Source organism: Mchenga conophoros, linkage group LG12 (genome assembly GCF_057382185.1).
Source record: "Mchenga conophoros isolate Kocher_MC1m ecotype Shallow Benthic linkage group LG12, M_conophoros_male_GT1.1, whole genome shotgun sequence".
NCBI lineage: Eukaryota > Metazoa > Chordata > Actinopteri > Cichliformes > Cichlidae > Mchenga > Mchenga conophoros.
In genome coordinates this window covers 25,597,331-25,741,509 of record NC_140537.1, presented here as the reverse complement: position 1 = coordinate 25,741,509, position 144,179 = coordinate 25,597,331, and the positions used below count along the sequence as shown (strand labels likewise).

At 40.3% G+C, this 144,179-nt stretch overlaps 6 protein-coding genes across 17 annotated transcripts; 1 reads left to right on the top strand and 5 right to left on the bottom strand.

Moving 5' to 3' along the window:
- Positions 1 to 63,399: 63,399 nt before the first annotated feature.
- gadd45ga (growth arrest and DNA-damage-inducible, gamma a) lies at positions 63,400 to 65,016 on the bottom strand. The gene is made up of 4 exons (XM_085294781.1): positions 64,885 to 65,016; positions 64,664 to 64,765; positions 64,330 to 64,540; positions 63,400 to 64,194 (listed from the first exon to the last, which is right to left on the bottom strand). The coding sequence occupies exons 1-4, from the start codon at positions 64,935 to 64,937 to the stop codon at positions 64,081 to 64,083; spliced, it is 480 nt and encodes a 159-aa protein (XP_085150907.1). The 5' UTR covers positions 64,938 to 65,016; the 3' UTR covers positions 63,400 to 64,080.
- Positions 65,017 to 68,697: 3,681 nt separating this feature from the next.
- creb3l3l (cAMP responsive element binding protein 3-like 3 like) lies at positions 68,698 to 74,791 on the bottom strand. The gene is made up of 10 exons (XM_085294780.1): positions 74,643 to 74,791; positions 73,149 to 73,289; positions 72,529 to 72,922; positions 72,273 to 72,382; positions 72,033 to 72,125; positions 71,757 to 71,863; positions 70,927 to 70,995; positions 70,732 to 70,816; positions 70,555 to 70,648; positions 68,698 to 70,388 (listed from the first exon to the last, which is right to left on the bottom strand). The coding sequence occupies exons 2-10, from the start codon at positions 73,287 to 73,289 to the stop codon at positions 69,997 to 69,999; spliced, it is 1,485 nt and encodes a 494-aa protein (XP_085150906.1). The 5' UTR covers positions 74,643 to 74,791; the 3' UTR covers positions 68,698 to 69,996.
- A 3,622-nt stretch (positions 74,792 to 78,413) lies between these two features.
- On the bottom strand, positions 78,414 to 90,565 carry nim1ka (NIM1 serine/threonine protein kinase a). Of its 9 annotated transcripts, none has more exons than XM_085294771.1 (8): positions 90,180 to 90,565; positions 84,183 to 84,280; positions 83,445 to 83,941; positions 82,606 to 82,920; positions 82,372 to 82,484; positions 80,989 to 81,110; positions 80,717 to 80,863; positions 78,414 to 80,021 (listed from the first exon to the last, which is right to left on the bottom strand). In XM_085294771.1, the coding sequence occupies exons 4-8, from the start codon at positions 82,917 to 82,919 to the stop codon at positions 79,263 to 79,265; spliced, it is 1,455 nt and encodes a 484-aa protein (XP_085150897.1). In that variant the 5' UTR covers position 82,920; positions 83,445 to 83,941; positions 84,183 to 84,280; positions 90,180 to 90,565; the 3' UTR covers positions 78,414 to 79,262. The 9 variants fall into 9 exon arrangements, with proteins under 9 accessions (XP_085150897.1, XP_085150901.1, XP_085150903.1 ...); XM_085294775.1 differs by having other exon boundaries at positions 83,445 to 83,504; XM_085294777.1 differs by having other exon boundaries at positions 90,225 to 90,565.
- Positions 90,566 to 91,684: 1,119 nt separating this feature from the next.
- zbtb35 (zinc finger and BTB domain containing 35) lies at positions 91,685 to 97,823 on the bottom strand. Of its 3 annotated transcripts, none has more exons than XM_085294768.1 (9): positions 97,680 to 97,823; positions 95,346 to 95,499; positions 95,155 to 95,256; positions 94,135 to 94,279; positions 93,932 to 94,040; positions 93,655 to 93,846; positions 93,168 to 93,546; positions 92,886 to 93,016; positions 91,685 to 92,672 (listed from the first exon to the last, which is right to left on the bottom strand). In XM_085294768.1, exons 2-9 carry the CDS (start codon positions 95,479 to 95,481, stop codon positions 92,148 to 92,150), a joined length of 1,719 nt encoding a protein of 572 aa, XP_085150894.1. In that variant the 5' UTR covers positions 95,482 to 95,499; positions 97,680 to 97,823; the 3' UTR covers positions 91,685 to 92,147. The 3 variants fall into 3 exon arrangements, with proteins under 3 accessions (XP_085150894.1, XP_085150893.1, XP_085150895.1); XM_085294767.1 differs by lacking the exon at positions 97,680 to 97,823 and adding an exon at positions 97,447 to 97,581; XM_085294769.1 differs by lacking the exon at positions 97,680 to 97,823 and having other exon boundaries at positions 95,329 to 95,463.
- A 1,785-nt stretch (positions 97,824 to 99,608) lies between these two features.
- On the top strand, positions 99,609 to 107,194 carry selenop (selenoprotein P). Its single transcript, XM_085294766.1, has 7 exons — positions 99,609 to 99,790; positions 103,324 to 103,372; positions 103,709 to 103,823; positions 104,380 to 104,609; positions 104,852 to 105,064; positions 105,193 to 105,310; positions 105,425 to 107,194. The coding sequence occupies exons 4-7, from the start codon at positions 104,407 to 104,409 to the stop codon at positions 106,112 to 106,114; spliced, it is 1,224 nt and encodes a 407-aa protein (XP_085150892.1). The 5' UTR covers positions 99,609 to 99,790; positions 103,324 to 103,372; positions 103,709 to 103,823; positions 104,380 to 104,406; the 3' UTR covers positions 106,115 to 107,194.
- A 2,606-nt stretch (positions 107,195 to 109,800) lies between these two features.
- On the bottom strand, positions 109,801 to 140,023 carry ghra (growth hormone receptor a). 2 transcript variants are annotated; one of them, XM_085294765.1, is made up of 10 exons: positions 139,669 to 140,023; positions 131,707 to 131,825; positions 118,324 to 118,453; positions 117,959 to 118,128; positions 116,713 to 116,891; positions 115,956 to 116,109; positions 115,714 to 115,804; positions 115,514 to 115,583; positions 114,600 to 114,838; positions 109,801 to 114,498 (listed from the first exon to the last, which is right to left on the bottom strand). In XM_085294765.1, exons 1-10 carry the CDS (start codon positions 139,671 to 139,673, stop codon positions 113,739 to 113,741), a joined length of 1,917 nt encoding a protein of 638 aa, XP_085150891.1. In that variant the 5' UTR covers positions 139,674 to 140,023; the 3' UTR covers positions 109,801 to 113,738. The 2 variants fall into 2 exon arrangements, with proteins under 2 accessions (XP_085150891.1, XP_085150890.1); XM_085294764.1 differs by lacking the exon at positions 139,669 to 140,023 and adding an exon at positions 134,108 to 134,330.
- Between the last annotated feature and the right edge of the window lie 4,156 nt (positions 140,024 to 144,179).

The following is a 144,179-nucleotide window of genomic DNA, read 5'->3' as shown; positions in this document are numbered from 1 at the left end:
TTCTCCCCACTTTCAAATGTACAGTCATGTAATATCTCAAAGATTGTGTTTAGAGTAGAAGAAATGCCTAAAAAAATGTTTGGTCACCAAATTTAAATATCCATCAGAGAGAAAAAGATTTCCCCAGATAGCTTGATTTTCTTTTCAAGTACCTGTTTCAAAGTTCTGTATTTGTTATACAGAATTTCTTTGCTTTGGCACCCTTGATTTTTGTACTGCTGGGGTGTCAGCGCGTCAATGTAGCAAATTAATTTGCTATCCCAAGACAGCTACTGCCCTCATGTGGCCAACAGATGTATTCTGTATAGACTGAAAAACACATGGTGAGGCCATACTCTAAGACAGGGGTAGGCAACCTTTCTGATGATGAGTGCCATCTAAAATTTCCTCAGAAGTCAGTGTGCCATATGATTGCATTAGCAATAAATTTACTTACACTCTATATCAATAGTTACACACTTTTTATCCATAACAAGAACTCCATAACAGCAAATGAACTGTACAACAGAAAATGCAAATGCTATTTATGGTCTCCTCACAACAATGATAAGAAAAATAAACTGAGGCAATATGGCATGTTTGTTAATACAGAGATACACATGTTAATGTGATCTCTGGTCTCCCACTCAGAGACACAGGTCTCCGAGTGTCCAGTGTTCAGATGGCTACCTGAGGACACTCTTTGTGTGAGAGAAAATCTGCTCACACAGACATGTAGAACCAAATATTGTCAATAAGGCCTCTGCAATGTTCTGAAGACAGTTAAACTTATTTTTAGCCAATTACAACCTGAATCTGATAGTTGGGGTTGTTAGCTAAGATACCGTCATTAAGAAGCGGCACAACTAATGTTTCTATGCGAGCTAATTTGCGATGTGCACTGCTGGCCCGACCATTTAGTTTTTAATGCACCTTCTCAGATTATTTCACTGCGTGTCGTGCCCAGGGCTGGACTGGGACAAAAAAATCGGCCTGAGCATTTTGACGAGACCGACCCACCAGGTATTAAAGCGATAAAGCCTTTGAATGAAACCAAACACTGTTGTGACAGTGATGTACACTGTCTTGTTGGTATATGTATAATTTCTATACATTTTACGTCAGATAAAAACTTTGGTTGTAAGATTCAGATAATTATTTAATAAAAGCTAGACATTTTTAATGAGAATAAGAAAGAAAAGTATTTCTTTGTGCCCCCCTCTCCCAGTTAATGCCCTACCTGGCCCCCTGGCAAAACTTTGCTAGATCCGCCCCTGCACAGTTACCAGCTGTCAGCTACGTAAAAAAGGATCCTGGTGTTATTTGTCTCTCAGAAACAGTTCATAACTTCCCTTCAACTCATTCATGTCACCTAAAAGGTAAACCTGTTTCTCCATCACCTGTTCAGCTCTGATGATTCAGTAAGAACATCTCCTGGTTTCATCTTCATGTTTCCCTCTCACCACATATCTAAACAGACATCATGACCAGCAGCTTTACAGCTGTGGCTCCAGCAAACATCAGCTGATACTAGAAATTAATATTAAATAAATTCTAACAACAGCTGATGAAGCTTAAACGTGCTGCTGTTGTTTAGCGCGACATCCGCTGGTTTCCTCTTTCTGGTGCAAAGTGGGCGATAAACAAACAAGAGAGAAAAGCCGATCAGCTGATCATTGATCAGTTTCATGATTGAAGTAGCACCAGAGGAGAGAATGAGAGAAGAAGAAGCAGCTGTGCAGCGTAAAGACAGAATAACTCCAGCTTTGTGTCTTTTTCGTTCTAGTTGAAGTATATTTTCTCTCAATACCGGACGATTCCGTTTTTTACGGGACGGTTGGCAACTCTACTAACTAACCTTATGAATAAAATAAAGTTCAGTATCAGTAACATCATAGCACCCACCCAGCTGTAGAAACTCCGTCATGCTAGCTAGTACACAGTACGAGTTATTGTAACTGACTGTAAAAAGTCAGTGTAACGAAAATAAACTCCACCTAAACTTGGCTTATATCTGACCCAGATAGACTGCATGTCATGAACCGAAGTTCCGAGCGCAGGCAGGACCCAGTAGCAGAACACACACACTAGGGTAGGAGCGAATAAAGAAAGTAATTTTTATTGCAACTAAAGGTGTCCCGTGAGGGTAGCCTGAAAAACAACGTATGGAACCAGAAGAAACCGAGGGACCGCGCAGGGAACGCCGAGAGCGGGGCTGTGAGAGGCTGTAAAACAAAAAGAGAGACAGATTACTGGGGTGCGGAAAAAAGGCAGCATACGAGGGAAGGTGGAGTGTGCGTCTCACGGTGATAGCCAGGCCGAGTGAACCAGAGGGGGGTGGAGCTCCAAAAGGGGTCGAGATGGCGAAGCTGATGGTGAACCAAATCTCAGGCGGACAGGTGGACAGGCAGGTGGCTCGTAAACAAAAACACGCCGAGTTGTGATCTGGGTACACAGGGAAAAAACAGTGTTAGGTCCGATGGAGAGTTTGTCATAAGAGTTCTTTTCCCGCAGGCGTACGTTACCGCTGAGAGGCGACTACGGACTGGCGTGGAGCAGCAGGTAGGGCAGGATTAAATAGTCCACCTGATGATCGCCTGGGATGGGATGCAGGTGTGGGGTTAGCAGCCACGCTCGTGGGCGTGGACATCCCAGCAGCACCCCGGACGCCGGGCCGCGGACCATGACACTGCAGGTCATAACTTCTTACCTGAAGTTCAGTTCACCTGACACTCGGACCGGCTGCCTTCTGTGGAAGCTCCGCCACAGTCACCACCAAACAACTGAGTTATTTCTACACATCGACTAGCATCCGTCCACCACCGTTACAAAAAAAATAAAATAAAAAATAAAAAAAAAATCATCGGCCCATAAAAACGAAAAATCACCATCTGCGCCTTTGTCCAGTCCAGCTATGGTTGTGCCATCAGTTAACCCTTCGCGTGCCAGCTGTGGCAGGCGTGCCCAGGGTTGCCGACCCCTGCTCTAAGAGATCAACTGCAGAAATGTTTAAACTTTGCTGTTTTAGTTCACTGTTACACAGTGTACAGTACCCGCCCATGCAATATTCAGCAACTACAATAGAATAGTCAGACGTCACATCGTCTAGTGATGGAATCTAATATAATAATGAAGTTTTTGTTCCGCGGGACATGCGAATAAACAGCTGTTTAACCCATTATTTTCATCACCGCTGATCTCATGTACCCCCAAGTGCTAAAAACATTTATTTCAGTCTAACTTAAAGTGTTCAGAGTTAGCTCTGTATCAGCTTCACACTACCTCCAAATGTAACAGCAGACATCTACAGCATTTCCAGCATATATAAATCAGCTCTATACTGTCACATCACGTGGGTGGTATAGCATGAACCACGGGTACACGGAGCAGATTATTTTGATTAAAAAGTCTCATTGCAGTGACATCCTGTATGAAACGCTGTTTGCTTGCAGTGTCGCTCGCTGGGTGGTCGGGTTCAGCATTGGGGTTTTCTGAGAAAGGAAGCATGTGGCATTACCATTTCCTGACACCACGGTTTGGTGTGTGAATCAATGTGTTATTGATGTACTGTTGACATGTTATTGTAAGAAGAGTCACACTCCTGTGTAACCTGTCCATGCAAAGCACCTGTTGCTGACATGTACCAAAAGAAAATGGTCTCTTGGTGTAACAAACTAAGATTGATTACAGTGTAATATAAACGCTTGTAGATACCTTAAAATCTCATCCTCCTTTTTTTCAATCTTCTTTATTTGTTGTTATGGTGAAAGATACAGAGAAATCAGAAGTCAACCTGTAACTTAACAAAAGGGTTGTAAAAAGAAGGGGACGAGCCAAGAATTCAGCTAATGTTGCACCCCACAGATTATTAGCCTGGATGTCTACTGACACATTCTGTCACCACATATATTCTCATTCTCATGTTATTCCTTGTGTTCAGACATCTGCAGACCAGTCCTTGTGCATTTGGGTTACTTTTGAGCTCAGGCTGGTCCCCGAATGAGCTTTCCCACCTTCGATTTGGCAGACAGCATTTCCTGTGAACTCCCCATGATAATAACCTCACCACCAGGGCATGATTTTTAACATAATAAATGGAGTCGAAAGGAAAGAAAGAAACATATTGAGTGAGGAAAGTTTTTTGGACAAATTCTTTACCTTCCTTTAAATTTGGCATTGAGACAAATGTGAATTCAAAACATGTTTAGGTTTCCTTCTACAGCACAGGATCCTTTTTTCCCTTCATTTTGGTGTTTAGAAAAAAGCAACATCAATTTAGCACCAGTAGATGGCAGTAATATACAACAAAGCCATGACTAGTGAGTGAAGAATAATTTAAATGTAAATGTTAACAGCCAGATTACAAGTCAAGTTACAATTGATTCTATATCCAACATTGTTTCGTGTTTAAACAGAGTATGTAATCTGCTTTAATTATCAGTTTTAGTGTGTGGGTGCATTTATCTTAGAAAGCCAATTAATACAGTAAAGAGAGAGCTTTTCATTCTCTTTGAATAGAGGATAATTATCAATTAGCACATATGAAACCAAGGGGGCTCTATCCATTTTCATAGCTAGCCAGAAGTCATTTATAAGTGTGTCTATTGCTTTTGGCAAAAATATTGTTTTTACTGTTCCTAGAATGTAAATGGGTGAAATGCATGAATTACAATAACTTAAAGAGACCAGTAAGTGTAGTTAGTGTAGTGCTTTCACCGTTTCAGAGAAAAGGGCTCTGCTGTAAGAAGGGCTCCAGAGTAAAGCAATGCTTGCTGTTTCAGCATACTAGTATGCTAGAGCATGTTAGCCCAAAATAAACACATTTCGAGTCCAAATCCAGTACTGCTCAAAAGGTGGGTTATTTTGAAAAGTCAATTTTTGTACTTTTATTTAATTAACATTAAACTGATCCAAAATACTTTAAATGACATATAATGGAATCGTTTAATATAAACCATGTTTTCATCAAAAATGATCTAGGCGTGAATTATACAACCAATTTTCACCATGTCATGATCCACTGGCACTCAGATTGTGAGACAAACCCATTTTTGAATTATGCTGAACCAGCGGAAAACTTCCTGTTTGCTAAAAAAAAAAAAAAAAGCCAGACGTCTGTCCATAGCAGGGTGTCAAATGTTAGGCCTTATGGGTTTAATTTAAGGCTCAAAAATATCTTTCTTTTCAAACTCAGTGTGAGTGTTTGTTCTAAGAAACAAACAGCTGAAGATTTGATGCATTACTCCCTTCATATTACAGCACAAATTGGTAACTAACTGGAACACAAAGACAAGCTTGTCCTAATATATTTATCCTTGTGTATTTGGATTATTTCGGAGCTCAAGCAGGTCCCTGAATTTGATTTGACATTTGACATAACCTCTTTATTCAGCGGGACAGTTGGAATCTATGCTCACATGGTTAATTAGTCATTTAACACACAAAAATCAGCCTTGAGCTAACATTATGTATCTGGAAGGCAGGAGGGATGGACTCTGAAAGCAGGCATCCATGCACTGTTAGATCTTCCATTTAAAATCATAAATCATTTACAGTATGATTAATGTCTCTTTAACAGCATTTCTGATCAATATCACATCATGTTAGATAAAAACGAATGGTGTTTTCTATGAAAAAGCTTTTCAAAGCAAACCCAATGTGCTGTGCTTTGATGTAAGATAAGATAAGATAGAACTTTATTAATCCCTCGGGTGGGTTCCTCTGGGAAATTCGACTCCTAAAGCCTAAAAAGACATACGCAGTGATTACAAACACACTTTACAACCAAATGGAACATGTGAATTATTCATTAATAACTCTGTAAAGAGTTGTGTGCTGTATCATCCAAACAATCTCCTCCAGAGAAGTATTGTACAAGATCTTCCAGGAAATTACCATAAGGGAGCTTTCAGTTTACTAGAAAGCATGCTGTACTCGAGTAAACAAGATGAGAGAAGACAGCGCAGAGCTCACAACAGAGTGAGAATTCCTTTATTTGACAAATATGTTCCCTGAATTAAATCTATGAAATTCTTTGTGACTGAGGAGCTTATCAGAAAAAACCCTCTGTTTCCTGATAAAAATCCGCACTCCTTTCCAATAATGCAGAGGGGAGGAGGACAGGCAGAAAATATCAGCTGATGCAGAGGAAGATGCTCTGCTGGTCCGCAATTGGCTGCTTGAAGCTCGGCAGCCTGCCATAAATCAACACTTAATGATTAGAGGGTTGGAGGATTCTGGGAAACAGTGTGACAGCCAGAAAAACAACTTAAATACGTTCTCCTGGTTTTGCTGTGGATATTATTACTAGAAATGCTGGCTGGACCTCATTGCGCAACAAAAGCATAATCATGCTTCCCGGAAGAGAGCAGGGCAAAATGACTTCTGATCACGGCTGAAAGTTCATACATCTATTTCCACTAAAATGGTTTTCTTTTATTGAGCTTAAATTGTTATTTAGTATTAGCATGCTTGGCTTCTTTGAATATGAATGAAAGAAATGCAGTCCAGTCCAGTTACTCTGTTATATCCATTACTCTCCAAGAGGGAGGTGGAGGTTATTGATTAAGATAATTAACATAGATTGAGCTGATCAACCTGCAACTGAACTGAAAATGTGCTGTCATTCTAGAGCTGCATGTTTTGACTTCTCATGCAGACAAGATTTGAACACAGTATCACACTTTAGCAACAAACAATAAGCCAACCTGCGTGAAATAAATGCGTATTTTTATTTGAACACAGAGACTTGCGCATTTTCCAGCAGAGGTCAGCAAATCTCTCTGCAAGAAGTCTGTTTTCAACATTACACTTGTTTTTTCCTACTAACCCCTCTGTGTTTGCTAATGTTTCAGCCCTGCATTGCATTGCAGAATGATATGAGCCCCAGACTCCCCCCAATAATTTTTTATTGGGTTCAGACCTTGTTTATTACAGCTAATTATAGACCTGCAATGTATTGATTTCCTATCTGCCAACATTTGCCTTGCCTTATATGTTTTAAGACACACTGTACTTGACTGTAGATGCTGAAACTGATACAGATAAACAGCACTGACTGAAGACATGATGTATTACAGAGTGTTAAAGGTGCTGCACTCAGGTTACATGTTTGATAGCATGTTGCGACATGTCTTGAAGTTGAAATTGTGCACACCTTCACAACAACAGTCATAATAAATCTGCTTTGATCAAGCTCCCTCCGCTTTGATCATGCTCTCTTTGCAACCCATGACGAGTGCAAGAAGAAAATGGGACTGAAGAACGGTCCGATCACATGGTGTCACCTGACTATCAATGATAATAGAGAGAACATGGGGTGCTGTTAGAGTACTGTGTGCTCTTCGGGTGCGGAACACACTCTGCTCTGTGTGAGGTGCTCATGTGGTGTTGGCATGCAGCGAAATGAAATCACTGGAAAGCTCTGGAGGCTTTGCATGCCTCGCTGTGACATCACTTGACCGGTGAAAAGATTTATCGAAGTTTGGAACTGTTGGCTCATGTCACCGTGAAATGGACTAAGGTCAAGCAAAAAAACAAAAAGCAAACAAAGAAAATGAAGTGAAGTCTCATTTCTGGTTCAGCTGTTTTGTTATTTGTTAATTAAAGTGATGTAATTCTGTGTGATTGACTCAATCATTCAGGTTAGGAAATCCCAAAAAGCTGATTCTGGATGAGTGACGAAACGTTTCTCCCACAGACAAAACGATACATCCAGATTAACAGAAACAGCTTTTTGAGAATGACTTTACATTTTTTGGAATAACATAATATCATCAGCTGACTAAAATCCACTCTAATGTTAAAAAAGGTCATTGTGAAACAGTGTTCACCATAAGTGCTTATCCTCAGGGCTGAATCTATCAAATGCTTAGGCTGACTTGCGCGTGAGAGTGAAGCAACATAGATTCTTCTCTACATGTCTGAGTACTACGGGATATGGAGAACAGAAAGGGGGGCGTGACAACTCATGGATTCTTTCCATTTCCTCTGATGCCATATGACACAATTAGATACAAAACCAACTCTCTGAAGTATGTGCATGCAAACCTGCAATGTGATGGGATGTCATGCTGCATACTGGAGAGATTTTGGCCTCACAATAACAAAAACAGTAGTTACACACTGTAGTCCACAACAGAGGTGAGTTGCAGGAGTATTGAAGAAACACAGAGGTACATTTAGCAGATGATAAACTCCCACCTTAAGGTTTAATGCCATTTACTTGGAATAGAGAACAAGCTATGAAAATTCTAATTTGCACTTCTTATAATTACTCAGCCCCCGCTGACCTTTTCTTGCTGTACTGTACGCCTTTACAGTAAAGCTTCTCTTTTCTTTTCTTTTATGCATGCCTGTTGACTTTTGCTCTTTTATTGATACAAATGTCCCTTTTGATCCCATGAGAGCAGGAGCTGTGCACCCTTTCACTGCGACAGGGCGTTCAAAAACCCCCAAGTCAAGTACCAGATACTTTCATCTCCCCCCACGCTGAGAGTGGGAGGTGTTTACTGAGTCAAAGTTTCATTGGTGGGTTTTCATTTTTATTTACCAGTTAATATAAACAAATGTTTTTTTTATCAGTGTTGAGGGAAAAGAACCCACATACACAGTCGCATATGTGCACAACGTTTACAAGCACACAAAGCCCACACACAAAGGAACTTTCTCCAAATTGGTTTCTGTGTCGTGTAAAGAAAGCACGGCAGGGGCCAGTTGTGTAAAACACGAAAGGTGTGCAGAGGTGATGGGAGAACAGAAGGTAAAGAAAACGGACAAAGAAATAGGTGCAGGACATTCTGACCCAGAGTGAAGAGAATAGAACACCAGGCTAGAGTAACACTCTGTCTGATTTGGCCCTTGAAATGATGCCTTGTGCCAAGCCTGTCAAAAGATCACAGTAACACAAGTGGTTTCACACACAGATACACACCTTTAAATTTTCCTGCGCACAAAAGCAGGAGCATGCACGCACACACGCATACACTTACACACGCGCGTGTTCACACAGATACACAGACAAGGTTAATGATGTTCTCAAAAGGGAGCAGGAAAGGAGATCAATAGCTATTAGAAAGCACTGTGAGATTGTATTTCTCCCTCTTTTCCTCTAATGTGTGCTGACCATCGTGATTTGTTTCAGTAAAAGTGCACAGTCATTTCTTTTCATCTGGTCACTTGCTATTACAGTAACAACCGAGTATTACCAGCAGCACATTCCCTGTTTCTGTGCACCCAAGAAGCTATATTTGTGTTCATACCCCCGAGTGACTAAGCTATATTTAGCCATTTGAGCAGCGAAAAGACAAACAGTTATTCTAACAATGATAGTGAGTCTATTCGACCAAAGTGCAATGGGAAACGTTTTTGCACTGATAGAAGAGTGTGCACACTGTGAAGCTGTATGAGTGCCCAAATGTTCTTGTGCTGGAAGATTGGAATAAGATACTTCTTGTCCGTGTGACTCCACATGCCTGACTTTAATAACTGATTTACAGAGCTGGACTCTCAAAATAGCCACCTAGTGGAACAGACTGTCTTGATGTAGCATGTGCCTGCAACACATGGTCAAAATGTCTTCATAGAGAAGCTTCTGCTTTAACAAAAGGCAAGCTAAATAGGATTTGAGATCAGAGAACATGGTGAAATTGGTTGTTTCGCATTGGCTCGATCTGAAAAGTCCTTCTATAGCACAGCTTGCAACTGGCTCTTCTCTGTTTGGCCAGTCTCCTACCGAGGTTGTTAAACAGATGCCAGTTTAACCAGATGAAGTACAGCTGAGTGCAGTATAATTGCTGGAACCTTCTTGCTCTTTTTTTTTTTTTTACATCTATGCAAGTTGCACTGCCGATAACTAAAAAAAAAAAAATGTGACATTTCAGACTTCTGTGAGTTAGGTTTAAATTGTAATTGGCATGTATTGTCCTCACTTAGTCACTTTCATTTTAAAGCATTAAAGCATATAATGCTCTAAAATGAATATATCTGAAATAAGCAGCAGTTGGATTTTCTACCCTGCTTTATTTACTTTAATCCCAATCCAGTAGGTGCTTTTCTCTCTCTATGTAGACTTTTTTTTAACCAGAGGATACACTACAAATGTTCTCATAACATCCTGTGTTGACATGCTGCAAATTCCCCAAATCAATTAGTCAGAATATGTACACTAAGTTAGAAATCATAACAGCAGACCACATAGCTTAGAGGGGTAGTCCTGTATCACAGCTGTGATACAAGTTGGTGGGGATTTATCTGTCTTTGATTGCTCCTGTGCACAACTTTAAGAAAAGCGGATCAACTGAAGGATAACAGGAATGTTTGCAGACCTTACCAGGGGTATAAAAAAATAAGTTAAAAAAGTAATAATCCGAAAACGGCAACTCTAGAGGCTGCAAATGTTATATTACAATATAATAAAATTTACTGATAGTCCTGTTCCATGTTCACAAAAAGCCACACGCTCTGCTGTAGGTGGGAGGTGGAAGGTCAAGAAGTAGCGGGCTGAGAGGTCATCAGGTCAGGGGTAGGTCTCTGTTTTGTAATTGCGTTGTCCCCTGGGCTGTGTAAAAGGGGCTCGACATCTGTCCTTCCTCATAAAGATACATTAACGGCACCCTGTCTGGCTGCACACTGTCAATGTCAGTGGCTTTGTAGCAGCTGGTCTGACTGCTGTAGCAGCTTACACGAATAGCATGCATGTAGATAAAAGCTCGTCTCTTAAATGAACCTTCACCGCTTTGTTTTTGGGAACTTTTCCCTTTCCTGAGTCTTTGTGAACAAGAGTCTCGTACATGGTGCTGCAGTTAGTAGTGGCGCTCTATATCTAGCGCAGCTGCTGCATCTCCCCAAGGGCAAGATGAGAGGAAAAGCGACAGAGTAAAGGGGCGCTGCCTTGTGCTGTCTGTATCGTGCTGCTGCTGCTCCTCTTTCTCTCTGCCCACTCCTCAGGTTTCACAGCCCACACGACTGAATCACACAGTGACCCATGAATTTACACTAGTGTGTGACCGCGCACACACACACGCCATTTCATACCCCCAGGAATGATTCATGGTTACCCCCCCTCATTTCCCCAGGGAGCAGTGACTCAGGGTGCGAAGACAAGCAGAAGAAAAGGACAGAACATAATACAGCGAAGGGAAAAGAGCGGCTAACACAGCACAGAAATGCCGAATGCTCGAACAATGAGCAGTTTGGCCTTCAGTGCTTTGAGGAGGCAGCAGGCGCTCTGTGCAACAGAACTTCTGCTGAACATGAGCTTCATCATGCATATTGCTGGTCTTAGTCACCACAGCAACTGTTCCACTGAGCTCAGTAGAGATACATTCTCAACAAGTGTCACTCATCGCCGTTTCTGAAAGCACACACTTCACTCCTCTTGTGTGTTTTAAATTGTTACCAAGATGTTAGTGTAGGGAGGAATAGCTACCAGTGGAGAGAGTTTGTTTGACGCTTGCTCATTATAATATACAAGTTTAAAAGAAGTGTTGCCAAAAGGTGCTGCAGTTTCTTACACAAAGTCTAATGTACTTTCATCTAGTATTCACAGTGGCTACATTTAACTTGACTCCTCGAGATGCTCTCACCAGACTAATTTACTCTCATTTAATTATTTGTTCACAAGGAGGTGTTTTGTGCATTTTTATTGTATCCCATTTAGAATCTGTATGAATAGCATGCATATATAAGATCTGCAGTCAAGGCATAAACGGTTAATATCTTGTAACATTCAGCATGCACACGCTCAATAATGTGCTATCGTTAGAACACTTTAGAATACAGAGTACTGAAAAATATAACATGTTCATAAGTATTTCCAGATCTGTGGCGCGATACAATCCTGTCTCGGAGATTTGTAGACAATTCCCTGGAGCTCTGACATGCCCTGTCTACTGTGTGCCCTCCCAAATCAGTTGACTGAATTTACCACAGGTAGACTCCAATCAATTGTTGGACCGTCTGACAGACGTGGAAACAGGAGTGTCATTTTTTTTATTTCATAAATTTGCAGGAATTTCAAGCAAACTTTTTTCACTTTGTCATTACTGGGATTTTTTGCAGTGAAAGAAATGAATCTAATCCATGTTGGAATAAGGGTGTTATATGGAATAAGCAAAGTGCTGCGAATACTTTACAGATGCATCGTATGCACGTTTTCTTTTGGAGCTTTAAGACCAGGTAGAGTTGCTGAAATATTTCACATATGCACATGTCTACAAGTTCTTGTGAGTCACAGCAGTGACAGTGTTATCAGAAGCGCAGTTTGAGGAAAATACCAGCTGATTCAAACTCAAACTGAGCAGAAATTTTCTTAGCTGTCAGGTATTTTCTTTGTTGATACACAAACATCTATGCATCTTATCAGCAAAAGTGTTGACCTTTTCAGATGCTTCTGAATTCAGGTTGTGAAAGCATTCTTCATATCTTTATCTATCCATCTATCATCACTGCATTTTACAGTAGACTACAGTGCCAAATGGTTCTAATTGGCGCCGTTAGGAGCTGTCAGTGTGACCTTTTTAGACAAAGAAGCAGGGTGAGTCAGAGTGGGTAAAGTGCAGCATCTTAAACATGGTTAGACCACATGGTGTAGAGTTGAGAGAGAGGGAGAGAACCTCACAGCAGTTGGGCAAATGACTCATGGCTTTTTCTCTCTGGGATGCTTTCAGCCCTTGCCTGTGCGGGCGGTAGGTAGGTGTGTGTATGTGGGATTGTCGCTGTGCGTCGGTAGCATGTGGTGAGGCTCTGGGTGTGAGGATCTGCACAGTCTAATATCAATTATTTTCACGTATAAGCAAGCATCTAAGCATTAACATACACAAGTTAAGAAAGGCAGTTTCAGGTGAACATTTGCTCAGGTTTTATCGTGTCAAATGAATAGCTGGAAGTTGCCGTGGAAGTTTCCAATTTTGATTAGGGGGTCGGATAAAAACTACTTCTACACAAAGCAAAACAACATCATGGGCTGTGGTGCCCATGAGGTCTCGCTGCGACAGTAATGTCGAGCAAAGTGGAGTTTCCTTGAGCGGAGGAATCCCCCCAGCGCAGTGACCTGGTTTCTGTCTTTCTCACACATTTCACACAAACACCCACACCCACACATACAACACTACCTAACAGTGCAGCTGTTTAGATTTGCATGTAATCACTTCCCAGTTGAAATTGTAATTGCCTTAAAAATTCGAGTTGTCAGAATTATTTCAGTTTTCTTTTTATATTTACACACTTGTAGATCTAGAATATATTTTTAATGATAAGTTTAATAGGCTTGAATTTTTTTAACTGAAGACTCCAAGGTTGTAGATGTTAGATTTTTTTTAAATTACTATTACTGAGAACAACTGTATAGAAATAATGTCATAATTAGCTGTAACTCACAAGTTACTGTGTCTGAATTACATGTTTTGGTCGTTAGTCCGACTCTGCATGCATGTTGGCGCATGTGATAACAAATTTCAGTCTAAAGCACATAACTGTGTGTGTGTGTGTCATTTAATACATTCATGTAGTCTTGTTGCACTTCAGCTCAGTGTAAGGTCCTCCTTGGCTGTATTGTTGCCATATTCTGTGTGCACGTCATGTGCCTCAATCACTGTGCGTCACATCAGAGCAAACAAAGCGCAGCAGGACAGACAAGTGAAGTATTACTGTTAGTGCAATAAAAGCTATCCAGTAAGTGTTAATCTAGGACACCAACCCCAAATGTTTGAAACCCAGGCTAAAATACTAATGCTGGTTTTGGGTAAATGAAAGGCCTATGGAGGTTGGAACTTAGGCCAAACTACTTGTTTCATATGAGATGCTAGCATTCACTAAATTTGTTCAGATGATCTGGCAAACATTACTTTTATATTTCCTCTTAAAGGCCCGATTTTTCATTTCACATGAACCAATATCAGCTACAGCTGCTGAAGTCAGATTCAGCATATAGACAGAAAGAGAGCGATTGAGAGACAAATGAGTCAAGTGGCTTTATTGTCTTTTCAACCATGCGCAGTGGTACAGTACACAGTGAAGCAAGACAATGTTCCAAATATGGTGGTCTTGGAAGAAATACATATGGTGCGACATATAACATATAACAAACAATCAACAGTGGACTACATAAAGTGCGAGTGTGCAAAGATTGCAGTTTTTGTATATGTATTTGGGGGTTGGGGGTAAAATTCATGCTATAACTTACAAAGTTAAAGTTCAATTTAGTTTAGATAATAGTTGCTCTCCATTGTTTCTCTTGCACAGTGTAATGGGTTTCTCTCATTCAGTTCAGCTCAACTCATTTTTATAGCACTAAATCACAACACCAGCCACTCCAAGGTGCTTTATATTGTTAGGTAAAGATCCTACAATAACTCATGTTCTGATCATGAAGTATTAAAGTCTTATTGGAGATTATGTATTTTCAGGATTTCAGGAATTTCAGGAGCAGGACCACACCTCCAAACATGGAGTGATTTATTACTGTTACTGAAGGTCCGCGGCTCCGAACCGTAGTAAAGGAACCTCTGACTAATACGGTGGGTTCCGTGTCAGGCTCGTAGCCGAAAAATAGCTTTACTTTGTTGTGTGGGTCAATTTTGCTTGCGAGAGACAGAGAGAGGCGTTGAAAGGCTGCTCCAACGGAACTTATTGTTTCGAATGAAAACACGAACACAGCATACAGTCGAGTCTTAATAGCGTACTTACAACTGGGCTCGTCAGGCACTCTTCTTGGCTGCAGTGGTTATTATTATATTTACATGCTTCCAGCTCCTGTTTCTGCTCGGTGACAGCTCCGACTTTTCCACTCGCCTTTTTCTCCCTCCTCGCGCTCACAGACACAAAGAGTGTGGCAGTCCATTCTCCCAGCAGCATGGACTACACTGCCCATGAGGCTACATTCTTTAGAGCTATACCTGTAGCATTCTGCCTATTAGCTTAGCACAACAACAACAACAACAAGGCCTCTCTCATCCAGGAAACACAGAGAGAGAGAGAGCGTCACCCTGTAACCATGGCAACCGTAACCGTGCCACCTGGAACGACAGAACGTAGCTGTCAAACAAAACCAAAACAGTCCTGACCTGCGACAATATGAAACAGGAAAGTATCCATTTATTTCAACAAAGTAACTGTATTCTAAATACCACCTTTTTAAATGGTAACTGTAACGGAATACAGTTACTCATATTTTGTATTTTAAATACGTAACGGCGGTACATGTATTCCGTTACTCCCCAACACTGTATTTAGTACATGGGGATCTGCCAGGCCCAGGAGCCGTCGCCAGTCCCCTTCGAGGCCTTCCCCAAACCGCAGCTCAATTCATGTCAAAGCATTTACTTTTACCTACTAAAACGCTGTCAAACCGAAAATGAGGACGTGGGCCCAGCTAGTGAAATGGTTAAGCCTACGCTTAATGAGTTTCAGTTGCCAAGATTTTAGTGACATATTGTCCAGACAGTGGTAAAGGGCCAACTGATATAATAGATCATCACTGGCTTGACCCCTCTAATGGAGTATGATGACCTCTGACCTGCTTTTCCACACAAGACATAGCCCTTGTCAACTCCGCTCACAAATCAGCTTTCACTTAATTGCATCACCTCTGAAGAAAAAGTAAAATCTGGCAATGGATCAGTGCCTCCGACCATGTCAGCCTCTTCCGTCTGCAGTCACTGTTTTTGCCAGAATGGAGGATGAATGTGGTGTCTGATGATTATCTGACTGACAGGAAACACTTTTGTCTCTGGGGTTATCTGGCAGCCTACAGAGAAGATGACGTGAGCAGTAGAGGACAGAAAGGCCAATTCACTGGCACTACTTACAACTCTCACTAGGTTCCTGTAGACACATGCACACAGACACAGAATAATTTTTTCTTGTTATTCTGATTTTGGAAAATCCATCCAAAGTCAAAACTTCCAATGAACTCGTCAGATTGTTGCAGAAAACTGCTACCATTGAGAAGAGTCGTGCATTTTCTTACTAATAAACTAGGGCTGACATTATCTGCACACATGCTGCTGAATTTTATCTCTAATCCTGCAGGGGAAACTGGAAAACATCACCATCCATCACGAGACAGGATGGCGGTTTGGACATTCCCTCCAATCCTGATCTTCCTGCTCCTCCATTCGCTAAAAGCATTTTTAAAGTTTTTTTTTCCCTTCCTGCTCTTTTGTCCCTCTCCAGTCGCATTCTTCTAGTCATCTATCTTTATGTCGCTTTAGATTCCAGACATCAAATTTCACAGGAGTATTGAGTAATAGGATCCTACAGTGTATACAGAAGCCACTGCGGTGGTCTTGCACATGTTACAGTTGTCTGTATTCACTGTTTACTTTTTAAATCCATGTGAGCTGAGTTTGGTAAGCAAAAGATAGTGTGGGAGCTGAGATAAATATTTTTCACTTCAGCCAGATCACACAAAACTCCTGTATTGGTCTATCTCAGTAGCTAGAAACAGAATAAAACTTCATCACTGTGCACCTGAGCACCTTTTATTTCATATTTTATATGTATAGGCTTACATTTCTTCAGGAATAAAATCTGAGAAATAGGACTTATGAGGTTGCGGTAGAAATTGGCTTTCTGTTGAAGTGCTTCTTTGTTTCAACACATCTACGTCATGTAAGTTGTCACACACATGCAAGACGTTGTTTGTGTGTTGTGTGCAGGTGTTTCTGAGGGGCTTTTATGATGGCCTGTTTGTGATTTGCTGTTGAGCACACAACCACACACCGCTCATGTTTGCGACACATGTTTACTGCGGTAATTGTGGTCTTTCTGTTTGCATGTGTGCTGGACAGTCAGGCTTGCAAAACCACAGGGGCACCTTTTGTTTGTGGGCAGAAGCGAGGTTTGTCTGGAACTGTTAGTCTGGTGGTTTATTAAAACATCATGTAGGATTACAGTGTTGTACTCTCCGTGGTTCTCATGCACACGTTGGGAGGTAGGCTGAGTTTCTGGGGTCTGTCTCTTCCCACACAAGCTTGCAGGTGGCTCTGGTGTCAACCAGAAACAGCACCCACATGGACTCAGCGCTAGACAACGCAACCTGTAGGGTGGGCCTGTGTTCAGAAGGATACTTCAGCTCGACGACTGATTAAACCTCTCTTCTTGGCAAGCATCTGTTCTGCTGAAATGTACTTGAGAAAGCATTGAATCCCTGCCAGAGGGAGTTGAGCTGTTTTTGGCCTTTACTTGATGAGATGTGCAAAGACAGCTTTGCTACACCAGATTAATCAAATCTCAATAATTTTCTTTTCGAATTCATCCTCTTGTAATCTCATTGTCACCCACAGGCTAGCATGGATTCACCTCTACGCTGATGTATCTGTCTGAAACACGTGAATAGCATCATTGTCAGCTGCTCCTCTGAGTTAATGAAATGAAGTTTTAAGACTGCTAGAGGAGATTTGCTGACTTTAAAGAGATGCTCTTTTTTACACATAGTACTGTGGCAGGTGGAAGGGCTCACTAATCCTATTAACACAAATTCTTCATCTAATCATCTGAGACAGAAGGTGATAGTAGGATACAAAGAAACAAGGGAGAAAAAAAAAAGCTTTGTATGGGAGACACGCATGCTTTTGCTTTCAATGAAAGTTGTAACCAGAGCTTGTCTGCATGACAAGGTAAGGGAGATGGGATCAATCTAAATGAGTATTGAGTACGCCATGTATTTTTCTTTTTTTCATGTAGTTCTACTCCCTGCAAGAGAAAGTAGTAGAAGAGATCTTCCTTTGAACGATATCACATTTAGAGGTGTATGTCAGGTAATGCCAGTACTATTTCTTCACATGATGTTACAGGCCAGAGCTTTCCAGAGAGTACAGACTATAAACAAGTGTGGGTTGTGTAAGGTCTGCATGGCTCTATTAAAAAGGTTAGAGCAGGACATAACCCTGAGTGCACAAGCGCTTAAAATAAAGATTTAGCTGTGTGGACGGCTGAGGGCACTTTTTACACTGCAGCTTAGATGTTCAGTTTGCCACGAGAGCTGCATTTTCCCTGCTGGTGTTGTTTGTGAGTGCAGGAATTTGCAGGTTAAATCTGAAGCCAAGCTGTGTATGTCTGCCATGTGGTCACATGTCTGCATGCAAGCTCGTGTTCGTCTCTCAGTTCAAGCCTAATTCTTTTGCTGTCAGTAAGTCTGAGTTTATGCAAAAAATAACAAATAAAATTTAAAAAAAATGTCTTTTGGTGCAGAGCTGGTAAATTTTTTTCGTGTGTGTGTGTGTGTGTGTGTGTGTGTGTGTGTGTGTGTGTGTGTGTGTGTGTGTGCGTGCGTGCGTGCGAGCGAGACCCATGTACTCGAGTTGTCTGATTTGGTTTCAGGGACTAGCTGATGTTTTTGAGACCTGCTGCTGTAACTGACAATTCAGTCTTCACACACACCCGCAGGCAAACTGTTCGCAGGGACTCAGATATAGACAGATGGTTCACACACACACACCCTCCACCGAATCTCCATTCACATGCATGTTCTCCGTTTTGCACAAACTGTATGTCTAACCGATACAGTGAACTTAAATCCACAGTTCATATTGACAGACAGGAGTGGCTCTTGTCACAAATTGAAGGGTTTAAATCCAAAATTGTAATGTTTCTGTATCAGTCAGTGCTTCAGAAATGAGTGTCCTTTATTCCCACCATCTTCCACTTTCATTAGCTTTAAGTCTTTCAGTCTGAATCAAACTGATCTCCACCCTGCGAGCACACCTATTCTGTGAGTCAAAGACAGATACCTACTCATAGGAGTATTTGCAAATGACATGCAAATCATATCTTAACATTGCAGCAACACAAAACCAAACTTTTAATGGGAAAGGATGCAGACAGACAGTCATACAGTTAATAAGTAATAACTGCCAGGTCCCTAGCCTATTATTTGAGAAACTGCAGCCACTCAAGCTGACATTTACCCAAACAGCTTCCCTCATGAGTTATAGCACTTCCAGTCATAACTTAAGGTTTCTATTACCATCTGCAGATTACAAGATGTTCTGTCCTGGTACAAAGTTAAACAAGGTTAGCAGAGCAGAATTAAATTCCAAATTTTGACATTACCGATTCCATTCATGTCTTAGAGCATGACTTCTGCTGCGTAACCACAATCACATGAGATTATTTCAAGACCAACGTGGAGATGATTATACTCTGGCTGCTTTAGACATCGCCTGATTTAGAAACATTGACAGCCAGAAATGGAAATAGTTCAATGTGGCCTGCTACAAATAGAAGGCGTATTCACTTTAAAAAGGAACTGGGGCTCCAAAAATAAACCTTTCCAGTCCTGGTAAGGATAAATCCCCCAAGAAAAGCAGATGGCTATAAACAAAGAGACATCTTAGGGGATATTTGCTGTGCTGTCATCCACTTAAAGTCGCACACAGTCCTTCTCTGGCTGCCCTACATTTGCCCTGACAGGTAATCTACTATTCAGGTGAAAGGTGGCTCCAGTAGAATCTGGTTCTCTCTGGTCAGTTCTGAGCCAAAGTAGGATCTAATCTTAACCTGTTGCTGGAAAAAGAACAAATGAGTGATCTCGCTGCTAATAATGGTAACACCACCAACATGTACCTGTGTTTGGATGTGTGATTGTGATGTAAGACTGCAGTCAATAAGGTGGGATTTCTGTTTCAGTTTCCAGTGAGAAGCTGCAGAAATTCAGTTACAGCACATGCTCAAATCACATCGAATCAGCAGCGTCTGACCTTATGGCCACTGTACTTCAATCATCCATTTGGTCAAATCAAATGTGATTTAATTTATTCTACATAAATTCCCCAGCTGCTACTGTATTTCTAGATACATGTCAAGTGAATTGAGTTGTTTTTGGTGGTAGCAAGGAAACAATCAGGGTGATCAAAAAGCATAAAAAAAAAACAAAAAACGTTCCCACGCTGGGTTCTAGGGTTTAAAGGACATATGACAGACATCAGTTGCTTCTGTGCAGAACGTCCCAGTGTTCTTATGGAAAACTGAGTTCACTTTATCCAGTGCACTTCTGCTTTTTAATGTTTTGCTTTAAATGAACAAAAAGTAATAATTCAGGACAAGGAAGAAGAAAAACCAATGCATGCCTCTCTAAATTTGTGCAGAATTGCAGATGAAACTGATTTCAAAGCACTTTTTGTCACTATCTTTACTCTGCTCTTTCATTTCCTCTTGCTTTTTCGTTTTATCTTTGCTTCTTTTTCTCCCGTCAGCCTCTTTTCTTTCTATTTCTGCGATATATACATGTGCATTGTTCACCTTCAGTCGGGCGTATGAGAGGCCTGTTGCTAGTGTCTCTCCTGCATCCTGCTGTTAATCCACTTCCCTCTAAAACATATCCTTTCCCCTTCCACTGATATACTCATACACATGCATGCTTAAACTTCTGCTAATGCACAAAACACACAGAAAGATTATACCCACACACACCCGGGAGACCTGAGTCACTTATCCAAACTTCCTACACATCCAGAATGTGTTTGTGCGTAGGCCTATACATGTGCTCTACGTAGGCGTGCTTTTATAATGGATATATTGTAATATTTTCATTTTCTATCTTGTCTTCTAGTTGTTGGGTTTTTTTTTTTTATTGGACTTTTTTTAGATATAGTGTGAGTAATAGCTCTACCTGCATTTAGTAGTATCAATTTAGAATCTGCTCTCCTGACGGTTTCGATCAGCATATTTCTGCCAAAAAAAAAGAAAGAAAGAAACTATTAACACTGCAAAATGACTCACTATTCGCTCTCGTATTGCATGCTCCGGATGTGTACAAATGCAAGGCATTGCTCGACAGTCTTATTCTAATTTATCAACCTGTTTTGTGGCAAATGTTTATTTTGAGCGGCACACATGCTCACATCTTGGGATCCACAGATCTAGGTCAAACTGAGTGCTTGTATCAAATCGAGTCGAGCTTCAACATGGAAGCAGGTCAGTCGAGCAGTTATATATTGGACCGGATATCTTAACCTACATTTTTTGTTGTGTGTTAATGGTGGGAAAAGTTTGATAAAGCCTGCCAGTGAATTCTGGGATGTCACAACGGTTTATTCTTACATTGAGAAGCTCAGGGGTATATACTATGAAATTCTTTCTTACACAAAATATGTTTCATATTCCTTAATATTGCTTAAAAATGTGCAAACTTCACAAACAAGTTCTTTAGATTAACAGATTAGAAAACTATGCGAGCATCATTTGAAAAGGTAACGAATTAATCTTGCACGAGATTAATTTTAATGAAAGTAATAAAAGCACCAACTATATGTGAAATGTGCAAAGCACGTTGCTAATTTCCATCCACAGCCTTCCCTTCTCCTGCACTCACTCCCCCAACTACTGTCTATACACATAATAAAAATGTTCATGGACAATTAGTATGTTTAAAAGACAGCAGTTTCAGTAGAAGGGTAATTAAGACCAGAGCGAAGAACTCCTTTTTTAAAACCAGCTCAAACTCAAAGCAAAGTGGAATACTAAGAATTCTATGTCTGCCCTATAATACAGAAACACTGTAATTAGAGAGACGTTGGGCTTTTAGATGCTTTAGATGAATTGTCTTTTGAGATAGTTCAAAGGCAAGCCACAGCAGCTGCACTGAGCATTCAAGGCTATTAGATATGAGCCTGAAGGTGCAGTTGTTGTTTGTATGTAACAGATCCTGTTAGACAGCATGTCAGAAAGAAAAGAGTGCATGTTTTCTTAAAGTTATTTCAAAAACCTCCTATAACATTCAACTGAAGATTTGCAGTATATACCAGGATTGCAATGTGTCAGCGACAGAAATTATACTCTATTATCGCTTTATATTCCTATATATTTGCTTATAAACAGCATATAAAAAGCACTATATGGGCAAAAGTACTGAGTCACTTGTACATTACACCTACAGGAGCTGCTCAGTCATGGAAACCCATGCTATGAAGCTCCCAGAGCGCAGTTTCTACGCTGATCTTAATGGCAGAGGAGGTTTGAAGCTCTGCAGTGACTGAATCATCAGAGCGTTGGCGACTTTTGCGCACTATGCGCCTCTCCGCTGCGCTCTTTGACTTTATGTGGTCTGACACTTGGTGGCTAAGTCGTTGTGGTTCATAAACACTTCCACTTTGCAGCAATACCACTTACAGTTGATTGTGGATTATGTAGGAGGCAAGAAATTTCACAAACTGACTTCTTACACTGGTGGCATCCTATTACAGTACCACGCTTAGATTCAGTGCGCTCTTTAGAACGACCTATTCTTTTGCAAACATTTAAAAAGGCAGAATGCATGGCTAGGTGCTTGATTTTACACACCCGTGGCCATGGAACTGAAAACAACTGAAATCAAAGATTAAAGGGTGGCTCAATACTTTTGTCCAAAAAGGCTGTGTGTTTAAGAATTCTAAAAAAAAAAGATCTAAACCACAAGTATTGAACTCCAGACCTCGAGGGCCGGTTTCCTGCAGGTTTTAGATGTGTCCTTGATCCATCACAGCTGATTTAAATGGCTAAATGGCCTCCTCAACATGTCTTAAAGTTCTCCGTTTGATTCAGGTGTGTTGACCCACGGTGAGATCAAAAACCTGCAGGACTCTGGCCCTCGAGGCCTGGAGTTTGACACCCCTGATCTAAACTTTGTTTTTATACAAGAGTTCTATCTTTGACCTTACTTCTTTGCTAACGAGATCATGCACAGGCATGCGTACATCCTCCATGGCCATTATCTTTATTGACTGTATACGTGCAGAAGCAACATGTGTGCAACTGTTGCTTCTAGCATGCCTCAGATCCACACGTTCTGTGTTTCTCTGTTCCTTTAGAGAGAAAAGAAGCAGAGAAATGTGTCATAGTGAAAGTTCTGTTGTTCAAACGGGAAAATCTTGTTGCTGCTTGAGCAGTTCTGAAAACAGTCCCCTCTCACAACAGTAGCATTTGCAAATCCAGACTGATCAGCTGTTTCTATATATAGATCTGAGCTCCATCGAGCTGGATAACCGCAGAGAGCTGTGAGAGAAACTGCAATTACAGAAAAATACTCTGATAACATGACATTTGTGTGGAGCAGTGAGACTTGGAGCAGTACAGAGTAAAGGTTACACAAGGCCTCACTATTTCTCAGTAATTGTCATGATACAATTGAGACACTGACTAATATGACTCCTCATCATAGTAATTTGCATGTGAGTAATATTCTTACAGAAAGCCCTAGAGCACTCTGACTTTCTTTCATGTGAAATCAGATTTGTGACCTTATGATTTGCTTAACTTCTGGGCTGAGAGTGAAAGTGCTGGTGGGGAGCAGTCACTGTTAAGGCTTTTTTTTTAAAAACAAAAACAAAAAAAAAACTAGTTCTTGGGTACAGTTCAGCAGGCACCGGTATAATGGCTGGCTTGAACCTGTCAGTGGCCAGCAGGAGTTGCAAGCAAGGGTAAATAAAAAATTAGAAATTAATATATACTTCATTTTTGCATGCATGCTATTGGATACAGTAAATTGTGTCGTTTCCCAGAAAGCTCAGTTCCTAATCTGAAACACCTTCTTCCATATCAACCATTGGTAAGACAATTAAATATAGCGAGACAGAAAGCGAGGTACCTCTTTATTTAAAAGCACAAAGTAGTGTTTAAAACTCTTCTCTTTAAGTGTTATTTAGGCAGTGATGTATTTTTATTACAAATTTAATACTGTCTGTGTTATGCCATCTTGATATTAACCAAGAGTTCAAGGTTGTACCACTTGGGCTTAATTACTAATACAAATTGTACCACAGAGATGAGGTCAAGGAAAATATTAATTACACAGCTGTCTTTCTCTTGAGAACCAAAGTCAACCACAAGCGATGGATTAATGTAAAGCTAAATCGTTTCTTGTTTGATAAGCTGCTTGCTATGTCATGTTAATGACTGACTCTGAAAAAAGAACATCTGAAGCAATATCATTCATGTGACTGGATGAATCTAAATGAGAAGAGTGACTGGCATCCTCAATGACTCCTTCAGATTTAGTATTGTGACATCAGATGTTCCTTCAAACAAACTGTCACCTGCAGGTGCTATAAAGCATGTGTGATACTGTATCTTGCCAGATTTTTATTTAAGGCCCCAGTCACACACAATATAGCTAAACTGGGGGGGGGGAGTAGATTAAGACACCTTGTGCAATAAATTTGCTAAATAAGCTTGTTGCCTCAGAAATGTTTGTTTTGAAGACAGGGACCAGGTCTGTAACCACTCACAGTTAGTTGCTATCTTCAGAGTGACTTTGGTGCATTGAGACTGCAATAAAACGACAATAAGATGGAGTCTGTCTGTTATTGTATGGGGTCAAGTTCGCAATTACATGCAATCTGTTTGTGATAATACGGCAATTACCTGTGATAAGAAAATAAAATTGTGAATCTGTTGCCATCTGTTGCAGATCTGTTGCATACAGAAATGGACATTAAAAACAATGTAAATTCCTCCATAATCAGCTGCTGCAGGATGGCAGTTCAACTGTAAAATCTCATCACTGCTTTGTAATCTTGTTTTTGTATAACCAGAATACAACCTGCTGGCAATCGGTTAATTCCAGTCTGAGAGTAATTGCAGTGACTCAGAGTTAGATCGCAGTTGAGGATCTTGCATGTTTAGCCTCTTGACCACCAGTTGTTTGCTGCAATTAATGCAATAGTTCATTAAATGTAAAAAGATTTCCAAGCTGCAAAAGTACTCAAGTCTGACTGAGCCATCAGTGACTGCTTTCAACCAGAAGTCACTATGGGAAATGTGTATTCACTAACCAGTTAGCAGGTACTTGCTAGACTTTGCTGGTAGCCCCTGCAAAATTGGTTGCTGAAGTGACTCAGGCTTAGAGAACAGTCGGTGACCGCTTTGTTGCTGGAGAAAAGTTTATATTTCCCAACCAGTTGGCGACGCTTTTTCTGAGTTTTACTTGGAGAGTAATCGGTGAGTGCTAGCAGACAACATAGCATTTTCAATCCCAAAAGGTTGATTCTGTTCATCTGGACGTAGCATCTTATCTGGATTATCTGGAAGGGACTTCTTCAGTCTCAGCTGACTGCAGGTTGGAAAATGCTACGTCTAGATGAACAGAATCCACCTTTTGGGATTTATTTACCTGGATGATTGAGCATGCATCAAGACATAGCATCTTCAATTTAACAGGCAACTGCAGAAATCTGCTAGCAACAAGTACAAAGAGATTTTTGGTGCAGCACTCTCTTTCCCTAGAGAGCAGAGGTTACCAGCAGGTCACTGACTGCTCTGATTACTCTAAACTTGTCTTAAAAATAAATAAAAGTTGTGAAATATAGAATAGGAACATAAAAATGATGTTTTGCTGACTTCATAACAACAGAGGTGTTATGTGTTTGCCTATTACTAAGACAGCACCTTGTGTTTTCTCTGCTTGTATTAAGCGTTCGGGTGAAAAACACAACAATTCAACTGATTCCAAAATACCCACTCTAAGCTGTAGCCAAGTTTACTCACTTGCGGCCACGACACCTCATTCATGACATCACTGGCCTTTTGCTGAAACACAATGAAGACTTTGTGAAGCCTAAGCTATTTGTGTCACAGAGGCTAAAAAAAGAGCTGCTGACATCTAAAAATAGAGAGTGCAAACCATAAACAATAGGACTAGGATTCCTGTTATTACAGAGCTTATTCTCCCTGAGAATTGCTAAGATTACAGGAGTTAGGAACAAGGGGAGACGGCGAGGCATTACTGGTGCTGACGTGGTACTTGCTGTCATAATGATTGTGCAGAAAACGAGACTCGGAAACAAACCAGGTCTGACCTTTACTTCATCGGGAAATCCAGCAACAACTGTGGTGCAAATTTTCTTTTGGAAGCAGCTCAGTTAGGTGGGGGAAATCTTTCTAAACGCAGTCAAACAAGTGCAATATGAGACAGAGCCACCCATCCCACGCCAGAATTTTAACATGAGCCTAATACAAGTGTAATCAAAAAGACCCTTCTATTTATAGACTCTGGGAATTTCTACTCAGTAGCTCAAACTGCACCTTTGTATGTGTCTTGCTCTTATCACTGTGTTTTCTGTGAGAAAGAATTATTGTTCTGTGTGATGCCTTTCATCATTCAACCAATCTCAGTTCATATTGGTCTTTCTTTTAACTGTGTATCTCTTTCTCTCACCACTAATGTGCATACTCCCAAACCACAGGTCTTTGTTATCAGCCTTCTGACCATCGCAACAATACTGTCTTTTGAAGATTAAAGACTAAATTAATACTTTTTAGCAACTGCGCTGCAATAATCCCTTTCAATCCTGTGTTTTTCCCTCTTTTTCTCCCTGTATTCCAGTCCTTGTTTAATGAGTTCAAAGGAGCCAGCATATGGGCACTCAGATCGGGGATTGTCACCACACACACACACACACACACACACACACACACACACACACACACACACACACACACACACACACAATGACAAATACACAAGCCAGGATTAAAATGCAAAGGGTGGAACAATCATTGTGGTAGCATTATTACTCATTAAAGCATATTTCTAGAAGGATTTTGGGGTTTCTATGCATCCAGGGGGATTTGGGAGGGGTAATGCTCTTCAGATTGATTAGCAGCCTCCAGATGTTCTCAGCATTGTCTGACAAACGACAAAACAATCAGAAGGCCTCTTTATACTGTGACTGTATGCATATGAGAAATAATAAATATTATCTAATGTGCTTTAATAAACTCCCTGTGTTTTTGCATGCTTTGACAAAGATTTACAGATTTGGACCAAAAGCAAGAAAAGATGCCAGGACAGGTTAAGACAGGTGGAAGGTTGAAAATAAAGGAGGGCAAGGAAATCTCTGAAGTGGAAAAAGTGGTATGGGGTGGTCTGTTGACTTTTTAATGCCAGCAGGTTTAAATCACACGACCGATTTAAGATCACCAAGGAGGAAGGCTAACAGTATCTGTTTCAAGCTGTGTCGAATACGTCAGCTTCAAACTATGTATTTTAATCCTAATTGTGCAGGTATGTGGATATTATTGATGCCCTAAAAATAGAACAAACTAACCATGCCTGTGTTGTCTGTGCATCCCAGAGGTGGGACCAAGTCATTGTTTTGCAAGTCTCAAGTAAGTCTTAAGTCTTTATCCTCAAGTCTCAAGTCAAGTCTCAAGTAATGTCAGGCAAGTCAGAGTGGAGTCTCAAGTCACTGGTGTAAAAGTCCAAGTAAAGTCACAAGTCTGAAATTTTGAATTTCAAGTCCTTTCGAGTCTTAAAAAAAAAAAAAACGAAAAAAAGAATGTTGCAGTTATGCTAAATGTAAATATTAGACCATGTAATTTTTAAATCTGTGTTTTTCTCAACACATGACAAAATAGTGAACTTAGAAAATATACACAAATTGTGAAATTGCACCTCTATAAAATGCAGCTCAATTAAACCTAGCTCCAAGAATAATTTTCACCGACAGTTCTGAGATAAGCTGCATGTTATTCTTGGATGCGGTTGTAGGACCGGCTTTAAAATCGCATGACAAAAATATCATACACATTAAAAAAAACTGCATCACCAACGTAGCCTGGACAACATTTGCTAGTTAGATGAAGTCAGCTATCTCATCTTAGCATATTTATATGCATATTTATAATTATACGGTTCTTGGAGTGAGTGCATACACTCATGAAGTTTAGTAACTTCCGGTCACTGCTGTAATCGCACTGGACAATTAGTGATACAAAACAACTGTTTTATCCTGTGAATAAAAGTATATGTTTTTGTCAATGTACCATAATAACAGAAGCGAAACGCAATATTGTGTCAGGACAATTCACTATTTATGCACAATAAATAAAGGAGCATAGCGCGACCATTTCTGTTCAGCGCCAGACTTGCTTGTAACCTATATCACCAATTATGTTAAGAAAAATGACGTATTAACTACTAAAAAACACTGACCTTAGTGTAAATGCTTGGAGCAGACTAACCTGTGAGCTGGAGTGTTCTGGGACGTTATATTTTGTCTTTGAATGGCTGGAATCCAGTCGCGTCTTTGTTACTTCGGAAACATGGCTCGAACAATTTCTCTTCAACGACATAATCCGATAACAACCGATCTCTTTACCCGTCGGCTTCCCGTGGCTGTCATGCGACCGGCTATTGCAGTTAATAATACAACAGCTTCTTGACATTTTTGTGTTTCTTTTTATCGCTGTATAACTGATTTTAATTGAAAGCCTGCGTGCGCTAGTACCTCTTGCCACGAGTTCCCAGAATCCTTTGCGGTTTACCCCTGAATGACGTCACATTTTCAATCTCTATATAATATGCGTGTTAAATTTTATATTTGGGGTGAAATATCAAGTCTTTTCAAGTAAACCGGTTCAAGTCCAATTCAAGTCCCAAGTCATTGGTGTAAAAGTCTAAGTCAAGTCACAAGTCTTAGAACATTATTTCAAGTCAAGTCTAAAGTCATAAAATTAATGACTCGAGTCTGACTCGAGTCCAAGTCATGTGACTCGAGTCCACACCTCTGGTGCATCCATCCGTCCACCCGTCTGTCAGTGACAAAGGGGGGGACTAGAGCCTATTCCAGCTGTCATAGGGCAAAAAACATAAACAAAAGAACCTTAAATTAAAAAAAAAAAAACACTAATCCATTTTATGAAGATGATTTTTAAATGTGTGTCTAAACAGACTAAAAACTATATTAGCAGCACATTCAAGTGTTTTGACATGAGCAGATTATGGTTGGATAATATTTTAGCAGATCTCCACTGCATGATAACAATTTATGACTGATTTTTAAACAGCAAATTATCACACTGGCGTGAGTTCCCTGAGTGCGTTGTCATCAGCACTAATCCACCCAACCCACATCAAACAGTTTCCTTCGCCTCTCTCTTTTTTATCTCGCAGTATCTTTTGTGTTCTTGTCCCTCCTTTTCTCCTGTTTTGCAATATTCAGAATTTACAGCCTTTATTTCTTTCTTCCTCCTAATTTTCCTGCTTATGCATCCTAAGTCATGTAGCCTACGGGTAAGAACCTGTGTGCACGCCAAAAGAAAAGGAAAAAAAGAGAGTGAGACTAGACCAGGTGTGACATTTTGAAGAACAAAGGTTGTCATTAGCTCCTTTGTAACACGCAGAGGAGCTCAGCAGCTGTGCGGCAATGAGTATTTGCAGCAAAGCACAGCCATAGTAAATCTCACCCAGGCATAAACAGTGATAAAAGTATGTTGTAAAGCAGAGTGAGCAAACTTTGCACAGGTCAGTTTCAGATTTCTGTCAGGGCTGTGAATCACCATGCATGCTGTTTTTACTGTGTGTTAATTGTTGACATAGATGCTACTAGGCAATGTACAAAAATCAAAGAGTGTTCCTTTAGAAAGTCCATCAAGCACAAAGTGTTGCAGGCACAAAGGATTACATGTCGCTCAAAGTAATAAATTGTATATATGAAGTAAAAATGGGTCACTGTGCCAAGCAGCATATGGGTCATCCTTTGTCGGGCAGAGCCACACAGATCACTGTGCTGCACGCTAAAAAGGCCTTTCTTTTTAAGCTTGTCAGCTGGTCACATCTCACATCTCGTTAACTCTCACCCAACAGGTGAGGGCACAGCTGCAAAGTGTACACACATCTGTCACAGCAAAATAGTGGTCAGGCAGAGAAAAAGAGCGTGGCAGTATGGAAAGGAATCATAAGTGACACAGCTGTCCTCATAACGAATTAGAATATTTTAAAGAAATGTTAGTTATTGTGATTAGTGTGCTAACATGCAAGTATTTTTACATGCAGCATTGGTGATTTTACGTGACCTCTTCACAATGGGCAAAAACAGACTTAAAGTGACAGTAATTTGAAAGATTTCTGCCTGATTCATAAAATGGGTTAGAAAGAAAAATGATCAAAGTTACATATTTAGAAATGAACTTTATTTGGAGAAAATAAGCAAGCTTTAAATTGAAATGGTCTTCTTGTTTTGTGTTTGATTTTTGACAATGGCCCCTTTTCTTGTGTCCCTTTGAAATCCATGTTTAGCTCAAATATCAAAATATGTCGATTTTTCAGCCGGGAGAATGTGGAAATCTTCAAAGTTGGTCTTCATTACAGTAAGGATTACTGTTGTTTCTCACTTTTTCCTTTTCCGTAAGTATTTTAACATTTTTCATAGTGCTTTGTGACACTTTCACTTTTTTATGTATTTTTTTTAACTAATGTGGTTTCTTGCATTGCAACTTTCACTGTAACGACAGTGACATTACTTCCATTTACACCCTTTTGACACCTTGTCATTAAGGCATATAAAGCACAATGGAAAGAAGATAAAAGAAAAACTGTGAAAGTTCACACACACACACACACACACATACACACACACACACACACACACACACACACACACACACACACACACACACACACACACACACACAGACTTTACAATGGTGACATCTCTCCTCAAACCCAACCAGCAGCATCTGTGGGGTTTCCACTGTTGAGGCTGGTCTAATTGTACTTCTTCCTGTTTCCCCTTGATTAATGGTTCTCTATTAGACCACGCAAGCAACCACAGCTGAACATGTAGGTCATGGATCAAAACAAGAGAGATAGCCACCTGCTGGAGCAGTTTCGTGCCACTGTCCGTCTTTGCATTTTCTATAGGGTGGGAGTATGGCTAAGGGAACGTGTTGACAAGGGTATCAGACATCAGGAAATTCAGTTAAGGTTGTCTTTGTTCTAGTGGTGGAAAACAAGCCACCAGATGTTTCAGTTTAGTATGATAAAGACTAGCTGGTCATTAACAAAAACCATTTAGGAAATATAGCATGGGTTTAAAAATTTGTAAGGAGAAGAATTAACAGTGTATTATCCTTTTATGGTTAATCCAGGAGGTGTAAACAGCACACAATCAGACACTCCTTTAACACGTTGCAGACTCAGTGGCAGTCATTGTGTATTACAGTATATATTCAGCTTGTTTTTACAAAAGCCTGCTTTCATTAGAGATCGCAGACACACTACACACATCTGTGTTAATAAGTACCTCCAACCACACCTTTTGCATTACAGTTGAAGTGACACCTTTTTAACAAAGCCCACCCTGTAAATGCAGGAAGTGGGTGTAACCAAGGAGATGGATGTCTAGAGAATGAGAGGCCGTTCACTGGGAGCCCCTGCGGTGAGCTGATAAAGAGAAGGGCAGCTTCCACCTTGCTAATACAAATGACTAAATGTAAGCCGCTGGGTATATGTAAATAAATAGCTTGAGTGTTAAACTGTTTTACATAATTCAATTTACAAGTCTGGTTCTCTGGGTAGCTGCAGCATGAAACATATTCTTCTTGTTTGTGTGCACCTGAGTGGAGGAATCAGTAAACAGAGAAAGTATTTAAAGTGTCCCAGAGAAGTGCTTGTGCACAGGCAACAAGTCAAGAATTGCAAAAACAAATTGGGGAAATAGAAACTCATTTCACAGTCGTTTCAATCTAAAAGTGGAAGCAAACAGAGCGCTATGACATATATTTCACAATCAAAACTCTGCACCATAAATTTATCCTCCTTTATAAATAATAAAAGATAGATTATTATCTGATGGTTTTTCTGATATGTTCCATATTTTAAATTCTGAACCAACCATACGACCAGAAGGCAAGACTAACCATTTGCATCGCTGTGTGCTCTCATCAGGACTGTGAACAATACTGAAGGTGAGGATGAGTCAACTGCCTGAATAAGAATCTGCTCCGACAGTGGAGATGCATTTAACATGCTTTCACCGACAATACTTTCTCTGCAAAGAGATGAACTCATCGCAAACATTTTTACAAAGGTTATATGGCAGAATTGAGCTATTTCAAAACTCTTGCTCTTCCCTGTACAAGAGAGCAAAAAACCAATCCAGCTATGACTGATCAAAGTTACAGAAGGTCACATGACTTTTCAAAATATTTATCTCCATTGTCTAACTGTGGCTATGTTACCTCATTAACCCTCAAGGGTATCTGTTAACAAAGATAATGAGCTACTTATCGGATGGTTGGTTTGGGGTTTAATTGCCTGGTCAGTTTTATTCAAACAAGACAGCCTGAAGACACCCAGCAGGCTGGCTGTACAACAAAGTCTTCTATAATGCAGGGCAAGCTGCTATGAAGCTCATTACTGTGAGTGGGAGCACAGAGATGGGAGCGCACACACCCACACACAGAGACTACACACTGTGCCTGTAATACACACAAATATTTTAGTCCTCATAGTTAAGGAGATTTACTGGAAGAGCGATTTCATCGTGAACAAGAGAAATGTTGTGGGAATTATTGTAAACGGTGACACTCTGCGAGCTGTTGGTGCTAAAAGCGCAGCCCAAGCCTCTTTTCTCCTGCATTATTAATAAATTCACAGAAAGAGCCAGAGAGTGAGTCACAACACTTTGTGTCCTGACACTTTATCCAGTCTGTTACACAGCTGGTACTGTAGTTAGCTGGTAGGAATCTTCTTAAGAAAAACATGTCAGCGAAACTGAAAATCTGACCGTATTATTCCGATATGTTTCCAAACCCTCAAGTGTTCATTTAAGCTCAGTGTACAAATTAAATGTATGATTCCCACCCACAAGCTTTTTGATTATGAAGGAATCTCCACAGGAATGTTATGCTAAACTCGGCGCTGCAGACGTCAGACGTTTGGGTTCAACACGCATACCGCTGATTCCAATCATTTTGCACTGCACACATGACCAGAGAGAGGGAAAGAGAGAGAGAACGAAAGCAAGAGCAAGAGCGAGAGAGCACCGAGGGAATCCCCAGGGGCCTTCTCTTCTGTCGCTGCGCCCTAAATGCTTACAGCAACAGCTGCAGACACAAGTGTGTGATGTTGGGAAAACCTGCTACTAAACATCAAACCTCCCAAAAAGCCCATTAGCTCAGCATTTCAGCAAGGTACAGAGAACTCCCTCTGTACTTCAATAGAGCTTGTGTCGGGCTTTTTTTTTTTTCTTTCTTATTTTGCACTTTTGAAGATTTAAATTCCAAACTCTGTTTGATGGCCTTGATCAAACCTGCATGAGATGCTCCAGTGGAGACATTTGAACTGCTTTGAAGACGTTGTCCATGTAAACTTTTTGAGAATTTCTGTATTTCCCCTTAAACTGTCCCGAGTCTTTAGTGAAAGAAACATTTGGCTCAGTTGCCCATATGTTTGTAGCTGGCATTCATCGTTTACTTTAAGCTACTGCGAGCGTTAATCTCCATACATTCATTATCTCGTCTGCTTTGGTTGAGCACGAGATTACAGCTCAAAAAAACAATGGGCTAGCTCAGCTGGTATTACAGCCCAGCCTTGTTAGTAAACGGGATGATTTGGGAAGACAAAAGAATATCTGGAGGATAAAGCATTGTCTATCTAATACAAAGGCACTGGTTCCCTAATGATGTGATTCTTGAATACAGCTGATTTTTTATCAAAGTTAAAGATACTTGAAAAAAAAAAGTTGTCTGTAAAAACAAAATAAACACAAAACTAATTCTGTTCTTCTGTCTCGTCTATCGTGACATGATCTGTTGCTTCCTTATGGTTATTTATATACGGTGGCTCCCCCCGTAAGAAGGCATCTAATGATTGTAATCCCTCAGTGTCTGATTAGTACGTACCTTAATCTCTTCTGCTACGTATGAATGTGGTATATTCCTTGGTGAAATGTGCAAAAATATATTCAGGGCAATAATAGGGAGCGAATGGGGAATAATAAGTGCAAGTAAGAAAATGAGAAAAAGGAAAAGGATAAATACCAGCTGCGGCATAGAAATGAAATAAAATTGGGAATGTAAAATAGACAGAGGCTATGACAAAGAGGAAGAAACTTGGAGTGCAGAAATAATGAGTTTGAAATGTGCTTGTAAAGGCCTTTATACAGTAGGAAGGTGATGTATGATAAGATTTGCGGCACAAGTGCTGCAGATGCAGATTAATCTTTATTTACCTTTACGTTTTTTTAGGGACAAAATTGAATTGGGTGAAATGAGACAATAATTAAGACAAAGGAGGTACAAAGGGTATGTAATATAAATGAGTAAAACAAACTCTTCTGGATTGACATAAAGCCCAAAAAGGACAAAACACCCAAACCCTCTGTCAGCGTTGATTATTTAGATCTGCTCATATTTATGCATTATAAAGCTGATCCTTCTAAACACTCTCTTTTCTCATTATCAAACTCATAAATACATTCTCTCTCTCTCACACGCACACACACACACACACACACACACACACACACACACACACACACACACACACGCACACACGCACACACAAACACAGACACGTAAATCCTCAGGGGCTCTGTCAGCTCTTGAGTGAAAAACATCCTAAGGGGATTTTAGACACAGATCCTGCGATTGTGCACGTATGTGTCAATATGTAAACATGTGTATCTGGATGCGCTGTTTTTGTTTTCAGGGATGTGCTGTATTCTGACATGTGGCCTTTGATGTGGCGCTCGTGTTGTTGACCTCCACATGGTTACGCTGTGCCCTTTCAGGGACTGAATTAATTAAAGGAGAGTTTGACTATGCAGAGCAGCGCAGGAGGATTATACCTAAGCCTATCTGTAAAAAAAAGAAAAAGAAAAAGGAAGAAAAAGAAAAAAACTACAATAATAGCCATGTGCAATGTTTACAACATGTTTTCTCTGAAGTGTGGCATGTGCCAGATGCACCAGAATCTCAAATTAAAGAGTCCTGTGAAAAAGAGAGTTTTCGGATGGCTGTTCGCACAGTTTTCTGTGCAGTCCTGTTTCCTGCTTCCACAGGAATGATGCAGGTAATTGCATTTGATAAGTAGCAGGGTACCACAATTTAAATACACTTGATTAATTGATCATCAGCCAGTTTAAGCACCTCTATAAAAGTGTAGGCTTTGATATTTCTCGTTCTGAGTCATTCCAGTATGTGTTAACACAATGCCACAATCTTCCCAGGAGTTGATGTCCCAGCAAATCTATTCCAAGGTCAGACTGTGCAATGCTCAAGAACCTGCAGAAAAATCCAGGACCTACATATCAAACTTTGCAGGCCTCATGTCAAATGTTAAAGTTTGTTATAGTACAAAGAGACATAACTGGACAAATATGCATTGTTTAGAAGGGTTGCTAGGAGAAAACCTTTTCAAAAAAGAATGTGGCTGCATGGCTTAGGCTTGCAAAGTTGCATCTGAACAAACCACAAGACTTCTGAAACAAGGTTCTTTGGCAGATGAGACTGAAATTGGTCATAATGCACAGCACCACAAAAAACGAGCACAGCATCTCAGCACAAGCGCTTCAGAGCAACTGACAGGCACAGTGGTGGAGACATGAGGATCTGGCCTTGTTTTGCAGTAATGGACCTGGGCACCTTGTAGCCATTGAGTTGACCAGGAACTCCTCTGTATACCTAAATCAATTGTGAACCAGCTAAAGTTTGTCTGAAATTGGGTCATGCAACAGGACTACGATCCCAAACACAACAGCAAATCGACAAGAGAATAGCTGAAGAAGAAAATAGGTTCTTGTTCCAGACCTCAACCTGATTGAAATGCAGAGAATTATGCATAAACAAATGCTTTCAAACCTCAATGAACTAACGCTATAGATAAGAATGGGCTCAACAATGATGTGAGGGACTAATAAAATCATACAGAAAAGTATTACTTATTATTGCCTTTAAAAGTGCTTTTAAATTATTCTAAAAGAAAATCACTGAAAAAAGTGGGAAGTTTCTCTGAGAATGGATATTCAGTGATGGAGGAGATGAAATATTGAGCTTAGCCTAACAGCACCTCTGAAGCATATTAACTATCTTGTTATATTTTGCTTAAAACCATAATAACCATAACTGGGTTCTTGACCTTTCATAGACGTGTTCCCTGACTTTTTGGCTGTTCTGCAGAAAGCAGTAACTGGCAGGAGTGGCTGCGTCCTGAGCTCACCTACAGTAATCCTCTCATGTGACCCAGATTGCCTTACCCTACACTGGGCCGTAGTCAGAGACACTGCAGTGCCTACACTCCAGACATTGCTGATACTATGCAGCACAGCACTCCAAGTATACAAAGACAGCCTTGTGCTGATGCAACAAAAGGCAACAGAGAAAATCAAACACATCTGTACAAGGAACACCCCCACTGGAGGCCAGAGGCAGATCCACTCCCCCCCGCCCCACTCAGTGTGCGTACTAACGTTGTTTTTGTCTGCGTGGGACTTCTATTGCACATATTTTTCTACAGTGCTGGACCCGGTGTCCCTGTGTGAGCTCCAAAGAGGGATTGGTTGTTCTCTCTGCACAATCAGCTGGTGAAGGTATTGATTAGCAGTGGAACAGGATAAACTTTGCTCAGCTTCAGCTGCACGTTATGGCCCTTTCTGCGTCAGAGAGCATTAACTCTGGACTCAGAACTGTTGTCATTGCAGTCTTGTCTGCAACGATTCCCCACCGCAGCACTACCACCCCAAAAACAAAACACACACACAGACACGCAAGCCAGTGAGAAAAAATATCCTACGTTGTTTGCATTCAAGGTTTTCACAATTCCACCGACTCTGTTCTCCTCTTCTTACTCCTCCTCCTGTTTTGTACTGATCTGAGTTTCTGCTATTGATGTCATACATTATGGAACCACAAGACCAGGGACAGAATATGAGAGTCATGTTATTCAGGTTCACAGATACTGAGCTGTCCCAGTAGTATCGACTCTGTGGCTCAGCATGACGGCAAGATGAGGCAGCATCAAGTGGGCCTTAGTGAAAACAAATGACAAGAGGAGTGCAGTGGGTGGTTTATAGAGGAGTGAAGTACAAGTAGTACAAGATGTTGTTTTGATGTACTCTGTGATGTTTAAAAGAATTATACATGCAATCAGCAACAGCCAACATATTTTCACAGCAAAGTAAGGAGATCTAGAGTATTAATTGCTTTTCTTTCTTTGCAGACTCATTGTTTTTGTCTTTGCATTCAGTCTCCATATAAGCATATGTTATGCGTAGTACTATTCAGTTGATTTTCCTTTATGGTCGTCAAAAACTTCTTTTATAACACATTTGTTTCCTCTGAGGAAAATCACAGGAAATAGCAAGAAGCAACACTGCCTTTATTCATAGCCCGGGTGCTCAAATAGGGACACAATATTTTGGATGCCGATGAGTCATTGGAATTTTACATGTGACTCTTACATGTGTTTGTCCTCTTTGGAGTTTTATATTTATGTTAAAAAAAATCCCATTTCATTCACAAATCTCCACTGTTTGAAACAACGTTGAGTTGATTGAGTTTCCAGAAAGGAAGTGGACAATGCTATGGAGTAAAAGGGAGTCATGTGACTCCAGAGGTGTTGGGGTTTTTTCTCATAAGTTGTTCATGAAGCAAAGTATTAGTGCAACTTCCACAGCCCAGATACAAATACAGGTTCCCTTTAAGTAAGATCTAGTGAGCTTTGTCTAGACACTTTATGCACTTCTATAAGTTGCTTTAAATTATACTCCAGGCCAGTGAAAAGAAATCAATGGCATTATGGTACATCTCATAAACTTGCAATGCAGTTCAATCACTATTTACGTAATTATTAGTTGAAAACCTTTTTTTCCAAGGCTGGGCATGCTCAGCATGCTCTCTTTTTTTGCAGCACAGTGGTGTGGTGGTTAGCATTACTGCCTCCTGGGTTTGAATCCACAGGTCAGGTAGGGCCTTTTGCATGTTTCATGTGTCTGCATAGGTTTTTGTTTTTTTTTCCAGGTTTTCAACCTGGTTTTCTCCCAAAGTCACGCAAAGACGCGCACCTTTACTTTAACTGGCGATTCTTACTCTATCCCCCCCGACCCCCAACCAACCATGAATTGGATAAGCTGAAGAAGATGGATGGATGGATGGAAAATATTTCTTACCACAGTTAATTTTTTTCTTTTTTTCTGACCTAGATCTGGAACAGTTTGATAGGTTTTTATTTTTGCCCCACATTCTATTTTTAGGCCTAGTGAAAGATTGAACACGATCAACCGAACAAAGAAACCAACCCAGCAAGTTCTTCACGAGATAATCATATATTTCCCAATCCTGTGATGTAGCATATAAATGGTAATAGTTATGATGCAGATAAAAAGCTACACATTGCAGCTGGAAAAGAAACAAACATGAAAACGTTATGGCTTTGATTTACTTGGTTCGGTAGGTTTTGGGCACAAAAATAATAATATTTAAGGAAAGATCATCTTATTGTCACAGTTACAATAATAAACTGTGGATAAATGCATATTACAAGGTGCAATCAAACGTTTGTTCAACTCTGCCTATAAAAGTGAACAATATATCTGATTTAAATCTCCCCTTCAAGACTGTCTCCTTGTCAACCTTTGGGCTGCTTACAATCTTTTGAGCGCTTCATGGAAGCAACACTCACATACGCGTTGGATGTTCAATCTGGTAAGAAGGTGTCAGGTGATGAAAAATCGTCACAGGGTGTTCAAAAACATATTGGTTGCTTTTACAATGTGTTAAATTAGTGGCATGATGGGACGAGCCACAGCTTTGACATAAGCATTAGTTTAATCAGGAGAGAAAATTTCATTATTAAGAGTGGCTGCTCCCTTCACCGAATGCAACACCTTCATGGTTGGACTCTCTAAAATCTACAACATTTTAATACTAAATTTGACAATTGCATTCTCTGGAAGGTTGAAGTCTATGGTGAGAACATCAACTTCCAGGATTTTGAGCTCAGAAACAGCAACTTTATCAGGAACAATGTGATAACAGAGCTGATGAACACTGGAACTGTAATTTAGAGTTTGAATGTTTCTATAAAGATAATATTTTTTGTGCTGGTGAACACTGCTTTTTATGAGTGCAGGCATACATTCAATACTCAGACATTAATCATTTAGATTATGTAGATCAAGTAGCAGATAAAATATAAAACATTATTTCAGGATGACTACGGTCATAGTTATCATTAAAAACACAAGCAGTTGCTCATTCTATGAACAGCTGATTTTTTTCCACACATGTTGCAGATGCATTTTTCCCTCCCTTTACACAGTTTTATTTCCACGTCAGAGGATGTCATGAATCTTTTATGGTGTAGCTGCCAATTTCAAATCTTTAGAATTCACGCTGAGCTTATGGATTATTATTGTTACAGCAGAGCAACAGGCCAAAAGGCAAACAACACGTGTGCATCTAAACCCAGTGCATGCAATGCTCTCTCTGTGCTTCTCCCTCTCTTTCTTCCATCTGATATGAGAATAGACACACCAGGGAAGTTGTTACGTGCAACAATGGAACAGCGTTGGCCAGTGCAGATGCCATGTGACAGTTCAGATTTCCTTGCTGTGCTCTTATAAGAGAGCAAGCACAGGCAGGGATTATATGCAGTGTGATGTATCCCCGTGCTTTCACAAAGTTATACAACCCTGAGCATCAGGGAATCAGAACTAGTGCAATTAGTTGATGTCTTTCGCTATTTAAGGTATAAATCTCCACATGACTATTAGCTAGAATCCAACATGGCTTTGCTGTAATGCACATATATCAGGGTTTGCATTGTTCCCATGTGACAATCGAGACCCTGGTATTCTTATGTAAGGGTTAACCTGCTCTTATATATTGTGGAAGGTTTGGTTCAATGACCTTTAGATAAAGTGCCCTGAAAGGTGCACAGCTGTCACACTTGCTCCAGAGCTGTCTTGAGAGTTCATTTCTTCACTGTTGTGCAACCACAGCACTGTGGCTAGGAAAAGTTCTTGGGGTTTCAACTTTTTGAAACATCAAACTTAACCAGACAGCCTTTGAAAGAAGAAAAAAGTACCTTTCCTGGATATTTTCAACTCTACACTTGATCAGTGCAGCATGCCCTATTTAATATTATTTAATAAACCACGCTACATAAAGTGCATACACCACCAACGAGCACTAGGACAAACTGGAAGCAAGAATGTCTCCAGCCTTTTGTCATTTAGGTCACCTAATGATGTTTTTAAAGTTGAATTAATTAGAAATTCAGCAAGCTATTACTCTTTGAATGCCACTTGTTACCTAAGGTGAAAAACTGTTTCACTGATGCATACAGTTGCCTCTTATCGATACTACTGGGATGCACTTTCAGCACTCTCTAAATATATAAAGTGGTGTGACTGATGTGACAGGTAGTAAAACGTTTGCCATTATGCATATGTTTACACTTTATGTCATCCGCAGGAGGGCTGATAAACAGTGAGTCACACAGAAAACACATTCCATTATGATGACTTTGTTTCACATTTGAGTAATCCTGTCATACTCAAAAGAATTTCCCTACAGATGATTATGATCTCCGTGTGCTCATTTCCATTCTGTACACAAGGCGATGTGTGTAAACCATGTTTCAGCAATATAAATGCTGCAGACGCTATCCTGGAGACAAGCATTTGTTTTCCCCTTGGAGATATGCAAACCTTAGATAAAGAGCATAGTATCCTATTCAGACGTGAAAGTATGACATCATCTTCTGCTGGCAGTATCTATAATCTTCCTAACAAACACGTTAAGAGGAGATACAGAGTGTACAGGTCTTGCTGAGGAGATAGGTAGTACAGTACAGCAGTCACAGACAGCATCTGACATCTGACTTCTACTTGCATAAACCCTCACAGCTTGTCATGTCCTCATATGAATCAGCCATTATCTCACAACCACCACAGTATTCTTAGACAAGAGCCTATTCACCATGCATCTTAGAGCTGCCTTGTTGTTAAGAAAAGGCCAGGCACCCACAGTCTGTACGCACTCTCAGCCTGTCTTGTACAGGAGAGGAGATTAAGTTGTCTATGTGTATTGTGCTCATATCAGATGAAAATTGCTGGTGTGCATATATCAGCAGGGCAGCTCACCTTGACCATAGCATTTATATGCCATATATTTTGCGTGGGTGCTTTATGTCTCAGCAGTTCAATGTAAAAACAAGACTTCTGAGTAACTGGGGGTAAAGATATGAAATTAAATGCATTAAAGATAGGATAATGTAGGCATTGCTCTATGGTCATATTTTTTTTTTAAGTGGCATATATCTTTCTCTCTGCAACGTATGTTGTTGAGTTCAGAGAGCTAAGACAATGCTCCTCCTGTCTCTGGCAGTCAAACTGCCCTTTACTCACTGGTAGGGCTCAGGAGGAGGTTAACGATTCCTGTGTTTTGCTCTGCATCCATCACCAACTGTACAAAAACCACCAGAAACCAGATCCTTTTTCAGGCAGCTGTCGCGTGCAGCTGGTAACCCGAGACTGAGTTATCCAAGAGGCTTTTTATTCCACACATGTGGCACTACCTGTCCATTTGGAGATGGATTTGAAGATTTTATGTGTATGGGGCAGCTGCTGTGGCTTGAAAGCCTGATAAGAAGGAAAAAGGAGCAGGCAGAAACTGTAAAAGTATCCCCGCTTAGATCTCAAACTCATATCTCCATTCATATAGTATATCTATTTATCCTTCTGGTGATTTGCCGCATGTGTCTGGACATGTCAGGAAAAGAAAGAATGCCTTAAGTGTAAATCTGTCACCCCATATGTGTCTGTGTTTATGAAACTTTACCACTGACTGCTGCTCCTGCTCCACAGTAGGCCCTCAAGAGACACTACACATCGGGCTGAGTGAGCTGACGGATGGTCGGAGAGGGGGGTCAATTAAGATAGCTGCACGGTGTTCAAAATTAGCAGGAATTGGTTAGTTTGACTACTTGATTATGTGGAATTATAATGCCATATAAAAACTTCATGTTTATGTGACTCACGTAAGGCCTTCTGCTCCTTCACCTCTCTGAGGTGCCAGACTCGCTGCAGAGGTATTTTTTGCACATGTATGATTCAGAAGCGTCTCTCAGGTTTCCTGGAAAGAGCTTCTCATCTCAGCAAGACAGAAGATTCTGTGTTGAACGCCGTGGATTCTGTTATAGAAGCTTGTTACATGTCGCTAACATGAAGCATCTTTCCTCTATTAGAGAGCAGCATCTACAGAAAAATAACTTGGAAGAATTTCATTTGACAGCAACACGTTGTGTGTTTTGTTAATTCGCCAGAAGAGCAAGACGCAAAGTACTCAGAAAGTAAGAGCCACTTCTTAGAGAGAATGTAACCATATCCTCTGTGAGCCAGTGCTGGGCAGCCAGTTTGTTTCAGTTTACAGGAACGAACGCTGCTGCTTTAGGGGGTTTTGCTGTTGCTTTCTTTTTCCTGGAGGAACTTTAACATTGCATTTACCATCTCTATTTACTCAAGGTAAATGTCCAGTGTGGGAGAGCATGCTCATTAGGTTAGATAACCCGCATTAGCTGAGGGGAGTATAAACACATATAAGGCAATATGATTGGCTGCAGGACAGCTGTGTGAATTTGTGAATTTACGCAATAACAATGTGGTTTTGACTTCCCTTCTCTTTTTCTCTGTCAAATACTCAATCTGCAGCTGGTTGTATGTATCTTTATGTACTCAGCTGGACTTGGCTTCCTTTCTTCCTCAGCCCATTTTACAGGCTGGGTCTCCAGCAGCCACTTCAAACAAGCAGCATACCAGTGAGGAGGGAAATCCATGGGACTGAGAAAAAAAACAAACAACTTTTGTGATTACAAAAGTGAGATTTTGTATATTTATCTGTTAAATCATTTTTGCCACCCAGTCGGTCACTTGCCTGTCTCATTAGTTAAATCACTCTTAGACTATTTTTTTACTCATTCAACTAATTTAACCCCCCTTAAACCTGAGCGTTTGCTTAGGATGCAACAGAATGAAGAATTAAATCTAATATGTAGAAAAGCCAAAAGTAATGTTGCCATAAGGGGAAGCATCACATCAGAGACAATATTTGAGTCATTCATGAATCGGTTTGCCCATTTGTGGATAATTTACACACTTTAGACAAACTTCTTTTTTGATCCTTCTTTTAAGAAGGATCAAAAAACTGCTGGAAATACTGCACCCCAACAGATGCACATTGACGCTCAGTCAACCCATTTATTCTGTGTTTGGCTGTTGCAAGCACATTTGCCGTCTTTTCACAAAGCTGCCCAGTGAAGGAGCGCTGGATGTAGGTAAGTTCTGCTCTGCTGAGAAAGGGGATGTCTGGCTCACATTAGATGGTGCTTGGGTTCACATCAAAGTGGCGTTGCATTAGCCAGAGTAATAAAAATCCCACTTCAGTGAGTTGTCTGGTTTTAATGTGTTTGTATTAGGAAGTTATGTTTTTTGGCTAAAACTGAGGGAAGTTTAAAAATAACAGCTAATATGCTGCGTCTTAAAGTCTTTCCTGTTCAAAGGAGGACCTTAATGTATGATGATGTTCTATCAACAGTGACCAAAGGTGTTTAGGGTGTTATAGCTGCACTTTTGGTGTGATTAATGTATCATTTGATAAATGATAACTTTTAGTCTTTTGTTGTCTTTACGTTCAGTGAAGACCAAAAGCATGCACTAATCTGATGCAATAGCGATTCAATGACAACGTTCAGACAAAAACCTTGTATGCTACCCGTGTGGACATGACACCAGATCACTAAAGTTATTTCAACTCACTCATCTCTGCAACAAAAGCTAAAACTCGCTGACACATGATCAAAGAACTTGTTCTTCTTAGGAGCCTTTTTTGTCTTCCAGACTTCAAAGCCCTCGAACATCTTACACTTTTCTGCTTTACAAAGAAAAAAATACAGAAAGAAGAAGAAAAAAGCACTTGCTGTGTGACTCCTCCCTAGAACAGACACAAGGGTGAAACCTGGCAAACAGAACAGTTGCTAATAATACCTCAGACTATGCACTTAAAACAGCTTTCTTTCTTTCTTTCTTTCTTTTTTTCTTTCTTTCATTCCCTCTCTCCTGTGCATTTTGAGCAGGTGAAAGTTTAGTGAGTCAGCTTGGACTTTCCAGCCTCTCCTCTGAACTCTCTAGAAGTCACCTCACGGTGCCTTTCCTGTTATCTTCTAAAAAAAACCACTCACATGCACAATCTACAAGGGAACCGCTATTTCACATCTCACCTTCTCCTTTCTCATCACTGCTCAATTTTTACCCTGAAAACCCATCTAAAGGTTAAAAGAAAACTGGAATACCCCCTTGGCTGAGGATTAGGGTGCCTCTCGGGCAGCTTCATGTCTCAGAGGAGTGCGAGGCTGATCTTTCACCTTTTCTCTTCACTCTCCCAGTTTTGGCTGTGGGGCTAAGGAGTTAGGGTGGACAAGTTAAGTGTACTGTTACTTGGGTGTGACAGTGTGCCAATGTGGAATCTAGTTTCACAGCCTAACCTGAACCCTATCTGAGAAATACTGAGTCTTTCTTAGATATGGCAGAGTAAACAAAACACTCTGTGCCCGGTCATTCCATCTCTTGGGGTTAAGTGCATGGAGGTCAGTTCTTGGAACTTTTGTGTACCTTTGGACACACAGAGAACCAAAGCAGATTCAAGAAGCATTACACTACACACCTGCTCAATGGTTATCAAAAATTTAAAGCAAATATATTTGACAATGTTTAGCATTTTGGTCAGATGTAAACTTATGCTCTTGCACTTCATACTGTGGCTGCAGGGTGTGGTCTCTGGGCTCAGTCGCAGGATGGAGAGGTGAAGCGGTGTTTTTTTTAGAGAGGAGTGCCGGATGAGGGAAGGTGGCACTCCTGTCAGACATGACTAATTAACTAATTAACCTCTCCAGTAGGTGTGAGGTCAAACACGAGTGGAACAAGAAGCCCAGCAGTGAGCTTAGCACAGAGCTCTCCACAGCTGGACATAAAGAAGTGGAGCACAAGAGTGGCACTTGCTGTGTGACTCCTCTCTGTGGCAAATAAAAATAGGAGGACTCACAGTGGCAGAGGCAACTGCTACCAATACAAATACATTTTGTTGTATATATTCCTAATTCTAATTGTGCAGAACTGTTAACCAAAATGTAACCGTTGCTTTTTACATTCAAGTGACTGCTGTGGTTTATCACCAAGTTTGTGTCCAAGTGCTTGGCAAAGCAAAATGCCTTTTTGTATGTTTTGCAAATTCTTCTTAGATTATATTCCTGCTACATTTCTTAAGACTAATGTTGACTCAAGGCACTGTTAAATGTACTGACTCACGAACTTTGTGGTCATGCATCAGTGTTTTCTTGTTTGACTGAACCACAGCACTCTATGAAGTTTGCCTACTCCATCTCATTTTCTGATGCCAACTACAACTTAATGCTATCCGAAAAGAGGTAAGACTTTGAGGATTCAGTGTGATTTAGGGATTTTGCCCATAAACAAAACGTGAAGACATGCAATAACAAGCGAACATAAGGAACACAGATTTTAATAGACATTTCTAAATACTTTGATCTATACATATTAACAAATCACGTCTGTTTATTTCTTTAGAGTCACATAATCAAGTAGTCTTTAAGTGCTTAGAACAAGCATTGCTCAAACATACATCATGTGATGGGTTTTTATGTATATAACCAAGTAAATATGAGCTCATAGCATTTTGGAAAGTGGCTTTCCTGTGACTCATGAAAAACACGGATGTTAGACGGCTTAATCACCCCGATTTTATCCAACTGTCAGCCTAAACTATGGGCGCAATAATGGAAGTCGGAAGGCTCTAAAGACAAGTTGTCGCTCCAAGTGTGGATACTCATTCTCTTGGTGCAAATATATATAGGCCCCTAATTAAGTTGTTAGGTTAAAAAATGGTTTTAGGAGGTGCAGACAGATAGTCTGAAGACTGGTCGACAGCAAACAACAGGACTCGACAGGTAGATACAGGTACAATGTCAGATAGCAAGCCAGACAGATTGTTATCAGCCATGCAGTAGTGTGCATTGTTGCAAGTGCAAACAGATGAGAGAGAAGAGCAACACAACACGCATGCATCCATTCTGCATCCAGATGTGTCTGCATAGACAACAGCAGGAGTGTGCAGTTTATTTGTTGTGAACAAGTGAGTGCATGTGTGTGTATTTCTGCAGTACTTTTCCAGTCTAGTTTTCAGACTTTTTGGGGGGTAAAGGTGCATCACTGATGGCCTCAGCAGATGGTGTAGTGTAAAGTATAAGATAGCAAAAGCTTGTCATTGCTTAAACTCTAAGCAATGACAAGTTTATGAGCAAGCTTATGCACCATTAGGTTATGCTCCAATATATATATATCTATATATTTAGTTTTGTTTAAAAAAAAAAAAAGGGGTAAAAAGAAAAATCACATTTTAATACATGCATGGAAACATCAACAAATGTAAACCAACAATGTGGTCAGCACCCAGCTACTTATTTAATCTTTTTTTTTTTTTTTTAGCACTGATGAGGATTTCTTTGAGTTTTAAAATGATCTTGAACAAGTTCTTCAGACTTTCTGAACATCTTTCAAAGTTTTTCTTTGAACATTGGCTGCCTTTTCACTCATTTTCAGTCCAGTCCTTGTACCTGACCATTTCAGGTGTGTGAGCGTTTTTTGTCTCTTAAGTAACTTAACACCGACCTTTGAATCATTCAAGCATAAAAAAGGCATGTAAGTCATTGATGAACCAGTAATTTATGTCTACAGAAAAAAAATTAAAATGTACCTGCAGGCATTTTGTTACTAGTAGCCCCATTTCTTTGCACGAAACTATGGAAAATGCCAAAGATAACACAATTTGACAGGCAAACAAAAGCCCCCCAAGAGCTACTAGCTGAAAACTTGGGATATCTTGACATGTTGTGCAGATGAACAGTATCTGAAATTGAAATCCTTAATATATAGGTGGAAAATGCAGCTCACACAAGACTTGAGAAATGTTCAGAGAACAGGCTTCTAGTATGCCGAAGCCTCATCAGAGATGGTCTCAGAGCAAGGGTTTCATAAGAAGCCATTCTTAAGGAAGAAAAGACTGAGGTACACCAAATTGCACAAGAACTGGACTGAAAATCAGTGGACACAGGGTCATATGATAAATCTATATATGAAACTTTTGATTTAAATTGTTGTCAGTATGTATGAAGGTGGTCAGGAGACAGCTCCAGCAAGCCATCTGTAAAACATGGCAGAGGCTCTGTCATGGTTTGGAGATGCATGTGAGCCAGTGGTGTTTGGGATCTTGCCAAAACTGTATTATTACTAAATTATGAACACAGAAAAGTACCGCCAGATTTTGAGCCATATATCATCCAATACCATCTGATAAGCATCTGATTGGCAATGCATTAATTTTTAAGAATGACACGGATCCCAAACCCACTACCAATGGAGTAAAAGAATACTTGAAAAAACACACAGGTGAACACCATCAATCAGAAGATTCAATAACCAGGTCCTCTGAAGCTCAGACATCAAAGTTACTGAAGTAGTGTGGGATCATCTTGACAGAGAACAGAACATGTCCTTCAAGAAGTCTGGAGAACGAGTCCCGAAGACTGTAAAATTACAATTTCCTTTGGGGTCAACCTTCAGGATCAATAAAGTTTAATTTAATTTAATTTAATTTAATTTAATTTAATTTAATTTAATTTAATTTAATTTAATTTAATTTAATTTAATAAAACATGCACCCTTGAGTTCAGGTTGTGTTAAAGATGGTGTTCACACCATATATATTGAGTTCCAAGCTCTATAGATAATTGTACAAACTCTGCTTTTGCCTTATATAATGTATTTCCATATATTTTTGAACACGTGTCAGTTAATCACTGCACCAATGTCCCATTATCTTGCAATATCAAAGAAGGTTTCTTGGACTTTTACACAACACTATAGCTCTAGTTCTGTGAAGTTGCTATATTTAATTTGTCTTTTTTAAAATATTGGACTTCCTTGCTTCAGCTAAGTGCATCAAGCTGCTAACTTTAATACATGCTGTGTCCTGTTTACTTAGTAATTACTTACTGAATAGGTTCTGATAATATCTGCCAAATATGCAGAAGGTCCCATGAAGCTTCCTAAAAGCAGAGGATGAGATTAATCTCTGCTTGCTAATGTGCTTTCTGAGAATTACCAGCATCAGATACAACCAGTAACAAAATAATGGGTCATTGCAAATTTTGCTTTCCGCAAGATCTGAACTTTTTCAAATGGTACAGTGCATCTGTTGTCAAACAGTTTTCAATGAGGTCTTCTTAAGACTGCAGCGTAGCACAAAGTATGCGTATTACATGACATGGTGGTAACAACGTGTATTTGTCATTCAGTTCTGGTGTCTATCAAGCTAATATCAGTTAAACTGTACCTCTCACTACAACTGCAGTCTGACCTATGACCTCAGTGATATCTTACTCTAACTTCCTTTTAGTTATTTCCTTGTTGTTTTCTACACCCCTGACAAGAAAACACCTTCAAAGAACACATTCAGTGCTATTCTTTAAATTAGATTCTCAAGCCAGCATTGCCCTGATCTCTTTACACACAGCCATGTGGGGTCAAACATTTTGAAATTTCATAAAAAGACACATTGTCGTATGTTTGCCTTTCTTGTCAAAATTACGCTTTGAGACAAACGACTTTTTCACTGCAGCGAATAACAATGTGCGTAATAAACAAAGACCAGACAAAGGCTTCGTAATTGAATCAACCGTCACTCTCTTTTCTGGAGCATCCCTCGGCCTAATTAAGGATTGCTCACTGGTTGTCATGGGAGACAATGACAACCTGAATAGAGCTGTCACTCTGGATCAGACTGGCATGTTGCCTTGGCAACGAGGGTCAGAGGGTTTGCAGTTCATGTGGAGGATGTAAGATCGGAGGAGGAGGAGGAGAGGAGGAGCAGGAGGAGGACAGAAGTGTAGAGGCTGTAAAGAGAATCTATAGCCAAGAATCTGCTGGGGGTCAGTCTTGCATTAGTATTTCACAAAAGCAGTTTTAAAAAGCACTGAAACAGACTCTCTGAAGGTCAGTGTTGCATTAGGGATGTTTCAAAATGCTATTTGCTAAGTGTTATATACTATGTGTCTGATGGGACTTCATGTCATTTAACCTTTATCTGTGATTTATCTCCATTACAGGGATTTTGCAAACATATGACTCAATGCTCTTTAAGGCTTTTAACCATCTGATCTGTGTACTTTTCACAACGGCTCATGCTTAAGACTGGATCACGCCAGAATGATTTGCATGTGTCTCCATAAGCCGAGTTACTGTGTAAATATCATGTTGTTGTGAAGCTCTGAATGACTCCTCTGTGTCAACAAACTGTGGCTCTGTCCTGGAGATGCCATTGTGTTTTAATAAATCAACATGGATGAAAACATGTCTATAAATGGCTCTTTAGGGGGTGAAAGTCTGTCTCCCTCCCCTCCTTCGTATCAGTCCACTCAGAATGCTCTTTTTATTTGCCGAGACATTCGGGTGAAGCGTGCCACTCTTTATGTCTTGGCAAGAATCCACACCCATCAATTTCAAAAGCTCTTTATTTTTCCTACCACACACACACACACACACACACACACACACACACACACACACACACACGCAGCCCTGTATTTTTGAAAAGGCCTGGCTCAGATATCCTATAGGCATGAGTAACAGCTGTCCCCATAGCTGGCCCCCACTCAGCACCAAGTGGGGACCCAAAACGCTCTGTGTCTTTCAGTGTCTCCATCCCACTGTCTAGCCCTTTGCCTGGCTGACACTGGCTACTTTCACTGTCTCTCTTTTAGATCCTGTTCATCTCTCTCTGTTTACTTTTCTCTCTCTTTCTGCTCCGTCTTTCCCTCTAATTATATTGCATTCTAATTTTTCATTTAGGAAAAAAAAAGTGCTTCCTTTTGCTTTTGGAGGGAGACGCCACGAAAAAGAAAATGATACAGGAGATGGGACAAAGAAGAGGGCTGGCCCATTCATTGAATGTAAGGCCGCAGACTGGACCACACGTCCCCTTGACACACTCATGCACACAAACACACACTTCACCCCACCCCAGTCAGCCTCTAATCTGCCCTGTTCCACCCTGAGGGCCCGAGGCTGGGGCAGCTGCTACTGATGGAGCCAGAGAGCCAGCTGTCCTCACACACACACACACACTTCTCCAACTCATTCATTTGGGACAAAGGAGCCAGGATAGGGGTGAGTGTGTATGTGTGTGGGGGGCTCATGATATTGGAGTGTGCCATGGTCATGAGGAGGGGGGCCCTTCACAGTCAGTAAAGTGGTTTTTATGTTCATTTTGTGTCTCAGCAACAGTTGGCAGCACGTGTGTCAATGACACGCCTCTCTCCTTTATTGTCCATGAAGTCAGAGGGTTTGGGGTGACCTGGGCCAAACACAGTGGCACACTTATACAGAGATCTATGTGCTCAAATAGAGGACAGTAAGGAAGTCAGGTAACCTTTCAAAAACACAACCAGTCAAGAGCAGAAAAAACAAAAACAGATATACTGTTTGCACTGCCTATTTCTGGAATTTCATCATCTTGCAACATCTGCAGGAGACTTTTTTCTTCTATATAATTGGATTTGCACGTGTTTTAATAGAGAGTTAGCACTGCTGAGAAGGGGCATTAAGTTCTTGTATGTTTTGGTTATAAAGGAAAAGTTCTTAGCAGAAATTCAAAAACATCACATCAATGGATTCAACCTTTAGGCTCTGATTGGTTTATCTCTATCTCCAACTGCTTCACTTTCTGGCTCCTGCTGGTATTGGTTATCCTCACTCTTTGTTCCTGATTGGCTCAGCTGCAGACTGCACTCAGGCTAAGCTACATGATTGGTGGAGTATCAGCCAAGCAATTGCTGTGATTTGCCCTTGGTTATGTGTTCACCAGTGTTTTCTAGATTCTGCAGCTGCTTTGGAGACACGGTGAAAGCCAGCGTGTTTGTTCGAGTGGGTGCATGAGGTGGGTTAGGTGTGTAGTTAGTCACTAAGGGCCATATGGCCGATGACACATATATACACACGCTTGCTCTTGTGCACACACACCTGACGGCTGCCTCACACCTGCTGCACTGTCTGAGGTTGAGTAAGACCTGGATCAAAGGAAACAAGCCCTTGGGGGCTTTATGCGTGCGTGCATTTATGTGTGTTTGCATGCGTCTGTTTGAAGAGACATTCACTGCTTCTGAATCCATGCCAACAAAGAGGACTCTATTTGAATGAGAGACTCATGTCTGGCTTTGCAAAGAAAGAGAGATTGAAGACAAAAAAACCCACACTTGGCATATGGAGTTTGACAGGAACAAGAGAAAGATGAGGGATGAGGTAGAAGGAGAGAGTGAAATTTCCCTATAAGAAAATTCATTGTAGGATGCGTGGGTGTATCGATTGTTATCATCTTAAATCCAGCAATGAAATTTATTGTTACGCCTTTATTAACAAGGCTGGGGATACCCTTTCCTTTGGTCTTGGAAATAAAGTTCCATTGCTCTCATATATACACCCACCTACACACAAACGCACACTTACGCAGTCAAAGGGGGATGCTGAAAGGCTAGGTTCTTTCGGTTCACCCACAAAGGCAACAAAGTCCGTCTTTGTCAGTTTCCGAGTCAGACGTCAGTAAGCTGCCTTGCGCTGAGGCTGTGGATAAATATGCCTACACGTAGTCCCCTCGTCTACAAGTGGGACAGTAGCTACCCGCACCCACACTGCAGACAGTACTAGATACTGTACAAGATAATGTTTCTGATATATACCGACATCATATGCAGGACTTCCTAATTCCACCTCCTTGCATGTATGCAGGCATGCATGCATGCAAAGGGGCTTTGATACATAATATCTACAATGACAGCAACAAGATCCTCTTTTGGCTCCAAAGCTAAGCGAGATCTTTTCACTGTGGCCTTGAGTCTGTGTGTCTGTGAGCACACATGCATGTCTGTGTTTGTTTGCGACAGAAACACACCGGCTCAGTATCAGAATGTAATAGTTGCTGGGTAGAGTTGAGGAGTCTGCTGAGGTTGCTGTGGTTGGCTATCCACTTTCTTTGTTTCATAAACTGTGTCTGGCACTCCACTGTTAGACCAGGACAAAGCAGCTATTTTAAATGTATACTGTACTCAAGAAAGCATCCACTGTAACTCCAAGCAGAAATATGCCTACAATTTTATGCTTTTTTGATTTGTATTTCAAGGTTTTATTCCTCTGTTTTTTACACTTTCTCCGCGTTCAGTCCATTCTCATTATTTGGTTTGTTACATCAATTTTTTTTCAGAAAATTTAGTGTGATTTATATTAAATGCAGAGTGTTATTTGGATCCCTTTTTAAACAGATTAAGTTAACATACTTAAATCTCCTTTTATTGGGATTTTGCTGTAAATCCGCTGTTTTCATTGTGAAGTAATTCACGCTTCAAAAATAGCCTTATGCAAGACACTGAAGCCCCAGAAGGCTGATCTCAAACTTATTTCACCTCCCAGCGGGGGGATGAATCAAGCATTACTTTGGTCTGTCCATATTGCAGCTTTAGATGAACCGTCACTCACTTACTACATCCCTGTTTTGCAGTGATTAGGCAAACATGATTGCACTTGCATGCTTTGCGGGTGGTTGGTGCAAAGAAAAAAGAAACAGTAGGTTACTGATTAGATTACCTTCCTTATGCCTTAAGGTTACATCCAGGGTACACATAAGGAAAAGAGGATAGACAGAAATGACAAAGAAGCTCTGTTTTAAGGAACTGATCAGTAAAGTCTCACACACAGAGACATTCACAATCCCACACTGTGAAGAAGCTATTGTTCACTTGCTGCAGCTGCATCCTGTGTGGTAGGTAACACATGGGTTACTCTGTAACAGTTCTCACTCTCACACACATGCACCAGAATTACTCTTTGTTTTCCCTACACCTTTGCAAATACATGAAAATATCCACAGATAAAGGGTAGTCCCTTCTACAGCTAAACAAATTAAGATCTAAATAACAAAATGCATTTTACATATAAATACACACCCGAATCAATCACAAATATTAAAGCTTTTCCCCACTATTGTTCATTGTGTGCACTGCTTGGATGCTCGCTTTAGTCCTTCTGCAGACTAGACCACTGGAACATTGTTATTTACACAGCTATTCTTAGTTTGCGCCCATCTTACTTAAAGACCTACATCTGTCAAAAAATGTGGGCTGTTATTTTATTTTGCTCCCAAGACATATTCCTCCTATGTTTTCCTAAAGCCTGAAATGAACTGGGGGAAAAGGGGAATTTAATTATGCCACTCTCTCCCCTCGGAATCAGCAGCAAAATCAGCTACATCTTGGCGAGCTCATCTCACTTAATGAATTTAGAGTAATTTTGACTGAAGGTAATAAGATCTACTACCATTGTTACCCCGGAAGTGACAGTGATACTGGTTTATTTTCACGTTGCAGGGTTTTATTTCTTTTCCATTTTTTTTCTCCGATTCGCATTTTACAGCATGCATTTGTGTATATTTGCACTCATATTCAGGTAACTTTATTAATCCCAAAAAGTTCATTTTGTTTGCAGCTTACCCAAACAAGCTAATCACACGGTCAAACTCACTCAATCTACAGTCTTTGAACATCAGTCACGATGTGTGCATGTTTTTATGCAACCGCAAGAGAATAAGCTGTAAGAGATGTTAAATATTAAAAGGGATTGGAGTTTTTATCAAAGTGCACATGGCACGAGTTTATGTTTACATACTAGTGTGTGAGTTAATCATATTTTATAACACAGTAGATAGCAAAGCTTCTGTTATTGTGTGTTATTATGGTCCACACTGATAAACTCAGTGCGAACAGGAAGACCGAAACATCCTTATGGTAAAGGACCCTAAACAGGTGCCAGCACAAGCAATTAATCACTCATAACAATAACAGCTGTATAAAATACACATGACCACACGTGCATGTACACATGTCCACAAACAGGGAAAAAAACATGTACTGGGCATGCCACAGTGGCTGTGACAGCTGCTCATTCACAAATATATTCAGCAAGAAATGAAAGTGCAGAAAACTTTGCCTCATACACAAATAGTCTTACGGATACACGGGCAGATACACACACTCCTCATAATTCTCCACTTGCAAATTAAACTGTTGATCTTTAATTGGATTAGTCGCGTGTCTGCTTGAGCCTGGCATTATTGCCCTGTGTTTATTCTTTCTTGAAAGACCTGATTAAAAAAAATCTTCCCCTGTCAACACGTTGCCTGATTGATAGCGCTGTTTGATTAATTCTCACACACACACACACACACACACACACACACACACACACACACACACACACACACACACACACACACACACACACACACACACACAGTCATAATCCCTCCCCTCCTATTGGCTGCTGTTGGAGCTCTGTTTCCAAAGCAACACTGGAATACTGCTTGTGTGTGTGAGTGTGGCGCCACCCCTTTCAGGAAGGAAGCGCATGTAAACAAAGGTGACATGTGCAGCGCTCTGAGCTCGTCCTCACTCTGTTGTAAACAGCGTGTGACTGTGTGCACACAGTGCAGCTGACCTCTGGGATTACATGTTATTTTCTTGACTTTGAGCACTTTAAGTATTTGAAGGCTCGTACATGGTGTCACGATGCCGGGTTATGAAAATTCACAAAACACGCTGAAAAACAAGTTATGAGAGTTTGGATTAAATTATTTGTCCATATGTATGAGGTCTGGTCCATGTAAACAACTGTCTTACGTCAGTGTGGCAAAGCAGGTGCAGGTGCATCATGCACTAGGACACCAACCTGTCTCCACAACCTGGTGTCACATGTTCCCCTCCCCTTGTGGTGTTTTACGGGATGTCCAGCCTTGCTGTGTGTGTTTACTTCTGCAGTCTAGATAGCATAAAAATGTGTGTCTCTGTGTGTGTGTGTCTGTTTTTTTCTTCAGGCCTGCAAGTAAAGGTAGCCAAAGTTCATCAGATTAGCCCTGATACGTAACACGTCAGATGAAAAAACTCCTCCTTGGTAAGTGAAAACAGAAGGGGGAATAATAACAAGGTTATTAAAGAGCATAACAGCAGATAAACACATTCATAACAGTGATCAAAATACCCCAACACTGAAACACCTATCCCATTGTGCAAGAGCCCTCAACAGCCAATCAGATTTCTGTTACCAACAGCAACAACTCATGTTTATGCCTACCTCCAGCTAATCCTGCTCTCCTATTGGCTTCTTCTTGGGCCCGGGAGCACATCCCCTTCCCCCTTCCCCTTTTCTCCTGTTCTCCCTCTGCCTGCCCATACATCCCCACAGATTAAGTGACACCGGCAAAAACAAAAAGCTTATTTTTGTTTTTCATCAGTAACAGTGCACCCACATAAACACCGGACTTGTTTAGATCTAAAAGTATAGGTTTGACAACTGCTGAAAATAATGTACAGTAGACAGGAGGGTATGGGTGAGGAGGAGGGATAAATTGAACCACTGTTGCCATGCGCCCTCACTGTGTTACCAGGTTAAGTATGATATGTTGCTATGAAAAAAAGCCCTAGTGTAAGGAAGAGGGGCAATTGCATCACTCCCTTGAAAAGTCCTTGAAAAACACATCTTTCTCCTTTTGTGCTCTGTGCAAAATTCTAATTGGACTTTCAAGTCATCCTCTGGGAGGAATTCCAAATTGAAATGCAGCACATGAAGCTACAGCATGCAAACTTTTAAATGCTCTTCATGCATGAAGGAGACTCCAACTTTAACTTCTCTGAGTGCTTTTGCTCATTGGTGTTTAAAAAAAAAAAAAGCACTGGTCATTTCTCTTTTTTCCACTTATTTGTTGAGACAAAGCGCATGAACATCCAAGCAGCTACTGTTTATTTTAATCTGGCAGTGAGTGTTCTGAGGCTGTTGGTAAAGCATTTGATAAGATATGTTGCCAAGAACATTGTCGGTCAGGGCAGATCTAATGCTATTATGCAATAGCTCAGTGGTTCAAGGAGCATTTTTTTAACTCCTAAAACAACATCGGAGCCCCACATGCATGTAGGAAATCTGAAAACATGTTGTGGTCAAATTTAATGTTTAACCGTGTGCTTTTCTTGTTATGCATTCCTATGTGTGTACTTCGTTGAAAGAGAGACACTCTTTCAAAGAAAGTCTACTTGTTTGTGCACAAGGAGGAAGGTATCGCGATAGTGAGCGGCTGCATCATCACTCTCCTAATAACCCTGAACCGTAATCGAGTGACGGCACAGCCAAAGCAAACAAGGCTGCCATTAGGGATTCTCCTTTGCCCTTTCCTTTGCTTCTTGGTCTTCTGTCTGTGTCCTCTGTCTTCTGCCATCTTTTCTATTCTTCCCCTTGCAGTCTTGTTCTCTCTGTGTCAGGGCAGGCAGTGTGGCTGGCTCGGCCTCTCTTTTAAGTCCTTTAATTAGCACGTGTGCTAAAAGTAGAGGGGCAGTCTGTCACACTGTTTACTCTGTGCTCTGTGCTTTAACCCATTCCCCAGTATGCCTGCACTAAAACAACATGAACACACTCAAAATAGCAGCATGTCTGTCATTTCATTTTCCTTTTTTTAATGCTTCCACAGAACTGTGATATAACTAAACAATTAATGCTCAGTGGACTATGTCTTCCCGTGCACTCGACTTAAACAATCTCCATGCATGAGAATGTCACACATGACACTGTAAGTCCTGAAATATTCAACATCAGCATAATGGAATTTGAAATCTGTCTATGCTATGTATCCATCTAATTGTTTTTATGCACATTTTTTTATTTATCCTTGAGTCAACCTGATCACCCTGTCTGCCCTTTCTGCATGCCAGGACGGAGCAGAAATTCTATCATGGGATGAGCAAATAGCTTGCAACTTCCCCACATTTTATTTGTGTGTCTGAATGTCTGCCTGTATTTTTGCAGACAGCAGTGTTAGCCCATTTCTCCTCCTCCTGGCTGCACTTCTATGGCCGTGCCTTCCGGCCCGCTGCTCTACTTGAGGATTGTGGGCTCTGAGAGGGGATTCCTGGCATGGCTCGGAGTACATGTGTTTCTGGAACGATAAGCTCAGCAATGTCAGTAATGTGTCAGCCCCGGTGAGGTTACAGTCTTCTCCCCATATTTAGAAAATTACTTAGCATTGCCCCACCTTAGCCAGACTGGCAGCTAGAGTAAACCAGAAAATATGAAAGGAATTTAGAGGCAGAGCAGGGATAAGAGGAAAAAGTTTGAGTGATAAAGAAGATACATTCTTGCATTCATTAAATTCTATTTTCTTGAATGAATAATTAACCTAGAGTCCTTGTTTAATGGCATTTTGTGCTATATTTGTCTCCTTTTGCTTGCTTTCATTTTCTATTCTTCTCTTTTCCTCTTATGTCCCCTGCTTTGTCTGATGAAACCAGATGAGACTATAAGACCGTAAGCTGTTTCAGTTGTCCTGAGATTGCCTTTGTCACTTGTACTTATTGTAGTTTATATAAAGAGGCAAGCCAAAACCCGCAGTCTCATCTGATCAATGGATTTGGCATCATAACGCTTGTTGTATGTTTGGATCTCCTGTATTTGTGTATTTGGAGCTTACATACACTCACCTTAAAGTATTTTCACAAATGTCAAATATTAGTTGTGGAAAAAAAAATCACTTCAGGCACGATCACATTAGAAATTTGGCACTTGGATCATGTGATCTAAATTTAACTGCATGAGGTCACTGGTGTCATGAGTTATATAATATATTTTTTAGGAACCCTGGGAAAACAGCAAAACAAGCAATGAGAGCTAATGTTATAGATATTTCACTCAGAAGTTACAGATTTCATCCAGTCAATCCATTCAGTTGCTACTGAACAAACACCCTGATGCAATCCCAAGGCAATTGCAGACATACCAATTTGAAAACAAACATCCAAACGACTGCATCCTGTGCAAATGGTGGGTAGTGGATGGATTCACTTCTAAATTAAAAAAATAATTATCTCTGCTCAGCTGATATATTAAAAAAGAGAGAGAAAGGTCTCCTTGGCTTTCACCAGAGACTTAAGTGTGGTATTTGATATTAACAGTAGTTAAGTTCGTATCATGAGCTCATCTGCAATGACCTGCTGTATGTGTGTGTGTGTCACTCTACCCCCCAAAGGGACACAGTGGATCTTTAAAGTGTAGGGCAGGTGTGTGTTTGTGTGGGTGTGCTTCTAACCTGGTCACCCTCCCCTTTGCTTACACACAGCTGTTTTGCCCAGTGTGATTATAGGCTCTGCTGAAAGATAAGTGCGATCATTACCGCTCAACTGAGAGGTTTATGTCATGTGATCTCATCCCTGTCGCTGTGGTGCGGTCATCCCACCGGCTCAGGTGTGAGCATGTGAGCGCTTCGACATTTACAGCTACCCCAGCCTGACTGAAACCTCAAAACCACCAGAGTGATATCATACTAACAGACTGATAGTGACTCTTCACAAACAGGAGCCAAAGTGTGTTTACATATTGTTGTTATGGAATCACCTTGGCCACCACAGCAATGTGAAATTCCCTGCGCTGTCAATCTAAGGCCTTCTGAAAGTTGCATGTTGTGCCGGTTCATCACATAACTTCTGTGGAATGAGCTCATGGTGAGAAACAGTGAACTGCAGAAGTAGATAGGGTGCAGCTCATCTCTCCAGTGAGTGGCACACACACCCCGTACTTAGATTAGAGACACCCAACACCAGCAGTCAGCCTAGCTATCTCTCTCCGCAGCCTGCCAGGGCCAGCTGGGCCGTGATCTCATGGTACCATATCTGGCCAAGCGCGAGCAAGAGAGCTGGAGATGGGTAGGGTGGGGTGAGAGGGGATGCTGCCTGCCGGCTCGCTGCGTAATCTCATCTTGCTGCGGTTACTGTAAGTGGACTGAAGCAGGAATATGAGAGTTAGCCGTTAAAGTAATGACTCTGAGAAGGGCAGAATATTTACAGTTGAACCATAAGCCTGCAAATGTTTGGGGTATCCCAGGATGGCAAAACATTTCCCCAGGCAAAAAAGCAGCATTTAGATATTTTGACATCACAGCACAACACACTGTTCTTCTTTTAGCCAGGTGAAAGCAAGGCCCTGTTAGCATCATCACATTTTCACATTTTCAGCTGAACAGTCATGCAGTGGTTATAACTGTTGCTTTAAAACTAAAAGGTTCTGGGGTCAAATCCACCAGCCAGCTTGGGGCCTTTCCGTGTGGAGTTACTTTCTGGGTAATTCAACCTCCCCCAACCAAAAAACTTGCACATTAAATTAACTGTTGATTCTGAATTAGCCTCAGTTGTGAGTGTGCAACCCGTTCTCACTCCCAAAGCGTAACATTTTACGCTAGGTGACAAATCGTCACCATATTACGTTTTCGGCTACCCACCACGTTCCTAAATGACGACCTCGGAAAAAGAGGAAATATGAGAACCGTCTGGACTGAACCTACACATGTTCGCTCTTATTCTTCAAATCGCTTAGAAACACGCTATTTAACATCATTAAAGTCCTGGTTAAGGTCAGGAATAAGGTTATGGTCAGGGCTAGGGATAAGGTTAGGTTTAGGGCTGGAATACAGGGCTGGAACGTCTACTCCCGTGGGAGCGTCATTGCACTGGATTCCAGCCATAACCCGCCGCGTACCATAAGAACGCCGAAGGTCTCCTTTCGCGTTCCTCAGGAACGCCGCGGGACGTGACAAAACGTCGACATGTTACGCCTCGGGAGTGAGAACGCTCTGGAGTGTGAATGGTATTTTGTCTCTATGTGTGATAGATTGGTGACCTGACCAGGATGTACCCAGCCTCTGGCCCCGTGGCAGCTGGGATAGGCTCCAGCCCCACTGTGACCCTGAATTGGATAAGCAGAAGAAAATGGATGGATGAACAAAAGGTTATCACGTTACCAACTGCCAGTCTTGTTCAAGTGGGTCAGTGTCAAATAAAGGAGATTCATCAGCAGTGTTGGTCAAGTTACTTGAAAATAAGTAATCAGTAAAGTAACGGGATTACTTCCCCCAAAAAGTAATCCCATTACTTTACTGATTACTTATTTTCAAAAGTAATTAATTACTTAGTTACTTAGTTACTTTTTAAAAACACGATTTACAACCTGAATAGGTGATAAAGTGATAGATCTTTCAGCCCAATTCTACTTTTTCTGTATAATCCATCATACAAAATGTAATCAAATGGAAAAGTCCCTTTTTAAAACTTGTTTTATTAGTTTGAATCTTTTAACGTTATGCATCAAGCAAAAATTTAATTATATGCAACATTCTCTGATTGGAAGAAATTTGTTTAATATTTAAAGCTATTTTCTGCACATTCCAGCACATAAAATTTTTTTTGTGTGTGTTTACACTCACTTTTTCAAATAGATGCAAGTAAAACACAGCAGAAAATAAATAAAGTCAAAGACTCAGCGGTCCTTTTGCTCTCTTTTCACCTGTAAAGCAGGAGTAGGGTAGGCGGAGGTTTACCCTGGTGCAGGTGTGCCGCAGCGGTCAGTGGAAGAATCCGCGAGTTTCTCTGTGAATTTCCCATTATGTCATAGTGCACTCGGTGCTTGCTCGGAAGTTTAGGGTTTTTTTTCACTGTAAAAATAAGTTTTCTTCCCACGCACAACGGACACTAATGTTTTTGTCACTTTTTACGGAATCAAACTCAAAGTAAGGTCAGTACTTCCACGCTTTAATAAACGCTGCACGCTCATACTCTCTCCCGCACTCGATATATTATCCATTGTTGATCTGCACACAGCTGTTTTCACAAACGTCGCACTTGCTTACGTCACTGTCATGAGACATTCTCGCAAAAAAAATCACGGCTTTAGTAACGCAGTAACGCGGCGTTCCTACGGGAAAGTAACGGTAGTCTAATTACCGTTTTTGCAATAGTAATCCCTTACTTTACTCGTTACTTGAAAAAAGTAATCGGATTACAGTAACGTGTTACAAGTAACGCGTTACTGCCCATCTCTGTTCATCAGTTTAGGAATTGTTTCTAAATTGGAAAGATTATCTCGAAATAATTCTGCTTTCAAATACAGCTCACATTCAAAAACAGTAGCTTTCCATTTTAGCTAGTGCACTGTTTTGCTGAGAGCTGGTTATAAAATCATAGAACTGTTTTATACCTCAATTCAATCTGAAGCTTTATGCTTCATAAAATGCATCTAGAGTTTTGCCATTGTGGGGAATGACCCAGAAAAAGTCCTGTGCATAGCTTTTTGGACAGATTAAACACACATGTGACATTTTTATTCTACTTACAGTGCAAGGTGGAATTTGTAACATTTGGAAAAAGCATTAAAAGTTTCAGGTAGAGAAAATGTCTTTCCTGGCTAAGTGTTGTGCCCTCGTGTAGAATAAGTCCAGTGAATAGTCTTACTGGAATTAAAATAATTTAAAAAGCAAACTACTACTCAAACTACTCTGTTTACCATTTTCTGTGTCACAGCTGAAAACACTAATATTCCCGAGTTAGACTACATCTGTCTGGTCTCATTGCCTCACTTTCAGTCTATCGTGGCTCTAGATCTCTGGCTCAGACTCTGTGCAGACAGTCGGCTGCCTGAGCAGTCTGGACTGTTGCTCCAGGCTTTTGGCACCCCAGCCAACACAGGGAGAAGATGTTTGTTACTATCGTGCAAATAGCAGCAGGAGAGACAAGAAGTCCTTTCCAGCAGCTAGTTTTTTTGTTCTCTTGTAGCACATATTATACCTGTACCCAAAAGGAATGCAGAATAAATACAAGCATGTCGCTGTTTTCTAGTCTTGCATAGTGCTTGTATGAGTTGAAGGAATTAGGCCTATATTATGCATAATATAGGCATGTTTATTGCTGTATATAGGCCTGAGATAGGCATACTTGCATGTTTTAGAGAGCACAAAGAAAAATCAGATCTATACCAACTTCTATCTAAACTAGGTCAAGGATTTAGTCAACAATGCTCCAAGTGCTTAATTGTGACTGCTATACGAACACAACACTTTGTTTACTCAGGCCAACATTTATATTCTTGATAAAATAGGTCTTATCTGGGGCATTAAATATTGCTTTTTGCAAAAACAGGTCAAGATTAGACACAACTGTGTCTGCTGTTGCTACGGCTTTTTTTTTTTTTTCATTGCAGAAAACAAAGAGGGCTCCACAAAGAACACTGACCTGTTTGGACAAAAAGCCTCAAATCTTTTGGAGGCTTTTGGAAAGGTGTGCAAAATAAAGAAAAAAATTGAATTATTTTTTCAGGGCTCTGTCATTATTTTCTAAATGTTTTACATGTTTCCTCGTCTGACCTGTGACTTGGCTGGGACTTTTATAGGTAGGGACAATCATTTCTCACTCAGATATGATTAGGTTTCATGTTTAATCACAGAATCCAATGCACACCAACCACAGACAACAAGTGATCACCAACCACATTAGTCTTCATATTGTTGTCCCACAAGCCTGTTAAGTCCCAATCTACAGTTTTGACAGCACATGCAATAAAATGACTAGTTTTTATCATTTAGCATTTATGGTAATTTCTCCCATATGCCTACTAGTGCAGATATTAAAGCCCATGGAAAGTCCCCCAGATACAAGCCTGCATTCTTTTTTCTTCTTTAATTCTGACTGAGTGAACCTTCTTCTGTTCTGAGAACACTGAGCAATCACCTGACATCTGTCTAACACAGCATCCTTTGGTTGTGTGTGCATGTGTGCTATGCATGATCTTGAGCACAACTTTGTGCAAGATTGTGCACATGCAGTAGCCTGTTTTGCTTCATGCTTTGTGTGCACCTGTGTGCTCATGCGAGTACACATGCAGAGAATGACCAGCGGTTGGCTGGCGACTGAGTTGCTGCCAAGAAAATCGAAATGAGTTCCTCTGAAGTCTGGTTTCTCTTTGATGTGGGCTACCTTTTACTGTCAGCTTGAGCTCTGAGCTGACCGCAGCACTCACACACTTCCCCATACCTGCCGTTGCTGATCTGCTGACCCTCATTCAGCTGCAGCTCTCATCTCGGTATAATTTTCAATGTGCACGTGGCTGTGTGTGCACGTGGCTGCAGGAATAGGAAGACCTTCCCTAGATTTGTTACCGTGTATTATGCATAAGTTCTACGTTGTTGAAAATTGACTTTTTTAAAATCAAAATCAAGCATGAGAAGAGTGATGTTAAATTAATTTGTAACAAATTTGTTTGAATGTACAAAACTACAACTAACTCCACTGTCTACTGACCTATTAGTTAGCCACACATGCACACACAGGCTTCAGTTCCAGCCTAAGTAATTGTGCACTGTGCTATAAGGCAGCTAGTCTATCAGCAGTAAAAGGTCAGTGCCTGCAAAAAACCCACATCTCAATCATCATTACATTATAACTTTTAGCTTCCCTTTTCTTCATTTACTCTCTCCCTCTCAGCCACCTAATCATTTGATCTTTACTTTCCTTCCACCCACATTGTGCGATTAGCTTCTTGTGAAGCAGAGTTGTAACCAGTAGCACCACACTTTCCTGATACCTCTGCATCACTGCAGTCTGCCATGACGCCCCACATTATGTGGCACCCTAGGTGTTAGTTAATGTCTGTGTAGCTAAATGTAAAGGAGAAAATGAGATTTCTGAGAAGATGAGTTTGATTCCAAATGTTTATTCACAAAGCATTTCAAGTCAGTACAACACAAATCAATACTGCATTGCTCTGTCTGCATATGTGAAAGAAAACTGAATAGTCCATTAAAAAAGTGTCAGCTTTACATCAGGATTTGCAAGCAGTTTCTGCTTATTCCAAGAACTTCCTGACAGCTGCACTCATAAAGAAAAGTCCTTTGTTTAGACACTTTCAGACACCTTCTTCTGAATCTGCACCTGACTTGTTCCCCTCTGACGAGTCCAGTCCACTTTCTTAAGTCCATCTCTTGCACAGTATCGCTCTCTGTGACCTTCTCTGCTTAGTCCCGCCAGTCTGTTAAAGGGCAGTCACTGGGTTACCATTTGCCATCTTTAAGGTACTATGCAGTACAGTCCAGCTCCATTCTCAGTGTCCATCAGGCGTTCTGTCCACTCCACATACACCTGAACAAGTTCACACATGAGGTCTGAACCCTTGCACAGGGTAATCCAGAACCAACGGGCTCACCCAGGATGCACTGGAAGAGTGTGCTCTTGCAGAAGGGGGGAGTTACAGCCACAGCCTCTTAATCCAGACATGTGAGGCAGAAAGGCATGAGGCCCCCAGCTGAAGCTCAGCTCCTTGACTTTCTTTTCATCATCATCATAATCATGTGAAGCAACTTCAGGGGGGTGTCACTTCAGCGCTCTGGGAGTGTGATAGTGGGCACCCAGTCATACACACTGCGCCTTTCCTCACAGAATACACTCAGCTTGTCCAGAGCAGGGTCTTTCCATGGGTTTGCACTAGGGCTCTGTAATTGTAAAAGAGGGAGATATTTAGAGTCACAAAAGTGGCAACACCTACAAGACATGCAAAGAAAGTCAGACACGGTAGTGATGCATGTATGATTCACTGGCTACCAGCTCCTAACTGAGTGGGAACGTACCGTGACAAGAATGCAGTGTGCGTCTTTGGGCTCGCCGGTTTCATCGGCACCCACGAGGTCGGCCAGGCGGTCGATATCATTGACACGCACCACGTTGATGTCGTTGTCAAAGCAGAAAGCCTGGATGAGAGTGAAGTGGATCTGAAGAGCAATGTCACACTCGTATTCCTCATCGGTGGCGAGAATGCAGAACGCCACGCTGTCTGGGTCACTGTAGGAAAGACAAGAAAGGTGATTAGCGCATATCCTGCTGTGCGTGTGCTCGACTTTTTTTTTCTTTTCTGTTTTTTAAAGGGCAAATGTAACTGAAAGTGGCACGAAATGCAATACTTACACATTCATGACTTTGGCAGATTCGTAAACTCCAACTGTCAGGTAGTCCTGCTTCTTAGCAGCGATCAGCAGCTCCTCCAGGGCTGCGCCTGCACTTTGCACCCTTAACAAAGAAAAATACATCATCAGCACACTGATCACATTACCCTCCCCAAAAATAACAGCTACAACGCTTTAATCCAGGAGCTTAAATAGCGTTGTATCGATGAGTAAAATATTCACCTATCAGCGTTTTCCATTGTGTTCTCTTGTCCGTGAATCTCTTCCAGAGTCATAGTTATAATCCAAGCGCGATCGGGATGTTGCAGTGTTAAGAAAAGGCTGTGTAGTTGTCTGTGTAGTCTCTTGCGTTATTCTGAGCTCGGAACAGTCTGTGGGTGGCTTTATACCGCACTTGGCGTCGTTTCTCGGCAAGGGGCGGTCTTTCCGATCCTGTCTCCTACCATTGGCTCAGAGAAGCTTTGGTGAGGAAAGCAAAAAAAAAGTCCCCGAGCAGTCGAACTGAGCTTGTTGACAACCCCACGTGGGGCAAGATTACAACCTTTCAAGAAATCCCCCCCACCCACTCCCGATTTCTCCTTTTCTTGTCAACATCCAGCATCACCACTAAGGGCAAAAACTACAAGTGATGTTTACGATGAACTTTCACAGTCATTGCAAACAACATTGTTTTGTTTTGAACCACTGTGGCTTCAGTTTGCCCCTGGACACGATGACATGTTTATGATGTTTAGAAAACATATAAGTCACACATACACAGTCAGACATTCTAAGAGATTCTCTTTTATTTATTATTATTATCATAGTTTGCAGAGGCGTTATTTACCATTTCGTAGCAACATCCCCGGTTTTTGGAATTATGTAACTATTACGCCTCGTGTTTTTCCACAGTGGGCATAGAAGAATTCAGACTATCCTACAGGTGACAACAGAACTGAGTGTGCGGATTAGCCGAGGGAAAATTGGCAGATCTTTTTTCTGTGGGTGAGCCGCATTAAAACTGTAGCGACGATTAATTTGATGTGTGATAAACTCTGGAACAATCCTTTATCGGAGTAGCGGATTTCCCCAGTCTGGAGAGTCACTGGGGAAATATTTATATATATCATCTATCCGAACTTTCCTTGTGCAGCTTTCCATTGCTCTTAATAAACAGCCGGTTCCTGGTGCACCTGCTTGGCGCGTCATACCCTACTAACCTGTTACTCAACGTGCTCATGTGTTTACAGTCTGCCCAGCAGTTACCGAAATGTCCCCGGAAGGAAAATCTGCAAGCCTGTCCTGACCCGAATAGGACTAGAATTCTTGGTGGCGATGTGTTTTGTGGGACTGACCAACCAGCTTATGGCCACACGCCAGTTTTTGTTCGCCTATTGAAAAAGCAAAGGCTTAAACAGTTTGTCTGGGGCGCGTGGCATTTCTGCACAGAGGTAAAGTGCAGCTCCGCCACACAACATCACTACATCCCTCCACCTGTCTCCGGACTTTCCATGGCGCTGGGGGATGTGGATCAGTATGTGTGTGCGTCCTGCGTGTTTTATTACCCAGATCTATTCAGTGCCCTGCGCCAGATGCCCGACAGATGCGCACGGGCCCTTCCCAAAAAAAGCGCCACGCGTCGCAGCCGCGCCTTTTCTGGTCAGTTTATCTTATCGGTGGGATAAGCACGTGTTTACATTCATCATCAGTCCCTTTTTTCCGACAGATGTTGCGACCACAGCGAGGCCGTGCATGTAACTGGGTTGTTGTCTGAACTTGTCCACGTGTGAGCAGTTAATGAGCACTGAATGTGAATGAATTACCAAAAACCTCACAACTTCACAACTTCTCCTATCTATCTATGAGGTCTAATATCTTCTTAACAAGTGAGACGTGCCCACAAATGGGCCTAATTACAGGAATAACGCGCTCTGTTAAAGGTTGTTTTCATGATCTGTTTCATGTTAAATGGTGAGTCAAATAATAAGCCAAGCTGACATTTGTTTGGACGCAAAAAAATGCCTACATGATAACGGAATGACCTTTAACCTAATCTAGCCTACACAGTCAACTGATGAAAACAAACTTGGCCCGCAGCAAACAGAGGGCTTTGTGTCACAAATCTGGATTTACACCTCCACCTGCTGGCGTGTCCTTTAAACAACTTGTCTCAACATGTTGAATAAGCCACATGACTCATGATTCCAGCCTTACAATGGTGAGTCACCAACCAGTCTCTGTGCTGTTACCCTCCACACAGCTGAGGTCAGACAAATACTGTTTTCCAGTCATGGAGCAGGAATAGCAAGGGGATACAAAAACAAGAGATTTGCAAGTGGAAAAAAAAAGAAAGAAATAATAAAAGGTACATTTACATAATATAAAGTTAGAACAGGATTACCCATGCATAAATTCACATTTTACTCACATATAAATCAATAAAGTGGTCTGTTAAGACAAACAATAAACAGGTCAGACGATTTGGATAAGGTTATACAATAGGGGGAATTCCAGAGTGCCTGTGAAAACCCCACTGGAGAATACATTAGAAATATCTCTCATGTGATCTCGAGGAAAACACCTGACTATGTTACAAGGTGTGGCAAACAATTCCAGTGAGAGTTTATAACTGTGAGATTGTAAGTCCTCATTTCTCTGCCAATGTGGCTGCAAAATTGCACAGCACACCTGCAGAAAAGTTGGATAGAGTGAGTGGAGAATATTAAATAAATCCATCTCCTGTAAGTGGGTTGACTAGAATTGGTAGCAGGCTTTTTTTCACAACCCTTGTTTACGTCTTAGTCTTACTATCAGGACGTTAAAAAAATAGTCTGGTGCTTACCAGTTTCTAAAAATATTTAAATCCTTCCTCAGACGAACAACACGTCTTATTACGCTGTTTAACTGTGTGTGTGTGTGTGTGTGTGTGTGTGTGTGTGTGTGTGTGTGTGTGTGTGTGTGTGTGTGTGTGTGTCCAAAATCTACATACACCGTATGATTCAGTATTTTTAGTTGCAATGACTTTACATAACTGTTTTCTGTATCAGCCTCTGACATCAATGTGGTCGAATTTAAGCCCAATCTTCTTCACAAACATTGCTTCAGTTTGTTGAGATTTGCAGGCATTTTTTGCGCTTTAGGTTCCCACCACGTCATTGTAGTTGGATCTGGACTGCAACACCTTTATCCTTTTTTCTTTTTCAGCCATTCTTTTGTAGATTTGCTGTTGTGCTTGGGACCATTATTCCTTTGCATGACCCAGTTTCATCCAAGCTATAGCTGTCAGTCAGGTGGCCTCAGATTTGTCTCTAGAGTACTTCAGTATACAAAAGAGTTCACGGCCAACTCAGTGACTTAAAGGTGACTGATTCTGTGGTTATATCCAAATCATTACCCCTGGCTGTCCTGCCATGTTGTTTCTTATGGCCTGGTAAATGGCCTGTATTTATATAGCGCTTTACTAGTCCCTAAGGACCCCAAAGCGCTTTACATATCCAGTCATCCACCCATTCACACACTGGTGATGGCAAGCTACATTGTAGCCACAGCCACCCTGGGGCGCACTGACAGAGGCGAGGCTGCCGGACACTGGCGCCACCAGGCCCTCTGACCACCATCAGTAGGCAACGGGTGAAGTGTCTTGCCCAAGGACACGACGACCGAGACTGTCCAAGCCGGGGCTCGAACCGGCAACCTTCCGATTACAAGGCGAACTCCCAACTCTTGAGCCACGATCACCCCGATCGTTTCTTAGAGAAGAGGCTTTCAGCAGAGGCAGCAGAAGTTGCTCTTTTAAGATCATTGCTTTTGGTTTTCTTCTTTGATATTGTGTTAAAACACACCTGGATGACCTCAAGTGGTCAAACTTGCTCGTGATCAGTCAATCAACTGCATGCAATTAGCAGCACTTGGCTGCTACCTACCCTCTTATTTCCCATGATTACCTTTCCATCCATTTTCTGCATTTTTGATGTCCCGAGACATAAATCCTTAGACTTCAGAAAGTATACTTTCTTTTTCACATCTGCATCTCTGCATCAACGACATGGATGATGATTTACTCTGACATATAAAAAGTTTATTATAGTTGTTCAGACATGTCTTATACATAAAGTGTTGAAATGTACATAAAGAGCTACAATCACTTTTTTTAATATTTACATGTCATTCTTGGACTACACTAAATGCCAGTGCTTTTTGTTCAAAGTGATTAACATTTAAAATCTCATTGCCTGTCAAGTATAACAAAAAGTAGCCTCGATACCATTTACAATACCAACAGTAACAAAGAAAAAATACACAAAAATAAAAAATGCATCACTGATAAAACAGGTCATAACATTTTGGAGCAATATTTACTGCAAGTTTACTGAGCAAATAAGTCAAACCCCTCATTCTGCTCATCGTGTGCTAAGATATTCCAGACAAGTTTACGAAGGTAAGAATTGTGCAGCGAAGTTATAAAAGAGAAGATCGCAGGGGCAGAGTTGGTTAGCCAACAACGGTTAAGTCCAGGATTCAGGTTCTTTTATCACATTTTGCGCCGCTTTACTGTACAACATAAAAACAAAGCATTCACAAATTAAAAGGAGCATGGATACCCTTGTTACAAGGGAGATAATGACAAACTTTACAAGTCTTTAAAATGGCCAAATGTCCTGCAATGGCTTAAGCATTACTGTGGTCAAACAACCACGGTGATCAAGCTTTATGAGAATCAAGCACTCTATCTTCTACTACTTCATAAACGTTGCTGACTAGTTTGCAGCACAAACGACTAGACTACTTTTCATAATAATTTACTATGGCTATGATAAGTATGATTTTTGGGAAGTCACTGATAAGCAGCATTTGTTAGCACTGAGATCTGCTGGACATTTTCAGATAAACTCACTCAAGATTTAGTGACAGTCGGGCCATCAATTCATGTCTGTCTTTAAGTAATCTACTGCCCATTCACTTCAATTATTCCTGTGCTGGTGAATAAATGCACAAATTTAGGCAAAGCTCAACATGTTGTACGATAATTTGACAGCTCTCAGTGCTAACTCAGTAGCATGTGCCCTCTAGTAATGCAGGCATTTGTTTAATCTCTGCAATGTCCTTTTGAAATATGAAAATATCTCCCCAGTTTCTTTTGACCGCTGGAGAAGGGAAACAAGAACAAAGTGCAAATAAAGTAACTAGTAGAAGACTTTCAGAAGGGAAAAGCATGGACGAAAAGATGGATCTTATATCTGGAAGAATAACTGCATTATTCCCTTCTCCCTTTTTTTAATATTAATGTTCCCTCTGGCACCCAAATCATTAGGAATACAGCTCCCTCTGCTGGTTATACTGAACAACATGTCCTTACTACATCTCATCAGAGCGGTGCTGCTGTAATATGACAGACGGAGGATTCCGGTCTATCCAGGCGTCCTTGGAAGCTTTTGCATTATATGCGACAGCAGACGCCACTACACCATTGATGGATCCTTCCTGTAATGCCCCGGCTGGCCCCTGCTTCATCTCTGCTGCCTGAGCAGGACTCGGGAAGTCTGCCGAAGAGTTGCTGTTGACGCCTGTTTCTGAATCAGGTTGTTCCACCCTCTCGTAGTCAGGAGTGTGATTCTTCTGACCGCCCGCAAAGATGGCTTTAACATTATCCACCTCTACTTGGTGAACTAACAAACCTTCTTTGGCCTCAGAGGAGGATACGGCATCTGTGCTTTCAGCTGGCAGTGATCGCAGGCTCCTGGAGACGACTGTTAGTCATGATTGAAAAGATAGTTTACAAAGGTTAGGCGACACTGCCGGAAATTTCATTTATGAAATCAGCTATCTTATTAACTAAAGCATGCATATCTTAAGGTACAGCAAGGATAGCTGAAATATAATAAAAGACAGACTTGATATTTATATACAACTCACTTGAGGAGGGCGTGTAGAGCTCCTTTGTTTGGGTGTTTCCACCAAACGGATTGACTGATGGGAAGATGATCAGACAGAAGGAGAGCAGGAAAACCTGAAAGTCCAATGAAAAAGTGAGAAAAATAGCAGAGCATGACAAAGACCTTCACACTGAGAAAAAAAAAAAAGCCAATTTACCATAACACAAGTGCTGGTTGTGCTGGCCTTCATGGTTGACATCTTCACTATAGCCTGAAGTTTTCTCAGTTGTTCAATCAACGACCTGTTTATTTACAAAAACCAAACAAAAACAAGAGGACGTGTTCAATGTAACTGATTCAGAAGCTTGACCCGACTATGTAAAAACCCAGAAGCAAAGAAATGGCTTCTTACATGTTCTGTTTCTGAAGCATTTGGACTTTCTTCTGTAGTTCCAGGTTGTGTGCAGTGCAGATGGCCACCCTGTGACAGAAATCAATTCATCATTTAGCATTTATCAAGAATCAGACACACAAGTGTTTGCTCTATATTAAAAATCTTTTCTTCTCTTCTAATTTGATTTTAGTCAATTAGAGAATTTATTGACCATGATTTTATCTGGCCAAGAACAACAACAACACAAACAAGTCCTTGTCTACCATTATCAATAATACCATCCTGTCCTGCCATAAACGAATCAATATATTGATAAAAATCTTGAAGTTTAAAACAAGAGAGCTTAAAATGAAATACAGTGGAACCTCCACTTACGAAATGAATTTGTTCCCGAGGGTTTTTCGTAAGTCGAAAGTTTTCGTAAGTCGAAGTACCCATCGCGCCTTTTGAGTGAACAATAGGCTATAGGCTAATTGCTAACTGCAACAACAATACGTCGTTCAAGTGGAACAGCGAAGCACAAGTACGAAAGCCGAGGGATTGTCACATGATTCGGAAGGCATTCTGGGCATTCTGGGCTCAGCCAATCAGAGCCAGCAGATTTTGTTACGTGGGCATTTTGCCGTAACACGGGCAGAAATATTGCCGTTAAGTGCCTTCGTAACTGGGGTATTCGTAAGTCGGGGTTCCACTGTAGTCAGTCAAAATATTTAGATAATTAAGATATTCTGAAACTGATTACAAAACAATGTAGCCACATCCTTGGAGTCAGTGACTATATAATAATAATAATGATAATATATATTAAAGATTATATTAAAGATTTTGATTTATCATTTGTATCTCACCTGTTTTCCAGTCCATCAACATACACCTTCTTCTTCTTGCGGCTCTCCTGAGCAGACTGCTTGTTGCGGATCTTCCTTCTGATCCTCTTCAAAGTCCTCTCCTCTGCCTGTTACGCAGAGCAGAGCAGGCTTTCAATCACCACGCTCACAAGACAGATGACGATGTGTATAAAACTGCTTTGAGCAGCTGTGCCACAGAAAGACCAATTTAATATGCACCCAACAAAGTAAGTATGTAACTAAAGAGATATCAAAAACACCTGAAGTGAAAATTACCTTAGTGAGGGGCATGTGTTGGGGAATGGTTACTCCTTCTTTTGCCAAAAGCCGCTTCTCCTCCTCAGTGAGCACAATCTCTTTAAACTGGAACTAAAGAAGGGAAATACAAAGTTTTTCTTTTAGAAATTTTCTGTGTGTTCTTATCTCGTTAACAACATGTGTCAAACATCACTGAAAACATCAAATACAGTCTCTTTGGTCTTCTGGTCTGGCATAAGAATAGCAAAAGAAACTGACCTGGTCTTCTTTGATGGACTCTGTTGTATCTTGTACCGAGTCCTCTATGGCCAAAGTGCAAGGCAGCTCACTGCTGACATCCTCCTCCATCGCCTCAGTCACAAGGTCATCTGTGAGAGGAAGACTAGTCATTTAAATCTTCCATCCCCCACAAATTCCACACAGACCACATCTCATGTTCCTTTTAAGAGATTTGAAATTCTAAGATAAAATAAAATGTTAAAGCTTCAGTAGTTCTTCAATAAATGATAAATACCCAGATCAATGAAGACATCTGTATCTGGCTTCTCTGCCCTCACACTCTGCAGCACGTCCATATCCCTCCCTCCGCTCTGCAGCAGAGAGTAGCTGTGATCTGCTTGGACTGTTAAGGCCTCAAAGCTTTCTGTTTGTGCCTCTGAATAAGTCACGGCAAGGTCGGAGTGCACCGGGCTCGGTTGGGAGTAGCTGGGACTGGGCACAACATCACTATCACTGCTATGAGGACTGGGGCATCCAACATGGTTGTTATTTCCAGCCCCGGAGCTGCTGTCGTCTGAAATGCCACTGTCGCTGCCCAGTGGAGAATGGGAGGGAGAGATGGTCTCCGTGTTGTCCTCTCCATCTAACAAGCTGGATAGAAAATCTTCAGTATCCATGTCTGGCAGCATCTGGGAGACAAAGGTGTGTTAAATTCTAAAGCAAACACACACACATACATATAAGACTGTTAGGCTTTAAGAAGCTGTATTACCATGTAGTACATCTGGTATTAAGACTCAAAGATGTTTATATTACTGCTTCCAAAGCATGACTCATTTTAGCACCTAGTTACTTCAGATAATGCATTAAACCGCCATCTAACCAATTTCACTAACAACATTAACTTCCTCTTACATCTTGTTCAGACAGCCATGACTCAATGAGCCCATTCCCATCAGGAAAGAAGGGCTCAGTGGATCCATTCTCTCCATCATGGAACAGCAGTCCAAACAGGTCTGCTCCATCCATGTCCGGAAGATCTTCTGCTATTGACATCTGCAGATAAACAACAAAATACAGAGGATAGCATATTTAATATCTGGTAATAATAACATTTTAATGTATATAGAAGTTATGCTGCTAAAACAGAAGTATAACATCACTGTCTGGAATATTGAGAACAGCAAAGTTCATAGTGTATTACAGTTCAGTTGTGCGATCACCTAGTTAGGAGTTTGGGTTAGGTTAACTGGTTCTAAATAGGCCACAGGTGTGAATGGTTATGTGTTAGCCCTGTGGCAGATTGGCAGCCTGTCAAGTGTGTACCCTGACCTCACCACTGAACTGGATAAGCAGAAGAAGGGAGTATGGATGGTTGGCTTTAATAGGATAAAATTCTATAGGATTTTATAAGTCTACTGGAATTTCTTTTATGATCCTAAAATGATTTTAAATTGAGGCTCAATTAATTCTACAATTGAATCATTATGTTTTCTAATGGATCAAACCGTTTTTAAATGACCCATGAATCTCTCTGTTATTGGGGGTTTGTAGCCACGTGACTTAGCTTGCTTATTAAAGTTCATGTCATTACTTCCCTTCCCTGATTGCTGTGTAAAAGTGCTGATACCCAACAAAATACTACGATTTTTATAACAGGTCAAAGTGCGCCTGATACATCAGCGTTGGTACATTGCACCGTGACGGTCCAGTAACCATCCACTGGATGCTGCTCTGTACTTTGCCTTAGCCTCCACGCGGAGACTGCAGGTGCATAGCTGTATTGAATGCATGTCAGCCGTGTAAGTATATGAAAAGCAGATGTAGTTCCCTGACAAGGGGCCGGTAACACGTATAGTAGCCTCTTATTGCATCAGCGCCACGGTTTTATCATGACCTCATCCTATAGTAAGCCCCGCCCCCCATGCCTTTGTCACGGGGTCTGAATGCAATATCAAGTGTCAAAATAAATAAGCTGCATAATTTTTAGTTTATCCAATATCGTGAAACGACTGTTTGAACGCTGCAGTTTGCCGAGGTTTTGAAAATGGCTGTGCGCCGAATGCAGGGTGCTGGTATTCAATAATATAAATAATACTACTAATAATTTTTTGATATTTATATTAGCCATTTTATACATGAACGAAATGACTTAGTTAAGCTAGAAGTTTGCGTAGGTGATTTTTTTTTTTGCTTATGAATTTAAGAAGCTCAAAAGTGTAATCATCGTCAAAAGGCAGGAAACGTCTTCTTAGGCCAACATCGAGGAATCAGCAGCATTCCGGTCTAGCATTAACATTAGCCTTATAATACTGTTATAATCTTTTTCTGCTGAGGGCGTGGTCCCCTGTATCATTAAAAACACAGGGAAACATCAACAACTGGTAAGATTGGCATTAATTTCCTTACCGTTTGATGGCAAGAGACGAAATACCATTCGAGTGAGTGCGTCCGAGTGTCTTTTGGTTACTCTACTCGTGTTTTTTCAGCTGCCGCTGTATACCGTCAGACTGCTTCCTACTGAAACCACCTTCCAACGAGGCAAAAATTGCGTCATCACGTAAAGGCGGAAATGAGTACGTGGTCTTCTTTGGTGTTTCTGGGAAATAGAGTTAGTTTTGTATCTCCGGTACGTGATAATTGCACTGCTTTCTTTAAGCTAATGTATGGATCATGTTATAAATAGACCAGGAATTATTATATAGAAAAATAAATAAATCTGGTAAATGTAAAATTCGGTGTTAAAAATAAATACAAATACATAACAAATAAATAACAATAAATAATAAATAGGTGTCAAAAGGTAAAAATATATAATTATAAATTGAAATTGATGCCTCTAAGGCTTTTGATCGAGTGAACCACAGAAAACTTTTTGATAAATTGAAGACACGGGGAGTTCCGCAATACATCGTGAGGATTCTCTCTTACTGGTACGCTCATCAGAACATGCAGGTTAAATGGGGAAGCAGTATTTCTGCCCCCTTTGGTGTCAGCAATGGTGTCAGACAGGGTGGGATTTTGTCTCCAATTTTATTTAATTTATATGTTGATGATTTGTCCATACAGCTGAGAGCCTGTAACACTGGGTGTATATTAGGTGAAGCACTGATAAATCATCTTATGTATGCAGATGACCTGGTTGTTTTTAGTCCAAGCAGTGCTGGGTTACAGGATCTTCTTAATGTCTGTACTGAATATGGTGTGCAATATGACATTGAGTACAATGCTGCTAAAAGTGCTGTTTTGATATGTAGAACCAAGCAGGATAAACAGCTAAATTTCCCTTTGTTTAAACTGGCACAAAAAACTCTTGAAGTTCATAAAAAGGTGAAATACCTCGGTCACTTTATTACTGAGCAAATGAATGATGATGATGACATATACAGATAGGGTTGCCAACTCCCTGAAAAATAAATAAGGGACACCTCGTGGCCAGGGCCGGGCAACCCAGTTGTCTTCACCCTTCCCAGTGTGGTAGCTCTTTTTTTGTGTGTGTGAAATTATTTTTTAACCATTTGACTTGAATTTGATTTAAGCAGATGCATATTCTTTGTGATATGACCATATGGGAAACAAATGATCATTTAGCCATTTATTTTTAGCTCAAAATGACAACATTAACACAGTAAAACAGGTCTCTTTCTTAAACAGAAGCCTGTCATGCTTAACTTTTGAGAATATAAGTAAATCTTTCTTTAAAAGAACTCTGTCCTGCTTAACTTAAAATTATATAAATTAATAGAAAGCAATAGAACGAAAAATATTCTTGTAACAGTGCACATATAGTGCATTTAGTACAGTTGGCTTCAGTTGAGGTATGCTTTTCTAATGCTAATCAGCTGCTCCTGTTTGTAAACCCGCTTGTTCCCATGATTACGCACCTTAACTCATCATCATTATTCATCTATGTATTACTTTTATGTATTATTCATCTATTTGTTGTAATCATCCATCCTTGCAGTTGTTTATTACACAAAATAAATGATATTATCACACTTCTGGCCACATAGCGCTGATATTCACCGCACATGCCCATATTAACCTTAACCAGAGGGTTTAAACAACAAACCAGTGTTTACATACCATATCTGCTTCTGCCGTGGCCTGGTGGACAAAAAATTGGTTAAGGGTTCCCCGAGCTTTCACGCCCCTCATGTTCTTCTTGTGCCCACCATGCCTATGGAAAAAGTGCGCCGGCACACAGTACAGTGCGCTTTATAGGTGTTATCGTGCACTTTCCCAGCCAGGTGTTTTCCTTTTCCCAGTCCTCCCTGTACTTTTGCAGCCTTTTTTCTTTTCTTTCTCTGAGGGGAACAAACATTGCTGCTCTAACGCTGGGCTTACACTGTGCGATTTTTGGCCCATTTTGAGCCGATTTTTGAGTCGTGCGACCGATTTGGTGATCGGCCCGATTTTGGCCTTCATCGTGCATCGTGTAGTATACGTGGGGTAACGAGAAGCGATTAACACCTCACGACCAGCTCCCGATCATCAATCGCTCGTGAGGGTGTCACCACAGCCGCTCACACTGCTCATGCGCAAACACGTAAACATCGGTGAAAAAGACGGCGCAGCACGGCTGTGCAGCGTGTGATCTGGACACAAGTGATGGAGGCACTTGTAGAACTTTGGAAAGCTCATCCGAGCCTTTTCGATGTGGCATCACAAAATTATCACGACCACAACAACCGTGGAAAATAGTTGGATTTACACTGCTGCTCAATCACAGCTGCCTGATCATGTTTTTCATTAGCAATTTAGCAAAGTTGATGGTGGTGTGTCTGTGTGAGTGAAAGACAGAGAGAGCGAGCGACAGATTTTCTGTTATAACCTTCATGTTATGTTGGCACAGTGTGAGCACTCAGGTCGCGTCAGAGCATCGGGCCGTATAGTGTGAGACCTGCACCGTGACCTGCAAACTTCTAATCCCTGCGAGTCAATCGTGCAGTTTGAGCAAGAGCTGAATAACGTGACTGAAAAAAATCGCACAGTGTCTGCCCAGCTTTAGGTGTACTGTCATCCGAGACGTGCACCGCAGTGTCGGCGTTTGTTTCCCTGTTGGCCATGCTTGTTGTTGTGGTCATCTGTTGTCTTCCGGTATTTTCTCCGCAAGCGACCTTTCCTCGACCAATGAGATAATCTGAATTGTCATACTCGAATTGTCATAAGTGTGCTGTCAGCTCATTGGTCACAAAGCAGGAGAGGGGCTGGGAATTATGTTTTCAAACAAAGTGTTAATTCCATTAACATTTATAGACTACTTTTGATTCTCACTGTATTACGGGACAAAGTGCGTCCCTTATTAGCTCAATACGGGACGTGTACTTTTGTTTCTAAATACGGGACGATTCCGTTTTTTAAGGGACGGTTGGCAACCCTATATACAGACAACGATGTAAGCTCTATGTGCAGGTAAATACTATTGCACGCAAATTCAGCTTTTGTTCACTTCCAGTTAAAGTGGCTTTGTTTAAAGCGTATTGCACACCGCTATATACTGCCCCCTTGTGGTCATCCTACAAACAATGTAGCATGCAGAAGCTGCATGTTGCATATAATGATGCGATGAGAATCCTTTGCAGGATACCTAGAAGTGGTAGTGCCAGTCAGATGTTTGTAGCTGTGGGTGTCTGGACTTTTAAAGCACTTTTAAGAAAGTTAATGTTCAACTTTAGAGAACGACTGGATGGTTCGAGTAACAGTATAATTTTAGCACTTACAGATCCGACAGTGAGTGGTTCCCGTTACTCATCCAGTCTCAGAAAGCACTGGTTAAAGTGTTTGTGTATTTATTGATTTATTTTAAGTAATTGTGTTTTATGTATATTATGGTTTTATATTTTTACAAATGCTTTATATACTTATTTATATACATATATATATTTAATGGTTTATACCTTGTGTTGTGTGTGTGTGTGTGTGGGGGGGGGGAGTTGTGTGTGTGTGTTTCTTGTCTTGTTTTTATGGACATGTAGTCTGCCAATAAAGATTGAATTGAATTAAATAAAAATTAATTAGCCAACAATGCATGTTAGCAACTTATTTTATAATGATATGAATTCACTGCGTATAATGTCTGTTTGGATTTACAGCTATAAAACACACACACACACACACACACACACACACACACACACACACTAAATAATTTTAACATCAAGAAGACGAAGCAGCATTTTTAGTTTTAAATTTATTTCATTCAGCACATTTGCATGGACACGGAATCATAAAAAGACAAATAGATTCAAACTCTTACCAGAATCGTTTCATTCAAAACTGAAATTTTATTTTGCCATGTGAACTACTAACTGTTAGTTGGTCTTCATAGCTTAATGTCATCTAGTGGATTTTTTCAGGCCACAGGGAAAATACCGAGGTCAGCCAGTCTAAGAACAGGGACATCTCATAGAGACGTATTATATAAGATGTAAAATCTCTACTTACTATCTCATCACAAGCATTAAGGAGTACAATGAAACCAGGCTGTCTGATTTCATAAACAGATGAAAAAAAAAAACTAAGGCATCGAGGAGAAGTGCAATTAAACATTTAAGACAAACACATTTTGTGTAGATACTGCATGTTTCGCCACTTTTTCAACAAAATATTGTGGATTTATGTCTCTTCATAAAAAATAAGCTACAGTGATTCTCATAGGGCTTGTTGTTACAACACAACTAAGCGTAGGCCAAGTGTGAATTAGAAATATATGGCCTGCATGACCCAAATAATAAGTTCTGCATGCCATCTAATCATTGCTATGCTGACTTGGATAAATGAGATTTCAGAACATTTCAAATTTCTTGAGATTTCCTGTCCCTGCAAGAAAAAAAACAGACGAGGACAGCAGCAACATAGCTACAGAGACATAAGAAAAGACCAATTTTAGGACTTGAGTGGGGTTATATACCATAATTTCAATTTATACTACTGGACTGAAAATATTCTTGTTTTAATTTTTTATTTGTAATAAATCCATGCATCCAAGTCCATAACTTAATTAAATTTCCAGAGCAAAGAATTTTGTCACAGAATTGCACAGAGTTTAGATGTCTGCCGTAAACTGCGGTACACTTTTAGCCGTTCTTTTTTACTTGTTGCTGTGGGTCTGACTGCCTGTTTTACCACAGGAATGCTTTCGACAACCCGTCTCTTGTGAAAACGGTGTAGCAGAATCCGATAGACACCAGTGATGGAGCTCCTGCAGTCTTTGCCCTGGTTGTTCAGGATGTGCTCCGAGGTGATTCCCAGTGCCTCCAGCGAAGACTTTATCTCCATCTCTTCCTCAGTGAGATCTGATGGATCACTCTCTGCGAGGTAGGATGGATCCAGTTTAAAGGGTTCCATGGCGTGCGGGAGGTCCACGGGGAGCAACCACTCGCAGCCCATCATCTGCTCCACTGTACAGCGGTCAGTTGGTATGGGTTGGAGGAGTCCCCTGGTTAGCTTCTGGCATGCATCTGGCACCCAAGAGGGAATGATGTAGGCCCCATCCATGATGCATCGCTTTAGTTTGGCCACAGTGTCCGCCCTGAATGGCATTGTGCCTGTCACCATAAAAAACAACATCACCCCTAGGGCCCAGATGTCTACATAGATGCCAACATAATGCTCATCCCTAAAGAGTTCAGGTGCAGCGTATGGCGGAGAGCCACAGAATGTGTTGAGTGTCTCATCGCGGCGGCTCAGTGTGCTGAATCCGAAGTCCCCCACCTTCACGCAAGAGCCGTTGGTGTAGAAGACATTTTCTGCCTTCAGGTCACGGTGAATGATGTTATTTTCATGCTGTGGGAGAACAAAAAGAAGATCATATTATATGAGAATCGAAAATCTAACTATAGAGGAAGGACTGAGTGTTTGTCGTTATCTGTACTTCTACTTAAGTAAAGAAAGTCTGTACTTTTGCCACCTCTGTTCATGTAACCTGACACAGTGAAAACAGCAGCAGAAGCATCGCGTCTATCTCGAATTAAAAAACATGTTTTGCTCCTTGTTACTTCTTGGATATTTCATCCTGATATCAAGAACAGATCTTTATTAATTATTTTGTCTAGTAGGAATTAGTTATGGCAGCTGCAACTATAGTTCCGTCGATCTGTGTCAGCATGTGAACTGCTCTTCCACATATTAAATATTCTAGTGAAATATTACAATGCAATATTTTTTTCTCATCTATTTTTATTCTTTGACAACCTGCAGATGGAGAGAGAATGAATGACTAAAATCTAAATGCGGTGCACATGAAAAGAGTGAAAGTGCTGGTTACAAGTAATGAATCATTACACAGCTATTGTGCAAACATTCAGCCCTGACAGAAATTGTCATATGAGATTTAATAGGTTAGAGGATTAGATGAACACACTGGCTTATTCAGGTCACCGTAGCAGCAGAGAACAGGCAGCACTATAGATGTCAAAGTTATACGACTATCAAGATTTTATATTATCAGACAATTTTAATATAAACGTAAATTCACTGACCATGTGTTTAACAGCAGAAAGAATCTGAGCAAAGACAAACTTGCTGTCAGTGTCAGAAAGCTTTCCTTCTGTAGTAATCTTGGTGTAGAGCTCCCCTCCGCCTGCGTACTCCATCACTAGGTGCAAACGTGACAAAGTCTCCACCACCTAAACACATACAGTGCAACTACATATGTTAGAATACATAAGCAGAAAAGTACTTGATGTCGGATAGATTTAATGATCAAAAAAAGCACAATGGCATTAGAAAGACACTTGAAAGTCCAAAATACCTCATAGAGGCGTATGATGTTGGGATGGTGTAGTTTTTCCATGCTAGAGATCTCCCTGGACAGCAGCCGCTGGGTCTTCTGATCCATCTTGGTCTTATCTAAGATCTTTATGGCCACTTTGTCTAGTGATGCAAAAGGAGACATTTGGTCACTGATTGCTGTACACATAATACATCTCGACACAGGGAAAAAAAAAAAAAAGGTTGAGTTTTTAATCACTTTTCTAATAAATTTTAAATTAGTTGTTACATAAATCTTTTGTAGACTGATGATAGACACTGTAAGCCTGGTTCCACTTAGCAGTTCAAACAACACTCTGGTCTGGATAACTGAGATGAAAGTTTTGCTGATCCTGAACTAAATTTTCATGATTATATTCTTCCAGGGGGTCATATGATTTATTTTCTTAGACAGTCATAAATTACTCCAAGTCTCAGTAGATATGTAGGCTCACACCGAGGATGGCAAAGGGTTAAAAAAAATAAAAAATAAAAAAAGACTGGAATAGAGTGCTACATTAGCTGCGCTGTTAAAAATCAAAATTCAAATTTAAAAATGAATAAATAAATGCAGTTTTACAATGATCAAATGCACTCTGAATTTTGAAAAACTGATATCTTGGCTGTGTTCCGTTAAATGATTCATAGAGATGCATAAAGTAGACCTCAGGTAACTGAATACAGAAAAGTTCTTAAGTGGCAAAATGGTGTTGAGATATCTAATTGTTCTACAGTATGCATTATTAAGGCTGGCATTAGACTCTCTTTCAGCTGTGACATAGCTTTCAATAGGAGCATTTAAAATGCACTGCAGCTCATTTTGTGTTTTGACTAAATGACACCACTGACCTAAACATTGCGCACACACACACAGAACCAGAGCCAGCCACAGAGTAAAAACGCCTTAAAAACCTTAAATGGTAAAAAAAAAAAAAAAAAAAAAAAAAAAATCCATGCATGAACACGCACACAAACACACACAAACACAGACAAACAAAGCTACACTAATTTTCCTCTGTCGTTGTAGCCTTTGATGAGGCATGCGGCAATTTTAGCCGTCGCTAAGGAAACTGGAGATCTCTAATCAATCCATCTGTTCAAGGGCAGCAGACAGTCTGTCTCTTTGTGGCTGAATCAGCCCCCTGGCCAGGCACAAATCGCCATGTTAGTAAATTGCTATAAGCACACATTTGGTAGTGTTGCAGCCCATTAATGGAAACAGGTTATCACCCAACTTATTAAGTCTAATAAGAAGCCACCGTAATAAAAGGAAGCTTGTGCGTCGTGTTTTTTTTTTTTTATTCCAATGTGTTTAGGCGATGTTTTTATGTGACGCTGTGCAAATGTCTGTAAATATTGCCATTCGTTTCACAGTGGGGTTTACCTTTGGTGAGAGCATGAATTCCCAGCTTAACATGGGAGAAATTTCCACACCCGAGCTCTCCATGAATTTTGTAGAAGCCGATTCTTCTGCCCACTGTTAGCTCACGGACCAACCTGCCAGCAGTTTAGATAATAAAGCATTTAACACCAATTTTCACAATTTGGCAAGTAAAAAAAAGAAAAAGAAAAAAAAACCACAATGAAAAATATAACAAGTAACTTACAATCACCATACCTTTCATCCTGGCACATATCCAGGTTCAGCCTTTCCAGGGGAGTGAGGCGGCGGACGGTGGCTCCTTCATCATCTGTGTTTATGTCAGAGCTGTCCTGCCGGCTCCAGCGGGCATTCCTTTGGCTGCTACTAGTAGAGGCCACCGTGCTTCCAATGGAACCTCGGATCGAGTCTCCATGAGAATCCGCGCTCTTGACCCCAGTTACTGAGCTGGTCCCAGTGGTTCCTCCTGCTCCTGACCCCTTAGAGCCTGCTGTCTGAGTCCCAGCTTCAGCTCCGTCCGGGCTACTCTCAGAGGGGTAGACTGCAGTCATCCTGCAGGTGACACACAAGGCGGTCTGGGCTTAGTTCATAGCAGGAATTGATACAAGACTGGATACAGAATATGAAAGAAAAAAATAAATTTTTCTCAATACATTTTGAATACCCCGTTTTTCTTAACAGAATCACCTTCAAAGTAATTTTTTAAATGCCGATTAAACTCTTATGATAACTATAATGTTTGTGTCTCCAGTCCTAAAACTGTAAAATACATGTAATATATCATAAATGTGATGCCCACTTCAATATGTGCTCTATTTTTATTAGCAGATTAACAATAAATTTTAACTTTGCTGTGAGACTGTTTTGTTCCACACTTTTACAATATGTTCACAACAGCAATAATATTATTGCAGACATAATCTGCGTGACGTGAAATGAGAACGCGAAACGTATGCACGATAGTATCAATTTTGAATTTATGCTTATAGCCTACTATCCTGGTTCTGCTGTACTATGATGGATTCGATATGAAAACCGATAAAGCAAATTTGCATGCGACAGAAGCCTTGACTTACCTTTGAATGTGTGATCCTTTTCCATTTAGAAAGTAAGTCCTTTAGTGTTCTTGTCGAAATCTACCAAAGTCACATAGACAAGTGAGCCAATAAGCATGGTTTAACTTGGAAGACTGCTTTTCTACTAAATGAGTAAAAAAAATCAGTGGGTCCAAGGCTCATGCTTCATCCAGAATTTCCAAAAATCTGCTGTAGCTTAAACTGTCCTTGCAGCTTGTAATCTGAAGGCTAAAGCACTTGTTGATATTTTAGTTTTCCTCACTTACGGATGTTCAGGAAAAGGTGACGAGCACGGAGATAAGATAAACGGGGAATTTAGGCTTACTGGAGTCTTTTTCTGAACAGGTCCGTGGGCTTTAATAGACTGCTTCGAGTCTCCAGGGTATAAATAGGCCACGGGGTGAGGAGGAGGGGAGAGGAGCTGGATAAGAGGGGGCAGGCTGGGGCAGAGGGAATGAACAGATGATAGTGTCAGGGTGCAGCCATGGAGTGGTTACCTGTAATGAAGGAAAAGACAGACATAAAAGTAAGCGTCTTCTATGTTATGTTTTCTGTCTATATCAAAGCTCATGACAGCCTCTTTTACTTTGGTGCCTTTTTTTGCTTAATGTTGGTTTACCTACCTAAGAACATGCATGCAGTATTCTACTCTCTATATGGATCAAGCGTCTCCAGAAAAAACACATTTGTTCTAGATTCCATCTTAAGTTTGTTTTTAAAAGGATAACACAAATGTACCTGTGCAGTATCTTCTTGAGAGCTTGTTAATGTGCGCAGAAGCTCCTACTTCGTCTGCTGTTTGACTCATGCTCCAAATGTGCTGCAGGCTGGGGTTGCTAGGAGAGCCAGAATAAACAAATCTGAGATACTCATTACTCTCTGCGATGAAGAAGACACTCACAACCTGAAATACCTGCATGACTAACCTTGATCATTTCATTGCAGTATGTCACACCTCCTGCTGTTTGTGTTTGATGTGGGGTGTGGGAGTGCAAAAGAGTGTAATTAGGTGATAACTGTGTACTGCTCTGGGAACACACGTCTAACAATGTCCCGTGAGATGGAAAAGAAAAGGCGAATCCGATTGGCAAGGCGCAAGTTAAATAAAATGTCTGTTTTACAGTGATTAATCTGGCAGATAAAATAACTTAATGACAGAATTTGGTGAATAGTAATTGGAGTAAATCTGGAGTTGTTTCAGAACTGCGCTATAAATAAACCTTGATTCCACCAAACTGAGTCCAAAAAATGGTTTGTCTTAGATACTATATGTTATATCTAACCATGTATTATTTCAAAGCAAACTCAGGTGCATAATTTAGCAGCCCATCCATCCATACATAGAGTGCAGAATTATTAGGCAAATGAGTATTTTGTCCACATCATCCTCTTCATGCATGTTGTCTTACTCCAAGCTGTATAGGCTCGAAAGCCTACTACCAATTAAGCATATTAGGTGATGTGCAACTCTGTAATGAGAAGGGGTGTGGTCTAATGACATCAACACCCTATATCAGGTGTGCATAATTATTAGGCAACGTCCTTTCCTTTGGCAAAATGGGTCAAAAGAAGGACTTGACAGGCACAGAAAAGTCAAAAATAGTGAGATATCTTGCAGAGGGATGCAGCAGTCTCAAAATTGCAAAGCTTCTGAAGCGTGATCATCGAACAATCAAGCGTTTCATTCAAAATAGTCAACAGGGTCGCAAGAAGCGTGTGGAAAAACCAAGGCGCAAAATAACTGCCCATGAACTGAGAAAAGTCAAGCGTGCAGCTGCCAAGATGCCACTTGCCACCAGTTTGGCCATATTTCAGAGCTGCAACATCACTGGAGTGCCCAAAAGCACAAGGTGTGCAATACTCAGACACATGGCCAAGGTAAGAAAGGCTGAAAGACGACCACCACTGAACAAGACACACAAGCTGAAACGTCAAGACTGGGCCAAGAAATATCTCAAGACTGGTTTTTCTAAGGTTTTATGGACTGATGAAATGAGAGTGAGTCTTGATGGGCCAGATGGATGGGCCCGTGGCTGGATTGGTAAAGGGCAGAGAGCTCCAGTCCGACTCAGACGCCAGCAAGGTGGAGGTGGAGTACTGGTTTGGGCTGGTATCATCAGAGATGAGCTTGTGGGGCCTTTTCGGGTTGAGGATGGAGTCAAGCTCAACTCCCAGTCCTACTGCCTACTGTCTGGAAGACACCTTCTTCAAGCAGTGGTACAGGAAGAAGTCTGCATCCTTCAAGAAAAACATGATTTTCATGCAGGACAATGCTCCATCACACGCGTCCACGTACTCCACAGCGTGGCTGGCAAGAAAGGGTATAAAAGAAGAAAAACTAATGACATGGCCACCTTGTTCACCTGATCTGAACCCCATTGAGAACCTGTGGTCCATCATCAAATGTGAAATTTACAAGGAGGGAAAACAGTGCACCTCTCTGAACAGTGTCTGGGAGGCTGTGGTTGCTGCTGCACGCAATGTTGATGGTGAACAGATCAAAACACTGACAGAATCCATGGATGGCAGGCTTTTGAGTGTCCTTGCAAAGAAAGGTGGCTATATTGGTCGCTGATTTGTTTTTGTTTTGTTTTTGAATGTCAGAAATGTATATTTGTGAATGTGGAGATGTTATATTGGTGTCACTGGTAAAAATAAATAATTGAAATGGGTATATATTTGTTTTTTGTTAAGTTTCCTAATAATTATGCACAGTAATAGTCACCTGCACACACAGATATCCCCCTAAAATAGCTAAAACTAAAAACAAACTAAAAACTACTTCCAAAAACATTCAGCTTTGATATTAATGAGTTTTTTGGGTTCATTGAGAACATGGTTGTTGTTCAGTAATAAAATTATTCCTCAAAAATACAACTTACCTAATAATTCTGCACTCCCTGTATATATCTGAGAGAGACTCCAAACAATCAATTAACCAACAATAATTGATGAGGTTTCTTCCACTGTTAGCCAAAACAATAAAAAAAATATATATATATATGAATGAGCCACAAATTCAAATTGGGTGTTAAATTTCTTTTGTTACAGCAACCATGGGCATAATACTTAGATTCAGTCTCACACACACCGGACTAGTCTCATACACTCACCAAGACTCCAATTATCCAGGTAAATCCACAATTTACACCCGTTTGACTGCTTTGTTTTGTTTTTAACAAAATCCCTGTATATCAACACTACGGCCCGATGGGCTTGGTGCATCTGAACAAACTAATAAACAATAAACTAATTAAACTGTGCCCAAAGAAAACATTTGTGCTGGCATAACAAATAGTAATAAGTCGTACGTAAAGGAAAGAACAGAAACGGTTAGTGTATCATGGAGCTTTCAAAGGCTCTCCATCAACTGTCCATATATTAAAATGAATGAATCTGTGTTGAAGGCTCGCCAGAGAATCAAAGCGGTTCTCTTTTGTGAGGCCTAGAGTCTTCCAGCTTTCAAACACCTTCCTGCCATGGAACCATGAATATCTGCGTATTGATCTAGGGCAGCCTAAAAGGACTTGCTAAGGGAGGAGAGACGCGCTTTATAGCACAAAGCAACATGTGCCGAATACATGCCTTTTATGTGAGTAAATAAAAACACTAAAGGACAGCCATGCATGAGATAAACTGGTTAACAATGAAGGAGAGCATGGAAAGTTTTGGTACCCCAATCACCATTATTACCAGTTTTTTGTCCAGACATTTTCTTTAAGGATATTCCTGAATGAACAGGATTGATTAATATGTCTGAATATATGCAAATACAGACATGTTTCCATTTCTTAACATTACAAACACTATAATAGTCTCAAACGTGATGTAATAATCAGGGAAACATTTGCCATATTGAGTAAAACAACTGGTAAACTACACTGGCTCTACTGATAGCAACTGAGTTTAGAGTATCTTCAGAAAAGGTCCATAAATGGGTATTTACTGAGAATGCTTTGTCCTCGGCTTCCACTGTATAACACATCTAGCAGGTTGCTTAGTGATGAACACTGACCAAACGTGTTTGTGTAGGGTTGAGGATTAGGCATTAACTGGATCTCCTCAAGGAAGAGAGTACACAGTGTCATATTTACAGTTGCACTGAGCCTGCGAGTACCCGTGCTAATCGTGTATATAAGCAGACTGAAAGACATAAACACACCAACACGTGCACAACAGCGGATTCATGAACCGTTCACGGTGGTGAATGCACTGGGATTCCACTCAGATTGCACTGAGGTACTGTTGCTGCAAAAAGTTGTTGAAAAATGAAATATTGCAATAAAAAAAATTATATTTTTGTCCATGTAACAAAGAAAGTTACTGATAATGAGAAAAACTAACAGACCTAAGGTGTTATGAGTTATTTTCATGTTATTTTCCTCATTGAGTTATTTGAGGAAGTAATGCTAAATATTTTAAATTCTAAATTAGTTGCATTCCCCATACAGTTAATGCTATGACTTAATATTGAATGCAATCTTCACTTGTTTGAAGCACCAAATGTAAAAAACAAATAATAGAAATGTATGAAAGTGTATAAGACTGCAAACAGCTGGGCGTTCATAAGCAAACACAATCAGCTCTGCCAAGTGTGAGTCCTTCTTTACTCACCAGACAGCCAGTCACTTGTCTCAAGATCCCTAAAGGGAAGAAGTAGGGTCTGCCGGCTGCTGATCACTCTGCTAGCATCAGCAGCCTCTTCAGACGCTCCAACAACGGAAAACACAAGAGCCCATCCACAGCAGCTGTGGATCAAGATTTACTTGCTCTTTCCATCTGTTATGGTTCCTATTGCAAAAATGCCTGTTTGTGTCTTTACTTAAGAAGGGTACAAAGCTGCTGTATGAAAAAGAGTTCCTCCTCTCTGAAAAACCCCTCACTTTACTTTCCATTCATTCAGTTCACCCGCGCTTGTATCTCATTTTCTCTCATTGAGTGCACATGCACATTAACAGACTCTTTCCTCGGACAGGCACATGCACGTGAAAGCATACACATGTGCAGACAGCGAGCTCACCCCACACAAAGCTCCCCAGTGTGTTAACAGAGGCGCACAGCTGACAAGAGTGAAAAGCTCAACAGTGAAAGAGTTTCAACAATGGGGACCATGGGCCCTAGGAACAGAGAAGCAGGCCTCTCTGGAATCTATGGGGCAAATATTTCACAATTCAAAAAAAAAAAAAAAAAAAAGAAAGAAAGGAAAAGAAAACCAGAGTGACCTCTAAATCCCTTTCCTCTGACGCACATTTACACACACAGTCCAAAGCACAGTGGCAGAGGCTTCAAAGGATACACAGCAACTTATTACAAGGAAATAACTTTGACAAAGTTGCTTTGCAAAGACGCTGCTTAATTGGTTTCCGCATATACTTTTCTGCTCCTGTGATTAAATGCTAAAAATGTTTTTCTTTTTTCTTGTTATGCAGCATGACTCACCTGAGCTACTATTCCCTAAGCCTGGCAATACACAGCACTGTGCAGATTCAAGTACATCTTGGTGAGCAACAGAGCCTTAACCAAAGTCAACATGACATCATTAGAGGGGAACACAATAACAGGACAATGCTGCGGACAACATATCCTGCATCTGGTGCTTCAAATCTAAATTCTATTCGGTCGTTAATGTTTCTGGCTTTAAAGAGCCGTCTGAGTTTGCATGTTATTCACTGTCAGCACATCAAAGAGGCGTGCATCAAAGAAAGACACATGAAGCACAATGTTTCATGTTCACTGACTGAATGATCATGAAAAGAAATATAATTTTAGAACTTTTTTTGCTTCAAGTGGAGATAAAATTAACTCAAGAAGGCTATTTTCCTCCTTTTGCCTTTATAAGATAGAAAAATGTTTAAGTGTGCAAAACACAGCATAATGCAGTGTAGATTACTTTCTTAACTTTTCACATCTTCCATGTATTTGCTCCTTGGGGCAAACCAAAAAGTCAAAAAGTATTACTTATTAATTTCATATCATTTCCTTATGACATGACAGGAGGGAAGATTTTAAATTATTAATGCAGGAAAACCAGTAGAGCAGGCTATAAGGAAGCAAAGCAGTGCTCCCAAGCCTTTACCACAGAGGGAGATGATGATGTAAAAGGTGAATTTGGGGGAAATGACTGGCATTCGTCATAACACACTGGTAAAAACCAACAGGTGTTAGAGCCAGACTTTATTCATTCCGAGCCCGATGTAATCGAGCCCGGTCAAAAGCGGTATGAGAAGTTGAACAGAGTTTAGGTGGATCTCCAGTTAAGTGTTGCATTTTGTAGGTTTCATGCATAAATGTGCAACCCCCAACAAGCGGGGTTGGTGGCTTTAACTTTGAATGCATGTGCATACGTGACAGAATTAAAAACAACAACAACAACAAAACAAGTAAAACGAAAAGATTAAAGTCCAGTGCAGTAAAATCTGGGTCCACTGTAGGGGCTCTAGCCAACCACCCTCAGAGAAAACGAGATAAAGCTCTGCTGGGTCGCCAGAACTGAGGTTTCGATGTAGGTTTTTTTTTTTTTTTAAATGCATCTTTGTTGGCAACGTTTTCAAACAACACCCACTTATCGAGGAAACATTTTAAACAGCATTAGCTAATGACTGAGTATTTACGTTCAATGATAGCGATATCTACAAGCAGCAGGCCAGTTCTCATTTACCCAAGGCTTATGATCATAAGAATAGCGTAGCAAAAACCCAAAAGAACGGATATGCTGCATGTGAGAATCGGTCTTACTTGGGTGAGCATCTTCATGGGCCCGTGGCGACAATGTATACCGACCTTGCTCCCAAATCCATCCTCTCCCGTACCCGGTGACATTGAGCTCACCGGCTCTGCTGCAGCTTTCTCTCTGTTGTGAAGGAAATCCGCTGAACGAGCGGGTGAACCGACGAATCAACGGCGTCTCTAGGAGTCCGCCGTCTATCTCGTAACCAATAAGAGCCGAGAATTAGGACCACTTCACTCAGTACTTCAGGAGCTGTCCCGGGCATGCGGCGATACACAACAGGTAACCTAACCTGCGCGTCACGCCCCGTGCTAGCTGTACAGGCTATTAACGCTGCAGGGGTTCAAGTCAGGGTCAGGAGACCTACGTGGGCTGTCCAGATTAATGAACACGCAAACAGAAATTTAAAAATGTAGATTTAAATGAAAACAAAAATAGAAAATTCTTTACTTTGTGCAGGAGACAATTAAAATTTCCAATTTCATTGTTTTCCAATTTCATTGTACTACTGTACTATGTATGACTGTGCAATGACAATAAAGAGTTATCTTATCTTAAAACGTTTTTCATGTCCACAGATACCTACAAACACACACATATATATATATATTTGCCTTCGGGACACACTAGTTGTCGTTCATTTAAAAACGAATGCTTAATTAAAATAAACTAAACATTTGACGTTTTAGAGTCTTCACTTCAGAAGGCCAAAAACTACAATGAAACTGCAGTAACTTTCTTTGCTTAAAACAAATACTTACCAACATCTTTATTGTGCTCTGTGGATAACCTGTGCAAAAGGTACAAGTTAAAAAAAACAAAACAATATATATGGTACAGGTATGTATCCATGATACCAATTTATCCTTTTATTTATTTTGTAAATGGTAAATGGCCTGTATTTATATAGCGCTTTACTAGTCCCTAAGGACCCCAAAGCGCTTTACATATCCAGTCATCCACCCATTCACACACATTCACACACTGGTGATGGTAAGCTACATTGTAGCCACAGCTGCCCTGGGGCACACTGACAGAGGCGAGGCTGCCGGACACTGGCACCACCAGGCCCTCTGACCACCACCAGTAGGCAACGGGTGAAGTGTCTTGCCCAAGGACACAACAACCGAGACTGTCCAAGCCGGGGCTCGAGCCGGCAACCTTCCGATTACAAGGCGAACTCCCAACTCTTGAGCCATGAATTTTCTAGCACAATCACATCCAGCAGATATGCAACTCCATTATCCTTTTATTTTAATGTTTATTTATTTATTGGGTTTGTCTTGGTGGATAAATCTGATTGGATAAAGGAGCAGCTGTGTTAACCTGCTAATGGATGTATATAAGGCAATATGCATGTATGCACCATACACCTGGTGTGTATTACTGAACTCTTTGAAATTGCACTAATTGAAATGCTTTTTTAATTTTGTGTTTCCGTTGTTGTTGTTTTTTAAAACAGTGTTAATTTTTTAATCTTCAAGATCTAAGTATAAAGCTGGAGAACTAGCCCACTCTTGAAACCGGTTTTATTTCATAGCTGATTTTCCCCCTACAAACCACCAAAAGTTAATAAAATAAACATCATTATTAACAACAAGAGAAATCTGCAGCATATGAGCTGCAGCAACATCTGGGTCAATTTATCATAGAACGTGACCCAAGTTAAAAAAAAAAAAAAAAAAAAAAACATTTGAAGAAAAACACAAAAATGAATTGATGGAGGACTGCCGACATCGAGAATATGGCATACGATGGCAAACAGCACCTACAGCAAGACAATGGTAACTCTGTCCATAGCAGTGAAGGCGGTGGGAACTGACATTCAACATAACAGACATCAGGACGTACTGAGGTGGCATGCGGCTTCTCACATGCAGAGATGTGTACCAAAAATAAAATGTCCATTGGAGGAGAATAAAGCTGTTAGGGACTAAGAGTGTCCAGCAGTTCATTAAAGACTCTTTTTCACATTCTCATACAACCGCTGCATGTTCTGCTTCCTCAACATTCACCATCTCTCCCTCCATCTGTACTTCCACCTGAGAGTTCACCACGTGCTGCCCGTCAACTTCAGTTGTGGTCACGTGTACAACCTGGATCTGCACTCCAGCCTGTTTTAATCTTTCCATGTCCTCCTCACACATCTCTGCCACCCCTCCATCCTCCATTACAACCGTGGCAGTCTCTTCCATCTCCATCACATCTACAGGCTCCACTGTGACGTGTTCAACCTGAATGCCGTCTTCCAACAGGACAGTTTCGGCTCCCTCTATGTTCTGTGCTGCTATGGTGAGAGCAGCGGTTGCAGCAGAGTCAGTAATGACCAGTTCGTCGTTTAACTTATCCTCGATGGAATGGACCTCTTTGAGGTGTGCCTTCAGCTCTTTCGGCTGGGTGAACCACATGTCACACATGGTGCAATGGTTGGGCTTGACTCCGGTGTGGCTCACAAGGTGGTCTTTGAACTGGTCCCAGCTGTTGAACACACTACTGCAGACCTGAAGAAGGTGGAGAGCAAAAGAAGAGGTCATGATCATAGCACAGTAATATAGGGAGTAAAGTGATACAACAAATTACAATACAACAATACAACAGTATGTACCGGGACTTTTACTTTGAAAACTGACACGAGTTTCAGTGCTGCCCCATTGAACAACTTTCCGAATCCCTTCAGTGAGAACCTGATGGCCCTGATTGAGGACAAACTGTACCTGGCATTCATAGAGTTTCTTCCGTCCCTTCTTGGCTCCCGCCCCATTCTGACAGGCTGCCATATGGCACTTCAGTGTGCTATTCCGTGCAAATCGCTCATGACAATCTGGACACTCGTAAGGTTTTTCGCCTAAAAATGGGCACAAAAGACAGACATGTGTCTCAATGTCAGAAACACAAAAACAAATCTACTGGACAACTATGATAACTTATGTTTAGTTGCCATACCTTTGTACTTTTCATTATAAACAAAGTGAGTTCAAACAGTGTGAAATTTTCACCTGTGTGCTTTCGCAAGTGCTCCTTAAAGTGTCCGAAGTGGTCAAAGTGCTTCTTGCAGTATTCACAAACATGCACTTTCTTTTGGGGTTTCTGGTTTCGAGACAGTTCCTCGGCATCAAAGTGAAATGTGCTGATGTGCTGCTTCAAGGCACCCTCTCGTGTGTAAGCTTTACCACAGTGGTTACACACGTGGGGCTTCTCCAGCGAGCCCAAGTGTGTTTTCAAGTGCTGTTTAAGATGGTAGTACAGCTTGAAGCTGCGGTCACACTTGTTGCAACGGAACATGTTGTCTGCTTGAGAAATCTGGACCTCGACAATCTCGACATTCTCCAGCACCTTGGAGGCAGTCACCGTTTCCTCATGATACACAACCTCATGCTAAGAAAAAACACAGAAAGAAAAAAAACAAAACCTCTGAGTTAATTATTTCATGTGTATCAGTTTAACAGTAGAAATCAGAAAAAATGTGCATTTCAGCTTTTATACCTCTTCTATTCCTCCTTTCTTGATCACCTGTATTGTTGGTTGCCCTTGCTGGTATTTGCTAGTTATGTCAGCAAGAAGAGCCAAAGCAGAATCATCTGATGCAGCTTGAGCATTCTTTGCCGCATCAACCACTTCCTCCAGCCCCGACTCCTCCACCTCAATGGGCCCTTCACCTATAACTTCAATCTGCACCTGCAGAACAGGGAAAATATTCAGCCTTAACAACTAAATATAGGACATCAAGCTGACTATAAAAGTGCACTGCAAGCATGCTGACCTGCTCCCCTTCCACTGAGGGTAGGGTTTCTGTAATCACATTCGACGTCTCAGCAATTTTCCTCTTTTTTCCTTTGCTCCTTGCTGTCAATGAAGAGCTTTCATTCATTCTACAAAAGAGGATCATTAAGAGGTCAAATGTTATTCTATTTATTTTTAAGTGAAATCTGGTCAATTCTAAAGCCAAAAGTGATGAGTTCTCACTTATTGTTGAGCGCTTTGATGGCTTCCTGCATCTGTAAATACTCAGCTGCTTTCCAGACATCATATGCCTCTTCTTCACCAGCTACAGCTAGTGTGGCTGTGTATGTGAACTCCATCAGCTGACGAAAGGCAGTGTTGCTCACACCTGTTAAAATATGACAGTAAAAGCAGTGGTGAGTAAAAGCTGATCGTGTGTAACAAAATATCTGTCTATCAGCAGCAAGTCCCAGCTTGGAAGACAGCAATTCTTACAACAAACTTGGAATACTTACATTAAATATAATGCAAAATCTCTTTCTGACACCAATTTAATTTTTGAATGTCTGCATTTTTCATAGTCAGGGATGTACTTTCATATGTTCCTATCACTTAGAAAAATATTCTACATAGCTCTACTACCAAGAGGTGAGAGTGTAATGGTCAAACTATTAAAAAACAAACAAACTGAAAACTGTAAATCAAGCAAGCAAAGTTAAAGCAAGCAATAAGACTGACTGATAAATCAGCTGTCAAACACTAACCAGTATAATCTATATTAAGGATATATTATAGCCAGTATGCAAAGGAGTTCTTAAATAATGTTTCCAAGTGTTTCCACTATAAAGTTTGCCCACCAGAGAGCTAAACCATAAACTGCAATAAACTGTAATGTGTCCTCTCAGAAGGCATCTAAGTCATGAATTAAAAACAAACAAACTAAAACATAAATCTGACATCAAGCTCAATACTATTATACAATTTGTTAAGTTCTCAAACAGCAATCTTCTCATTTTTCTCATAATCCACTATGGCTCAAGCTATGATCAAGAGTACTTATTTGGATTAAGGAAGGGAAGGAGGGAAAAAAGCTTTAGTAAAAGTTGAGTTAAAATCATTCGGTTTTGTAAAACCACATTTACTCTAAACTACTGTATTAATAGTGACAGCGAAATTCATCTATAGGTGGAACAGTCTCTCTGGACATATTCTTCCTGTTATGACACAATGTAGTCCCGCAAGTATAACTAACACACTACATACCTTCTATCTCCACCAGTGGCTCTTGGGTATAATCCTGAAAAAACTTGTGGAAAAATTGACTGCATGCTGCCAACACTGCTTTATGGGCTCTGAACTGGTGTCCTGGAAAAGACATGAAAAATGGAAATTAGTGTTGCCTCAGAATTTAACGTTAAACTTATAAAGATTACTTACACCAAATGCCTGTTTACCATCCACTATCAAGGTAATATCTGTAAACTGATCCAGCTGTCGCTGTTCGTTAAGTTTGTCCATCATGACTTTGTAATGTGCTGGGTACTCGCTGCCCACAGTGGCCTCCACTTCCACCTCCACCTCCGCTGCCATTATTGTCTGATCTGTCTTCTGTAGGAAGAGAGGAAGATATATATATATACAACATGATCAACCTTGCTCGTTGTTACAATTTTACCACACAAATCTTTCTCGCAGCCTTATTTAAATATTATTAATTACATACTGGCATTTAATGAAGGTTCTTTTAAGTTACTTAATGTTATTAGTAACAGCTGTGTTTCCCTACTATTATATAGAAACGACTGCTCATTGTTTATGCATTACAAGACAAAGAAAATATTTTGGGACCACTGCAGCTGACACTAAATCCAAAGCAAAAAAAAAAAAAAAAAGGAAAGGACTTTTGTAGTAAAGCAGGAAGTTCACCAGTTTGTTCAGATTGTTACTGACTGATATTCGCCAATCATCTCATCTGATGTGTCAATATGAAAATGTTTTAGTGCGTTTTTTAGTTTTGGTTTTTTGGCAGAAAACAATACATATGAAGATGTTTGGCTTATTTTAGAAATTGTGTCAATACACAGTTTGTCCAGCAGGGTGTGCTCCAGCTCAACTGTTTACACTGCTCTCAAAACAGACATTCAGTCAGGTCCAGAAGTATTTGGACAACGATTCAATTTTGCCTCTGCACACAACCAAATAATATTTTAAATGAAACATTCAAGTATAGATTAAAGTGCATTAACTGTTTAGAAGGTCATTTAGGCTTTAAAACAAGTTTGTTTAAAATATAGTTTGCCATGTTCGTGGGCTCAAAAGTAACCACACAACTGAGAAGCAGTTTCATGGCCAGGTGAGGCATGATGCCTTGTGCTTCCATAACAAATTACGCACACAAAAGATTTGGAATCAACTTAGTGGCTTTTCACTGGAACACTCAAGATGAGGTCCACAAAAATACTTATATGAGGGAAGGTGCTGATTAGGCTGAAAATTCAAAACAAACCTATTAGAGAGGTAGAAGAAATTTTAGAATTGGCCAACAATCTGCAAAATTCTTGAAAAGAGCTAGCTCAGCTACAAAAACACCCAAAAAGCACCCACAAAAGAAGAGGACTACAATTTCCTGCTCTAGGGGAAAAAAAAACCTTCCCAACATCTAATAGAATCAGCACTTGAGGTTTGAGGTGTACTATTGTCTACAATCAAGAGCCTTCATAAAAGCAAAAACTGGGTTTACAACAATTTGTCTTTAAGACTATTCCAGGCAAAGTCAAAAACAGGCAAACAGCTCATAAGCTGTAACAGACCACATCTTCACTGGTGATTATTGATCACGCAGAGCAGCAGGATGAATTCTAAAGTGTACAGGGCTCTACACCCTGTTCATATTCAACCAAATGTGGGTGGCGTCATTCCTGCAACCACAGTGAAACTTCTCCGGACTCAGCTCAACAGTTCATGCTTTTTAGATACTGACAATTCCGAAAAGAGAGACTCACAAAGAGACGAGCAGGAACTGAAGGCACGCGTAGTTATGGCCTAGCAGAGCATTTAACAGCAGGAAATGATTAGTTGATTAATCCAGTAAACAACAGTGTTATTAAAAGCTTCGTTGACAGGAAGAAAGTTGCTGCCCTTTGTAACGCTGTACAGTAATGGCACTACGTGATATTTCCCACTTTCTCAAGTTAAACTAATTTTTGTTTCTTTGATTTGTAGTCAGCGATTTACACAATTTGATACGTCCTTATTAATGTGGTACAACATAATGTAAACGTCAAAAGTTTTCCCATTAAGGGAGCATGTTTAGAATTACAGGGCGGTGTCTTAAAAGAAGGGAGACCTGAACGATAAATCGTAAACATTTAATTACTACCGGATATTAAATAATACCACTGAAAGGTTTGGTGTGCTTCAAATCCTTTTTTGGCACATGTTAGCTGAGCTCCGTGTTAGCTTAACTAGCCAACACATAACCCTCCCCCCAAACCGAGACACAGAATAAGCCATTTCACACACTCGACGGACGCGTCTTACCGCAACCCCGCTTACCATGAATAGACACATCGCCACAACCCTTTTGGTACTGTAACATGACGGAAATAAACATGGTACAGCTCCACAGTGTTGCAGGTAACGGGCCTCTTAGCACGCTCGCCATTTCGCGTTTGACAATCAACATTACGTCATCAAACCGCGCATTAAAAAACACTTTTCCCTGACAGATATTCTAATTGTAACCATAGAGGGTCGAAATACACATTGCAAGCCATCGGCATACATACCTGAAGTTTGGTTATGCTGCTTTAGAAAGTTATTTAGCGATAATATTTCCTTCGACGCATGTACCGATGTCCTACTCTCGTTGCTCCAAAAAGGGCGGTCGTTCAAGCTTCAGGCCTCGGATTCCCAGAAACCCTTGCGAAGTCAAGGACGCCGGGGAGCGTTGCTTGGTGACAATAGAAAAAGACAAACACTTACCTGGCTGGGGGAAATAACGACTACCAAACAAACAAAAATTTAAAAACTTTATTCTCTTGTCACTGAAGTTCCTTTATTTTAATTTATTCAACATATCCACATTCTACATTTTGGGGAAAAAAAACTTAATTCAACTGAACTCTCACTTTCATCATTTACTTTTTATTAAACGCATGTATTAACTTGAACCAATTTTTTCTTGTGTATGACAAATTAAAATAAAAGTATGAAAACAAAAAAATGGCCAAATGGAAACTTTCACCGGATAGTGGCCTGGAAGATCAAAGTTCGGTTAAGTTCATCCTACTGCATAAGGGGGATTAGTGCGCTTGATGATTAACACGAGTTGAGTTAATTATCTTAAGAAATTCCAGCTGAAACTCCGAAGCTCTGTTAAATTGAGGAGATGGGTGCACCAGGACAACTTTGCTCTAAAATAAAACTTACTACACTTTTAACTTGGTAGTCTCACACCACATGTCACATGTTGGCAGTGTAACTGGCAGTTTGTGGACACAAATGCAGGACTCATGAGATGAGAAATAGTTCAAGTTCAAGTTCAAATTTTATTCGCCACATGCAGTGGCAGGTTGCCCTGCAGTGGAATGAACCCGCCCCCCGACCTTACACACACGACACAGACATCACACGGGGATACAAGTCAGAGAATGGTTGCATTCCAGAAAAAACACTGAAATGTACACTACAATGGGAAAGTACAAGAGGAAAAAAAGAGACCTCTACTCATGCTGGGCTATAGGAGGACAGCATGAGAACAGGAAACAAAAAACTCCTCTGCACAGAAAGCACATAAATGTCTACAGTACAACATTATAGAGCACATGACCAGCAACAGGGTTGGGTAGGGGATAAGGAGTAATCCCAGGCAACACAGCAACCATCCTGCCACTGCACCGTCTCTCCAACGTGGGCCCAGACCCGCCTGGTGTTCCCAGGAGGCAACAAGCATCGAAGGCATTGGAAGGGGAAGGGGGATGTGTGAGTGCTTATCAGTGTAAGTGTATGTGTGTGCGTGTCCATAATTCAGCTGAGACAGTGTCCTTCGCCCTACCAGGCTAAGTAAACAATCTACCAGCCAACCCAGGTGGCCTTGCATGGAGTGGGAAGGAACAGACTCAACACAGTCGTAATCAGGGAGTTTTTGTTCGGCTCCAGCCTTGAGCCCACAGCTGGCGCCGAGGGGATATCAGCATTAAATACACTCAAAATCCATCTTTAATTCTGAACCTCACAGGAAGACAACAAGTCCAAAACATTCGCAGGATAGCAGAACACAGGAGACAACAAAAGACAAAAGAATACTGAGACAGTATACACAAGATATTGAAGGGAGATGTAACAGGTGAGGACACAGATGACTCCACTATCAAAGTACTCAGAAGGAAGTTAAATTAAACCATGATGCCCTGGGATGTCCTATCCTGGGTTCAAGTAACGAACGGACTCTCTTTCCAGCGCCCTGGCATAGACTTTATCAGGGAGGCTGAGGAGGAGTGTGATCCCTCAATAGTTGAACACACCTGCTGTCCCCCTTCTTAAAGATGGGAACCACCACAATCCAGAGGTACCACCCCTGATCTCCACGCAACATTACAGAGGTGTGTTGATAAGACAGCCCTACAACATCCAGAGCCTTCAGTAACTCAGGGCAAACCTCTCATCCACCCCAGGGGTGCATAACCAAGGAATTATTTAACTGCCTTAGTTACCTCGACAGTTCCCCACCCAAAGGTGCGGGGAACGAACCCTCTTGTCCTACGTACAGGCAGCAAGTCGATGGGATACTAGGATACCCACCCCAGCACGCCACCTCTCACCACGGGCAACTCCAGACTGAGACAGAGTCCAGCCCCTCTCCAGGACACTGGTTCCAGAGCTCAAGCCATGCGTTGAGGTGAGCCCAACTTTATCTAGTCGTGCCAAATTATGTATCTCCGACAGAAATTGTTTCCCCTGCATCGGGACCTTGGCACAACATCGGACGGGATTATTTCAATAAACCAATAACATTTTGACTGATCATTATTTGTATCCTTCAGTGACTATACAGAACTGTACTGAGCTAAAACCTCCAAAATTTCAGAAGCAATAAGTCTTTGGACAAGGGGAACAAATTGTGTCAGGATCACCCTGATATTATTTGTATCCCACTGTAACTTTACTGTATAAAGAGCTAATATCTCTCAAATTTCTGGAGTAGTTAGTCATTATTAGAAGTGTTTATGAACTAAAAATCATGAATGTGGGATACTGTTTGTCCGTGATTTCAAAAGGCCAGTGCATGCTCCCGACGCAGGGGAAACAAATTCTTTCGGGGATACATAATTTGGCAAGACACCTCCACCACGATAACATAGCATTTCGTGGAGGGGTCATCAGAATAAAACATCAGAATAAAACAGGAAGATCACCATAACTGAATGAGAACACTAAATTAACATGACACAGGAGACACTGAAAGACAAAACACAGTGAGGATTCTAGAACAGAATGAAACACAAAAGGGAATTCATTAAATGCTACTTAACCTAGGCACACATAGACCTCTGGAATATATAAATCGCATCCAGGAAAAATATCAACAATACAACCTGTGTCCAAGACTGACCACGACACTTAGCTCTTTCATATACACTAGTTTGGTGAATAGTTGTTAGTAGGCTCTGTTGAAAATGTTATGCATTATTGTAATTTGATCAGTGTGGCATTAAAATAGGTTACAGTATATACCACAGCCCCAGGCTCTATAAATCAATAACTTGGCAGGTCAGTCACATCATGTTCTATTTTGTCAGCTGATTGCTACAATGAAATTACGACACCACCTCAATGCACCGATCAGGTGATATTCTTTTAAAGACCTTTAGTCAGGAATCAGAATCCATCATAGAACAGAAACAGTACCAATGAAGGTTATCAGTGATCTTCTTATGGCCTCTAACTGTGGACTCATCTCTGTACTTGAACTGCCAGACCTCAGTGTAGCATCTGATACTGTTGATCATTTACTGCAGAAATCAGAACACATCACTGGCATTAAAAGAAATGTGCTGCACTGGGGAAAATTGAGAATCAAATCTATCTGATAGACTCCAATGTGTTCATGTAAATAGGGGGACTTCACACAGCAAAGTTTGTCATGGAGTTCCCCAGGGTTCTTTTCTGAATCAAGTGCTTTTTACATTAAACATGGTTGCCTTATAGGCAATTTTATAAAAAACCAAAGACATTTCTATTGCTATGCAGATGATACCCAGCTTTGTTTATTCATAAAGTCAAATAACACATATCCTACATAATTTCAGACAGGCTGAGATAACGCTGCTCAGCCATAAAAATCTAATGCTCGACAGGGACTAGAAATCAAAATCACACTTCTTCCTTTTTAGCTTCTCTTCACTAGCTGCCCGTTAAATTCAAAATTGAATTTAAAATATTTTCATATACTAAATGCCTAATAAGAGAAACTCCAGCTTATCTTAAAAATTCAAATAAAGCACTTCACTGTCAGACTGCATGCATACTTTTGGTTCCTAGATTTCTAAAAGTAGAATGGGAGGCAAAGCCTTCAGTTATCAGGCCCTTCTCCTGTGGAACCAACTCCCAGGGAGGGCTGGGTGAGGTGACTGTTTACAATCCATTATGCTGCAATAGGTTTAAGCTGCTGGGACAGGTTTGGCACCAGACCATATTGAACTGGACAGGCAACCAACTTTGCTTGACCAGGCAACGAACAAAATAAGATATTATTAATTACAACCGTATATGCATAATACACTGTTAAATCCTCCCAATTCTTTCGATCTTTGGGCTGAAGGAAGGACAATACTCGGTGTATAAATGCCCAATCAACAATTACTTTATTACATACAATACAACACTTTTGAGCATGAACCATCCGGATGGGGAGACATGCATGAAGAGGGACACAGCAAATCTCAAACTAGGTGGAGGGTTACTCAAACTGGCCCCCACCTTGTTGTAAAAACTTAAACATTCACATTCTTTCTAACTCCTAGCGAGCCTAACTTATGGCCTTGGCTCCCTATTTTGTCTGCCTTCAACAACGGTGGGGGTGAAGCTCCCGTGGAATGTGCTCTGTCTCCTCTACTGTCAGAAAAAGCAAAGTCCTGACTATCTGAAAACAGTATTTCTTATAACTCAGCAGTATAATGCATCATAAACAATATCATTCATTCACACTGAATCAGCAGTCTAATGTAATACAAATCAGTTTAATAACTGTAATAGTTATCACCTTCTTCTAATTCAGGAGAATAATACAAACTAAAACTACAAAATAATTTCACAATCTTTAATTAGGGGCATAACATGGCATAAGATAATATTATAATCCCACAACACTCATAGAGAAATGCAGCTACAGTAATAAATATAGCAGGCATCTCTTAATTGTAGACAACAGTACACCTAAATCATTGGATCAACTGGGTTTTCTTTGTACTAATATAGGGTCTTTACCATACAATATAAAGCACTTTAAACCAATTGTTGTTGTGAATTAGCACTATATATATATGAGGCTAAATTGAATTAAATTCATAGACATTAGTAACCACATTCACTCTATGCACTCCATGTGTGGACTGCAACAGCATAACCTCCTATTAACTCTACAGTATCACTTGTGCTTTTACTTACGTGCTGCAGTGTGCATAACTGCTGGTGTTTTTCCTTACTTCTTATCATTAGCATAATCCTCTGTCATCCCCCGAGGTAAAACTACAACAGATATTGCTACAGTATTTGGCCGTTGTGTTCCTGGCACAGACTCTTTGAATCAGCAGGAAATTTGCTGCTCCATCTGTCATCTGTTTTGTATCAAATATATCAATATGGGAATATGGAAGGATGAACTTGTAGAGACATGAAGGGCGTTGGAACAGTGCAAAAACACAGTCAGTTCCAGATATCACCTTATAGTTACATCACCATGTCTGCTAAGGCTTTTTAATTCCTTGATGAACCCCAAACTCACCGATATTTGCTTACCTGGTTAAAACCAAACTGGACTTTGCGCTCTAAGAGTGTTTGTACTTTGAGTCCGTTTACAGCTTTTATATAATCAAACTTTGGATTGCTTGCTTACTTCAATATGGCCCCTAACAAGGTTACTTTCAAAGTATTTTTTTTTCATTAGACTCTTTTGCTGTTCTTAGCCTTACTGGTTCTCTGCACTTTAGCATTTTCCCCTTTGTTGTTTGAGTGATTTAAATTCCTCTTTCAGTGGAAGCATATAAGAACTTGAGTATTATTTACTTGATCTCTAAATTTCTGTACTATTCATTACTCATGAAGCTTTGTTTATCTTATCATGCTTATGCATTAAGCTGCAGCATTCCTCAGTTGTGCCAGATATGCATATATGCATGGGCCTTCCCTACATGTTTTTCTGTGACTTTTCAGAAGCATGCTGGACACCCACCAGAGTCCCGCCCTGTGTGTTCTGCAGAAAGTAAGAAAGAGAATTGCACAATCTTCTTCCATATTTTGGCTTCATGATATACCTATATATGATATGTTACATATTAACAAATCAACAGCTTTGATTTACAAGTCAAATGCACACACTATCTCCAGCACTTACATAAGATAGGCAAAACTTTTTTGTCCTCACACATTCCTTAAGGTCCCTTTAAGGACAAACTACCCTTTGGAAACTGTACATGTGCCATTATAAACATCTGTGTCCTGTCACCAAGCGGATTTCATGCACTGTGACTTTTTAACTTGATAAAAGTGTGATGATCAGCATACTGCTGTGACTGAACTTTGTCCTCCTTCCTGATAGAAAAACAACAGGGAGGCTATATAAGGAGGGACAGAGGAGGAGGAGGCTTGTTTTTGTTCAGAGAGTTGCAGCCACGCAGAGCTGAACAGAGGGTAGGAAACTTTTTAACCAAAGGGTAAGTAACAACATTTATTATATTCTGTTAACTTACATAAAGTAAAGACCTATAAGTCAATGTTTAACTGCTGCAATAAGTAAACTGTTAAAAAACAAAACCAAAAAAAACCCCATTAGAAACCAGACGTTGGGGTATTTCGCAATATAGAGTGCGCAGGTTCTCTCTGCATAAACTACAACAAATATTTTGCTTGAACTTTTCTGCTTGTCATATATTGCAGAACATATTTTTTAATATAATATTCAGTCACAAATCCTCTTAAGTTATATTTTTATATTACTTTTTGTATTTACTGCATCACTGGACTAAAATTTGTGTTGCAACACCAGTGAAAACTTCATAAAAGTGCTCTGCTCACTCTTACTAATTGCACAGATTTTGTTATATACCCTATATCAAGTCCAGAAAGATTCCTAGTATGATATGAGGAATGTAAAAATTGAACACCTTCTCTGACCTTTTGTACTAATAGGCTGTGTTTTTCTGCTGAGTTTCATGCATTTCTTTCTGTTCCTTTCTGTTTTTTCTACCCTGTTCCTCTCTGAAACTAAAGTTGGGGCAGTAAGGAGGCGCCACAGAAATGTGGGCAGGCCTCAGTCTGCTCCTCACTCTCTGCCTGCTCCATGGGGGTGGGGCAGAGAGTGAGGGGGGAGGGCCCCGCTGTCAGCCACCTTCAGACTGGAGGATAGGAGACGTGGAGCCTATGAAGGGGTCAGTAGGTCGAGTGACGGTAGTGGCCCTTTTACAGGCCAGCTGACTGTTCTGCTTGGTGCAGGCTTCCAGGTATGTGCCCGTCATATGACAATGGTTGTATATCACACTTCTCATTATTTATAACACAAAAAGTGTCATGACAATGGATCAGCCCTGTGGCAAAGCACAAGAGACTGGTAACTGAGATATTATAGGAGATTTTTAAATTTGTTAAAACTGTCAAAGAAATCTTTCTATTCATATTCATAGAAGACATTTTTACTTTGACATATTGCTTTGATACTGATTCCCAATGCTCTTCTTTTGAGCAGACTAGATGGCCTGCAGCAGAAGCTGGAACGTCAGGGTCTTAAGAATGTGGTCTACATGGTCGTTAACCACCAGGGGGAGCAATCACGACATCTGCACCCTTTGCTGGAGGCCAAACTTTCCAAGAACATCATACTCTACAAGCAGGACGGGCAACAGCCTGATGTTTGGCAGACTCTGGCTGGAGAGAAAGATGACTTTTTCATTTATGACAGGTTTGACATGAAGTGGAAAATTCAGTTACATTTTTCTGGAAAAACCAATAGAACATTGTAATTTTGGACAACATATCTCACCTCCACAAGCCTAATCTTACAATGCTTTTCTGTCCCTTTGCAAACAGGTGTGGCCGTCTAACCCACCGCATTTCACTTCCATACTCCATCATTGGACAGGGCCATATTGCGCAGGCAATCAAAGACACCTACTGCAAACGCCTATGTGGCGACTGCACACATGAGGTATAGATCAAATCTAACAGAGAGTTGTTTTTTAAGTGAGGTAATATGATCATCATATTATAATTGTTTAATCAGAGGCAAGATCTTAAACTGAATCTCTGCTTGTAATTTCAGAGTGCTGAGATCCCAGAGGAGTGCAAAGATAATGCAGAGGTCCAGCCTGATGTCCCAGCTGAACAGGACGACACCAGACATGGTCATCACCATGGTCATGGTCATCAGAATGGTCATGGTCATCAGAATGGTCACGGTCACGGCCACCATGGGGATAATCACGATGTTCATCCTCGTGGCTTTGGCCATGGCAGTGATCACAACAATGGCCATCATCATAGAAATCACAATGGTGCCGACCAGACACAGCACGGTGTTAGACCACATGGGCATTTCCATGAAGGTGACATGCCTCAGACCCAGCATCATTTTGATTTAGGCCAGATTCCCCAGGACGTGCACAATCAACAGGTGGCACAGGAGGCTCATGCAGTCATTGAAAGGCCTTGATTATCTAGGAAGAACAGGTGAAAGTTAAAGTACAACTGACAGGGTCTGACGGGCTCTGACAATGAAATTAAGAGCAGCTGATGCTGACACTGACGCAGGCTGTTTGGCGAGGCAGGGAGTGAGCAGCCAGTCGGTCTCTGACACTGTGATGAGGCGTTACCCACCTCCTGACGGTGACACGGGCTGATAGGCGATGCAGTCAATGACGTTAGGGAAACCTGACAGTGACGCTTGCCTCACGCTGCCTGACAGGAGCCTCAGCCAGCCCAGTGAGCCTGACCCCCAGGTGTTGTTAGCTGAGGATGAGAGCAGCTGTAAGCTGGTTCTGATGTCAGCTTCATATTAACACCAGTCAGCAACACCGGGGCCAAATGCTCTTTTTACCAACAAGTATTACCCTGAGAGAGGAGGGTGGGCATTCCTGACAGTAGAGCAATGGGTTAAATTAGAGTCAAGCAGCTATTGTGAGCTTATCATTGAAGTAATTTGAATATCATTTAAAGAATATCGCAATTTTAACTATCTCAATGTATCTGTCAGTGGGTTGCCCTCCTCCTTTCTCAGGAGTGTATGTGATTGTCATGTTTTCAAATTAGCCCCCCCATTATGTTTTTTCCATCCTTTATGAAACCAGATGCAGAAACTATGATCTAGTGGCGTCTGTATGATGTCAGGCTGGAGAAAAAGGAGAGGGTAGTTCAAAACATGATAAACGCTTCAAAGTTTTTAAAGTTCAGAAGTAGAAATGACACAAAAAACTGCAAATAAAAGTAAAAGTAATTTAGAGGAAATAGTAAACAAGAGCATCACCGTTTATGAATTAGTTAAAAATATGTCTTAAGGTTGTATTTGCTTTTTTATTAGGGAAGTCCAATAGCACTGATCCATTACTGAGGAAACCCCCTAAAAGACATTTAAATATAAATCTAAAAACTATAGACCAATCATTTTTTTGTGGGGCATTCTATCGATTATCATTCTTAAGTACATATATAACAGCAGTAACTAACACATGTTTTGTGCACAAGCATTAACATATCTCAGGTGTGACCTTTTTCCATAAGAGAAAATCTTCAAATTTTGAGTACTAACAGTACAATTTATTCTTTCACTTTTCTTTTTACCAAATTTGGTATTTAGCCTTCAAAGTTCACACATTGCTACAAGGCTTTTTTTTTTTTTTGAAGTTCAGGAAGACAGCAAGGAAAAACGAGAGTAAAGCAATGAATGACTGTTTGAATACGCTCTGTTCTTAGTGATGGTTTCAGTGGGAAGACATCAGTCACCCTGAAAACCTGAAGATCGGACATAGAACTGTATTGGAATTGTATGCAAGGTGAAAAATGAGAGTTGAATAAAGATGGCTCAATTACTCTTCTAGTTTTCGAGTATCTTCTTTTTTTCTTTCAGTGTATATATTACATGTGAATGAGGGGGATCATATTAGCTGCAATATAGTATCCTGTCCCATTTAATTCAGTAGTCACAGCTGATACTGTTTACATCAAAACAGTCCTCATACATTAAAAAAAACCCAAAAAAAACATTGATCTTCCTTACACCTTCATGTGGGCAATTTACAACATAAGGAAACTATTCTCTCACTAGAAGAATAATTGTAAGTAATGGACTGCTTACTGAAACATGAATAAAAAAGGAAGTCTGCTAAAATGGTGTGATATCTGGCTTTCCTCATTTCCATAGGAAATGGAAATATTCTCACTGCCTTCCTCTCTCAGCTCAAATATGAGTGGTGCTGCCAGGTAGGTTTAAATGTGAGAGTATTTTTATGATTGTATGGTTGTCTGTGTTAATCCTGTAATGGACAGGAGGCCCATCCAGAGGGTACCCACCTTTACAAAGCTCAAGGGAAAATGGAAAAGTGAAGATACTAGATGTCACATAAAACATTACCTAGTAAAAGTAATTTTATTATGGAAATTATGATACAAATAAACATCGCTTTATAAGAAAATATAGGTAAATAATACTATTAAACACATTAGCCTATTAGCCTAAAACAGTTAAAATTCACTGTTGAAATGATTGGGAAATTCTTAAATGTTATCATTCCACAAACAAGTAATAATAATAATAATAATGGATTGGATTTATATAGCGCTTTTCAAGGCACCCAAAGCGCTAGTATGAACATACTCTATTAAAGTTTCTTGTTATGTAATAATGTAGTAATGATATTTCTGATGCAGTCATGTTTATCCGTTTATCCCCTGTTACCTGTGGTTACCACTACACACACACACACACACACACACACACACACACACACACACACACACAAATAGTCTCCGACTAGATGAAAACTGTCATAAAGTTGATAAACTGGCTCAGGACACTGAGGAGTTCCTGATTTAGAGAGTGGGATTTAATGTTTCAGCAACTCAGAAAATCTGTGAGTAGATACTTTTTCCCTTTAGATGATCTGGAGATGATTTCTGTAAAAAGTGTTTTCACTGTTTTCCCAAATATGTATCAGCAGGTGGCGATAAAGATCTAGACAATAAACCACCACTACACCACCATTGAGCCATTGAGCTGATGTGTATACTGTTGAAGCCCTTCCATTCATACAGATTTGATAGAGCCTTTAATTGACAAATTCACTGACAAATCCTCCCAAATTAGCATATTTCATACATTTCATACAATGAAATAAAGGGACTTCTTAGGTTGTTGGGTTACTCTCACATTTTCAAGGATCAAAGTGTCTGTTTCTAGTTTCCTGCAACATATCGACAAATGTGCAGAAGCAAAGCACACATCGCACTTCCAGTTTATGTTATGCAATTATTTATTTGGCTAAAGGAAAACACTTTGCTTGCACATGCTGATGACACGCTTACATTTCTGGTTTAAAGTGATTGCACTGATGAGTTCTTGTTGGTTTGGCATTGTATGACTGTTTGCTTGTTATTGAAATAGCTTTAGATGCAACAAACATTAACAGAAGTGTCATCTAGAAGAGGGGCACCTTAAGCTCATCTTTCTATACTAACATTGGTGTAATGATGCCAGTGTCCAGCTCCAAAATCTGTGAAATTATTTTAAAGACTTAAAGCACACCAGCTTCTGTTCAGTGTTATAGCTGAATTGCCTGTTGGACTGTGTGTCTGAAAAGGTCAACAAGCAACCGGAGGTAATAAATGAAGCTGAGGTGGACTGCTTGTGTGGGCGTAATTGGGCTGAAGATCCAATACAGAGGAACAGTGACTTATGGGTAATTACCTGCAATGTCCTGAGACAAAGAGCTGTGAGTGGCTGTCTCTCTGATTCAATCAGCCCCACACAGAGCTGGGCAGTACACAGCCTGTCTTAATTGTCCGATATGCTTTCCCCTCGATGCACGGATGCACAACGTTTCCTGCAGCCGTTTTCTCTCCATTTATACCGGCAGCGACAGAGACTCACACGCTTGTGAACTCATTCGCACAAAGTTCCTCTGTGTTTCTCACAAACAAGCTCACATTCTTCCCACTCCAACTGCCACACATACACAGATGCAATTCCAGTGTTCATCTCTGTCAGACACACACACGGAAATCTGTTTGCATTTAAACTCTAAGACCACATTGGGCAGCAAATTTTCTTCATTAACAGCCTTCTTCTGTCACTCAGTGCTGATCTGAGCTGACCTTTACTGTGCAGTATGCACTTTCAATGCTATTATACTTTTAATGACACAGCTGGCAGTGGTTTTGGGAGGTCTTGTGAAGAGCTTGTTGAGCTGCATCTTGAAACGGAATTAGTCATAAACACTGTTGTAAATTATCTATAATAAGTAACATGATCTCGATAACTCGGGGAAATCTAATTTGTCTAGTTTACGTGTGCATTTAAAACGCTAGATTAGTTGAAAATAAAATAACTGGTCCAACACACAGCGTACAAATTGGAGATGGAGTTAAATGCAGCTTAGAAAGGCGCTTCGTAAACAGCATTAGCAGTTAGATTTGCCTTTGAAAACATTTTTATTTTTTCATTCTTGAAGACAACATGACAAAAATAATGACCAAGATGCTGTATATTTATTTTGTAACTTGTCGAGAGCTTATTGATCACATATACAACATCAGAAAGGCTCAATTGGCAAGAGAACAATATAAAATAAACATCACAAACAAGTTCTTAGCCCCGAGTAAAACAGCAGCCAACAGACAAGGACAGCGGCTCCAAGGACGGAGGGGGTGGGTGTGAGGGGTTTGTGTCAAAATATGAAGAAAACAAGCCAATGCAAACCGAAACGTCATACTTGAGACCACAATGGTGATGGGTCTGATTTTGGCATGCAGAACATTTCCAGCTTTATTAATCAAGATGACAACACGGCAGCGAAAATATTACTCATGCAGCACCATTCACAGTTAATTTGGCTAAGGTGGTGGGGCAGACAAATAAATAGCACATGGAAGGAAAGAGAGTGAAACCACTGAAGGTCATTAAAAATCAGGCTGTATACCGCTGTACTCAAGTCAAGAATGAAAGTGTTTCCTCAACAAGCTGAAAAATGTGTGGCTCGGTGCTCTTTGCTTGATAACGAGCAACAACCAGCACAGATTCCAGCAAAACTACTTCCAGACACTGTAGAACGACAAAAGCCACACTTGGACTGACAGGCTGGGGGCTAAAAGGCATCATTATAAAATATTTTACCCCCGTCAAAAAATGCACTTTCAAATAATGAAATGCTGAAATCACATAGCGGGAGGAAAGTCCGAGCACAGAGTTACAATATACCTATTCACTCTGCCTCTTTTTTGATATGACTTCATTAAAAATCTGCATTTATCTATCTATAAATCTTCTAGCAAATATTAAATACTACATTACAATACATCTTTCTAGTAATCTGTTAAAAGCAATCTGTGTAAAATACGTTCTTTAAACAAAACTGAAGCTTATCGACACTGATACTGTTCCTCACTTTCTGATTACTCTGCTGACTAGAAAATATATAATACTAGTTTATAGCGCTGTTTTTTTTCACTCACTTGATACAAAATATGTCTACATCAGATATATATTGTACGTGTACAAAGTGCTTCTTCTAAAGTGTCTGTAACATTTATAAGCTTGAAATAACATTTGAAATGTAGTAAACATTTGCACAGCTTGAAGAAAAGAAGCACCTCCCAAATATTTCTATCGTACTGTAACCTTTAAAAAACACTTTAACAGATTAAACTTTTTTTTTCTTCCTTTTTTTCCTTTTTCCACATTTCAGTTTGTACACTTTTAAAAATCACCATGGTACAACTGATACAGGATCAAAACAGTGCTTTTCCCATGATCTGATCTTCCTTCATAAAGTCAGAGAGCCTTCTGGGGGTCTTTGGATGAGTGTAAACACTGTGAAAGATTCTCGGGGCGAAACGGTCACGTTACAATGCTACTGATTACGGACGTCGCCTGCAAAACACTTACGTACATGTTATAATGATCGTTGCGCTCTCTCGACTGACACCACAGTAAGGCTCAATGCGGGAAATATACATGCACTGAGCAGCAATATATTGTGGCTACTACTAATGACGCAAAATATAAATGCTTGTAATTTTACAGCAACAGTCAATATATTAAGACTTTTCTGCAACAGCAAGGACTCGCTGGGATCATTCGCGCCAGGCTGCAACGACATAATGCTGAGATATAAAGGCGAGATAGAGAGAAGTGGCACATATTTATCAGATTCCCATTAAAAAAAAATCATTTTATGGCTCTTGCATTGCTATGAGAATGTCGGATTAAAAGGCATATATTATCTGACTCATCTATCCACTTATCTGTATTAACGATGTATTTCTATGCTGGATGTGCTTCCTTTGCTCTGTAGAATACATTTGTGTTATGGTGAGAAAAGCTCATTTGGAGGCTGCCAAATGGAGGCTGTGCAGATTCAGATTGATTTCACCCACATTGTGCGCATGCGCCATTAGCGTGCTGCCTGCTGTAACCCTAATTTCCTTCGGGATTAATAAAGTATTCTGATTCTGATAGTATTACAAAAATCCCCCAATTCCCAGGACAAATTTATTGTAAACATTATAAAGATATCTAACTTATTAAGCAACAATATATAACTGAGCTTTTCTTGGGGAGGAATGCTCGCAGCTACATACATGTCAGTTTGCAAGTGGTCAGTACGAACTTTCATAATCACTTTGGATTTGAAAGGTTTTGTGAGCATGATTAGCAGGATGCTTATTGTGGTTTGCAGCTGATAAACTAGGTGAACGAGGCAAAGACTAAAATATGATTAAGGGAAATAGTTTTACGCATTATTGTCTTGTATGCATGCACGCACGTGCGTGTTGCCGTTGCAGTGCTTGTGCAGATTTTTAAAAGCGATATCTCTGCACAGTTCACCTACACTGTCCACTTCTAGATCTTGCCTGCACAAAGCAAGGCATAAATGCACAAGTTGTGATTGCATAAACATAGTACCATAGCACAGAACTGGCAAGCCACTTATAATATTATAGGCACAGGCTGTTAACACTTGGCAGTTAATAGGTAGAAAGATTTAGCTAATTACATTTAAAGTATACTTTCACAGTCTTTCAGCTTGCTTCATTTACACCAGAGGAATACAAACCCCAAGAAGAAAGCTTGAGCTTATGGTTTAAGTTAAAAAAATACGCTGCCCTAGTCGCTCTGAATTGCTAGCTGTGTGCATGTGTCCCTTTCTCTCCGGTAAACTACTTAATCAACGTGCCCTTGAGCAAGGCACTTGGTGGTGCTCTGTAACGTATAGCCCAGTTTTCTCCCAGCTGTGAGTGAAACTGATAGAATTCTTCCTCATAATACAAGTGCTGCACTTCAGTGCAACGTATGAACTTGGCGTCAAAATTAAATGTCAATAAATAACCTAAAAAAAAAAACAAACAAACCACACAATTAGATATGTATATCAGCGTGTGATATTCAATTAATTATGGGTACTAGTCCATGAAGTGTTTTAATTTCTCTACTGTGTCTACTTATGTGTAAGTTAGTGGTTTCCTTCATTTCCCAGATTTCCTTTAAACACTTTCCACGAAAAGAAAGAGGTATAACTGTGACTGGACTAACTTTAATTTGCTGTTGGTGTTTGTTGCCCTGACTTTGGTATCTCTTATGTGTGTATACGCGTGCTGGATGTTTTTTTCTATTTGTTTAAAGCATTAAACATTCTATTGAACTAGAGGTTAAGAGGAACATAGCTTGACATTATACGACCTCAATTCCATTACTTACTCTGAAAATATGAACAGCTACCTTTTAGATAAAATGAAGACTGGAATGCAAGCTAAATCTGGATAGGTATTGAACAGTGTACTTGGTTGTTTTTTTTTATAAAAATATATCTCTAGTGAAGTGCTAATATGATATGATGAGATAAGAACGGTCTATTGATAAACTGATAAAGTACCTCGTGGGGTAAACAGCATCACCGTCAGCAATGACCTTTGTTTGGTGTGAAAACTCACACCATCAGTCATGCACTGAAAGCACTCTGTAAAATTAAGACTGTAACAGTGTCATTGCTCTGGACACAATAAGCCAGAGATACAATGCAACACAAGGCAGTTAAGCATTGATATTATGTTTGCTTGGCTCACTGTAATCATGCATGGATGCATGAGATGCTGACGAAACAGAGCAAACTGTGCATTTGGTTTATGATGTTAATATTTGGCTGCCTCAAAAGAAAGAACTGCTTTAGCAGATGCAAAGAAGTTAAGAGAGTATCTTGTAGCCTTTTATATCTGCCTTTCAGCATCCTCTGAAAATAGACACCCGTACACATCTCAGCCGCCCAGTGTGCTGGGAGTTACTTGGTTTCCAACGGGAATCGGGTAGGACGACTGCGGGTAACTTCCTGGTGAATCAGCCTTACATGTAAAGGTCTGATGTCTTTGTCATTTTATTGTGAGAGGTTTCCCAGCAGGTCTGGGGTAATGTACCCCACAGGCATAGGTGCCTTGAGTGGGTGCTGTGGCAGGCAGGAAGGGGGGGTCTGGTGGCTAGGCAGGTTAAGGAGCAGACTGTGATGACTGTCTAACTCCTGAACCACTGTGTAGTCTGCAACAGGAGCAAAAAACTGGGGGGAGTCAGGAAGAATGTAAGGCGACGGATTAACCTCCATTGTGGCTGCAGGTCTGGGCTCCACTGGCTGAGGATGTATGATGTGGTACCCCTCACCGGGCATAGGAGAGCTAGGGGGAGGAGTGCTGATTTGCTGGATACTGCTCTCTGTACTGTAGGCACTTCCTTCTGGATCCACTACTAGCAGCTGAAACTGTGGCTCTTTTTGCTTCCGTTCCTCAGACTCCTCACTGTCTTCACTCTCTTTCCGCTTCTTTTTTGTCTCCTTCTCGGCGGCTGAGATGCTCTCCTGGATTCTGAGTTGCTGTCCAGGAGACAACACCACACCACCAGAGGGCATAACATTGCTAACCTGAGCGTAGAAGTCTGTGTTGACCCAGGTCTGGGGCCCTCTGGTTTGGGTTTGGATGAGCTGTCTTTCACCTGTCTCAGAGGCTGAGGATCTTTCTACAGTATCAAGGGAGGTTTCCTCTTCATCAGGTTGTCCTGGTAGAAGCGTGGCCATCAGCATTAGTGTTTCTTCTTCAGGGAGATCTGAGTTGTAACAGGTGGCCTGGGCGGACTCAGCATCTGGACCACTTGAGGAGAAGCCAAAAAAACAAGAAAGGCAAAGAAATGAGTATTCACAGAGCTATTTGATTAAACAAATAACACCTTTAAATGTAAATCTTTGCCATACCTGATTGAATTAGAGCAACTTATGTTGATGTGTTGACTGACAGGTTGGGACTGACCCAGGAGTTTCTGGGTGTCTGAGCCCCGGTTATCCTCCTTCTCTCCACTATCTACATCCTCTGTCTCATTGACCTCCATGAGCTCCACCCACAGCTCATCTTGGTAGAAATCTGGTGCATAAATGGGCAGGCCCTCCATTCCTCCACCACTCAGCATAAAATTCAGCTCATCCAGCTTCCCCTTCTGCAAGTGTACAAACAAGTGTTCTGACATTTAGGCTCCAGAAATTGACAGTTTCCTCTGTAAAACACTCTGACTTTGCAGACTTACGTCTAAAATTTTAAACCCAACAAAAAGTGTATGGCAGCTTGGTCTACTCACAAATTAACAACATAACTTATTTATTAATTTACATCAGGATTTTTTTTTTTAAATTGTTCAGAGGTGAGATTGTTTTGTATGGCTTTTAAATGCACTCTGTGAATAATACACCCACAACACAATCCTGAATCATGATGCTCTTTCTGTCTAATTCCCTCTGAGTGGTCCTTATGTCCATTTTTTCTTGTTATTTATATTCAGTTTTGTTTCACGTTTAATTGGTGGTTGAGTCAGATGATAAACTGGTAGTGAGTGTGAGAGAGAGACGAGGGAGTGATGTGGTGATTTTGTGACCTAACATATCTCTACAATATGAGCCGCACAGACAGACAGGAATCTGTTTTCTATCCAAATTACAATTGAAATATAATTTTAAAAATGTGATTACACAATCCCTTATATAATGGTTTTACTTCCAAACATTGCCTTTTTTAAAATCTGATTAAAATACACAACAATTTTGATCCCCCTCTGACAGTCACGCTACTTGACTGCGGGGGTCTAGCATTTGCTTGAAAAATCACAGACCAGAAATACCTTCAATAGCTCTGAATCGATGCCTTTGATTTTGGGTGCAGGAACAGGCGGCAGCAGAAATATCATTAATCTGCAATGACAGAAGAACGAGAGAGAAAGAGAGAGATGTGCACCTGTGATTTAGCAGATGTCTCATTGTTTCACAGATGTTTTGGACACCACAGATGCATGAAAGAGAGGGAGTGCGTGAGTGCTCGTACCGGTTCTGCTGAGAGATGACTATGAGCATGATGAGTATGAGGATACCCACAGTCCCAAATACAAAAACCAGTGTGAGATGGACAGGAAACTCTAAGAAGCAAAATGAAACAGAACTCGTCATAATAATGATGACAACCAGTCCTCTGGCATCATCAATCATACTGTGTTAAATGCTCAAAGGAAAAAAAAACAGTTTGCAGTTCACCAAAAATGCATTGCATCATTCTAACACATGCGTTACCTGTGCTAGGAATCTCAGTCACTTTAATGAAGATGGATTCACTGAACTCGCCAAATTTAATGAAAACCTGCATCCTGCAGCGGATGTGTACTTCATATTCTTTTCCTAAGTGCAGACCGTAGATTGTCTGATGAGAGTGTGGCTGAATCTCCAACTGAAAATTGCAAAAACAGACAAACCTTTTGTAAATTAAAAAAAGAAATGATGATGATGTGCTTAAAAAGAATGATGCAGCTATCCTGACAGAAATAGTAACAACACCAATGTTAAAGGCTGAGTAAGAAAAGGAGGGTGTCAAGAGGTCCGTTTTTATTTTTGGCACCTGTAACTACACAATTACTGATGCACTTCAGATAGACTGGATAGATGACATGCTATTATAACAGATGGACGTGAGGTCCCCAACCATCAGGCAAGCCAAGCGGTAATGAATACGAGCCTGTACACAGTCCCATGGCCTCTGACCTACAGATCTCTCCCTTCTCTTCCTTCACAGATGCTAAGGCCTTGCTCTGGCTTCCACAGCCTTGCCAGCAAAGCTCCAACTGCATTTTAACTACAAGTGTTCAGGGGGGAGGGAAAGAGAAACATAACACTCTGCTTCGATGACCTACAATTCATTTTTAAGAGCATGAGATTTGCTTTTTTTATTTGTGTTAATGTGCATGTGCAAAATCTGCTTTTGTCAATGTGAGGAACTGTGTGTAAAAAGAAATAATGGGCAAGATTATTAAAAAGTTAGGAATAAAAGACTTACTGCTTCCCAGTTTGTGGTATTTCCCTCTCTGTACTGCAACTCATACTCCAAACGCATCCATCCCAACCTAACATCAGCAGTAGGTGGGGACTCCCAGTTAACCATGACATCATAATTTAGCCTGGAAGGACTTATAGTCAGCAGGGTCCAGTTTAAAGACACTGGCGGGTCAGGACGTACTGTCAGAGAAAAGGCAAAAGTTCATATTCGAACAGAAGGAAAGGACACTTCTAGTTACTGATTTGGTATGCTAATTTAGGATCACATCAAAAAGGTTAACAGAATACAAAAAAAATACTGCTTATGTTCAAAAAGTCAATATCTGTTCAATCCAGACTGTGTCACTCCCTTTACAAAGATTAAAACATTTAATTCCATTTAACAGATTTAAAACTAAATGATCAACACGTTTTGTTTTTCTCTTTTTTCTTCATTAATTTAACACGATTGATGAGGACATAAGGACAAAGCAAAGAAGTGAAAACCTCCACGAAGTCATAATTATTAAAGAAGGAGTCCTCCCATCACATTACATTTGTGTAAAACATTGATATTTTGAACTGAGACTGGAGCAAATGCAAGCAATATTGATTGAAACTGCACAGGTCTGATTTGATATTATCATGAACACATCACAAATAGATATTTCTTTGGTATAACTGGAAACGTTGGCCATAAAGAAGAGGGGGAGAAGGCATTTTAAACAATGTCAAGAATCATCTGGAGCTGATTCAACAAGTAGTTGCTACGCTCCTTCTATAAACAAAGAGGTTTGGAAGAATAAGCAGCAACTAAAAGCCTGACCCTACGACAGGTCAAGTGTCTAAGACAACATCCACAATTAATTTATACTCATAAAAAGAACAAACAAAGATCTTTCCATGAAGAAGATGTCAGGCAACATATGACGTTGCCATATGATAATATATTGCTTGTCAGCATCTTCTAGACTCAAAGTATTTACCACTTAAGCACTGTTTATCTGACATAAGTCCAAAAACAAGTAGAATTTCCAGGTATCCTTCTGCACGAGTAATTCATTGAGCTAGAAATAACCATTTTGTGCTGTGAAATATGAATATATAATTACATATGAATACATTAAGTAACATCTGTAAAGATCTCCTAATGCTATAAAGAATTTTTACATACAACCTGAAAATGAGAAACAGTAGGATGTCAAATTTTCTGATAAATCAAAACTTTTAAAAAAATCTGTAAATATGCACAAATCTTGGCTACTAACCAATATTCTCCACCCTGAAACAGTCATCTTCATTGAAATAGGTGATGTTGTTTTGAGTGCGAAGCTGCATGCAGTAAGTGATCCATATGGATGTGTGATTTGCATCAAAGAAACATTCCCTATTTGAATGGATATACGCGGGACACTCCTTCCACTGGCTGGTAGGAGACCTGAATGAGTGAAACAATGGCAGAAGAAACATAAGAAGAAGTAAAAAACTAAATTCTTGTCAAGTAAAGGTTATACCATCATTAATGGAGCTCACTGATTCACACAAAACAATGTGCCTACGTGAAGTTTTCTACAAAACAAGCAATTATTAGGATTTCTGAGAGTAAAGCAAGCATTTTGGAGATTACACTTACTCTTTCTTAAGGTAGAAGACTCGGAGTGCTCCAGGGGAGGAGAGGTTGTGGAAGGTGCCAGGACTCCACCAGCAGCGGAACGTCTCCTGGTCCCTTGATATACACTCAGTAAAATGAGGCTCAATGAGAGCTGAAAGACAGAGTTAGAAGAGCAACGATTAGAAAGGAAGTGAGACTGCATTAGGCTAATGAATCACCTTTATTAACATCTATCAGCGTCTGCAGGGGCTTTTCTTTATTCGTCTAACAATACAGAGATACACGGTCTCCTAGGGGCCCACTATCAATTTGAAAATCATTGCTGTGTTTTCAAATCATCAAATGCGCAAGATTTTCAGAAAGCTTACTCTGAACTTGAGGTCAAGCATACTGAGATTCAAAATCATCTGAGATATTTAGTAGATGCACCTTTAGTATCAATTTCATATGGAGCCCTTCAAAGGACATTGGAGAAAAAAGTTTAAGATGTATTTTTGCGAGAGCCTGAGTTACTTGTGCGAGATCCCGCAAAAGTTTTTGATTGAACTCCAAACACTTCCAGGTCAGTAATGAGACCTTGGAAACCACAGTTATGGAGGACACACACCCGTGGGACAGATGAATAGATTTTTAGTTTGAGCTTGGCCTAAACTATGAAATTAGATCAGTGCTTGACAGTAGAGACCGTTTTTATAAGTGAGAGACATCTGAAGAGAGTTCTTAGTGCAAGAGGACACACTCATCCGAAGGAGTACTCTGACCTGGCAGTCTTGGCTGAATTCATTAACAGCCAGCTGCAGTACTCGGGTACTGATAGATGTACGCTAAATGCGCGGAAAAAGTCTTTCTCAGGATCTCGCAAAACTTTTTCAGGACTCTGCAAAAGTAACTTGAATTTTCGCAGAAGTACATCTTCTTTTTTTTCCCCCACCAATATTCCATTCCTTGAAAATCCTACTTCGCCTTGTTCTCTAGTTATAAACTTCACGAGATATTCAGAAACCTTGACCTTGAGGTCACTGAGGTTCTAACTCATCTGAGATTTTTAGTAGATGCACCTATAATATCATTTTGAAGCTCCTATGTCTCCTTGTTCTCGAGTTATAACATTCACAAACTTTGCACCACTTGCCCATCCGCCCTCTTGCCCGGTAGTGTGACACCAATACTGCGTGAGCCTTTTACAGCTCAGTCACCTTTAATTGCACTAATATCATGACTTCTGGTGGTGTCAGACATCACTTTTTCACGGAAAGGCTGAGTAAACTTGCTGAAATCTAATCTTAACCTCAGAATTGCAGAAACTTGCCACAGTTGAAAACAATAAAAACACAACAGATAATAGCACCTTAAGGTTACAATCCACATTTAAAGACTATCAGATGAGCTCTGGGTATTAAGTGTAATCCTGCATTATTTATACTCAAAGAGTTGCTAGACAAATGGAAAATGCTTCCATGGCATGCTTCCACATGATTTCTGAAACAATGCACAAATACAAACTTGTAAATGTGCCAGAAATATTTTATTCCTTTCTTTTAACAACCGCTGCTGCTACCCTGTGAATCCCATGAATATCATTGCGCGCACATACGAGTAGAAAAAAAAAAGAACTTGCTAAAAAAGTATTATGCTGCTAACGTTTCGATGTGTCCAAACATTTCGTAACAACCTAACCCCTCCTCCCTCCCAGCCCCCCCGCTCCTGTCGGAGATCAGTTTCTCGCCCAGGAGAATATAGAGTCCCAGAGTTTGGTGCAACCATAAATAAGCAGCTGAAAGTACCATTGATTTCTGCTCCACTGGCTCTCCGCCAGCTCTCTCTTCTCACTGCCTGCATTATAAATCACACACAGACCTAGAACATAAACATGCATCAAAACACAGGGGAAAGAAATTACAGACCAACTGGAGCTGATAGTTTCTAAACATAAAACCAAAACATATCTCCACACAGACTCGTTAAAGATTGTTCACTTGTAAAAAAAAAAAAAGAAGAAGAAGAAGAAGAAGAAGAAGAAAGGCACGTTACTGGCATCTGCATACAGACATACACCTACCAAGCATGCATCCTGATTCAACTTACACACATCTAACTACAACAAGACAAGCTATCAACAAGACCAACTCAGGCAGGGCAGTCAACGCACACACCATTTATTCACGTGGAATATAAACCTACTTCGTTTCCATGCTATTTGGTGCCAGTATAACCTCATAATTCTCTGCATTCCTGTGCAGTTGTGCCTTTCCCACCTCCCTTCACCTTTTGCACGCTGTTGTGCTTCCCCGAGGTTTGCTATTTCAGCTCGGCTTCCCTTCCCCATCCAACAAATTCCAGCTGCAACCATCAAAGAGCTTTCTGCAGACGCTGAATGCAAGAAGGCCTTAGAACTACAGAAGAATAGGATACTACAGAAGCAAAACTTCTAAGGTCCTAGGGTTTTTATATGGGCTGTAAATTTGGGGGGATAATAATTTGTATTGATTGGTACTTACACGTCTGAAAATGTTTGGGGTTACTCACAACTCACAAGACTTTTTATGATCATCAATAATTACGTAATAAGACGTGCTTTTTTTTTTTACGCGTTTCATCTTCCAGTTGTTATTCTTGTCTGCGAGAGAAGAAGAATCTTGAGGTCAAAGAGCAATGCCGTATTTTTAAAAAGCTATTTGCATTTTTTGAACTTAAAACCATGTCAAAGGTGAAAGGTTGAGCCGCAACACCTGGAGGGTCACACTCTAATTTTGTCATTCTCTCTCATTTCCTCCTTTTCAGTATTTCAAAGGATAAAAACTGGACCGTTCCAGCTGTAACTGACTCACAAGCCAGGGGTAATGTTTTGACAGGAGGATGTTGATTACCTGACTACATAGGCTTGTAATATTTTTTTAAGGCTGTGCTCACATTATCAGCATGTAGTCATATATAACTACATATATAACTATACTTGAGTTTCAGTAATGGAAAGCTAAATCCTGCCTGCACCTGCCAGGTACTAAATGAGCTGAAAGCCTGTGGCTGGAAGAAGAAAACTAATTTGAACATGTGTGTGCGTATGTGTGTGTACATGTGTGTGTACATGTGTGTGTGTGGGTGTACTGCCTCATCCTGGCTGTCCATATGTATCTGTCTGTCCACGTGGATGTGCAGCTGAGACTGATAAACAGCTCTTAGCTTCACGTCCTCTCTTCATCAGTCTGTGTAGAGGAGCTAGGAAACCATTTATCTACCTCCATGTCAGCTTTAGCCATTAGGGTTTAAATCCACTAAGAAACCTAAATAAAGCACTCGGCCCTAGGCTCTCACATCGGCTGGCAAACAGAACTGAAAAAGGCGAGAGAAAAAGGTGCAACCAGCATTTACCTGTTACCGCACTGCGAAATGCTCGATTGTAATGAGGAGTGGAATGATCACCTTTTCCAGCTCATTTGCAGATTTAAGTTAATGTTGAGGTTAGTCATGCTCCAAAAGGCTGACTAAAGGAACAGCGAGATGTGATGGAAAACGAAGAAGGAAGAGTGACGCCACTAAAAAACAAACATTAGCCGGTACTACAAATGTCACTTGATGAAAAGAGATGTTTTGAAATTAAATCAGAGCAGCATTTTCTTTTAATCGATATTTCTATTAATAAAGGCAAACTAAGTCAGTGTAGGCGACTGTTTATACGCTGCAGATCATTTATAATCTGTCCCAACTGTCACCCCATGTGACGTTCCCCTGGGTTCAGTTTTGGGTCCATTACTCTTTGCACACTCTTCATGTGTGCAAATATTAGTAGTTACTGACTGATGCATAAGGAGCATGAAAATGAAATACATATGGTTAGCTAAGATACTTTGATCATGTCATAATGACAGAAATGCCTTAGCATTTTTTTAAAAACTACTTTCTGTATCTTTGTGAAAACGTAAAAGTTTATGATTTTGTTTTATCATGAATTAGATTCGCACTAATAGATTTCCATGTAAATGTTCCATTACATTTGTCAACCGTAAAGCTCTTTAGCCCTGTTTACCCCATATTGTGGGCTACATCTATTACTTGGGACTTTTTGTTCGGGCACATGTTTAGGTATTTTTGTCCACTTCTTACTTATGATCACTATAAACAATGCCAAAAAGACATGTAAATGAGAACTTCTTGATGTCTCTTCATTGTGGTTTTAGTTTAAAAATGATTTGGTTGCCCTGTACTTTAAGAGAACACACAGACCTGCCAACTGAACCTGTTGTCCCCAGTCACATTGTTCACATAACTCAAGAGTCTGCTCTCAGTTGACCACAGAAAAACCCCATAAAATGACATGACACTAAAAGCAGCCTTGTTTCTGGAAGTATTCATTTAAACCATAAATATAAATGATAACATTTATAGGAGTAAAACTATAACTTAAACAGCACAATTGTAAAATAATTTAGCATAAACCCCCATGCTAAAAATGTTGTGACAATGTGAGATATGTAAGTAAAAACAGAATTTAATGATTTGCAAACTGCATAAACCAATATTTATTAACCAAAAAACGAAAAGATATTAAATATCTAAACTGAGAAAATTTGAAAAAGAAAAAAGGAGGGGGGGATTCTGGCAACAAGTTTCTAAAAAAGTTGGGACAGGCGCAAGTAGAGGCTGGAAAACTAAACGGTATTACAAAGAAACAGCTGGAATAGCATTTTGCAACTAATTACAGTTTTTTCTGATTGCTTAAGCACATTTATTGTAACTATTGGCTAATTTTGCAAAACTCTTCACACAAATAAGAAAACCTGTCACCCAATAATCAAAACATTGTAGTTCTCTTGCAAAAGCAAACACAGCTAGATTAACTCTTCACACCTTCGTAAAAATGGTGTTTCCGTATCAAACAGTACACACAAGCCATCATCTACTAAGCACACAATGCGCCAACTGCACACTGATGGTATGAATACAAAACACATCTGGCTTTTGCTTTCTCTGTGCACAAGGTAGGCTATGTCAGTTTGAGCTCATACTGCTGTCATAGATCCATAAGCATAGAGGGATCCAAACTTCAAGTACTGGTGTTTATTCAAACACATCAAAACAAACACAAGTGTTTATTTCCAAGTATAGGATTATTTGCAATCGCCATAATGACTATATGGGTTACTTGGTCTGCAGTGAACATGCTTCCTCTGCCCCAGCATCTGGTCATCTAGCAATTCTGTAAAGTAACAATTTCAGTATTTTTACATCAATGGTATTGGTGTGTTTCTCATTGGCATATGGCAGTGCTACAAATCTTTGTGCGAAGTGACTGTACTCACCGATTCTCATTTCAAGATGTCCCTATGGTACTTGCTACAGTGTAGCGGCTCGAGTTAGGCTGGACCCGTTGGCCAGCTACCCTCAGGGTCATTCCACGGTTGATTACATGGTCCACTATTGTAGCTCTGATGTCATCAGTGATTCTATTTCTTACTCTTCCTACCCTTCCTCTCACCCCTCCTCATCTTCCTCTCCTCCCTCCTCGTCTTCCTCTTGCTCCTCCTTGTCCTTGTCGTCCTCTTCATCCTACTTCTTCACCTCCACGTCCTCTTCCTCGGCCTCCTCTACTTCTCACTCTTTCTGCTCCCTCCATTGTACTCCGCACACACAGCTTACCTGTATTATAGTGCTTAGGCTGATTGCAAAGTGAACTAATTATCTAAAAAAGTTTTCACATGTGAAAGTGTGCCAGACAGTTGGCAAATTAGTGTTAATGATAGCCATACATGTGTATACTTTTGCTAGGAGTGTGTTGGAAATTTGGTAATTGAGTGTTGTGCAGTGAATTGTGCCTACAGTCTTGCAAAGTGTGTGTTACAAAATTGCAAACTGAGTGCAAAGCAGTTTATGTGCTTTTAGTTTTGCAAACTCAGTGAGTGGTTTTGCTATAAGTCTGAATAGTTTTAGAGATTGTGCTACAGGAATCACAGTTAGGGTTTAAGCAATCAGAAAAAACTGTAACACAACTGGATACAAAAAGAACATCTTAGAAAGACGGAGATTCTCTGGAGTAGAGAAAGCAAGAAATTCACCAGTCTGCAACAAACTGTGTCTACAATGTGAAACTATTTCAGAATAAGGTTTCTCAATGTAAAATTGCAAAGACAGTACATAATGTCATCAAAACAGACAGAGAATCTGGAGAAATCTCTGTAAGCAACAGACATGGATAAAAATCAATAACGGATACCCGGGCTCTCAGGCAGCACTGCACTAAAAGCAGGAATGATCCTGTCATAGAAGTCACTGACTGAGCTCAGGAACACTTCCACAGAAGACCATCTTTGAACACAGTTCGCAGACAGTGATTTCTGTGTTCTATGTGAATAAAACATGTTTATGAGATTTGTAAATCATTTAATTCTTTTTTTATTTACATTTTGCACAGTGTTGCAACAGTTTTGGAATTGGGGTTGTGTTTGAAAGTGCTAGTTTTCCAGTCATTTCACATATGCCTTATTCTACGCTCCCCATGTCTATTACACATCTATTCTTGGCAGGTGTTGAGCCGTAGTACCTGCCTAGCAAACTTGAGACCTTTCTGGCTGTTCAGCACCAACTTCTGCCATATGATCGTTTTTTTCCAACGCCATCATTCTGTTTGTGTTTGTGTGTATTTCTGTTATCCAGATGGAGAAGTTGGCAGCACATGCTGACACTGTGCTAAGAGTAAAAGTGCCTGTCAGTCTGCACATGCCAAGTCCTACATTATATCCCTGCACCAGAGCCCAAAGACACACGCACACATGCACAGGCGCACACACGGTAGAAGTATAACTGTGTGCAGCACACAACGTAATTTTTTTTCCATGGGAACATGTCTTGGATGACGAGGAAAAGAAAGAATCAGAGAGAAAAATTTGAGGACAAAGTCTAGAAGAAATTTATTTCATATTCATAATACTCTCATACATCTTCGTCATCTTCAAATAAAACAGGCAATGAAAATTACAAGCTCCAAACTGGGCTTAATGGTGAAGGTTACATAGTGACTTAGGACATGGTGCAACTCTTGACAGAGCCAGTAAGAGCGAGAAGCAGGCCAGAAGAGAGCGGGAGAAAGGTGAGCGATTGCAACAGGATACAAACAACGGAATGTAAATAGGTGATATAAATAACTCCCAGCTTGCACATGCAGTTCCATACTCAAGTGCATGGACACACACAAATGCATATGCACTAAACTTACACCTTGAAAACAATAAGCGACAAAAAATATGCCATTGTTCTGTTCCTTGAATACATCCTGCCTCTCTGCTCAGTAACACAACAGAACATGCAATGGGGCTTCTTCTCGTTTGAAGCTTGACTGGATGTCAAGTTCTAGATTCATCTGAGCCTCATGACAATGTTCATAGCTTTGAAGTCCCTGAGACACAGCCCGGTGTGTTTAGCCGCGTAGTGACCCAGTCAGCTTATTGTAGTCACAGTGACTAATGATGTTAATCTTCTCTAATGCCATTACAGCTCACAGATTTAGCTTAGTTATGTCATATTATGTCCACGTTCAAGTAAAGAACAAGTGTTGTTCTTGCTCCTAATTTTGTTCTTTGGACTTTGTACTGGAGGGTGTCAGAGATCCTCATATGGGACAAATCAAATCTCTATTACAGTGTGATACATCAACACTGTAGGGAGGTGAAATAAAGACATAATTTCTAGGTTAGCTGGTATTCAATTAGCCTATAGGTTTTTATTTATGTTTTCTGCTATATTCACGATTGTTAGCAAACTTTCTTTAAGGCTTTTCTTACAGTTCTTTGTATCTGGGACTAGGGCTGTGCGATATGACCAAAATCTCATATCCCGATATAAGAATTCTATCGTCCTGATAAGATATAAATCACAAAAATGTAACATTATCTGTTAATTCTGTGAATCTCGGGCAGCTCGACTTGCGGGAAGTCGAGTGTTTTAGCCACAGCTGCCCTGGGGCAGACTGGCAGAAGCCAGGCTGCCATATCGCGCCATCGGCCCCTCTGGCCAACACCAGTAGGCGGTAGGGTAAATTTATTATATCATATTACATTATATCCTCTTTCACATTAGAGCCACGACAGGACCCACTAGAACATGGGAACAAGTAAAAGTGAAATATAAGAATATTCTACAGAATGGTAATATTTATCACTTATATTGCTTTTAGTCTCTTGCAAAGAGACCCTGAAATAATCTGTTTGTTTGTTTATAACAGCAACCAAGAAAAGGACAGAGCAAAAAAAGACAGGTGGTGGTCCTGCACCCCCTCGTCAACAAGTTGGTTAAGTAAATAATACCCTCACGGGAATATCAATATCTCTCTATGAGCACACTGTCGCGCTGAGCTAAAGGATCCTGTCTATCCCGCAATATACGCTGAATTCTGAGGACTCTCCTTGTCAATCTTGCACCTTCCGCAATGGGTGGCTCGCGTACACGGACAGGACATGGCTGCGACAGGCTTCCCAAATCCACCTTCGCTTTTATAGCCGTGGTCTCTCATCTTGATTACACGACGTAATTTACAATTACTACTCTAAAATATGAATTACATCTGAAATAATCAAATACATGAAATAGAATGATTAATAGTACATTTCCCTTTTTTTAGGAAATGACCTGTATGTATCTGTGTGACATCAATAAAAGGATCAAGTACTGCATTATCTTTAGTTACATTGATAATATTTATTTATGGACAAACAGTGGTAAAATATCGCTGTTGCTTTCGTATAAATGAAGCGGACATACCTGAGTGGCCGCGATCTAATCCTGTTTACATAAAGTAAACCTGCTCCCGAGCAGGTTTACGCTTACGGATCTGTTGCTATGACAGCAAGTCCCGGATGAGCTTCGGAGAACCGAAGGATCCAGGATCGCGCGAAATCGTCAACAATCAAATCCAGCTAACTTACTTAGCGAGGTACGAAGAACGGGCCCCTGGTAACAGTTTCACTCCTACTGTGTGATGAATATTTGTGGTTTTCCAAAAAAAAAATCCATCTACTGTATTTGTATGTGAGTAATGCAAAGTGAAACTTGGCTTTGCATTTGGTGTGAACACACCATAGCTGTCATTTTTCTTCTTAATTATTATCTCCCCTGAAAAAACACTTTATTTTCATTTAGTTTTTTTCTTTAATTGGAAGCTTTCTGTCTTAAAGCAACCTTCCCACTTTCACAACTCTCAGTCCTTTATTTGCAGTATGAAGACTCCATATAATGAGCACAATTTCAAAACAACTCTTCTGATTCTTGTGAATCAACAATTTGTCGTGTAAACGTATTTAGTGCGCAAAGTAAGACCATTTCCAATCACATTAGAGAACGAGGCACAGCGACTGCAGTTATCTATGCGAGTGTAGCGGGAGATACACCGCATGAGATGCATTCTCGCCACTGGCAGCACTCCGGTGTAGGAAAGCGTGCTTGCCTGGGTAGTGAGTGCAAAGAGTCGGGTCAGATGGCAACTGCTCATTTGCTGCGCATGCATCGGATTTACCTGCTCTAGTGTCACATGCGCTTAATCAGACCACATGGACCTTGAACTCTGGACATGGCAGAGAAAAGACATTTTAATGTCCAAGCTGTCAGAGTCAGGTATTTGAATTCTTGTCTCTCTGCCAGGAAATGCAGACAACAGTCCAGGACTGTTGCTGATGTGTGAAAATGTTTTTTAATCTATCCTCTGGTATTCCTCCATCCATCCTGCAGCTTATGACACTTTCCTATTCAATGTACAGATATGAAAATCAGGGCAAATTTTCCTGCATGCAAAATGTTAAATTAGTCTTCTTTGCAGCATTGCTTCCATCACACAGCACTTTCCCAACCATGAATTCCCCTCAGCTTCTGCTATCTACAATATGCATGTCTCTCTTCTGCTCTTCCAACTTTGTGTTTAACTTCAGGCACCATTACCCACACAAGGCCCCAACTTTGAAGCTCACACCCACCGCTTGTCGTTGAAGCAGATGTAACTGTGGATTGTGTGTACAAGCCAGATGGACCAAACCTCTGCACGGTTACCACTAGCTACCACCTCTGTGGTAAGGAACACAGCCCTGTTGAACAGAATCAATCTATGCGCTTAAGGAGTGAGGTCCTTTTGAGCCACACAGACAATCAAGGAAGGAAGGTTGTGGAAGAAAAGAAAAGAAAAAGGAAAGTGTGTGTGAGTGTATATGTGAGCAAGGATAGATAGAATGAAATGACTAACACAGCCTATAATCACTATGGTAAGCCTTTAACTACATAGGAGCATCTCCAAATGTCTACTCTTGGCTTGTTCTGTGGCTCGCCTAACAACAGACATAAATATGCTGCAGACACAGAATTCCAGGAAGACTCTTTTAAGTCCATAAGCAGAGCAACAAAATGATTTTAAACAACTCCAAAAGCATAATGCTGAGGGTGGCTCACATACTGCACAAGACTGCATTCTTACTGTAAGCGTTATTTTTTAGGTATATAAAAAAGCCCATGCAAAGCATTTTCCATTTAAGCCGTAGTGAGAAGAGCAGCTGTCCAGATTGGAAGTTGTGCAGTGGTGAGCTTGGGAAAGGCACAGGCTGCATGTGTTTGCTCATGCTATCACAGGCTGCTTTGTGTTTACAGATGTTTTAACGGTTGTTGAGGAAGACCAGGACTGAACTACCACAGTGGTCACTGGGAACCATTTCAACATTTGAGGTGAACCAAACAGAATGTTCAATGGTTTTGACATCACCTGGTTATCAGCAGTTTTTCCTGAGAGCTTATCAGAATGGTACTGTAAAAGTGACAGAGATAAAGATATTTGATCCACTTTGTTAACAACGTCAAAAGGCCCAAGGGCAAAGACACAGAGCTCAAAATGTATCCTCAGACATTAGTCTCAGCTACACCAAATTTATTACCTGAACTACGTACCTTTCCCTGCTTCCTCGCCTCCTCCTGCCACATCAGAAAATATATGAAAACAATCACGGGAAGGCATAGAAATTATAACCCGTAACACGAACCTCAACTATAAATAACAATTCAGGCCCGAGGCAAAGAAGATGGACTGATTTACAACAAAAATCTGAGAAAGAACGGTTTCTTTTGCACCAGTACTGGCATCGGGAAGAGAAATAACAATATGTTCAGCACTTGAACTTTCAAACTTGATTCCACTTATTCCTGCTATAAAAATCAACCTAGAGAGCCTGTGTACCATCCTGAACATGTATGACTGAATTGCAACTTGCCATAATTAAATATAAAGTAGTTTTAGAGCAGTGAACAGACCGTTGGAGGGGGCCTGACCCCCGCACACTAAAGAAGTCAAAGGTGGAAAGTTACTTCTAAGACATTTTAAAGTAGGAATCAATTATTTTTATAGGAAAAAAAACTTTAAATGAGGGAAAGAGAAGAACTTTAGCTAGATAAAAGATGGTGAAACGTTAATTTATTGTCACTGTGTTTCAGATTGCTGCAGATTGCATAACAGCAAATGGAAAAAAAAAATAGAAAAGACGCACTAGTGTGGACTTGATCTTAATTTGACCGGAGAAAACACGATGAGTTGGCATTCTTCGGTGGATTCCAGTGGTATTTTTCCATCTGTTTCTCATTAAACCCATACAAAGGAAGATGAAATGTCTTAGTAAATTGGCAAGCTATTTCCCTGTTTAAGAATACCGAAGATATGGCAAAATTACAAAACTAAAACTACTGCTTGATTCCATTTATTGGTTACGCAATCAATAAAACTGTGTACTGATAAATAAGACAATCAAGCTGTGTTTTCTTGAACATAATGATCTGCAGGCTCTTTGTACTCTCTGCTTACAGCAATCTGAGTTTGCATTCTAAAAGCAGGAAAACACTGCACACTATTAAATGTCACCTACATCAAAAGCACTGTAAAAACAAGAGGGAAATAAATTGTCCAATGCTGTCAACTGCACTATTAATAACTTAAAATAGCATATAAGGCATGCCATACCTTCCATAACCATGCAGACATGATGTGCTGCGATGCTTAGGTGCTCTTTTTCAAAGGCAATCCAAGTATAGAGAGAGATTTTACTAATGCAAATCTAAGGTAATGATAAATAGTTTGCATGTAATACGTGCACGTGCAAGTGCAGGGCCAAAATCAAACAGTTTAAATTCCACTAATGTTTCTCCAGGTAATATGCATGCTTAACATTCTGGCAACAGGTGCTGCAGCAGCCAGCAGGCTGCCCAGAGATGGCCTGGAGATCTCAGGTCACTGACTCATGCTGTCTGGCTCACTTTTTAATGGCAATGAACAGATGCACCTAAGAATATACTCAGAGCACACTACCTTGCCAAAATATAACTGGTTTGCACGCTTTAAGCGTCATTAAATGTATGCAAATGTATTGAGCATCTGATTTCAATTATAGGCCTTTCTCTGGATCAAACAAAAACATTCAATCAACAGATTAAGACAGAATTAAGCTGCCTGCTGATGGTTAAGCTGCTAACTCAATCTTTTTGGACTACAATCCTTACCATAATAAACTACAGCCAATTAATTTGGATGGAAATAAAGTCTTTTCATCCAAATGTGCACAACTATAATCCCAATAGATGCCTTAAATCCACAATGTACTGATTCATTGCTTGAACAAGAGTCAATTCTGTTTTATCCAAGCTGAACCAGGTCCATCTGCAATAAAAAACTTTGGTCACAAAATGCCTTCTTATCCGTCTTCCAGAAGTAATCCTCATAAAATACGTCCAGGAATGCAGACACTGCTGCACAAGAGATTTTCCTCTTGACCACCTTCGACTGATCACTTTTTGGGGGTTGCTAGGAATTTCTCAAACCTGTTTGTTGCAGAATAAGCACCATTTTTATTTTCCAGGTTTGACACTTTTACCTTAGTTGTAGTTGTTTCTATCATTGGGCTAAAATGTCAATTCATTATTTCACACTTATTTTGTGGTTGTTTGCAAGTTTTTGGTTTTAAAAGGTAAATTATGGCAACATCAACTCATTCCCTCATCTGCAGTATTCTTTCACCTAATTATTTCAGATAGATCAGTGGCACCTGGGTTAGCTGGCTGAACATCCTGCATCATCCTGTCCCTGGACTTTGACAGAGCAGCCCCAGTCATATATTTACCCCGAGTCTATTGATCACTATCCTGCCTGACAAGCCAGATCAGGAAAATGCAGCGTTTGCTCAACAGTGAACCTTTCCACATGAATCTGAACAAACAGCACTCTGCAACTGATGTCTGACAAAAGACGTGATAACAAGTGTCAACAACATGCTGCACGCAAAACACACTTGTTAATATTTGATGAGGTGAACATAGAAAGAGAGAAGAATTATTTTTTTCTCACATGTTATTTCTCACTCTAACTGGTTGTGACACAAAGCTGTAAGAACACCAGTAACTTACCTGATGATGTCGTGTGGTCCCAGTCTGTGAGAAATGTAGATCCTGGAGAGGGCAGCCAATCCAGGGAGGAAAGAATGAGAAGAATCAGGAGATTAGAGGCGAGTGAGAGAGCCATGATGCTGTGGAGAGACAGAGGATAGAATAAGAGAGGACAGAGACACTGTGATTATAATTATCAGCTGAACTCCATGGTGACACTCCCATGTGAACTAGCCTCCTTCCCCCACTAACGCCATCTTTTTCTCTCTGGCCTGTGAGCACAATTTGTGACCGCTATTTATTTCAGTTGGTGTACATGAAACCAAACACTGGACAGGATGTAAGGAATTATCACGGGAGTTTACAGCTACGGCATTTCAAAGCTGAAAATATGAATGGTGGGGTTTACGTGTGTTGTTTCGCTTTGTGTGAACTCTAAAAGAAAACATTTTTTATCATTTCAGAAAAGATCTCAGTAACATTTCTATTAGTTACAGCTACTTGAAATAACTTTTCCATGACGTACACGCTACCTTCTGACTGTTTAGATGGTTAAATCCATTCGTTTCACAGTCGATTACATCATTAGACAGATATATGCTCCTGAAAGCCTGTTATTAGCGCTAGGGCAAGTTTTTAAAACATTACTTAGCTCCATGTTTCTTTGGTTTATTAACGATAAATGTGTCAGTATTGGAAAACTGATGCACTATTACATTTAAAGTTATTAGTGGAAACAGATGTGAGTTAAAACTTCCAACAAATAAAAAGAAAAATTAGCATTTGTTTGGAATAGCTGTCACCATTTGAGTGAATAAAATCATGTTCCGATCCATGCTTAATCATCCAGGTAAGGAAATTCCGGAAACTTGATTCTGTGATTTGCAGTGGGAGAATGTCACATCCGCTTGAACAGAACCAACTTTCTGGGAAATCATGTTCCTTTTGTATCAGCTGGGAATTATAGATCTTTGCTAAATTAGAGTTATTAGCATTTTCTGTAGGGTCGGTTTCTGGTGGGTAAGCAAAAAGTAGTTATCTAAATCCACAATGATGCCAAGAATGTCAAACCCAACAAACTGGCTTTTCAAGACCAAAATATTTTAGATAGAAACCAACAAGTAGTTTGACTTTGGCACTTTGGATCTAATTATGAAATCCTGTATGGCAATTAATGGCAATTTTAATGTATGACACAAAAAGGGTAAAATATCCTTAAAAGAAAAAGCTGTGGAGGCTTAACTTGTAGAAACTGTATTTCCCAACAAAAGTTCTAACACAAACTCTCCTGCCATCTTTGTAAAACATATATTTTAGTAGTTTATTTATTTGAAAATATGATGGCAGCTAATTCACAAAACGCTCAATAAGTCAGTGTTAGAGACAAACTCTAAATATAGGCCAAATTTTCAGTCCGCACCCTTGGCTATTTACAGCTGTGGCTCCACGACTTTACTGGGCAGCAAACAACCCCATCCCCACAGGATACATTTGCCTAAATTACGTGGTCCAAGTATCTTAAGATTCCTGAATCCAAGCTTATCTCATTTTATCTTATCTTCCACACTATCTTATGTAATCTTGTCTTATCTTATCTTGCAGATCCCACAGGTTACAGGAACTGCTCAAGACTGGAAAAGTCTGGTATCTTAAAAAACCCTAGCGACAAGAAAATGTCTGGATCCAGCTCACTAGCCCATATTTACCACACTAGTCATCCATTTACTTGATTTGGCTTAGATTTATTACACATTAAAACAAAGAGTCTAGATTTAAGGGAAAACAACATCTCAGTTTGACAAAAGAAAAGGTTTTCATTTCAGGCTTTTAGTCCAAGGATAGACTTAATCCATGTCAGTAAATCTGAAACATGAAGCACAACTAAAGCAAGAACAAACGGAAAAAAACAACAAAAAACTAAACATTGCAACATGGACAAAAAAAACAAGAATCAACATAATTTTGCAACTCTGGTTCGTCACATGTAGCAAATTTTTTAATGAATGTGGCAACAGACAGGTCCACTGTAAGCAGTCAGTCATATTTGTGCTGATGACTTCCAAGGGTCCAGAGGTCATATAAAGCCAAGTTACACAGTGCAAGAATTTATGGCAGAGAACTGTCAAGAGGCAAGCTCATGCAGACTTACTTAAATGTTTCTCAAATGAATTTCATATTTTTGGCTTCCGTTCTGTTGAACAATTATTAACCCGTCCGATAAACACTTTCAGATAAGAAATTTTTTTTTTTTTGCTTGTTTGTTTGTTTTTTCCCCCTTGGAAAAGTTAAGTTCATTGCACTTCTTTTTAGCATAATTTTTTTTACTTCTTTAACATTCTTCCAGTAAAAGTACTAAATTGGAGCAAAGGTGGCCCCTTTACCCCAAAATATGTCCTGATGTTAATCCGTACTATAGTCTCACCCTTTCACATCTGGAAGCATCTGTGGACATCCTGGCAAGGCTGGTGCTTCTTCTCCATCTTGTGCAAGCCTGTCCCCCGTTTTTCTTCCTCTCTCACCCAATTACAAACTCACAGGCTGACAGGAAGAGTTGTCTAAGCCAATCAGAAGAGAGGGAGGCTAAACCCAGGCCTCTTGGGGTCCCTTGGTAAACATTTAAGGCCTGCGTCCTCAACCCTCCTCCCACTACCTCTGCCCTAAAGCATACACACACACACACACACACACACACACACACACACACACACACACACACACACACACACACGTGCATACAACATGAACACATCACACATACTAAGGCACACAGATGCAGACCTTGACTTGGCACCCCTCTGCCAGCACCATGCCTCTCCTATGTTTCCTTAAATCTACTATAATCATCTATGTTTGTTCTAAAGAAGCTGACAGGGGAGGCAGAAGCCAAAGAAAAAAAGGTTAGGGGGTGAAAGGACACATCGTTTCTGTTAGTCCCTTCTATAACTGAAGAAGGACAACATGTACACAAACACTCGCAGAGCAATGTTGCAAGCTAGAGTTTAGTTTGAGCTTCCTTTAGCGAGAAAGCAAAAAACAGAAAGACTGTGTAGTTGGCGCTCTGACATTTTGTAGTCAATAAATATTTTCTATGGACACTAATTTCATACTCTAAATTTACTTATGTGCACTGTTGTGTTTTTGAATTGTGTCTTAGGGCAGGGGAGTAAAAGCAAGTCATTCCAAAATACATTTTTTCTTTTATCTTCAGTGTCCACAATAACTTGTTTTTGTATTAAAATGGAAAAAGAACCATACTTTCTTTTTAAGGACTCTACATCCAAACCATAGACTGTATATAGAATATGGGCAACGTAATAGTAATGACATTGTTTTTTGGACTACTGTGCCCTAACGTTTTGTCTTTATCATACTGGCACTCCTCAAGCTCCTTTGCAGACATAAATGTCCAAATTTATTTGGGTAAGAGGATAGAAGAGTGTTAATTTATCGGACAAAACCAGCACCCTGGAAAACTAAAAGCTCAATAACCCCAAGAGGCCCGCTTAGTTTGGTTTCATGTTAATGACATTCGCAATACAACACAGAAGTCAGCAAAACAGTCTGTGCTCATGTCCACATATAATACAACAGGAAATTTGAAATGAGATTTAGCATTTGGTCATTACAAGAAAGAAATTCTGCCGTAAGGTCTTCAAGGCCATCATGAAACACTGATTCGGATTACGAAGAAAAGAAGGAAGATTATTTTATTCACTAACAGATGGGGGGGGGAGGCTTTGGGCAATTTGACCTGCATTTTTCATTTTCCCCACTTCAGTGTTTTATTATTTCGTGGGGCATTAAAGAAAAACGAATGTTTATAAGCTCTAAATGGCCTGAGGTGATTCAACTTTGACAGAATGCAAATGAATTAACATTTTCACATTTCCACAACAAAAGTGGAATTTTGAAATCATAGCTACTCTGCTAAATGCTACAAAATATTTATAACAATTGCGTGAGACATTAAAAAGTTTTTGAGCACTGTGATTTAAAGAGTGGATTTGTGTGTATCCTGCCCCAGGATGCAAACACATGCAGTAAATTATGCATAATTTTATTTTTGCAATTGGATTTCTGATGTCCCCTGAGCAGAAAAATACAATCAATCTTAAAAATCTGTGATGTAAACAACGGAATTTTTGTGGAAGAAAAACGTCTACAGGGCATCTTTAACTGCATACAGTTTTAATCATGAAATAATGATAGCATGTCAGTAAAAATCATCACCCTGGGAAGCTTTAAAACAAATATAATTTAGATGCCAGATGCCAGACAACTACATCGTCTTCAAAACAAGACAAAGTAAACATAAACAACCAAGAAAAATGTGGAATATAATGTTATGGAGCCGGGATTTTTTTCTCACCAGCAACCCAACAGGCTTATTATTTATGGTTTCATAGAGCGTGTCACTGTGTCTCAACATGGTTTAGCTATACTTTGTGACTGAAGGACAATAAATAAACATAATTTGGAAAATGTTGTGGCAGAAATTATAGTCATTTTAACGAAATCTATTCAAACAATGACTGTGTTGTGCGTTTGCCCACTACTGGTTCCTGTAATACGTATCAGCAGGAGTGTACTTCTCCAAAATCATACGTCAGTTTCTGTGCCAAAGCTACGGGGTTTTCTTTAGAGGGGTGGAACAACACAAAATGATTATGGTGGAAAAAATTATTTTTACCACAGGCCTGATCGCTTGACAATCATCATCATGAAAACAAAAAATAAAAGAAAACTAAACTATGCTGTTTTGAGATATTTCCAGTTCACTTAGGCCCTGAAAAATCTTTAAACATTACAGCTTTCACCAAACTAGCATAATTTAACCAGGTATAACAACTCCACAGGAGCATCACGGTGTAGGAAAAATGGAACCACAATGCATTATTGTGGATGATTGCAGTGCAATTTCAGTCTCGGGTTCAGAATTGTTATATCTCTAGATAGCATGCAAACATTTTTCCTTAACTTCAACCCCAGCCTCAACATTTTAGTAAATGTAACACTTCCACATGAGTCTGCACATTACACCAGGTAGTGAGTGAGAGTCTACCTCGGCAGAGCCAATCAGACAAGAGTAAGGACCTGAAAACAGCAGCAACCAGCTCCTCTAAATAAGCCTTGTGCTGCTGGATGTATTTACATACATTTGTCTGGAAATCAGTATATTTGTGAAGAAGCTAGGTACATATAAATATATATGTAATTTTTAACCTATGCACATATATGTTTGTGTGTCCACTTCCCTATATAAATATGGCTACTGGATGGTTCTAACGTCCCCTGCTCTTATTTCATAAGAGAGTGCGGAAAACTCAGAGTCAGCACATTGGCATGAGAAAAGTCTCTGCTGGAAGCAGATCAGGTCACACATCTGCAAACCCCGCTCATGTCTATGTGTGTGGGAGACCAGCAAGGGAAAGAGTGGGTGTCTGTGTGTATATGCATGCATATGTGTATAAATAAAATCAAGCATGCGTGTCAGAGAGAGAATGACAAAAGTAATGAGCACAAGCACGAGTCCAGCAGAGTCAAATTGCTTTACAAAATTTCCAGTTGTGTTTGTGCGCACGCGGGCATACAGCGGTTTGTCTAACGCTATCGACTATGTTTTAACCTGTTTTAAAATCAGGTTTTTCATCTTTTACAGGTGCCTGACGGTGGTAAAGCTGCTACTAGTCAAATTTGGCCATTTCAGAGACAGTTTTTAAAAAAATTAATCAGAACTGGAAAATTAACTGTGCCATTAGGCTTTAATGATTTATTGTGATTTACTGAATAGTTCAAATTTAGTGGTTGAGGTTTTGGAGTTCAATCTAATTTGAAGGAATCAAGTCTCTATCCAGTCTAACCCCTTCCAGCTCTGTTATTTGGACTAATTATATCTGTGCAACATGTACCTTTCCCTTTTGGTCTAAATCTGCTGTTTCTCTCTGTATGTCAGACACACACAAGCACATTCTGAAAACCATGACTGAAGCCCAGGTGTACATGGATGTGTGCAAAATGTAATGGTTTCCAGAGTGCTGTTGAGCTGTCAGAGGTTTTGGAACATAACAGCTGTACTTAATGTTGTGTGTGACGACAGCGAGACACAAACCGATGGCTGTAATAATGTCTCTTAAAACTACTCGCCTCATGTTTTGAAATTTCTTTTCAGCTGCACAGTAGGGGCTGGTGTGTAATTGCTGTAGTTACACAGCTTCTCACCACATGTCTCATCGTTGCTTTTCTCTGCATTAATGCAGAAGTGATCAAATAAAGCATCCAACTGAAGATGCTTTAGCTACATTAGGATGAATATTAGCAAGTTATGCATCTATAAAAATTGATGTGATGTTTAAGACACACTGCCGACGATTTTTTTATATCTGTATTTATACAGAGAATCGATTATGGGTAAAACTTTAAAGTAAAATACTGTTTTCAAGCAACTGCACAAATGGATTTATGAGATTCTGAAGTGAAAGTAAATATGGTTCTTCTAGAAAATAAAAGGCACAAAACACACCAAAAACACACAACCTGGACTGCTCAAAGTGCAGATGGCCACAAATTTTGGGTGATGAATAAGAAGAAGCAGAGCTGGAACTCTGCCTTCTGTGTATCTCATCAGAGTGCAGTGTGCGTCCTAATCAAAACTGCAAAATGAGAAACATTGTTCTCCTGTGGTTCGTAAAACGGTCAAGCGTTCACTGATGAAGAGCAAACAAACTGAGATTAGAAGCTTGCGAAACTGGTAAATGCATGTGCTGTTAATAAAAACGCAATAAGGAGGAAAAACAAAGTCCCAGACTACTCTTTTGGCAGGTGTTTGGATGGTGGTCATTTTTCTGGAATGATATAAACTCGGTTAACCTATTAGTGCAAGGCTAAATCAATTACCATTTCTTAATATATTGTAAACAGTGAAGTCATTTAGTCAGTAAGAAGCTTGATTACATGAATGTTTGCAGTTCCTCTTAATATTATTGTACTGGTTTCATATGATATTGAGTGTCTTTGGATGGTGTTGACTCCAACTGAGCAGTTTAGGTAAATCACAGCTCAATATTGGTGGGATAAAAGAGAAAATATTTAAAAAGAAAACTGCCAATTTCTAGAGAAAATCATAATATTTGTACTCGACATGCAGTACTTCTCAAACTTTAGAAGCCAAAGAAAGCTCACACTCCACAATCATTATCAATAAAAAAGATCCCAGCTTAATTTCAGATGAACTAAAAAGTTAAGAATCACAGCATCAGCTCTTCCTTTTGTTTATTCCCCCTTTAAGTCATATAATTCACTCCACGTTTTCCCCCAGGTGTGCCACCCCCACCACCCACATGCCCACCAATGAAGCCTGTGCAGAACCACTGTCCTAATGTCTTGCGTCTACAATAACAGATATAACTGTACAGATATCATAATCACTCAATTCTGAATTTGATGCATGCAAAGACACCAAAGAAAACAAGCACCTTCTGAGCATTTTAGAATAGCTTGATCACTTTTTAAAGAACCAGCGCTTCTGTCTCATTCCAGATGTTTGTATTTCTCCACTGAGGTTTCGGTATTTGTCAGCATGCTGTTTAACACAGCGGGACTGTACTGTACAAACACCCCGGAGCTGTAATTAACGGGACTTAACGGGTAACAATAGAAAAGTATACATCCGTCACATCCAGCTATGGCTGGCATCCCATCCCAAGCTCTCCAAATTTCTCTTGCAACGCCAATTTGCAGCACAGGAAAAAAAAAATCCCATTCGTTGTTGATTCTGCTGTAAGCTCTTAAAAGTGCGCACCAGAAGAACAAATGAGTTTGTGATGGGTTGGAAAGATTTTCTTTTTCTTTTTTTTCTTTTTTTGCGTAAAAAAAAGAAGTGCTGCATTTAAGCTAAGCCTCGAGACGTGCATAACATGCTTAAAATGTGGAGCTTTATGGGCACAAACAACGCATTTCACTCTTTAAAAACATAAACTAACTTACTTCATCCGAAGCGTGGAGCTGAAAACTGCAAGCACGGCGCAGATTTACTTTTCAGAAGTTGCTCATCTGATGGCCAGCGCAAGCACTAACGGGTTACAAGTCCTGCTTCTTCTTCACTGCAGACTGCTCGGCCCGACTCAGTCCTCACCGGGACGACTTTTACATATCACTCAATCTCAGGATCGGACGCGTGCTTTCCTGGTGCGGTTTTTGCCTTATTTGCTGCTCATCGTCTAGACCACTTGGAGGGGTAGAGACACGCTACGTCGCTTAAACAGAGAAAGTGGGCAGTGTGTCTCGCGTAGCGATCAAGCGCCCTCATCCGCCAGCAATCCACTCTGCTCTGTTGACCACCACCACAGAGGGGGCAGCTAGGGAGAATGACTGCCGGGCCAAACTTCCAAAATAAAACCCCTTTAATACGCTGCCATGCTTTCTGGTGAGAGCAAAAGTGAAGAGAAAGTAGCGACCTGCACGAACAGCTTATTAGAGCAGACGAACTGTACTGTAGTTGAATGGGTGTGTTTAGAATAGTTGTTTATGTTAATTGTTAATGTTTTAGATATTTAGGAATGCGGTGAAATGTAGTTTTCTTTATTATTTAGATGATAAAGTCTTAGAAGAAAAAACGTTTTGCTTTTCTTTTTCACGTGTAATGTATATTCTCCCCCCAAAGGTTATATAACCATCAGAATAAGCCACAATGTATCCTGTCCTTGTGTGCGAAAGAGACATCGTTTAACTACAGGACACTTCCATGGTGGGGGGACTCTGTCCTAAACTGTAGCCTGTGGAGTGTCCACCAGAGACGTCACGCCAAGAGAGGCTCGGCCAGGATTTCAGCTGTCAATGGGCCTAAACCCCCACACCCATAAGCAACCAGTTAGTAAGGACGACCCGCCCCGACACGTGAATAACGTTTCATGCGCCAGCTGTTGCTGCTGGTTTGCTTTCCCCCCTGAGCACTGCATCCATATACGCTGTCTCATTATCGCCACAGAGCTTTTCATTTTTTCCAACGTGTTCATGATTTCACTTCCAATCGATGATTACTCAAATGCGATCAATGCAAAAAAAGTTCAACTGTCTCATTAAAACTACCCAAGCCTAATTTTGGAGAGCTGCAGCCTGCAACACACGAGTGTCCACATACCCATTATGAAAGTACGGATCACAGGCTGTGTAATGTATAAAGCTGAGCTAACCCTTGCTCTCTAAAACGGCAAGGAGCTTCAAACTCCAATTACCAATATCATGATTGGAGTTTTATTAACAAAAACTGAATAACCTAGGCAAGAGGGGCATTGAGACAAAGAAAAAGACACGGAGGAGGGCACAGAGGAGAACGAGTGCTTGTATTTCCTTGGTCCCAGTGCTTTTTATCTTTCTGCCAATGCACTGATGCAGTGTTGACATAATTTGTGATGTGATGAGAAAGATATGGAATTGGCCTGTCTTTACAGAGCGGAGCTGGCCTTTTATTTTTATATCCTGTCCTCTTCTTGTTTATGAGGTCCACAACTTATAGCTATGGCTTTTCCATGTCGTTCAACTGCAGTGCGCATAAAAACACTCAGTGAGAGACCAGGGCTGCTCCCATGCAACATAAATACTGTGAATTATAAACTAGCAGAGGAAAAAAGCTCGAACTGAAATAACTTTAATGAGGTTTGCAAGTGTTGTGCGCCATTATTCACTGCTGATCTTTCACTCGACACGTTGTGACATTAATTAAAGAAACAGAAAGAAGAAGAAAAAAACTGGCACTGAGCATGTACTGTATTGGTGAGTTACAGTATATGACAAAGAGCTGTGATTGGAGGAGATCGGGGGTGTTCAGTGAATTACTTGCTTTGTTGCTGAATCATGTGGAGTTACGCTGTAGTGAATGTGACAGGATAACAATGCATCTGTCCCACAGACTGATGCCACTGCAAGGGCACCGGAGGGGGGTAACAGGGCTGGAATTAAGTTCCCACCATGCAACCACCTAAGCTCTGCAGGGTGTTTAGTGAGCAGTTTAGTTTTAGTCATTACAGCAGCAATCGAAGAGATGTTACTCTTTAACAATATATATCATTTGCCACTGGTTGTTAGAATAACACTGTTGAGTTTTGTTTTATTTTAGGTTTGTACTTTACACCCAAATTGCTTTAGCTTTCCTAAAACAGTTAGATACTGAGCTCTATACCAAATTGCATTCAAACTCTGATGAGTCTGTTTCCGTAGCGCACTAATGTCAGTGGCTGCTTTGACATGTCAATAATATTTATAGTAAAAAAAAAAGTAAACGTAAGAAAACAGTGTGCGGTGCAGAAATCCAATATGTCACTTAGTGGAATGACATGGTTCATTTAGTATGTGGATATTAATACAGCTACAGTATGTTTTGCTTTCTTTTGGATCTCTTTGAATGCCTTTTCTGGCTGTTGCTTTAAAACTGTGTTCGATCTGCGCTGACTGCCTGAAACTACCTTTGTGCAGCATGTCACAGCTGTATTCCTGTGATCGTTTTTCTGCAGTATTGTCTTTCAATAGCCATGTAATGTATGTTTGGCTGTCTGTTTTTATTTTCCCAATAATGGAAGTGTGCCCTTTGTGTCATCCCCTTCAAGTCAACCGTAATGCATTTATAGTTTCACAGCCAACTGTGGCTATATACAACTATGCCAGCTCCTTGTCACCTATTGGATTAGGATAAAAGAGAGGAGATGGCTACAGGGGGAAAACACACACACACACACACACACACACACACACACACACGCACGCACGTACTAAAAACAACAGAAAATATACAGAAGGATCACACTGTTCCTGGTGCTTTATCTTCTTTAGTACAGAGTGAATGATGATTTGAACAAGCTCAAAATGATTCACAAATAATTCACTATTAATACTTCTACTAACCTGCCATGCATATGACAGCGGGAGGTAGGTGGGATGGACAGTGAAGTAGGAAGGAAATTGAAGTGAATTGGTGAGATTGCATGGGTTTAGTAAAACCCACAGAGTATCAGCATGAGAACCTCACCATGTGCAAAACAACACAATTAAGAGGGACGCTTAGCTTAATCAGTGAATGCATCATGCAAATGATGTTTTTTCTTTTTTCTAAACCTACTTTAATCTTGGCTGTTATCATAGAATACAAATCAGGGACTTAATTCTAATGAAAGGAGAAGAGAGTGAAGAAGAGGGATGATAGAACACAGAGTTGCTGCTATAAAAGAGAAGTTGGAAAAATACAGCGTGTTTAGCCCGGTGATTTGCAGTTTGAGTCAAATTAATAGTAATAATAGATACTTTGTACATTAGTCTGTATGTTTGCACTGGCATGTTTACTTATATTGTTACCTATTGTGCTTATATTAAAATGCATTATTGGTGCTTGTTTTTAAGTTTGATTAAGAAAATACGACAAAAAACCATCTAACATGCAATTCAATAATTACTTGTGCACCACTATATACAGACTGGAAAGTAAATATACAGAAAAGCAAAATATGCAACATTATGATTAATACAATATGTCAGATGTTTATTTTAAAGGTGTTGCTTTTTGTGGGTCCATAGAACCGGTTTATACAACAAATTTTTTCAATTCATAATGAACACCAAATTTTGAAATACTTATTAGCAATCTTGCAGCTCCACCATGTTCTAAACAGGTTTCTCAAACTTCAGTGATTGACTAATGTGTGTGCTATTTCTATCAAATTAAATAATGAAGTTTTCCCCTTTTCTGGTTTTGTTTTTATCTTTGTCAAATTTAGTTTCTGACCATCAAAGAACTTTAAAAATGAACAAAGATGACCCAGTTAAATACAAAATGCAAAATCCAAGCAAGTTTCGACAGTAGATCCAACACATCCTGGCAGCAAAAGCACACCAAACTAAAGTAATGGTTTACTTTCGCCTGCATTCACAGAAAAGTTGTTCATCACCAGAAAGAAGCTTCCCCCCCTACCCCCACCCCCCCTTTGTTCATTCAGATTGCAGTGGCAAACTGAGTTATGAACACTGATAGATCTCTCCATAAGGCAACACCAGGATTACTAACAAAGGATTCTGGAAAGTTTTTTCCTGCATACCTGCCCTCAAAACAGATCCCCATGGTGTATGCACGATTTAGATTTAAATTGATGACTTCATTTATTAGAGAAAAAGTTATCGCCCCCTTGTTAAATTGCAAATTAATTGTGATTAACCGCATTTCTTGGAAAGATGAGTTCAATTTCATCAGCCACACCCAGGCTTGATTGCTGCCAGACCTGCTGAATCAAGAAATCACTAAAACAGAATTGTGAAAAAGCAACACATCATGCCATGATCTAAAGAAACACAAGATCAGATGAAAAACAAAGTCACTGACATATATCAATCTTGGAAGGGTTACAGAGTCATTTCTAAAGCTTTGGGAATCCAGCAAACCGCAGTGTTTTGGTGCTTCGGGACCTGGATGGCTTGCTGTAATTGATGGAACAGTGAATTCTGCACTCTACCAGAAA

Excerpts from the sequence above, each read along its gene's own strand:
- nim1ka (XM_085294771.1), bottom strand. The coding sequence starts at position 82,919 with ATGACTGCAGTCTACCCCTCTGAGAGTAGCCCGGACGGAGCTGAAGCT. Across the intron at positions 80,864-80,988 it reads ACATCATACGCCTCTATGAG|GTGGTGGAGACTTTGTCACG; the intron begins GTATTTTGGACT and ends GTATGTGTTTAG. Across the intron at positions 80,022-80,716 it reads TTTCTGCTGTTAAACACATG|CATGAAAATAACATCATTCA; the intron begins GTCAGTGAATTT and ends GTTCTCCCACAG.
- zbtb35 (XM_085294767.1), bottom strand. Across the intron at positions 94,280-95,154 it reads GCCACTGGTGGAGATAGAAG|GTGTGAGCAACACTGCCTTT; the intron begins GTATGTAGTGTG and ends ATATTTTAACAG. Across the intron at positions 92,673-92,885 it reads AGAAACTCTATGAATGCCAG|GTCTGCAGTAGTGTGTTCAA; the intron begins GTACAGTTTGTC and ends CACCTTCTTCAG.
- ghra (XM_085294764.1), bottom strand. The coding sequence starts at position 134,127 with ATGCTTCCAGATGTGAAAGG. Across the intron at positions 118,129-118,323 it reads GTCTTCTACCTTAAGAAAGA|GTCTCCTACCAGCCAGTGGA; the intron begins GTAAGTGTAATC and ends TCACTCATTCAG. Across the intron at positions 116,110-116,712 it reads ATACCACAAACTGGGAAGCA|TTGGAGATTCAGCCACACTC; the intron begins GTAAGTCTTTTA and ends TGCAATTTTCAG.
- gadd45ga (XM_085294781.1), bottom strand. The coding sequence starts at position 64,937 with ATGACTCTGGAAGAGATTCACGGACAAGAGAACACAATGGAAAACGCT. Across the intron at positions 64,766-64,884 it reads ACAATGGAAAACGCTGATAG|GGTGCAAAGTGCAGGCGCAG; the intron begins GTGAATATTTTA and ends TTCTTTGTTAAG. Across the intron at positions 64,541-64,663 it reads TCTGCCAAAGTCATGAATGT|TGACCCAGACAGCGTGGCGT; the intron begins GTAAGTATTGCA and ends TCTTTCCTACAG.
- creb3l3l (XM_085294780.1), bottom strand. The coding sequence starts at position 73,289 with ATGTCAATAGCAGAAGATCTTCCGGACATGGATGGAGCAGACCTGTTT. Across the intron at positions 72,126-72,272 it reads AGTCCATCAAAGAAGACCAG|TTCCAGTTTAAAGAGATTGT; the intron begins GTCAGTTTCTTT and ends TCCCTTCTTTAG. Across the intron at positions 70,817-70,926 it reads ATGCTTCAGAAACAGAACAT|GTCGTTGATTGAACAACTGA; the intron begins GTAAGAAGCCAT and ends GTAAATAAACAG.